This window comes from Alosa pseudoharengus, unplaced genomic scaffold, assembly GCF_046254945.1.
Source record: "Alosa pseudoharengus isolate Yale_2024_CS ecotype anadromous, Long Island Sound unplaced genomic scaffold, YU_APseudo_1.1 YU_APseudo_1.1_scf_4, whole genome shotgun sequence".
In the NCBI taxonomy this organism is placed as follows: Eukaryota; Metazoa; Chordata; class Actinopteri; order Clupeiformes; family Clupeidae; genus Alosa; species Alosa pseudoharengus.
The window spans coordinates 20,218,559-20,362,737 of NW_027468774.1; the positions used below are offsets into that span (position 1 = coordinate 20,218,559).

At 41.1% G+C, this 144,179-nt stretch overlaps 7 protein-coding genes and 1 long non-coding RNA gene across 10 annotated transcripts in view; 3 read left to right on the forward strand and 5 right to left on the reverse strand.

The window, feature by feature from the left end:
• Nucleotides 1-7,341: 7,341 nt before the first annotated feature.
• Nucleotides 7,342-40,460, forward strand: pih1d1 (PIH1 domain containing 1). Its single transcript, XM_076265220.1, has 11 exons — nt 7,342-7,546; nt 7,737-7,816; nt 9,139-9,199; nt 9,844-10,032; nt 24,777-24,838; nt 24,962-25,043; nt 26,297-26,393; nt 26,580-26,612; nt 26,755-26,833; nt 39,723-39,866; nt 40,362-40,460. Exons 2-11 carry the CDS (start codon nt 7,742-7,744, stop codon nt 40,392-40,394), a joined length of 855 nt encoding a protein of 284 aa, XP_076121335.1. The 5' UTR covers nt 7,342-7,546; nt 7,737-7,741; the 3' UTR covers nt 40,395-40,460.
• Nucleotides 40,461-44,268: 3,808 nt separating this feature from the next.
• On the forward strand, nt 44,269-66,179 carry tnnt1 (troponin T type 1 (skeletal, slow)). 3 transcript variants are annotated; one of them, XM_076266825.1, is made up of 15 exons: nt 44,269-44,333; nt 46,508-46,541; nt 46,654-46,667; nt 47,079-47,135; nt 47,272-47,301; nt 48,685-48,705; nt 49,448-49,469; nt 49,776-49,836; nt 50,079-50,195; nt 55,504-55,581; nt 56,584-56,697; nt 56,831-56,940; nt 64,793-64,883; nt 65,833-65,873; nt 65,997-66,179. In XM_076266825.1, the coding sequence occupies exons 2-15, from the start codon at nt 46,516-46,518 to the stop codon at nt 66,043-66,045; spliced, it is 831 nt and encodes a 276-aa protein (XP_076122940.1). In that variant the 5' UTR covers nt 44,269-44,333; nt 46,508-46,515; the 3' UTR covers nt 66,046-66,179. The 3 variants fall into 3 exon arrangements, with proteins under 3 accessions (XP_076122940.1, XP_076122941.1, XP_076122942.1); XM_076266826.1 differs by lacking the exon at nt 48,685-48,705; XM_076266827.1 differs by lacking the exons at nt 44,269-44,333; nt 46,508-46,541; nt 46,654-46,667; nt 47,272-47,301 and having other exon boundaries at nt 47,100-47,135.
• A 23,796-nt stretch (nt 66,180-89,975) lies between these two features.
• On the reverse strand, nt 89,976-93,503 carry syt5a (synaptotagmin Va). Its single transcript, XM_076266828.1, has 9 exons — nt 93,347-93,503; nt 92,919-92,933; nt 92,501-92,673; nt 92,303-92,389; nt 91,984-92,151; nt 91,512-91,679; nt 91,269-91,386; nt 90,890-91,023; nt 89,976-90,757 (listed from the first exon to the last, which is right to left on the reverse strand). The coding sequence occupies exons 1-9, from the start codon at nt 93,501-93,503 to the stop codon at nt 90,548-90,550; spliced, it is 1,230 nt and encodes a 409-aa protein (XP_076122943.1). The 3' UTR covers nt 89,976-90,547.
• Nucleotides 93,504-98,743: 5,240 nt separating this feature from the next.
• Nucleotides 98,744-100,132, reverse strand: LOC143101923 (ferritin, middle subunit). The gene is made up of 4 exons (XM_076265221.1): nt 99,853-100,132; nt 99,460-99,606; nt 99,221-99,346; nt 98,744-99,063 (listed from the first exon to the last, which is right to left on the reverse strand). The coding sequence occupies exons 1-4, from the start codon at nt 99,955-99,957 to the stop codon at nt 98,911-98,913; spliced, it is 531 nt and encodes a 176-aa protein (XP_076121336.1). The 5' UTR covers nt 99,958-100,132; the 3' UTR covers nt 98,744-98,910.
• Nucleotides 100,133-117,552: 17,420 nt separating this feature from the next.
• Nucleotides 117,553-118,938, reverse strand: LOC143101924 (ferritin, middle subunit). The gene is made up of 4 exons (XM_076265222.1): nt 118,657-118,938; nt 118,264-118,410; nt 118,025-118,150; nt 117,553-117,872 (listed from the first exon to the last, which is right to left on the reverse strand). Exons 1-4 carry the CDS (start codon nt 118,759-118,761, stop codon nt 117,720-117,722), a joined length of 531 nt encoding a protein of 176 aa, XP_076121337.1. The 5' UTR covers nt 118,762-118,938; the 3' UTR covers nt 117,553-117,719.
• A 5,633-nt stretch (nt 118,939-124,571) lies between these two features.
• LOC143101927 (ferritin, middle subunit-like) lies at nt 124,572-125,957 on the reverse strand. The gene is made up of 4 exons (XM_076265224.1): nt 125,677-125,957; nt 125,283-125,429; nt 125,044-125,169; nt 124,572-124,891 (listed from the first exon to the last, which is right to left on the reverse strand). Exons 1-4 carry the CDS (start codon nt 125,779-125,781, stop codon nt 124,739-124,741), a joined length of 531 nt encoding a protein of 176 aa, XP_076121339.1. The 5' UTR covers nt 125,782-125,957; the 3' UTR covers nt 124,572-124,738.
• Nucleotides 125,958-129,808: 3,851 nt separating this feature from the next.
• aldh16a1 (aldehyde dehydrogenase 16 family, member A1) overlaps nt 129,809-144,179 on the reverse strand; it is a 15,933-nt gene continuing 1,562 nt past the window's right edge. Inside the window, exons 3-18 of the mRNA XM_076265223.1 lie at nt 143,671-143,770; nt 143,094-143,220; nt 141,353-141,510; nt 141,096-141,173; nt 140,664-140,851; nt 139,972-140,130; nt 139,365-139,523; nt 139,095-139,251; nt 135,662-135,737; nt 135,140-135,245; nt 134,754-134,884; nt 133,180-133,347; nt 132,804-133,008; nt 132,525-132,710; nt 132,283-132,408; nt 129,809-130,870 (exon numbers count right to left, since the gene is read on the reverse strand). Coding sequence (XP_076121338.1) covers nt 130,691-130,870; nt 132,283-132,408; nt 132,525-132,710; nt 132,804-133,008; nt 133,180-133,347; nt 134,754-134,884; nt 135,140-135,245; nt 135,662-135,737; nt 139,095-139,251; nt 139,365-139,523; nt 139,972-140,130; nt 140,664-140,851; nt 141,096-141,173; nt 141,353-141,510; nt 143,094-143,220; nt 143,671-143,770 — 2,304 coding nt within the window. The 3' untranslated portion in view covers nt 129,809-130,690. The remainder of the gene's footprint in view (nt 130,871-132,282; nt 132,409-132,524; nt 132,711-132,803; nt 133,009-133,179; nt 133,348-134,753; nt 134,885-135,139; nt 135,246-135,661; nt 135,738-139,094; nt 139,252-139,364; nt 139,524-139,971; nt 140,131-140,663; nt 140,852-141,095; nt 141,174-141,352; nt 141,511-143,093; nt 143,221-143,670; nt 143,771-144,179) is intronic.
• Nucleotides 139,156-141,356, forward strand: LOC143101928 (uncharacterized). Its single transcript, XR_012982537.1, has 4 exons — nt 139,156-139,288; nt 139,385-139,520; nt 140,757-140,876; nt 141,086-141,356. It is a non-coding gene; the product is annotated as an uncharacterized LOC143101928 (long non-coding RNA).

A 144,179-nucleotide genomic window follows, 5' to 3' on the forward strand; every position in this document is an offset into this window, starting at 1 on the left:
TTGTGATAATGTCAGCATGTGTTCTGTTTGTGGCTAGGAGTCAGTTACTGTGTTATGGGTGATGTTCTCATGGAGTTATATATTATTTTTGTCTACCATTGCCGACTTTTTTGTGTCTGTGTATAAGATCCCAGTCCTGCTACATCAGTATTAAGATGTGTAAATAACTGGCACAGAGCCATAGACAAACCTGACTCCTGTCCATTTGCAACATTGAACTGCAGCTGAGGACATGACTGTAGAGTGGCACGTGACCCTCCCCAGAATCCAATCAGCCACCACACCAAAGATGTTACAGTTGTGCTGGTCAGAATTTTTGGATGTGAAAGGAGGATTGTTTTTTTTTAGTCCAAACAAACATTTTACATTGCTCTGAGGCTGGCCTAATGATTTTGGCTCTGTTTCATTTCATGCATGCATACAATATTCTACTAGCCTAGAAATCTAGACGCACCCTAGCGGCAGCAAATGTGTAATTGAAAAATTAAACTTCGATAGGGCCAATCACATCGTGTATAGAGACGTTAGGCGGGCTTAACATAATGATTGATGGCAGAGTTGCAACGGTTTGGCTTGAATTCCCTGCTACTTGAAAACAAAGAAGATGGATGTTGCTGTTGGCGAACAGCGTGACACGAGTTTTAAAAGCTTTTTTTAAGTTGCCAACTAGCCAACTAGCTTTGCTGGTGGGAATACGCATGCGACTGTCCTATTGCGTGCAGAGGGAATTTGAAAGACAACCGATTATCCCGCCCCTCGAACTGAGCACTGCCAATGGTGAGTGCCCAGACCCTACATTTTAATGTGGGTCTGGCTCGTCAGGCTAATATTCTACTGCATGTTCAAGTGCGATTTATGATGTTCACTGCTAAATTAGTGTTAGACTTTTTCTGACCAACTCAGATTGACAGCTGGGACCCATTCAGAATCATGAATAGTTTTTATAATATATTTTTCCTAATTTATTTTCAATTGCCAAATGAGAAGTGCCTAATAGATATGGCTGACATAACCCATCAACATTACCCCACAGATAGGTGTTCGAGTTCTGAGTCATGAGTTTGGCTGTTACTGTGCCAACAGTATGGTAAAACTATTACAATAAGCTACTGCTTTACCTAATAATACTTCTTTGTATAACTGCATCCTCATGTCTCATCCTCATGCAAATAATTATTGGCTACTTTATATGTCGAGTTGCTCATGTCGAATTCCTCTTTACACAAAATAAACAGTTTATGAATAATGTACTATTTATTGTTGTATTTATATTTACTGTTTTTCTTTTTTCTTGTGCCCACATATATATATATTTTTTTGTAGAACAGCCACATAGGCCTGCAACTAACGATTATTATTGTCACATTTCGTTCATTTATTTTGTCGATTAATTTATTAATGCTATTAAGCAAGTTTTGGGTATGTTTAAAGAAATACCTTTTACATTGTTTACATCACCCAAATTTCACCTTTTCTGTAGAATGACCAGATTACCTAATTAGCTGAAGTTGGCAAGTCTGACAGATTGAGGGGACTGTTGAATGTTTGCAACTCTCATGCCCCTCCCCCACTACCACTGAGCACCCTCTTATCGAGTTTGTGCTCGTCAGTGCGCACCAGACTGTGATTGTCAGTCAGTTCTCACACAGCCCTGCTCTGATTGGACCAGAAGAACCAGGAGCTGTGGATTTTTGGAAAACAAATAACAGGCTTTAGGTGGAGGTAGAAGTGCAGGTTGTTTTCTAAAACAGGCTTATTTATGTTGTTCTGTCGGAGCATAGTGTTGGTTTCAGTGAATATGATCAAAAAAATCTTACCAACTGCAGCTTTAACCTAATGTAGTTGGAATTTAATAGTTGACAACATATTGATACCTATAACTGAAACCAAATAGGATAGCATAGCTGCTCTCTCTGTTTCCTGGCCAAGGGGAACATCTGTTATTTGGCAACACTGAAAGCATGTGGTCCACAGATTTTGTGCACTTTATGCATGTTGCACAAAATGCAATCTCAACAATGATTATAGACCATTCGGAATAACATGGGTAGTAGGCTACTCATTTTTGTACAGCTTTTTAGGTTTTCAGCTTTTTTAAGCTACAGAATTTTTTTCAGTTTTCTTAGTTTGTTAGATTGATAACATCAACATTCCCACTTTTACCATAATGCACTGTTTTCAGTCCTGTGGACTATGAGGAAGATGGGGCTGTGGAAGAAGTCAGTAGGAACCTGTGCATTTGCAGAAGTTGAGCAGACAAAGAGAAGGATGGCAAAGATTATACATAAGTGGAACCAGATATTTCAGGAGGAGCCACTGGAACCGATCGCACAAGGTGGGGGTCAAAATCCTTCTTTATGCAGACCACATATGCTAAGATCTTGGTCCTAGAGAATTATGAATGTGAATTTTGCATGTTTTCATGATCCTCAAACCCTTCTGACCATTTCAGGTACATTTTTAGCATTTTTGAGCATTCCAGTCTAGAGAATATCAACCTTATCAGGTGTGTGCTTGAAACATGAAATCCTTTGAAAGACTGGTGTTAAACCACCTGATAACAGGACCCCTGTTGCACCCCTGCAGTTTGCCTACAGGGCGAACAGGTCGGCGGATGATGCCGTCAATATGGGTCAATACATCCTGCATCACCTTGACTCCTGAGGGACATGCCAGGATCCTGTTTGTGGACTTCAGCTCAGTGTTCAACTTAGTGTTCATCATTCCTGAACTCCTACATCAGAAGCTCACCCAGTTCTGAGTGCCTGCCACCACCTGTTAGTGGATCATTAGCTTCCTGATTGACAGGCAGCAGCATGTCAGACTGGGGTGCATCTCATCCAAAACCCGGTCCATCAGCACTGGCACCCCAAGAGGGGTGTCCTCTCCCCATTGCTCTTCTCCCTATACACTAATGACTGTACCTCAGAGAACTTGTCTGTGAAACTCCTGAAGTTTGCAGATGACACCACCGTCATTGGTTTGATGCAGGATGGTGACTGCTTACAGACGGGAGGTGGAACAGCTGGTTCAATGGTGCAGTAAGAACCACCTGAAGTTAAAGTGTAATTCCGGCGAAAATTGACCCAAGGGTGTTTTTCTGCAATAAAACACATCAAATAAGCCGTGGAGACAGTAATTTTCATTGATCAACCACTACAGAGCTTGGCCTGGTATATGCTATAGCACAGGGGTTCTCAAACTTGTGTGGGCCAGGGACCCCTCATGGAGTGGAAAATTCTCCAAGGACCCCTCATAATCGCAACACATAAAACTTAAGTTAATCATGTAGATGTATAGCCTTTTTTCTGTTAGATGCTTATATGTGTTTTTAAAAACATAGAGTGCTAATACGACAATAGTCATGTTAGCAAACTTTGACAGTATGTAGGATTTTTTTTAAAGGATTGTTGTTTCTTTGTCAAATGTAGGCCTATTGTGTTGAACACATAGTGTTTGCTTCACATAACTTTCATTTTGTTGGCGGTTAATTAATAATAAAGTGTTTTGACGTATTGATGTAACGTATCAGCAGATCAACTGGGCAAATACTGATACTGTAGCATTTTTCGCCATATAGTATAAGACAATTTTATATTTTGTAGCAAACTTTGTCAGGGACCCCCTGACAATGTGCTGCGGACCCCACTTTGAGAACCAATGCTATAGCATATAGGACTGCAAAACGGCCGGCAGATTTTGAAAATACACAACTCAAATGGTCCTACCCTCTTTCCTCCAACGCTGACCCTGACTCCACCCATTCGAAGAACATGGACCCGCAATCATGCACAAGCGAAAACTCAGATGCGCGAGAGCGAGCCAGGCCAGTGTAGGTTGCACTATATGGAAAAGATCAAAAAAGAGAATCCCATACCAGACCTTTAACAGTCTTCTGCCCTTAGCTAATCCACTGTTTGCGATTTGGGGCTATAGCATATACCAGGCTCTGTAATGGTCGTTCAAACGAAAATGACTGTCTCCATAGCTTATTATGACCGCCGCGCAGCGAAGCGGCGGTCATATAGGTTTAGTCAGTTTTTTTTTTTCTTTTTCGCATGTCCAAATTTCCGTCAAGGATTCCCGGGACACTGTAAGACCGGGGTACACGAAACTTGGTGGGCATGTAACCCCACATGGATAGCATTGAACCATCGCTTTTCGTTTTGTTTTGTAGCCCCCCCGCTGGACTGGACCCCCCGAAAGGAGGGTAGGGCAGACACAGTTTTCTGTGAATATCTTGAGAACCGTAGGACTGTATCTTGAGAACCAATTTTTTGCGTATGTTTGCCTCCAGGGGTCATGTAAACCCATTCCATATGCACACATGTGCATAAACAGATATACACGCACACACATACATTCACAGTAATCCTACGTATGACACATACTCACACAGTAGACATGTATATACGCATGCATGCACATGCACACACACAGGCACATAAACAGGCAAACACACAAGCACATGCACGCACACACACCCACCCACACACCCACACACACATAAACATAAACATGTGCACGCACACATGCACACAATTCAAGAATTTCTCAGAATTATGAACAGGCAAGATGGGGGTGGGGTTGTATAAAATGTATATTACATGTGAAATCTATGAACTAATCATGTTTTGGTACTTGTTGTCTAGCAGATACCAGTGAGAATTGAGTGTGCATAATGCAATTCAGTGAGACAGTTAGAATCATATATGCCTTTCAGCGTGACTTATTTTTGTGGAAAACATGTGCTGGACTGGGCAGCGGTCATATTTTGTACCGCTCTGCGGTACATCTAGTTTGATGTGTTTTAATGCAGAAAAACACCGTTGGGTCAATTTTCGCCAGAATTACACTTTAATCCCCAAAAACCCTGTGGACTTTAGGAGAAGCCCCCCCCCCCCCCTCCCCCTTCACCATCCAGAACGACACACTTGTTGTGTGGATTCCTTTAGGTTCCTGGGAACTACCATTTCACAGGACCTAAAGTGGTCTCCCCACATTGACTCTGTCCACAAAAAGGCCCAGCAGAAGTTATACTTCCTGCGACAGCTAAGGAAGTTTAACCTGCCTAAGGAGCTGCTGACTAGTGATGTAGTACTCGAGTCCGATCTCGGACTTGAGTCCGGTCTCGAGACCGATTTCTGCTTTCTCGGACTCGTCTCGGACCACAGTGGGAGGAGAAGGACTCGTAATTTCAGACCGAGTCCTCGAGACCAACACATTTTTTATGTTCATATAAAAAAACACACAACTCACAACAACAACAATAATAAAATGCAATGTTGACGGGCATTATTTGAAAATGACATCCCATGCTGCAATGCAAAGATACTGCCGTCAGAGCCGTTTATTCATCTCTATTGCCGGTGAGTGTCAGTGACTTCACTTCAGTTACTGCCTGGTGTGATCACAGATCCTCTAAACCAGTGGTTTTCAAAGTGGGGGCCGGGGCCTCAGCAAGTTGGAAGGAAAAACAAATAAATACATTTGAAAAATGTAAAATATACCTATTACTATGAGGGTTGTTATACAATGTCATTATAATAATGTGAGGCATATCTGAACATTATATTTCCCATGATAATGACTGGGAATAATAGTAGAGTGATAGCTCTCATATAGCAGAAAGCCCCAAATACAATTTTTACACACTGTATGCTCCATCGCGAAATGCTTGTGGCTAAAATTATTATTAGGATTAGCTTAATGTATTTTTACATTTGCCGTAGTATTGTCGATGGTTTTAATAACACATCAAGGGGGTCCTTGGCCAGAACCTAGTGGTATTTGGGGGGCCTTGTCGTGGAAAAGTTTGGGAACCGTTCCTGCTCTAAACAATTCCCAATCTAGCTTAGTCTGTAGGCCTCACTGTTGATTATTAACTGGGGTGATATTAAATCATGAATATGAAAACTGACATGTTTTTATGGTCTTGGTCTCGACTTGGTCTCAACTCCTAAAGGACTTGGTCTCGACTCGGACTTGCTTCCTCAAAGACTCGTTCTTGACTCAGACTCGACTGTATTTAAAAACCAACGGACTTTGTCTCAACTCGGTCTCGACCCTTCAAAGACTCGGTCTTGACTCAGACTCGGCAAAGGCGGTCTCGTCCCCATCACTACTGCTGACCACTTTCTACTCAGCCATCATTCAGTCTGTCATCTGCACCTCCATCACTGTCTGGTTTGGGTCAGCCACCAAGAGGGAGAGGGACAGACTGCAACAGACAATTAGGGCTATAGAGAGGATCATTGGAGCTGACCCTCCCTCCATCCAGGACCTGTACCGGTCCAGGGTCAGGAAAAAGACCCCTTACATCCTGGTCACAAACTGTTCAACCTTCTTTCCTCAGGTAGGCGATACAGGGCATTCATTCGCCAAAACCAATCGACAGAAAGACAGCGTCTTTCCCCAAGCAGCCACTCTGTTAAACACTCAGAAATAGCCCCCACCCTTGAACAAACACTGAACAAAGACAATCACCACTGTTCTACTCATCTACCTCATGTAGGAGAAAGTGGGGTTGGTTGTCACATGGGTAGGTTGTCACATGTGTCAGATCTCAGCAACTCGAGGGCACTGGTCAAAACCGTTATACAGAAATGATCAGAATTAGTGTCAGAGGTCATCTACGTTGGAATTTGAAATGAAAGATTTATAACCTTGATGTGAGACAACTTTAACTGTTTTTCATGTCTAAACGTACATTTTGAGACATTCAGTTTATTGCGGAAATTCATTTTAAGTAAAAAGTGTGACAACCAACCCCGCTCTCCCCTATATTTTTCAACTTTACAGTTACAATATTTTCATTTTAGTACCACACTAAACTGCCTTGCACTACATTTATATTTAAACCTCAAATCACATACACACACGCGCGCGCACACAAGCAAACACAACCAGAGAAACACACAAAACAAACACATGCATAGGCCTACAATTATTTACACAAAAGTTGCAAACGAAGGGGGTGAAGTAGGAGATGGAGACAAATTGATAAGCGTTATTTATTTTTGCGGAGAGAATGTGCAAGACTGATCGGCGGTCACATTTTGTACCGCTTTGCGCCACTTTGGATTGGCTGTGATCTGACCCGGATGTGAACAATTTGCATGTAGCCTACCCTTGGCTCTCACAAAAGTAACCTACTAAAGGCTGTGACATTATCGAAAACCTCCCCGTTTGTTAGAAGCCATCTATTAGTACTTACAATCTAATATAACTATATAATATAAATACAACAAGTTGTAAGTAGCCTATGAAGTTCCGATGTCAATGTGTTATAGTCTATTTTAATTACGTTTCCATACGGGGACTTTTGTATTGACAAAAACACGGATCTTACCCGGATGTTTACGCTGCTAAATGTAAAGGCTGTATGTATCAGAGCCCGTTTACATTCTCTGGCTGTATCATGATCACGAAAACCTCCTGGTAGAAGCCAACTAGTACATGTATAAACTTTGATATAATCGATATAACAAGTGTGAAACTGCGGTGCTAATTTAACCTAGGCACGTGTTAACTTCGGCAACGTGAGGTAAGGATGAGGTTTTAATAGCATCACTAACAATAACGGTACACTTATCAATAACCAACATTACAAACAGCATCAGCAAAAAAGTAATGTTAATAACATGTGTAGCAGTATCTTAAGCAGTTTGTGTGGTGAATGTGTATGAAGTCATCTAGTTAGCCAACAAGCTAACATTTGTCTTTCCGTCTTACAGTAGTCATGGAAACAGACTCGTCTCTCCTTGGTTCTGAGTTCACTCAGGAAGAAGAGCTGTATCAGCAGCTGTTATTGCAGGTAATGTTATTGTTCAAAGAGAGAGCGGCTAGGGTTAAACAGACATACCAGTAAGACCCATTTCATATGTGCCAGTAGATCACCATAGACTGTAAAAAATAGTAGGTCACCCATTTCACATGTGCCAGTAAGTCATACCTGTCAACGCTCCCGTTTTTCCCGGGTTTCTCCCGTATTTCAAGGTCATCTCCCAGCACCCTCCCGTTTTGTTATTTCTCCCGGAAAACTACCGTAATTTGCATGGCCATCAAACTTCATTTTAAAATCATTGATCCATTCAGGTTGCCAGGTTGTGTATGAAATACACCCTACACATACACGATCACTTAGTTTTAATTTCAACCGTTTTGTCATAGGCTAAAACCTGGCAACCCAAAACCCAAATAAGGAAGCGGGGGCCAATTGCGCAGCCTGAGTCTCGTCGTAAGCAAGCGGGCTAGATGAATGGCCTACTCCAGAACTAGCTGTTGTTCGGAATTTAATTGATTAACACATCACATAAACTGTTATTGAGTGTTGTTGATACACTGATAGCCTGGCTTAATTGCCTTCCTAGCTTTGGAGTTTTGGGAGTAGGCTGCAGGCAGGCAGCTGGTGGATACATAACTGGCATGTGTAAGGTAATTGACCTCTGAAGTTCGCCTACAAAAAAGAACCAAAACGGCCATCTTTGCCCATATAAGGAGATCCGGTTCTTAATTGAAGCTAACTACCTATGGCAAGTTGCATTGAAAGTTAGCTCTGGGGTAGCAAAAATCTAAGTGTGCCGCCTTCACGTACTGGAGATCACAATAACCACTCGAAGGCAGAGGACAAAAGTGTGTTCAGGAAAACGTCTGCATTTCAGACTTTTTCATCCCCGCGAGAGTTTAGCAGGTGCGATAATTCAAAATCCCCATGTTATTTTCCCATAGGAAAAATCGCCAGATACCGGATGTCAAAGATGGCAGCTTTTTTGTAGGCGAACTTCAGAGGTCTATGGTAAGGTAAAAGCAACGACCGAAATGCAGTGTTGAAACACGTGTATGAAACGTATTAAATATGCAAACACAGATCCGGTATAAACACTGTCCCCCCCCCCCGAAAAAAACTCCCGTTTTTGGAAAGCTAAATGTTGACAGGTATGCAGTAAGTCAGCATCAATTTACACATGAATGACAGCTTAATTTTAACCTTCTATTCTCCTGTTCTCGATTAATTACATTTTCAATATGTTACAATAAATGTTTCACATCACCAACATCAAACAGGGGCTAGCTGAGTGGACAATTCATGCCATATAATAGCAATATGATGTTTAATCATACTTTTGTACTTTACAGACAATGGGGAAAATGCAAAACAGTGGAGCCTCAGATTCTAAGACCATCCACCCTCAGCCTGGTTAGTTAGTCTTTTGTCTAGCATTAGCCTTCTTCATTGATTCTAATGTTTGAACTTCAAATATTGCTGTGTATTTTGCTGCACATAGAGTAGGCATACACAGCCCTTTAACACCATAAGGGTCTTGTGCTCAGAATGGGTATAGAACATGACATATGACCATGGGTATAGAACATGAACAGAACATCTGTGTTTACATGGACATGAGTATTCTTATCTATGAAGTATCCTGTTTAGTGTTTGCACACGTAAGCCTGAATAAGCCCTTATCCTGATTTTGAGGAATCGGTGATGCCAGCCAGAATAGCCTACTCTAAAAGAAACTGAGATGCTGAAGTTGGGTTCTCACTTCTCACAGCTGCTAACTCGAACATTATATATTATATAATTGAACACAGTAATCGGAATACTAGTATTTGTCATGTGTGCAGGGATATATAGCCAGAATTGTCTGTGTTCAAACTGAGATATCAAAACTGGGATTTGCGTCATAACTGGGTCAGTAGTGTGTATGAAGACTTTTGCAGATCTAGGCGTTATTGCAACATGTAATTGGCAACAAATCCCAAAACACTTTTGGGCAATTTCTGGCATGTTTGTGATTGACGACAAGCTTACTGTACTTCTCTCTGCCCCTCCCTCAGGACTCTGTGCCAAAACATTTACTCTACCAGAGCAACAGAAAGTCTTTCTGAACATATGCCAGTCTTCGCAAGTGCCGCTTCCTCCTCCACTTTCCCATGAGGATCTTATAGAACTGCTGGAGTCAGATGATCCGTCGGGGTACAGAGTTCCTATGAGCCTGGGGGAGCCTCACACAGAGTTGGATAACAGTGAGTTTTGTTTCTGGAGTGGTTGGTTGCATTCACAGTTATGCTGAAAGTGCTCAAAATAATTTCACCACTCAGAATACTACCTATAACCATCACAATAAGCTATGTATTCTGGCAATCAAAGACCAGAATCTTGGTGAACCTGTCAACCTGGTTTTGTCGGTTAAAGTTTTTTTTCTTTGCTTTTTCTTGTTACCTAGGGGTTACTCCATAAGAATAAGGTGGGTGTCCGATGATATTCCTTGGGCAATTCCCTATATTCAGCTCTAAAGTTGACCTAAGTAGCTATTTGTCCATAAAAATACTAATTTCATTACCCTTTTGGAAGGACAGCATGAAATGTAAAGCCATTTTTCATTTTTCTTGCAGTAGTATGCATGTCCCCTCTGGACATGTCTGAAGTTGGAAAAAATACAAAGGAAAGTCAACTGAGGGAGCCAAAATGGTCAACATTGTTGACAATGTGTCACATTGTTCTCAAATGAACAGTAATGCAGCTGTAAATTTAAAATGTCAGTCTGTAGCAGTGGCGGTTGCTGCTCTGATAAAAATGGTAAATTATCAAATTAATATTATTAAGGTGCTATATTGTTCTTTGAGGGCAAAAATGATCCCAAACCCAGAATAGACCAAACAGTAGGCTATAGAGTTGGCATGACAGACATGGCAGCTTGGGGGGAGTTTAGGCTAGCCTTCTAGAGTTATTTCTCTGTGTATGTTCATCTGCATTGCTGTTTTATTTTGAATCTCCCCTGGTGGGCTTTTAAATTTCAGTAAACATTAGCATAATGTAGCCTACACTGTTATATAGCATAACCTAACATAGCCTAAATACACAACTGAAACAAAAGCAAGTCACAAACTCTGTAACTCCACATTACGATTTTATTTACAGTATGCTATTTACAAAGACAAATAGAAACCGACTGTATTGCTCACAAATTATGAGAATTTGAGCTGCAACTTGCCTTGCCTCTCGACTTCACCTGCCAACACTAACGTTAGCGCATCCCTTGAACTTGAACCACTTCCTGTCAGATCGCGACATATGCTGTCAATCAGAAAGAGTCCAGCCTCTATGACGGTTCCTCCAATCATCATACAGAAGCTCGGCGTCCGGGCCGCAAATTTTTTTTTTTGTAGGGGTAGGGGAAGAGTCCCGCCCTACTCGCCCTGTGATTGGCCAGCTGAGGCTAGAAGCAGAGAATGTCTAATAAGGGGAAATCCTTCACTCTCGGAACTCTTCCGGTGTGGTACTGCATCTAGGGGCGCTCGCGGGCGAGTCCAGAATGAATGGAGGTCTATGGAGCAGTACCGCTCAAAATCCACTTTTCTCGGGATATAATTTTTTTTCAAGTAATTTGAATATTGTATTCGAAAGGGGAGGCAAAGACAATACACTTGGTTGAGTATTATATTTTTTAAAGTCACTTAATTGTTCTAAAAAGCCTTTCAAACGTGTCAATGACGTCATTCATTAGCATGATCATAGCATAGCATAGCATCAATGCTAGCGTGTTATGGGCAACAACGACCCAACCTGTAAGAAAACAAAAGGACATGACTCGGATTATTTCACGTTTGATTGATAATCCATATCCATTTTGCGAAAAATCAAATCAAATCTGAGGGTTTCAGTTGTTAAATAGGTGAAAACAATACATTTAGCCATGTAGCTCCATAGGACCCCATGTATTTTGGACTCACCCGCGATCGCCATCTAGGTGAACTCTGGTGAACTGCCAAATTCGGTTTGTATGGGATTAATAGAGTGGGGAGGCTGTCCGTAGACGGGCTCTGCTAGAAGGCTACTACCTCGTCTGTTTCTATGGAGATGGGTAGTAATCAAATCATCATTCTGGTCGTGGACGTTGAACAATTTTAACGCAACTGATAGTTGAAGTTGTCAACCAAAGATTGTAAAATAGGTTGTTTGTATTAGGGGGGTTTGGGGGGTTTCCCCCCAACTTATTATTTTAAATTCCCTACTGATAGGTGTTCTATATATATGTAGTACTGCTATCTAAACTTCGTGAGCCAGAATCTAACTGACAACTAGCATAGCAACCTGTAGCTAACAAGGATTGCATTGATAAGGTTAGGGTTGAAGTTGTCAACCAAAGACTGTAAAATAGCTTGTTTACAGTCTATGTTGTCAACATGATGAATAAGTGTTACGGTATTTAAGGGGGTTTGGGGGGTTTCCCCCCAACTTGTTTTTATAAATTCCCTACTGATAGGTAGCGCTAGCTATTAGCTAGTGGATCCTTCATGAGCCAGAAGAACCAAACTGACAACTAGCATAGCAACCTGTAGTGCTAGCTAGATAGCAGGGATAACATTAAGCTAACTAGGTTATCAGGGTAATATAAAATTGAACTGACATAATTTATTAACAGGAGTTCAGGACTGTATATTTGCTGCAGGCTTAAAACATGTCATAGTCAGACATTTAGGTGGGATATTTTATAATTTCCTATGGCTGATACTAGTGATAGAAGCCCATCAGTTTTGTCTTTTGATTTTTTTAACGTTCCCCTCCGATTTAGCCAGAGAGGCAGCAACTGTCAATCATGCATAACCCCAGCCAATCACAGACAGAGTAGGGCGTACTCTCATGCATATCCCAGCCAATCAGACAGAGTAGGGCGGTATTGGCCAATCACAGACAGTCTTCCGCTACCACCCTACAAAAAAAAAATTCGCGTCCGGGCCATCCCACTGTCCAATTCACTCCCAGAGACGCCGGGAGAGGGAGTTAAGTCATTAGGCGAGTTCGACTTGTGGCAGATCTGTGCAGATCTGACTTGATGTGATGCATGTTGGGTTGAACACAATGCATACTGGGATGGACGCAATGCTTGCTGGTTAGAAATTCTGTCCGACTTCTGTCAGCCGGGGAGGGACTTACCACCGTGACACCATGTCACATGGCCTTAAAATATCGCGGGAGTCTTAGCCTGCAGACAGATCTTGCAGTTGCCTTCCACGAGCTGCACGAGCTGAAACACGCCCTCATGACGTCAGTTCAAAGACGTGATAGGGCCATTTGGGAGGAATGTCCTCATGACGATTATGACGGGAGGCTCATGCTGCTTCCTTATGTTGGAATATGCGAAAATAAACAGAAATCGAAGGGATACCTTCTTATACGTGATTTCTGCAACAATGGTAGGCTAGCCTACTGAAAACGTTTGGATATTCTGTTATTTTCTGCTGTTGGTTAAATAGATAGACACACATATAGGGAAAACACTTGATATTGAATTTATGTGCTACAAAGCAGGCCTGTTAACTGTATGACAACAGTGGTTTATTTAAACTACATCATAAGAATTTATCTCGTCAGTCATCATGCTCATTTTAATGAGTAAGAATGAAAGTTCTGCTGTATTTATTGCATTCAAAATTCCGCGAGTTCTCCCGCAAGTCACGTCCATAGACAGTAAGGTCACGTCAGGCAGACTGTAGCCTGTCTGTCCGGGATGAGCTGCCCTGTGTTGTAGCTCCTCCCGGCTAGCCTCTGAAGATCACGTTTACGTAGTAAGCCAGACCAAGTCAGACTCAACTGAAGTCGAACTCGCCTATTGAAAGTCCAGTGAAGCGGAGCGTCTATGAGTATTTTGCATGGTTTTTTGATGGATCGTGTCGTCACAGCAATGTATAGACCTCTCCAGAATAAGTCCCGCCTCTGTAACTTCCGTATCCATCCAACTTCCGGCCGTTGATTGTCTATGAGAAATAACATGGCGTTTCGAAATATCATACCGGTAAAACATCTGTAGGTAGCAAAGTAGAAAAAGCTGGTGGGCAGATTGGCCTACACACTTCTGCCATCTAGTTTCCACTGGATTTTTTTATTGTCGGTGCCGTTTAAGTAGTATACTATAGACTATAGGAGGCGGGACTTATACTGGAGAGGTCTATTACGGGTGCGAAATCACGATAAAGGACGGGAGCGTACCTACAGTATGTTCCCCGGGTCCTATGTTCCCCGCTTTGTATGGGACCGGGGAACATAGGACGCTTTTTTAAAACACTAACCCTAACCCCGAGCGGAGAACATAGGACCCGGGGAACATAGGACCCGGGGAACATAGGGATGACCCCAACTCATGCTAGCTTTCTAGCTAACGTTATACACTTCAGAAACGGATTGGCATTGTAAACAAAACCTTAGCGATGCGTCATCACGGTTTTAGCTGGTGCCGTTTTTTTTCTGGCTTAGTTTTCCGAAACGCTTTGTAGAGTTCAGGGTGAAGGCTCTTAAGATGTTTAATTAAATTGGTAACGTTAAAAGAGTGTCGTTTTACCCCTCCTCACTTTACTGGTACTTTACAAGCACTGAAAATAACCATTTTGTAATTAGTTTCTGATTATTTGAAATACTGCCACACAGCAGACATGTTGAAGTATGTTGTTGGCACTTATAGTAACGTAAACATTTGCTTCGCGTGTGCATAATTAATAGGCCACCCTATCGGTCAGGCACAATTTCTGTGATGCATGCATAAATTTAGTAAACATCACCAGAAACTGTGGAAAAAATATGCCATTTACAGAGCATGATGATTATTGCAGCACTTGAACTGGTCACATTATAGATAGGATTATTCATGTTTTTCTGTTGTGTTAATTTTCACCTTTTTCATTTACATTATTGGTAGAAATTGATATGAAACAAAACTAATAAATTGAACACAGAAAATGATTGCTTACAACTACAGGGTTCGTACACCTATTCCAAGATCAAATTCAAGCATTTTTCAAGCACTTTCAAGGTCAATTTTCAAGCTTTTCCAGCACTTTAGGCTACAGTGGTGGCAAATGACATATTAAACTCAAAATGATTTTTACATTTTTATCATTTAGAGATTTAGCAGACAAAATTGTGTTTCTTAATAGCAGGAAAAGAAATTAAAGGAAAACTTAAAAATGTGTCACCTGTCTGGAAGTGCTTGCTATCTAACTGGCTGAGTCAATATACCAAGAAAAAAAAACATTCAATAAATAAATAAAATAAGAAAATAATCACTCAACAAATAACCAGAGGCCGACAGAGTACACAGCTTCATTACTTGAGTAAAAGTACAGATTCCCCTTTGCTAAATTTTTCTCAAGTACAAGTAAAAGTACTACATGAAGTTATGAAAAATTTTAATGTTAATACTAGGGCTGCACAATTAATCGAATTTTAATCACGATCACGATTTTGGCTTCCCACGATCAAATTTGCGTGATCGAGCGATATTTCAAATGCGTGCTCTACAGAACCAACCTGGCAACCCATAGAACGCTCCGCTACAAAACAAATCAAGCGCTCCTTAAACCTGTCTGACCATGTGCCTGCATGCAGCCTACCAATGACAGCTGTTCCCTGCACTGCTCAGCCTGATGCACTGTTGACTAGTGACATTACAGTATGTTAACTATTAGTAGGCTAGTTAGACTATACAATAAACGACGATCAAAAATCAAATGTGTGGCACAGCAGAAGGCCAAGAGCTTGTCCCTCGAAGCGGATCATCCATTGTTCGAAAATATTTCGGATTTCAGGCAAGTTAAGTTAACCAAAAATATAAGCAAAGCAGGGCTCTCAACTCATACCGTGAAACACATCACATGACGTAAACCAGTGTTTCTCAAACTTTTTCAGACCAAGGACCACTTAACCAGTAAAAAAAAACCTACGGACCACCTAGCTAATAGACACAATAGGCCTATTCACTGAACCACCTTGCTTATTGTCTTTGCACCTTGCTTATTATGTCAGAGGATTCATATGATTTAAATTGGCATAGCTTACATAGGCAGTGTTGCAGAACAGTTTGGATTTACATACAAGTTGGTTCAATATGGCAAACAACTCATCTATATTATTTTTTACCACGTCTGCTCGCGGACCACTTGGGATAACTTGCGGACCACCAGTGGTCCCCGGACCACACTTTGAGAAACACTGACGTAAACCACACATGCCTTTTTTATCACGTTAACTTTTAGTCCTTGTTTGCTTCCTCCGATAGCCTACTGTAATAAGAGTTACCGTGGTAAAGTTGGTTTTATATTGGACGTTGGATATTCGACACATTCGAAAAATCTATTTAGCACTGACTACGAGGGTCGAGTTTGTGTCAAACCAACTTTAATGTGTTTAAACAAGGCCTGCCTATATTACACAAAGCTTCTTTTGTCCAAAAACCCATGTTTTGATTTTATGATTTTTTTATGCTGATAAAAGATTTCAATCTATTATGCGGCTTCACCTTTTGACTTACCCATACTAAAACACATCTCCTGAACTCGCCTTACTGCCCTTTCTAGTACACAGAGCTTCTTTTTCCCTAAAACCTACTGTTTGATTTTATACAATTTTTAATGTTAAATGTTTCAAATCTATTATGCGGCTTGCCCTTTTGACCTACCCATGTCAAAACACATCTGGTGAACTCGGATTACCGCTCTATATAGTACACAAAGCTTCTTTTTCCCAAAAACCCGATTTTATAAATATTTTTTAATGTAAGAAAAATGCTATAAATGCTTTAAATCTATTATGCGGCTTGACCTTTTGACCTACCCATGTCAAAACACATCTGTTGCACTCAGCTAACTGCCCTTCATACTACACAACACTTCTTTTTTCCAGAAACTCACTCTTTGATTTTATATAAATGTTTTACTTTATAAAAATGCTATAAATCTATTATGCGAATTGACCTTTTGACCTACCCATGTCAAAACACATCTGATGCACTCAGCTAACTGCCCTACATAATACACAAAGCTTATTTTGTCCAAAAACTTACTCTTTGATTTTATATAAATTTTTTACTATTCAAAAAATGCTATAAATCTATTATGCGACCTGACCTTTTGACCTACCCATGTCAAAACATATCTGCTGCACTCAGCTAACTGCCCTACATAGTACACAAAGCTTCTTTTTTTCAAAAACGCACTCTTTGATTTGATATTATTTTTTACTATTCAAAAATGCTATAAATCTATTATGTGCCTTCACCTTTTGACCTACCCATGTCAAAACACATCTGATGCACTTGGCTAACTGCCCTACATAGTACACAAAGCTTCTTTTTTTCAAAAACTCACTCTTTGATTTTATATTAATTTTTTACTATTCAAAAATGCTATAAATCTATTATGCGGCTTGACCTTTTGACCTACCCATGTCAAAACACATCTGTTGCACTCAAAAAATAAAAATCTAAAATCTTTAAAAAATTATATAAAATCAAAGAGGGAGTTTTTGGAAAAAAGAAGCTTTGTGTACTATGTAGGGCAGTTAGCTGAGTAACTGTTAAAAAATTATATAAAATCAAAGAGGGAGTTTTTGGAAAAAAGAAGCTTTGTGTACTATGTAGGGCAGTTAGCTGAGTGCAACAGATGTGTTTTGACATGGGTAGGTCAAAAGGTGAAGGCACATAATAGATTTATAGCATTTTTGAATAGTAAAAAAATAATATAAAATCAAAGAGTGCGTTTTTGAAAAAAAGAAGCTTTGTGTACTATGTAGGGCAGTTAGCTGAGTGCAACAGATGTGTTTTGACATGGGTAGGTCAAAAGGTCAAGCCGCATAATAGATTTATAGCATTTTTGAATAGTAAAAAAATAATATAAAATCAAAGAGTTCATTTTTGAAAAAAAGAAGCTTTGTGTACTATGTAGGGCAGTTAGCTGAGTGCAGCAGATGTGTTTTGACATGGGTAGGTCAAAAGGTCAGGTCGCATAATAGATTTATAGCATTTTTTGAATAGTAAAAAATTAATATGAAATCAAAGAGTATGTTTTTGGACAAAATAAGCTTTGTGTATTATGTAGGGCAGTTAGCTGAGTGCATCAGATGTGTTTTGACATGGGTAGGTCAAAAGGTCAATTCGCATAATAGATTTATAGCATTTTTATAAAGTAAAAAATTTATATAAAATCAAAGAGTGAGTTTCTGGAAAAAAGAAGTGTTGTGCACTATGAAGGGCAGTTAGCTGAGTGCAACAGATGTGTTTTGACATGGGTAGGTCAAAAGGTCAAGCCGCATAATAGATTTAAAGCATTTATAGCATTTTTTTTACATTAAAAAATATTTATAAAATCAAAGAATGGGTTTTTGGGAAAAAGAAGCTTTGTGTACTATATAGAGCAGTAATCCGAGTTCACCAGATGTGTTTTGACATGGGTAGGTCAAAAGGGCAAGCCGCATAATAGATTTGAAACATTTAACATTAAAAATTGTATAAAATCAAAGAGTAGGTTTTAGGGAAAAAGAAGCTTTGTGTACTAGAAAGGGCAGTAAGGCGAGTTCAGGAGATGTGTTTTAGTATGGGTAAGTCAAAAGGTGAAGCCACATAATAGATTGAAATCTTTCATCAGCATAAAAAATTCATAAAATCAAAACATGGATTTTTGGACAAAAGAAGCTTTGTGTAATATAGGCAGGCCTTGTTTAAACACATTAAAGTTGGTTTGACACAAACTCGACCCTCGTAGTCAGTGCTAAATAGATTTTTCGAATGTGTCGAATATCCAACGTCCAATATAAAACCAACTTTACCACGGTATAAGAGTTGAGCTAACGACGGGATCTGTGAATTTTATTAATGTATTTTATAAGCTACATGTGAGACCTACAATGCATATGCGTTTCAAGACACAGCCTACTCAAAACGAGTAAACAATAATGAAAATGTAGCCTACACGTCAGTGTTTTACATATCAACGAATGACTAAACCAGGGGTGTTCAAACCGCGGCCAGCCATGCACTTTAATCCGGCCCGCCGAGCATTAATTAGTTTATCATAGGCCGCTCGCTATTTTTTTCCAGCGATAGACGACGTTGTGGTTAACTTTAGGCTACTGCAAACTGCTTTACACTCTTCTTAGAGAACGTTTACAATGTCAATGTCAAAACAGCTTGTCACATCGAGATACATAGTATCTCCATTGCAGCAGATCTAACTACGTTATGCTAGTCCATTTAATTGGGGACGCATTTGAGCGTGGGAGAGAGGGCGAGGGCAACAGTAGTTCCCACTACTGACCATTTATAAACTGTGAGAGGGCACAGCCACAGCACTAGCCACAGGCTATATTTGAGTGGAGCTGGCAAAGAGTCTTAAAGTGACAGTGCACCATTTATAAATGAATTAAACAGCATCAAATTAACAGTATTTCATAAAAAATTAATTTTCTACAACAAAATTATTTTGTCATTTAAATAATACAAAACATTATTATTATTATTATTTGTGTGTGGCCCGCTGGCCAATTTTCAAAACCCAATGTGGCCCTTCAGTCAAAAAGTTTGGACACCCCTGGACTAACGATTACAGTAAACTCATGAACACGAAGCAGAGCTTAAGTGGCTAATGGGGAGCGTTGGGAGGATTCCCGCTGGGCGTTTTCCCAAATATTAACAAAGTAGCATGCACAAAACATTTGTTTGGAAGTTGTTTGGAAGTTTGGAAGTCGCAGTCAAATCTATATTTGCAGTAATTTAGGGAAGTAAATGTGAGGGGAAGAATTTGGGTGAGCCAGATAGCAAGTCCAATATGTTTAGGGAAAAAATATTTTTGTCAGTAAAATTAAATAATAATCGTGATAAATAATCGTTATCTCAATATTGATCAAAATAATCGTGATCATCATTTTGGTCATAATCGTGCAGCCCTAGTTAATACCTTGGACAATGTAAAAGGAATTGAAAGTAAAATCAAGTAATTTTCATCTTTTTATCATGTTGCCAGGGATGGGCAGTATTTCTAATACATGTATTTAAAATACGTATTTCAAATACAAAATACTATTTTGTAATTGAAACACATGAAGCGAAAACTATCATTAACTTGTTCAGAAAATTGAAATAGTCTGGCGAATAGAGCTGCTGCGTCTTCATCTATTGTTTCGTCCATGGTTTCATCTCTTATCTAAATCTGACCATGGAGTTGACTTTGGCGGAAAGCTGAAGGTGATTGCTGATAGGCTGTCCCAATCAGTGGTGCCTGCACAATCCAATCACGTTTGAGAGGGAAACAACAAATTGAGGGTTTCCGTAATTTCTCGAAATATCGCGCCTTTTCTTGTGGTCCAAGTCCTGCCCTATATGCCTTTGCATCTTACAGGCATTTTGATGAGCTTTTCTGTTGTTTAGACACGGCTACAATCACGTAAGATATCCAAAGTGCATAATACTCCATTGTACTTCATTCACTGAGTATCGGCCAGAACGTGACGTCCGTGCAAACCCCTAATATCAGAGCCCGTCTACGGACATTCTCTGGCTATACAGGTATACTGAAATAGGTTAATGATGTAAAGTCAAGTGCGCTTCTATGGGACTGGTGTGTGCGCGCACAGTTTTTATTGATGAGTCGGAGTGGCAAGTGATGCGCATAGTTGCAGTGGAATGTGGCTGCCCAGGGCATTATAAAACTTCTCACTCTTAGACCTACTCATACACAGCGCTGAAATGGCGTATTTAGCTGTCCATGCGTCTGGAAGTAGGCTAGGCTATGATTTGAATGTAGACAAATTTGGCAAATACAAAACGGGAGAAACGATATGGTTCATGCTCTCTCATGCTGCTTCATTCGTGCTGAAAAGGAGGGAGAATAAAACATTAAGCACGTTCCACTTTTGCATTTCTGAACGGTTTTGGTCAGGGCTGATAATGCAACTGTATTTGACAAAGGACCGATATAGGCTATTTGCTAGTGACAAAATATGAGCTTTCAGTGTGATACAATCTCTTTGTAAATTACGTTTAATTAAAACGTGTTTCATCTGTTCTGGCTATCTCCGCTATTTGGATCTTACTGTATCTCCCTTAATGAACAACATCTCAACACTAAATGAATGATGATCCGTAATTGTCATCAGATAACCTAGTCATATAGGTAGACATTCAGTGTGTTTGAAATAATTAATTCTATAATATTTTCCATCTTTGCAGAGGAAAAGTTTTGTGTAAAGGGAATTAAAGGCCTGTCTCATATAGACGCCTGTCTCTAATACTAGCCGGTGCAGTTTGGCGATTTGGGAAAATAAAAGCCCAGGCTATTATTTGGAGTTTTACGGTAGCTCATTGTGACTGCACTCATATTTTAATAGCGGCGTAAATACTGCATAGGATTCGGTTTGGTTGATAAAAACAAGTTTAGGCAGAATCCGAATCCCATCAAAAAGCTGAAGATTCGGCCGAATCTGAAACCAAACCTTGGATTCGGTGCACCCCTGTTTTCTACCAACATATTGTTCGGTTATAGGATTAGCTCTAAGGGAGTCATTCCGTGTCAAATCAGACAAAATCCAGGATAATGGTTGCTGCACCATCTCAGATTTTGCTCAAAGTTTGTCTACCTAATATATAGATCCCAAAACTAAGACCTGTGAAATCATTTTGTTAAATTCCAATGTTTTCATAATTTCTCATTTATTTTTTACACTCTCAGAAATGCCTTATTTTGGAGGTCATGTTTGGGCATTAATATCTTAAAATTATTCCTAGCCTGCCCAGACTTTGTAGGGTGGAAGACAGACATGTTCTCGGGATGACTGGACCGTTAAAAGTTTGTACTGCCCTTTAGTTTTTATATACTGTAAGGCCCTATGGAAAAAAGTGCAAAACTGGTGATATTGAGGGTCTTGTAAGCTCATTTTTTTTCTATAATGGCGATGCGATTTAAGGACCAAGCATAATGCATTCATTTTTTTTAATTGTGTGCTGCCAAAGATGTTTTTACTTTACACCGTCACAATGATTCTCTTTGGCTGCTACTATTTTGACTCTGATGCACCCTTTCTTGTCCTCAAACTGCCCATAGACAGTACAAAAAATGGACAGTCATCCGATAGGACTTCAATAGAGACAAGTGAAGTCATTTTGAACCTGTTTCCTGTTGGTCGACGAGGTGCCACACATCCTTAGTGCCAGTCGAGTCGTAAGTCGTCTGGTAGCTGTGCTAAGAAAATTGATAACGTACAGTGTGCTCCGAGTTCAAGTGCAGCTTTTGGTAGGTGATTTGTTTCCGATGTAGTGCTGCCAACCCAAAAAAACATCACTTCATTTTTTACCCCTTTTAAATATTTTACCCATGGACTTTCCCTCAGACTGCCTTCGAGTTTCTTATCCAGAGAATACGGTTACTACTCTCCTGGGCGATGCAAAGTTGCTTGCCCATGACATCATTTTAGCATTGGTTTTGGAAAAAAGTTAATTACACAGCCATAAAGTGTGTTACGAAGTTATGATGCCAGTCACACTTTGTTGTATTTCTCTGAAAATAGGAAAGAGTCAGTGATGCCAAAATGAATGGTGGTCAATTGAATGCTAACTCGCCCTTTCGACGTTTAGCCTCAGAGCCTCCCATAAGGGGTACGCTTTCCAAACATTCGCCTACCCCCTTGAAACTGCCACAGACACTTCCTAGTAGGCTTCTGCCTGGTCCTCCTTTTGTAGTCATGGACTGTTACATGTTTTCAACTGAACTAATTAACTGAACTGAACATAGTTATTGGAGATATGCACTAGGCTATTTCTGTTTGTGATGCACTTCATTGAAATGTGCTGTAGGCCTAGGCTACATTTTGCACATGCACGTGCATATTTCTCAATAAGAAAACTTCCTTATTTTCAACTGAACTCAAAGATAATGAATATATGGAGTATTTTTTATGCCCTTTTTTAATATGTGTACGTTTTGTGCATGCAATTCTGCTGTAGCATTTATTTCATTTTATTCAGCTATAATATAACAGTTAACATGGACTGTTAACACTCAATATGTTCTGAAGAAGTCCAGACAACGACTCTACTTCCTTCGTCAGCTAAGGAAATTCAAAGTTTCTACATCCATCATTAAGGTCTTCTACACTTCAGCGGTTGAGAGTGTTCTAACTGGTAGCATCATCACCTGGTATGGGAACTCCACAGTTAGAGATTGTAGTACTCTGCAGAGAGTAGTGCGCTCAGCTGAACGTACTATAAGAACTCAACTCCCTGCTCTACAAGATATCTATTCCAGAAGAGTACTCCTAAGAGCCCAAAAGATTCTGAAGGACTCTTCTCATCCTAACAATGGATTATTCCTACCGCTGAAATCAAGAAGACGCCTATGTAGTCACAAAGCCAGAACTGAGAGACTCAGGAGAAGTTTTTATCCCCAGGCCATCCGAACTCTGAACTCACACTATACTGACTTTGCACACATTCACTCCTCAGCACTCTCAAACATTTCCCAACTCTGAACTCACACTATACTGACTTTGCACTCATTCACTCCTCAGCACTCATGACCCCCCCCCCCCCCCCACACACACACACCTACAAGACTTTTAGCACTTTTACATCCCTCTCTCTATGCTACAGACCTTTTATTTATTTTCTTATTTCATCACACGTCAAAACACACACACACACACACACACACACACACACATCTGACTTTCTCCAACTTTTGCACATCTCCATAGAACTTTTTATTTATTATTTTGATTTCTCCTCCATCTACCCATGTCCTTGATTGCCTAGCCTTTCTGCCCCCCCACCCCCCACCCCACCCTAACACACACACAAAAAACACACACACTTACATCATCACTGTCATCACCTCACATACATACAGCACACTGTTTGCTACAGTAAGCCTCCTCTACATACTTGCTGCACACTGCCCCCCCCTCCCTACATACACAGCACATTGTCTTCAGGATCTTCTCCAACACACATCCTCTACATACTTACAGCACACTGCCCCCACCTACCCACACACACACTACACACACACACACACACACAGTCACTGCTCCACTCCCCTCCCGCCCACACACACATCTTCAATGTCATCACTCACATACATCATACATACAGTACTCTGCTTGCAATAGTAAGTCCCTTCACCCTACTTACAGTACACTGCCCCCCCCCTCCCCTACATACACAGTACATTATTTCATTAGGAAGCTTCTCCAACACACATCCCCAACATACTTACAGCACACTGCCCCCCCCCCCCCCCCCCCCCCACATACACAGCACACTATCCCATCTCCCCTGTCATCCCCCCCAACACACACACCAAGACCCCTGGCAGTTGGGTTAGCCCCTTGAGCCGTGGATCTGCCCAAGGTTTCTTCCTTGGTAAGGGAGTTTTTCCTTGCCCCTGTTGCTCTTGGGTGCTCCTTGTTGGTGCCCCCCCCAATCCCAATCCTCCCCCACCTTTCTTATGCAGCCCTTGCCACTTTATCTACTAAACCCCTCTTCTACTGCACTTTTTACCCCCCCCCCCCCCATAAATGCACAAATAGGCTGACACCAGACATAATTTCACTGCATTTCTTACTTCCAGTAACTATATGCATGTGACAATAAACTTCCTTGTAACCTTGTAACCTTGTAATAAGCAAGTGGCTGCCTGGCTGGTTTATCTGCTGGAACATGCAACTCGAGCTAGGTAAAACCGATGTTTTCGGGTTTTTTTGCACCGACAGTGCTCCTCGGTGACCTGGAGAAACAGAGATCTATGTGAAAAATCACCGGATTTCTCAGTAAGAAAGAAGTTGGATATTGGAAGTGGAGGGAGCAAATCGGCATATGCTTAAAAACCCAAACTGTACAAACCGAAGATGAGAGAATGTGGAAAGGTTCATCCTGTCCTAAATGACAGTTTCCAGTGTATTTTGAGGTTGCTCTGTGGGTTTCACAACTGTTTGATGTTTTTCTGTGTGTCAGGTAAGCAGGCTTGCACCGTCTATGATGTGGTGGTCAATGATGAATTCTTTCAAAAGTGTCAGGTGGGTTTGTGTTCTTGCATATTTTCTCTATCCTCTTTTCCACCTTTAATGAATTTCCTTAGAAACTTAACTGTCATCTCTTTTTGTTATTTTCAAGTTTTTTATACTTTTCTTCCATTTTAGAATGATGAGCTGTTCCAGCAGTTCCTTCTGGCTGTCTCCCTGGAGGGTCTGGAGAATAAATACAAAATGGGCCTGAGCAGAGGTGTGTGCATAAACTACTTATTTACCCATTGGTTTTCACATGGAGCTGCAAATGGAGACCATAACAACAACAAAAACATAAACATGTAGCACAATTTAACATACACAGTTAAACTGCTCATCGCATTTGATCTGATAGGTCTGTCTGACATTCTTCCATTCAAACTGCTTTCCTCCAGGCTAAAAACCGATTTAGCAGACTTGATGCCAAAACCTATACTCAGAAAAGTGGTAGTGAAAAGATTTGTGCTTAGCACTCAACATCTCAAAATACAGAAAAACAGTACCATCAGCATTATAGATGAACCCTCACTTCCAATTTAAATGGAGAATCAATTTTTGAATCTGAAGATAAGGAAGATTTGGTGCCATTTTGTCTGGTGTGGATATCTCCAAAGGCCTACGGCAAGTCCCATTTAAAAACCCATTTGCTGCTGTGTCGGATGCTTAAGAGCCAAGGCATTATCTTACTTACTAGAGCACATTTTTATCTGAGCATCCTGAGTAGAATGTGCATTATGAGCAGGGGCCTCGTGTACAAAGAAGAAAAATCATACTAAAACATTTAGTACGTGCAAAACTGGAAAGTAACGTATGTACAAAAAAATGCTGATGTATGAAACTGTGCGTATGCAGCATTCCACACAGCTTTTCTTTGTACATCCCAATTAACATGAAATTAAGTGCACATGCATATGCTCTACACTCCACTTTCTCTCCTCCCTCAATCACGCTTATTTTAATATGCTTACTAGAAGACCACTCGAGAGCGCAGACCTCCAATATTAATAAGAATGAAAATACAATACTGTGCAAACAAAGGCCAAGACTCTTGAACAACTAGGCTTGTTGTGCGGCATTGCCTCGAAGTGTCGCCAACTGTTGATACACATTGGAAATGTTTGTACGCCAGACATGAAGTTGGTGTGGAGAAATGCACATGTTCTCAATTTCCAGGTCTGCTAGTAATCTTCATTTCCTGATCAGTTCTGTAAATCATTTAATGACAGTCATTATAAATAGATCAATTCCAACCACAGCTAAAAAAAAAAAACAGGCAAGCAAGAGTACACTGATGTGTCACTCTACAAAGTGGAGGTTGTTGATAAAAACAGCAAGATATCTGTTAAGCAAAGAAAGAAGCTCTTTTTTTTAAAGAGTAAATGAAAGATGCTTTCAGGATGTTGGAAAAAAATGTTAGGATTAATTTATGTTGAAGGTCATGATTTGTGATGATTTGCATTTCCTTTATAGAGTGCAAAGTCCTAAAAAACAGGAAATTCCTGGGATCCATAACAGAGCAAAATATTCGCACAAAAAGCAAACCAGTTATACAGGAATTGGACTCAAAGTATGTTTTCGACCTACTTTTTCATCCTTGTTTTTGATATCTTAACATCTCACTTCCTTCCTTATCAATATACTGTCATTGTTGTGTTGCCATAGTTTTATTATTTTATTTTTTATCATACTTTTTTATAGCACATTTAGCATCTTCTGCATTCATTAATATTTTAATATATTTTCATTTGAATAGGCAGACAAGTTCAGCTCCTGAACCTCCGAAAAGGTTTGTTACCCATTTTGTTTGCCTGTCTTTACTATATCATGAAATCGTTCACCTAATCAGCCTCTCCACTCTTCTCTTTCCAACCCCTGTGTTCCCTCACTCCTCCTTTTAACCTCTGCCCTCCGCCATGTCTGATTTGCAGCCCAGAGTTGTGTTTGCAAGTGGAGCCTGCTGTTGGAAACCCTCAGTACCTAATTGCGGAGGTCCATCTGCCTGGGGTGGTGAGTGTTTCGGACTAGATACACTGATTTCCTGAATCAATTCAATTCCCATAATCCCTTGCAACAGGCAAACCCGAAAGGCATTGCATGGTATGGTATGGTATGTAAAAACAGACCGCACTTGGGTAAAGATACATTCTGCCTGTCGCACAAGCGAAAAAAGGCAAGTTGATGTTTTCCTACTCATGCATATGCATTTAAAGGGGCCATATTATGCAAAACTCACTTTTTCTGTGCTTTTGTTCTTGGGTCATTCCACGTCAATTCAACCAGAGCCCACACATTTAGGTTTCAAAAAATTCTAAAAAATTCCAAAATTACTTTTATGTAAGATCAATACTTTCCAATATACAGGCAGTTTTACAGGGGGGGTAAACAAAGATTTTTTAAAATATTTTTTTCTTTATTCTCCATGATCCCTTCTTTTTAAAAACACCAATTTGACTTGTCTTATGCAAATCTTTATTTTTTACTTTCCACCTACCCTGGAAATCCAGAGTTCTCACGAGAGCACAATTTAAATTGTGCCCGCAAGATACTCTGGCCACGAGCAATGATCCAAATTTCTTCTACCTCTCGAGCGAGAGGGACCAATCAAATCGGTGTAGACGGGACAAAGGGGTCATTCCGTGTCAAATCACCCAGTGGCTGGCAGGTCACCCTCTCCCAAAAAAATCTGAAAAAAATCACAGGTATTTGTAGACCAAACCTATGCATAAATCTTAAATAGTATATCTGTATCACTAATGGTTCCAAAACTACAGCCCTTTGAAGTTTCAAGTCATTTTAAGCATCGTGGTGAACAATCCTTTTTGTTCAACTTCCAACATTATTGGCTCTTTTGGTATTTCGCACACATTAGTGAAACTATGTGAATAGAAGTAAATTTTCCTGTTGAATTAAACAATCCAATCACATCAGGTGTATCTTGTGTAATTTCCCCGCTGCAAAGCTCTGAAAATGGCTATAAATTCATTATGTGAAAAAACATCACCACCTTTGAGGGCTTGTCATTCAAAAAGTATGTGACACAAATTCATCAGATTTTTTTCCCACTCATGTATGGATTATAAGGTCATGTCCATGCATTAACTTTGGTTGTTAACATTATCATATTGTCAGAGCATTTTTATTAAATTGGGCTTGATTTTCAAATAGCCGTTTTCATCTTCTAATTTCACCACGTGGACAGTTAACAGGATTTTTTTTAATTTTACCATATATCATTCTGTATGTGAGGATCATCTGCCCAAAATTTGGGCTTGTTGCTGAGTTTCTTCATTGAGATAAGATTTTTTACAAATATTGTCTATAAATCCACTGAATTTGTACTTTATCTGCAGTACCACTTTGCACCACATGTGGTGCTCTTTTAATACAATGGAAGTCAATGGAAGAGTAAGAGAGTCACTTGTTTGCTGCACATATCCAATCTAAACACACAGTTTATGGTTCATATGGTTCAAGTAAAAAGGGGTTTCTAAAATTCAGTGCATTGTCAGATGCAGAAAAATCAATACTAAAGATTTATCATCTTTTTACAAATGCCTCTTGGATCCACGAGTCCTCAAACCTTGTTATGAATACTTGTGATGGAAACACACATGGTCATCTTCATCAAGTGAAATACCTTGATGAACTGAATTTTAGAAACCCATTGTTTGATTGTTTGTTAAAGCACTGATATCCATCTTGATGCTCTTTGTCTATGTATCACAGAGGACTGCATCCCAAGCATATGACGATGAATATAGACTTTGCCTAACCAGCTAGCTAAAAATTATTAAAGTGCTCACATAGGCACTGATAGGTTGAAGCTGGTGTAGAAAACTCATTACAAAGATGGTAATTATGCTAAATCCTCTTGCTGCATGTATGATGACCAGTCAGTCTTATGTGTGTATAATTTACTTGATCAGTTTATTTTCTCTAAATAAGATTTATGTATGAGTAGTATGTTGTTCATGTTGCAATAATTATTTGGACCAATTCAACTATGAACCATAAACTGTGTGTTTAGATTGGATATGTGCAGCAAACAAGTGACTCTCTTACTCTTCCATCGACTTCCATTGTATTAAAAGAGCACCACATGTGGTGCAAAGTGGTACTGCAGATCCAGTACAAATTCAGTGGATTTATAGACAATATTTAAAAAAAATCTTATCTCAATGAAGAAACTCAGCAACAAGCCCACATTTTGGGCAGATGATCCTCACATACAGAATGATATATGGTAAAATTAAAAAAAATCCTGTTAAGTGTCCACGTGGTGAAATGAGAAGATGAAAACAGGCTTTTTGAAAATCAAGCCCAATTTTAAAAAAATGCTCTGAAAATATGAAAATGATAACAACCAAAGTTAATGCATGGACAGGACCTTATAATACATATATGTGTAGGAAAAAAATCGGATGAATTTGTGTCACATACTTTTTGAATAAGAAGCCCTCAAAGGTGATGATGTCTTTTCACATTATGAATTTATAGCCATTTTCAGAGCTTTGCAGAGGGGAAAGTATACAAGATACGTCTGATCCGATTGGATTTTTTTAATTCAACAGGAAAATGTACTTCTATTCACATAGTTTCACTAATGTGTGTGAAATACCAAAAGAGCCAATAATGCTGGAAGTTGAACAAAAAGGATTGTTCACCACAATGCTTAAAATGACTTGAAGTTTCAAAGGGCTGTAGTTTTGCAACGATTAGTTATACAGATATACTATTTAAGATCTATGCATGGATTTGGTCTACAAACACATTTTTTTCAGATTTTTTCGGAGAGGGTCACCTGCCAAATTGCGCTGAAATTGGGTGATTTTACACGGAATGACCCAAAGGCGAGCTGCACTGATGACGACGGTGCTGCGACGTCAGGAATCATCTAGAAAACATTGCAAGATAGCTACCGATGAACACCAGTTGTTTGAAACGGCTTTGGCCGCTACAATAAAGGATTTAGATTTGGCTTTTCAACTAAAAGAGGAGCAGAAAATCGCCCTCAAATCGTTCCTTTGCAAGAACTGGATACGTCACACCGTGAATTGTTGTGATTGGTCGTAGCGTTATCCAACTGCGTGCAGTAAGAGTTTCAAATGCATGCTTGGTGCCGCCCCTCGAATTGGGCCATTTTCATTACTCGTGGCCAGACCCTTAATCTGAAAGATTCCAGGGTCTGGTTTACCAGGCTACTTTCCACCCTGAACATGGGCAAAATGCACCATTGAGATCAATATGTTTTGTAAAGTTACCACAGGTTACTCTATACAACCACCGGTGGCACTGTGGTAACTCTATATAAAACATATTGATCTCTTCTTCAGAATCTTTTCAGAATTTTTTGAGACCTAAGTGCGTGGGCCCTGATTGATTTGATATGGAATGACCCACTTCCATTTGGGTCTCTGATGCTTCTAAACACACTCCAAGTGCAAAACAAACCCGTGCATTGAGTTTTTGTGGGTTAGTTGCGGTTAGTTGAGAGATATAATCATGCGCTTCTGTGAGCCATTCAGTTGTCTCCCCTATTGTAATGTCACAGTTAGGGTTGGGCACCGAAACCTGGTTCCAATATGTAACTGGCACCAAGGGAGACGCTAGTAACAACATTGAATAACAATGTGGATTTCGGTGCCTCATTTCGATGTCCCTTAAATCTCTGGCGTTTTTTATTATTAATATTATTATTTAAAAAATATTTGAGGTATCATGCATGTCATGCGTCATCTGTAACATCTTGCTTTTATACCACCACATTCTATACAGTTAGCTAACATAAACACTTCAAGATATAAGCCTAAAGCAGAGGGGTACACCACATAGTGGACCGTGTTTGCAAGCTTGTGTGAGCCCATGTCATTGCTAAGTAGCCTACTTTAAAGCAGTATCACAAGCTCTTGTCGAAATCTAGCAAATAACTACACAGAAGCAAAAGCCTTTGACACAACACCAACAGCCTAGTTTGCACAAAAACTTGCTAATGTGCGAACTGGCATCTATTTGAAATGTTTTGAAAAATTTGAAACTTTGTTTCACAGTATGTTCTGATACCATCCAAATTACATAATGACATTAATCTTTCATATGCATGAGGCCCATATAGCATCACAGTGAATTTGAAGCTCATGCCCGGGCTGTCAAAGAGGCTACGGAATCTAATCTAAATACTTCAACACCGGCATAATTAACATGTTAAAAAATGATTGCGTTTTAAGGGGTAAGACATACAATTTATTGAAGCATTTGAGAACACATTGGATAAACTTGAAAACTTTCACTTGACTCCATAGATAAGACTACTTGCAGTTGCGTTGTCCATGACCTTTTGTTTTTAACATTTAAAGATAGGCCCTATGGCAAGCCATCTGCACTGGATAAACTTGAAAGCATAGAAAACATTGATTTGGCTACTTGCTATTGTGTGTGCAGCCATTTTAACATTTGAAGGTATGACAAGCCATCTGCCATAGAATTATGCCTAGAAGCAATGAAACTACTAGCTTGGCTAACGCCAGACCTCATCTCATTGAGATGGGGTCTGGGAACTACACATTATTTTTCTCATATTAGAGATGTGGTTTACGAATGCCCAGAGCCGTTTATTGGGTGCTACGAATGTCTATCAAATGCGTCTGTACGTAGCTCAAAACGAGATTGTATGGTAGAGCCAATCAGGACGCAGGGCGGGAGTTTCATAGATGTGACGTAGCGTAGAAGCAACTGTGAGACTGTTCTCAGCGTCACGGGTTGGCTTCGATGCGAGTGGTTGAAGTAGCACATCAATAGATGACGGACAAGTGGCTTATCTTATGCAAGGATTTTTTAGTAAGGCCCAGCCTTCTGAAGCACCAATCCTATGGATCGATCCCAGATGGATGAGTGGAGCTAGGCGGAACGAAATTCATCTGGCGAGAGTCAGGTTACTGGGATGCAGCCAAGGTCATCAGAACGGAAAGCAAAGATCAAAAAGGCGGTTGAAATCAGGAAGCGGGCCCCAAAGACTGTAAACAGGGATGAAGGAGCCTACCAACTCTGGCTGTCGACCATGCCGCCCGTTGATATAAACATGGAATCAGTTTCAGAGTGGGGTATGGCCACCAACAGCTCATTTGCATTTGCAGGCCCCAGACACAGCTTATTCTGAAAGGGACTGAAACTGGCGAGAATGAAGCTGATGATAATGTGTAATCTGAGAGAAATTTTGCGTAAACAGCTTCAGGGACATGTTTTGTGCAACCCATAGGCCTATTTTGACTTGTTGGAAAAGAAGTATAATATGGGACCTTTAAAGATGACACAAAATGGAAAACTGTTTTTACCTTGGCTTTGTTGAACAGCGAGAGTTCGGTGCATGACCAAGCTACCATGAAATGTAAACACGATAAGTTCTTCCTTCATATGCAAACCTATTAGCCTGGGAAAACCCTGACGAACACCCGGCAAATTTGAGATTTGCTCTGCAAGTCCGTCTGGCCAAGAGCCCATTCAACCCCATTTCCAATTTTCCTAAATCCAGGCACCAGTCACAACCGTTGAGGCAGACTTTACACAACGATAGAGCACCCTATTGTTTTTTTTAAAGCAACACCAAAGAACTTTTTCTCTGCACGCACCAATTTGTTTATCCAGCACCGGCTTTGCAAATAACAATGTCCACAGACAAGGTGGGCTATATGTTGCATGATTTTATGAAAGTACGATGTATTGCGACGTCGTGCAAGTCAAATTTGTAGTTTCTTATGTCTCATTCCATTGAACTACAGATCCGCTACCCGATCTGGCAAACTTACATTGTGCGGTTATAGCCGATAGAGGGCCGCGAAGTGAATGCAGAAGTGCTGTTCACCCTATAACGAGTTGATGAACCACTGAAACAATTTTGGAAACATTATTTTAAGGTACAAAAAACTCTTTGGTGTTGCTTTAAAATATCAACGATGGCTGCTGAAGAGGAACGCTTGTTTGAAGCTGCTATCACGTTGGTTAGTCGGCTAGTATTAGAGACAGGCCTTTAATTCCCTTTATACAAAAGATGGAAGATATTATCGAATTAATTATTTTAAACACACTGAATGTCTACCTATATGACTATGCTATCTGATGACAATTACGGATCACCATTCATTTAGTGTTAAGATGTTGTTCATTGAGTGAGATACAGTAAGATCCAAATAGCGGGGATAGCCAGAACAGATGAAACGTGTTTTAATCACACGTAATTTACAAAGAGATCGTATCACACTAAAAGCTCATATTTTGGCACTAGCAACTGAGCCTATATCGGTCCTTTGTCAAATACAGTTGCATTATCAGCCCTGACCAAACCCGTTCAGGAATTATTTATGCAAAAGTGGAACGTACGTAATGTTTCATTCTCCTTCCTTTTCAGCATGAATGAAACAGCATGAGAGAGCATGAACCATATGTTTCTCCCGTATTTTATTTGCCAAATTTGACAACGGTCAGCTTACATTTCAAATCATAGCCTACTTCTTTCTCTTTATCGCCATGGCGGTACGCATTTCGAATAAAGAATATTGTTCGCGAACCCTTTTGTTTTGTTGCCAGCATAAAAACAAGCTTACGGCCTATCCGCAAATTTTAAACACAAGGGATGAATTGAACGATGAGGAAATCGGACAAATAGGCATAGCCTAGTTCATATTGAAAAAAGTTATACAATTTGGAACTCTAGCTTTTCCCCACTGCAGTCTTTTAATGCCATCTAATCATAATGTTAGCCTGCGCAGTCTGCACCATACTTAAGCCCAAATTACACCAAAGATTTGCGACGAGATGAGCTGCAACATTCTATTAACCAGCAACTTGACGCAACATTCTAAAACCTTGCAACTGTGACTAGACATGGTGAATGCTTTGCGACGGCTTGCAATGACGTGCAACATCTAATTCACACCGCTGCAACTCCTTTCTGCAACGGTTTTGTGTAATTGTGAATCTTTGGTGTGAATTGGGCTTTAAACAGACAATCTTACGGGTTTTAGAAGATTAAATACAACCCAAAACTAAAAAACAGACCAGGCCTCTATTGGAGACCGGCCTTTAACCTAAACCTGTAGCCACGCCAGGCATTTAAAAGAGACAGGCATCTATTTGGGAATCGGCTATTATTTGAAGTTTTACAGTATGCAGTCACTTAGGGTGGACTGATGACAGCTTACAGTTAGTTCATTTCCGCGATATCTGGTCAGCTTTTTTTATCATTAACTAGCCTACACCGTTTCAACCAGAAACTCAGATTGCTCAAAAAAGGAAGTAAACACATTGCAACATCGAGAGTTTTTATGGGAAGAAAATTATTTACAGACCCTTAGCTGCTGTCTGGTGGTTTTTATTATAGCCGGGGGCGGCCATGCAGGACTGTGTCCCAGGTGTGGGATAGTTGGTAGGCTCCTTCATCCCGGTTTACAATCTTTGGGGCCCGGGTCAAAGACGTGACGAGCCTTTTTTGGGGTCCGGATACATTAAATTAACAAAAAAGATGATTAAATACATAAATAGCATATAAAGTGAAACTTCTATATCTACTTTATTATTTCACTATGATGTAATGAAAAAAAAGTGCACAAATATATATGAAATAATGTCACAAAGTGCAAAATTGTCATTCAGTGTAATGGTCCGGATTTCAATTTGACTTTTATATCTTTAAATAATATAAAAAATAACATACAAAATTACATTTTAATTACCTTGGCACATTTTTATGAGTGTTGGGATTGAGATACTAAAAGGATATTGCGTTATTGTTATGTTTTGATATTGAAATCATTAGGGGACTTTTGTCCCAAATAGTCAGTTCATTAGTGGTCATTCAGTGTAATGACATCAAAAAGCCATATTAAAATCATATCAGAAACTGATTGTCATGTGACAATCTGTGACATCATCAAAGGACCCCTGGAGACCCCTGAGGTGACACAGTAAGGTGAGTTTAGCTCTCTTATATATTTGATATTTTCACCTTTTTATGTTGTGGTAACTTAATATACAAATCCACATGTCATTCAGTGTAATGCCAGGAAACACTTTTATTGTTAGATATTCATCTAAACAAGTGTATTTAGTAAATAACTGTTATAAACTTTGTAGATCAAGGTCATTGTTTGATATAGGTGGCTAACTGTTTGCCTGTAAAATATGATTAATTATTAAAATGTCATTCAGTGTAATGGCTATGTCATTCAGTGTAATGGCTATATCATTCAGTGTAATGGATATGTCATTCAGTGTAAAGCAGTGGCATTAATATAATGAGTAATAATAATGTAGTGAGACAGTAATAATAATGTATTAATACAGTAATTATACTGTAGTAATGCATTAATAATCATATTTGTAATAAAATATATGATTATCATTATTATTGCTATTATTATTATAATGCACATTTTATGATTAAGTTAATGTAACATATTACCCTAATAGTATCTGTAATTTACATTTTAATAAAACATGTGTTTAAAATGATTAATAATGAAATGTTTTTAAACTTTAAAATCACTTTTTATTGCTTTTTCTAGATGCCTTCCAAGCATGTGAAGAAGGGAGGCGACATACAGAACCAAGAGGACCTCTACATTTGCTCAGCGAGAGACTCTGGCAACGAGTAATGATGCACGTAACTTTTGCCCCTTGCATCGCGGGGGACCAATCATATCTGTGTATCTGATATAGGCGGGCCAGAGGCGAGCTAAACAGATGACAGACATAGTGTTATCCAATTGCGGTCGAAGTCCGGAATCAGTCAGTTAACATTGATCGTATAGTGTTATCCAATTGCGTGTAGTGAGATTTTCAAATGCGTGCTTGGTGCCGCCCCTCGAGTTGGGCCATTACGTTATTCGTGGCCAGACCCTTAATCTTTCAGATTGGGCCTGGTCCTTCAGGCTAGCAGGTAGTTGCAGGGGAGGTAGAAGTCAACTGCATGCACCAGAGTGCTGCTGGTAAAAACGCATTTGTCTGGTCAGACATAGCAGACAAAGTGTTCTATTTCAAAGAGGACATCAAGGCTGTTGTGTCTGAGCCAGAGCCCCTTACAATGAGGCAGTCCAAGCTTAGCCATGGAGACTGGGAGAAGTTTTTGGAATAATTAAAGAATGTTTATTTGATGTTCATCTCATTTTAAATGTTCCTTTATTTGTTAAGTTTTAAATGTTCAATAAAAAATGATTATTCTTTGACAATATCTTCTGCTGCATCATTTACTTAGGATTGTGTCTAGTTTAGTCTAATGATATTACAACAATACAACAATAGTTGTGCTTATAGTGGCATTGCATTATACCTTTTTGATAAGACGTCATTCAGAGTAATAACTTGGTCATTCAGTGTAATGCATATATTTATCTAAAAAATAAATAAAATGCAAATAATAACTTTTGTTTATTACCACATATATTCAAAATATGCAATTAAACTAAATAATATTGTTTTTTAAACAGAATTCACTTTGGTGCAAAAACTTATTCCTGACAAATGGGTAAAACCTGGTGGTGGAAATAATATTTGCAGAATGTAAAGGTTTCAAATTACAACTAATTAGTATTTTGGAATGGCAATGCAGTCCTTACATATAGTGCTTTAATAAATCAAACACCTTCTCTAAATCTTCTTATGCCTGCCAAGATTTTTTTGTATTTTAAAATGTATTACACTGAATGACGTTTTAGGGGCTGTTTTCTAGAAATCAGAGTAAAAATGTATGTTTTCTACTATTTTTTGTTCCGAAAATATTTGAATTACATAATATACACTATAATGTCCAGAAAGAACAAAAAGTTCTGAGTTCTTGAATACTTTTATTTTTTGGAGGCTTGAAAACCCAGTTTTGTCTTTGACCTGCCCGCTTCCTGATTTCAACCGCCTTTTTGATCCACTGATGGAATTTGTTGCTTTTCGTTCTGATGACCTTTCGATGACCTTACCCGGACCACCCCAGGGGACACGACCATCCCACCACATCAGGTGGGATGGAAAACGCCATATAACACATCTCAGACAACGTCATACCAACATCACGTGGCAAGGTAGCCGAAACTTGTCGGGTACTAGACAAGTGTAGGTTACACAGGTAAAAACTTAACATGTCTGACCTCAACAATAAAGTGAACTCCGCGGATTTTGCAACAACACGCCAACACACACAGGTATGCAGTGGCTCTTCAAAATGACGTAAAAAATGATGTGCAATAAACGGACACTTCGAATAGCCCAGGCTACTTTGGACTGTCTTTAGACTTTGAATAAGCAAACGACAATTCCAACTGGTCTTAAATTGAAAAACGAGCGATGATGGTCCCGAATTAAAGAATGTCTCAGAATGCCACACATGCAAAGCATAACCAGCGACAAGCAACGAGTGGCAGACAGAGTGTGATGTCACTTATATGAATAGCCCAGGCTACTTTGGACTGTCTTTAGACTTTGAATAAGCAAACGACAGTTCCAACTGCAAGGTCCTAAATTGAAAAACGAGCGATGATGGTCCCGAATTAAAGAACGTCTCAGAATGCCACACATGCAAAGCATAACCAGCGACAAGCAACGAGTGGCACACAGAGTGTGATGTCACTTATAGGCCACCAGAGACTGTTTTTGAGTCACACCGTTGCAAATTTCATATGATGCATCATTCCACAAAATGGTTTGTTTTCTCTATCATCAAGTTATTCAATAGGCTAAGCATATAGCCCTGACTCAAAACAGCTGTTAGGATTATGTCATTTTGATTTGTAAAAAATGTCTGCTCACTTCACATTTATTATATTATTATATTATCTGTAGTAGGGCTGGGCGATATGGCTGAAAACTGTATCACGATATAAGTATTTCATATCGGTCGATATCGATAATTATTGATTTTTTTTAAATCTATTTCAGATAAGGACCAGAAGGGGAAAAAAGTTCAATTTAAACACTTTTATTTTAAACTTAACCTTCCACTGATTTGAATCACCTCAGTTATCAATCAAAGCAAACAGGGAAAAGAAATAGCAACACAATCATGAAAAACACTCAAATAAATAAGTCTGAATGAGCAGCACTGGTTGAAGCCTGGAAATATTGTAAACAAAGTAATTTGCTAGTTTATCATAGTAAGTCTACTGGTTAGACTGTTCAGTTTCCCCACGTGTGTTTAAGTTTCAAATGAATACTTTTTCTCCTTGGGACAGGCTCGTTTGAGTCTTGGAAAATACTTTTCCATTTGCATCGGGATTGAGTTGATTAGAATTTAGCAGTCAATTTGAATGCAACAGTTTTGAACAAATTCGTGCAGCGTGCTAATGATGCTAACCGGATTTAATAGCAATTCAGTCGTCTTGCACGATTGTGAATGTTTGGATTACATGCGCATGCTGAGGAGGGATGCACCTATAGAGAGAGAGAAAGAGAGAGAGCGCGCGCGCACAGGGCAAGGACTCATTGAGAGTCTGTGTTGAGGTAGGCCTACTTCTATCGTCTACTCTGGGAGAGTTGCACATACTAGCTACAATGCAAGATATATTTAGCCTATTTATTTATGGACAACGTAAGGCGGGAGGTGTGTGTTGCTTTTAATTATCGAATGTTCTATCGAACGCATTTTTTTATTGATATCGATTACATGTCTATTGCGATACATATCGCTATCGTTTTATCGCCCAGCCCTAATCTGTAGGCCTATTCATTATTGAATGCTTACCTGAAATTATGTTTTTCCCTATCCTATTTTTAAAGCAGGCATACCTGCAGGCATGTAATTGGGCTACAGGAATAGCATGTTTGAACGGGCACTGCACTAGTTATTGTAAAAACAGTAAATACATCACCCTTGTGTTTTTGTGTGTCAGATACTATTGTCTCTTGTTTATTTTGGTACCGGTAGATGTTCAACATCAGATAACAACTCTTGCAGAACATTGTCTGGAGCTTTGCAAAGTCTTTAAAGTCTTGTTGGAGACATTTATTTCCGAACAGGATTTTGGCTATTATGACCCTGCAGGAAGTGTCATGTTTTTCCAATGGGTTTGGTCTTGGCTTTTTAAGCACGCATTCTGAACAGACAGAGGACTGCAATTCTGTCTTCTGAATTCACTTTTTGTTTTAGTCAACTTTTCTCCTTTTAATCAGTTATTTAATACAAACATGTTATTATCAGCATTTGTTACTTATCTAGTGTCATTACACGGCTCTTCACAATGCAAGTAGAACGCTCCATTGACTCGAATGGGATTTCCCAAAGTTCTAGCGGTCATGTACGGAAGTACGGAAGCGTATTGCTGCCACACTAAAATAAATAAAAAGGCTCAGTATCACGTAATTACAAGTTTCTTGTTATAACAATCATATGTCATCCATCAAGAATACCCTGTTTAGTCCTATTAATAATGGTAAGACTTTGTCTACGACAGACTTGCTGCTCTCATGCTCGCCTAGAATGCTTGTGCGCTTGCCTGTGCATTAGCAGCTAGTTAATTTATTTTGTTTTTAGCAGCTAGTTAATTTATTTTGTTTACAGCACCTGGCACAGCACTTCACCTGCTCCCTGCAGCCTTTTTTCTGATGTGTCTTTCTAGCTTTCCTTCACCGGGGCTGGAGACTTTGTAGTTCTAATGCAGCTGTTATGTCTCTTGTTGGTGCTATTGCATGTTACACGTACACCAGCCATGTCGCTGCATCTGTAGAATAATATCTGTCAGGGAACAAACATCGGCCCTTAGAAGAATGCAGCCCTTCAGGAAAATTCCTTAACTCTTGATCTTGATTGCGAGTCCACGCCTGCCTTATGGTCACCCTTTTAGTCCTCAGTCACACCCTTTCTTTGTCTTATCCTCTTCCTCTCCCTCTTCCTGTTCCCTGTTCTCATCCTCTTCCTCTCTGGCAGACTTCAGCACGTTCCCTCGTGCTGGATGTAGGAGAGGACAGGCTAGTGTTGATGGCTCGACCCTCACTCTTTCACCTTGACTGTTTCTTCCCACACCTTGTTAACCAGGAGAGCAGTGTGGCCCAGTACAACACCAGCACACAGGTAATGTATCTCAGCTTCATTGTAGCTTCGGGGCCCTGTAGAGCTGACGCTTTTTCCTAACTCATTCAACCCAATCTATATATATATACTCTGGCACTCTGGGTGGGACACTGTAAAATGTTGATTTGTTCTCTGTTCACCGTTTTCTTGCCTTGTTTGGCTGTATGCTTGGGATCATTGTGATGATAAACAAGCTTATCTAACATAATTTTCATTTATTTTACCATTTATTGATCTCTTCTGGAAAAAATATACCGATCTATTAACTGCTGTTAAAAACCACCTTTGTTTTTGGCTCACCACTCTATTATTTAAAATCTATGGTTGTTAGCCTACTGTTGTGCTGTGTACCCATAGATGTCCCATAGCAGTGAAACAGCTGTGCTTCGGCTTATGCACTGTGTTTTGGCTTAGTCTTCATGTTTCTTGGTTGCTCAGTCTGTGAATGAGCAGACAGCTGCACTCACTTCTCCTTTGTTTTCCCCCCTCATCTAGATCTTAACTGTGACCATGCCAGTGGTGGGATGAAGAGAAACCCACAGAGAGTTCAAGAGCATATTTATTTAATAAAGTTTTCGTTTTTGTACCATGTTATTTTCTGTTTTTTTACTTGTTGAATTGACCTTCATTCTTAACAGATCATTCTCTAAATATAGCTGCAAGCAGCAATGAGGGGGGCAAGCAGAGTGTTCAGCAGTCCAGATTTGCCATGTAACTCAATGCCGTTGCATCAGACATATAGCATTAAGCTTTAGTTTTTGATTAAATCCAATATGGCGGCCAAATCAATTACAAATATAGCTGCAAGCAGCAATGTGGGGCCCAAGCAGTTGAGCAGGAATTGTCATGGCAACACAATGTTGCTACATTATACACACACCCAATTAACCTCCCATCCAACCCACCACACACATATACACTGATAAACCTCCGTGTATATACATGCGCATACCTCAAACATCACCAAATGTATTGTGCGTCCTCAGGTTGTAGTCACAAGTCCACATACCAAGTTTGGTGTCGATACGAGAAAGTGTCGCAAATTATAGCACCCCTAGGGGTCAAAGGTCGCAAAATTTATTGTGCATCCTCAGGATGTGGTCCCAAGTCCATGAACCAAGTTTGGTTTTGATACGTCAAAGCATTGCTGAGATATGACCTAATCTTGTGTTACTCTAGCGCCGCCCTAGTGGTTGAAGGTCACCAGATTTATTTTGTGTCCTCAGGATAAGATCCCAAGTCCATATACTAAGTTTGGTTTCAATACGTGAAAGCATTGTTGAAATATGAGCCCACTTCCTGTGATTATAGCGCCACATAGTGGTCAAAAGTCATCAAAATTATTGAGCTTTTTCCTAATTGGGTTCTGAGACCATGTACTGAGTTTGGTGTTGATACGCGAAAGCCTTGATGAGATATCACTTCACTTCCTGTTTGGCGGCTTTGCCGCCAAACTTGATTGGTCACCACGGGCAACGGGTTTTCAATATGGCTCCAAAAAGCAATGCATTTATGAGTCATGGTCTGAAGATCATCTGCGTCAAGTTTCGTGAAAATCGGACAAACTTTGTGACCTTTGATGCCTTTTTAGTGTTTTTGATGACGTCCAATATGGCGGTTGGATCATTTATGTTGACGTCACATGTTGGCATGTGGCGGCCTAAGGACCTCTCAAGGTATTAACAGATATCACTAATATGCTTTAATTCCAAACACATGACCCGTTACAGGCTAAAACGTAATTTTGGTAATTATAGCGCCACCTATAGGTCAAAAGTCAGCAAATTTATTGAGCCTCCTCCTAATTGGGTCCTGAGACCCTATACTGAGTTTGGTGTTGATACGTGAAAGCCTTGCTGAGATCACTTCACTTCCTGTTTGGCGGCTTCGCTGCCAAACTTGATTGGTCGTGACGGGCGACGGGTTTTGAATATGGCTCCTAAAAGCTTGGTCTGGAGATCATCTGCGTCAAGTTTCGTGAAAATCGGACAAACTTTGCCAACTTTGATGCCTTTTAGGTGTTTTTGATTAAATCCAATATGGCAGCCTGATCAATTACGTTGACATCACCAATTCACATCTGCGTCGAGTTCGGTCTCATCCAAGGATTCCAAATATACCTTAATGTTCAAAATGTGGTGTACCGTTCAAACGTTAAGTGCATAGATGTAATAAAAAATTTGAAACGTTGGTGGCGCTAGAGCACTCGAAGTGCAGACTTGAGACTTTGATCAATTAAACATATGACTGTACTGAATCAATGTGCCAAATTTTTCAACTTTTTACTGTATGGTTCAATGGCAAATTAGTGTTTCGTTATAATAATAACACATAGAATCACTATGGGTTGCCTCGCAGCTTCGCTGCTTGGCCCCCAATGACATCACAAGTTGGCTTGGGTCGGCCTAGTATTACCAGACACCACTAGTGCATTTTAATTCTAAGCACAATAGCAGCTACAGGCCAAAAAGCATATTTCTTAATTACAGCGCCCCCTAGAGGTCAAAGGTCACCAAAATTTTTGAGCGTCCTCCTGATGGGGTCCATAGTCTATATACTACGTTTGGTTATGATGCATGAAAGGCTTGCTGAAATATGAACTCACTTCCTGTTTGGCGGCTTCGCCGCAAATTTCGATTGGCTGTTACAGGCGAATGGTTATATTTCCGAAGACAAAAAGTTATGCATTAATGAAGCATGGTCAGTAGATGATGTGTGTGAAGTTTGGTGTCGATCGGACAAAATTTGTGACCTGTGAAATCCAAAATGGCGGAAAATCCATCATGGCGGAAATTGACTTCATAGAGTGCATTGTACTCGGCTTGGTCCAAAGATTCCAACGATACCTCATTTTTGAAAATCAGGCATACGGGTCAAAAGTTATGTGCGTGAATGCACTTCCAACTTTGGCCTGTTGGTGGCGCTAGAGTGCTCAAGGTGTTGACTTGAAACTTGGTGAAATGAATCATGGGACTGTGCCCAATTAGTGTGCCAAATGTCACAACTTTTTACCAGACGGTTCTATGGGCTACCATTGACTTCAATGGCGGAAGCGTAATAATAATAGGGAAGAAAAGATAGAATCACTATTGGGTTGCCTCGCAGCTTCGCTATAATATATGTACACCTGCTTTAGTGCATTTTAAGCAGAAGAACTTCAAAGTGGTGCCTCTGTCTTTATTTGTAATTTGAATAATATCATACAAATTAGCTCTGTTCATAGTATTCACCTCAAATCAGATGAGTAATTGACAATTATAAAATACCAGACCAGAAATACAGATGGTTTTTACCCTGTTTGGACTGAAATAGGATAGGGATAGGATAGGAATGGTTGAGGCAGAATGAGCGACTGGGTGTATTTTTAGCCCAGGTGCCTCCAGAGCTGCCCCTGCCCTGAGTCAGCTGGGGTCTTCTGTGCCACACGCCAACAAGTACAATATTTGATCGTAGATATTTACATTTATGGGAAACAACCACAGTGGATTATGCGGAGAGATGACAGACATGATCATTTTGTGGTCATGGTGTTATAATAAGATCATACTATAAAGCTGATCATACTATTTGTACCAGTATGGATGATAATATAATAGTAAAATTAAACATTTATGGGAATAAAATTTGTGTGAAAACATAAGCCTTACCATCAAAACATTTTCCTACGCACATGTGTAATAACTGTAATGGTTTTATGAAAGTTATGTTATCATCAGTCTGGCATGCCAAGACAACCATCAACATAAGCCACCCTATGTGTCTGACCGCATAATAGCATGAGGGAGTTGACTTTAGGTAAGGTGTGAGGCATGTTGTTCAATGAAGAAAAAACCAAATGTCCAGAATGTATTACACTGCTGCAGTGAAATCACTCAAACCTTAGCTTCAGTTTTGATTGTTTAGTTTGCTAGATGCTGCCATTGATGCTTTTGATTGTTGGCCAACAAATATACAAAAAAAAAAAAAAATCATTTTCAAAACAGGATGTGTGACTTACACCCACTTACCAATCTCCAGATATATTGGTAGTCTAAATTTCCAACACATTCTTGTTTTAACAAGATTGTGGAAAAATTGTTATTCAGACACACAAATTCACAGAAGTGGAGATAAAAACAAACCCATGAGCTATTTCGGTCCCGCCGTCGCTTGTTTCCAGTGCACCCCTTTGTCCTCACCCCTCAGATTCACTCTCCCGCTTTTTTTAACGCTGTGCTGATTGTGGAGTGAGGTCAGCGGCTGCGTCTCCTAATCCCCACTGTGGGGTCATCTTTCTGTCCTGGAGTTCACTGCTAATCCATCAGCGGCTGCTGTCTCTCTCCCCCACCTCCACACACACACACACATGCTCACCTCCCCATCATGTATAAAACCCCATTGTCTTTTAACAATAGCCATTACTAGCAAGACCTCCGTGGGTGTGTGTGCGTGACTTCCCTCTACATCCTCGAGTTCCCCTCAGCCAAGGTAAGAGACACTCCTGATGCATAGGACCCATTCAACTTTAGGAAGGGTTGACTCTATGGACTGCTGTGATTGTTCATTTTCTTTTAGTGGTCACTGCTAATGTAGACCACATCCTCCCAAAGGACCATTAGTTTCCCATGGGAGGCTCTTACTCTTGCTCTTCACCTTATAACATACATCCCATCGATGTTTTTGAAGATGCTATGATATCAGTGTAGATGTAATGTAAGAAAATGGTCTGTTCTGAGCTATGATTCTTGAAATTGTCTCAAGTGTGTGTGAGTGAGTTTTTGAGTGATTCTTTTTGAAATGTGTTAACTAGAAAATGTTTGCCATATTGCGTTTTGTTCCTGTAGACATAGACTGTTTCATTGTAATTATGCAAGATAAGGACAGCTAACCCTGGTTGTAAATGGACTGAGAGTAGAGAACAGGTGTGAGGGAGTGCTGGTGGGTGTGTGTGTGTGCATGTGTGTGTGTGCGTGTGTGGGATCAACAGACAACGCTATTGTCCTTGCTGTATGATAAAGTTGGATCTTTTAGCCCCCTGTCAACCCAGTCATCCACCACGCCTCCTGTCCATCCCTATTGAACTGATCCTCAGCAACTGAACCCGGAACTATTAATACGATTCACTCTCACGGCGATAATGAGTCTCTGTGACTCTCCCATAATCTCCCCCCTGCGTCCTTGACTAAAATTACCTCCCCAGAATTCCACAGTCTAATGCCCCGCATGATGGCTTGCGGTAATATTACCCTTCCTTAAATCCCTCGTTTTGCTCTATGCCCACGTGGGCACCATTATCTCCAAACCGCCGCCTTCTGCCCACCCCCACTCCTATACCCTGGTCCTCTTACCTGCAGCCACAGGTATGTCCATCAGTGCCCATCAGTACGGTCTCCTGCAACCCCGTTATCCAGTAACGGCTCATGATCATCAAGGATGTGGCAAAGCTAATTATGTATCCACCAAACTGAGGTCCTGAACTCCCGAAACATTGATTTTCACCACATTCTGCACCACTTTCGTGTCACAACAGACATCAGAAAATCTGCTAGTTGCTTGGCCTGTTTGCTGAAACTATCTAACAGGAATAATGCTGCAGATGTGCAGAGAACAGTTAGCTTGTTTTGGTCCTCCACCCATTTGATCTAATCACCTCAATCCCAGGCTCACAGAGCTCTCCTTTCTGTCTCTCTCTCTCTGTGAGGATGCATGATCACAGGATGACATACGCACTCCAGGCATCTCGTTAGAGCTGGCCGTGGTGGCAGCAGGTGATGGATGGGCTGCAGACAGGGTAGTTGAGTGACCAGTGGATGGGCCTTTTGTTGTGGGTACAGGGAGGGAGGGGCGCTAGGAAGTAATGACAGCTATATGCATGATAAATTCTCTGCATCTCCCACGTGTGCTCTATAAATTGTACTAGATGACAGGGATGGAGTGAGAAAATGTGAAGGGTGGGCAAGATGGTGGAAAGAGGCGGGGTGTTTGTAACCAGTTTGTAGGCACCATTTTTATTTCTTGTTCTCTGGCTTTCGCTCTCTCAATGTCTTTGCACTTGACAAATGTTCTGAATGTGTTCCACTCAAAGTGTCAAAGTGAACATGTCGTCACAGACACGATTATATGAAGTTACAGATAAATGAAGGAGGGATCAAGTAACAGTTCTATGCAACAGCGCGAGGGAGTGAGGGAAGAAAGAAGAAGAATGGCGCTTGAGAGGTGTGAAAGGGAGGAGAGGGTAGTGGAAGAGAGAAGAGAAACAGAGCAGAGTGACAGAAACTGTATCTCACTCTGCCTCTCCAGTCTCTGCATACCCACCTGTTCACACTCCCTTCATCATGCTGGACAATAGCCTGGCATGTGGCTGCTGAACAAAGGGGACAATTTATGTCCAACTGTCGTCCCCCACAAAAACATGCCTGTCATCCTCATGGTCTTTCCCTCTTTTCTCCCTCTGCCACAGATAAGTGGCCATTCAGTAGCTCCCCACTTCTGAAAGTCTTAAATAGTCTTGGCAAATTTACCAAATGCCAAATACATTCAAAGGTTTACTGATATTTTTTTATTTCTCTCATTTGTGTGTGTGTGTGTGTCCACGTGTGTCTGTTTAAGTGTGCCAAGATGGTCATCTCTGTTTTCTCTCTCTCTTTCTCTCTCTTGCCCAGATCCAGCCATGTCTGATGTAGAAGAGGAATATGAGTGAGTATCAAATCATCTAAAGGACTGACAAATCCCTTGTTGGAAGTTAATTACCCACTTAACTCAAACTTCTCTCATTTCCCTTCCTTGTTTTTTTATTTGTCCATCTTAGGGAGCAGGCAGAGGGTGTGTCATCTTTTCTCAGTCTCTGATAAGGGCATGGGGTTTGGTATTGGCTCTTCTCCCCCATTTGCACTTCAGATGGTCCAGGAGATTTGTAATTGGTGGCCTCCCCATCATGCCACAAGGAAGCTGATTGGCTAACAGCTTGCACTGTGTTGTCTCCCTTGGGGCACAGTGGATTTGTCACCTGGTTATTATTACTCACTGACATCATGGTGCTTTCAGAGGGGAAACAAATGGTTTATGCAAAGCAAATGCCCCCTCCCCCCCTTGTGTCTATTGAATATTCTGTGTAAAACCATGAAGTGGGATTTGACTGAGGAGTTGTTTTTCTTTTTCTTTCTCTTCTTCACTGTCTCTTTCTCTCTCTCACATACACACAACCACACACACACACAACCACACACACACCAGAGGAGGCAGAGGAACCAGAACCTGAAGAGGAGCCAGAGCAGCAGGAAGAAGATGGAGGTGAGACCTTTCCTAACAGTGAGCTAAGAAATGACTCCATTTCCTTCACAGCTGTTATAAAAGCCATCTATTCCTTTGCAAACTGGCTATTTCATCCTGTTCCTGCCTCAACTGCTGTGATGGTTATGTCGGCCAGGTGAACAACAAGAAGACGCAGAATATCAAGGTACTTGTATTGGGCAGTGTTCTCTGATAGAATAGAACCTGATAGAACCTGATGTTCCTGAAAGAACTCATCCATGTCAGTGCAGGGTTTTTTTGTGTGCAAGGGAAACATTGTTAAGAGACATAGCCCCAGCCCTTTTCAAAATATTACACATAATCTGGGCAGTAAAGCAACTGTTTAGACATGTTATAATAGCAGTGAGGTAACATGATGGCAACACAAAGAATTATGCCTCCGGGTACATTATCATGTGAACACCTGAAATCACATTGTGGTCTAATACAGCTGAACCAAAGTAAACATGTAACACAGACATGTTTGCAGTAGACCAGGTATTCCAAGAACGTGGTTTAGTGACAAACCTGGGTAAGTTAACTCAGAGTAAGTGGTAAACCTCCTAATAGAAGAGCTGTATGGCTCCATTCCCCTAACAAAACAATGCCATAGTAGCCTGACGAGCCAGACCCACATTAAAATGTAGGGTCTGGGCACTCACCGTTCGCAGTGCTCAGTCCGAGGGGCAGGATAATCAGTTGTCTTTCAAATTCCCTCTGCACGCAATAGGACAGCGGCAGCGCTATGAGTCCCATGCCTTTCCCACCAGCGGAGCTAGTTGGCTAGTTCAAACGTTTGCCAACTTAATAAAAGCTTAACTCGTGTCACACTGTTCGCCAACAGCAACATCCATCTTATTTGTTTTCAAGTAGCAGGGAATTCAAGCCAAACCGTTGCAACTCTGCCATCAATCATTATGTTAAGCCCACCTAACGACTCTATACACGATTTCATTGGCCTGATTGAGTTTTCATTTCTGGAGTTCACAAGCCAACGGAGAATTGCTAGACTAGCCCTGGCAACAAATGTAATTTGCTGCCGCTAGGGGCGCGTCTAGATTTCTAGGCTAATACCATAGGGCTCTTGTTTACCACTTACTCGGAGTTAGCTTATCCAGGTTTGTCACGTCACCTTTTCCTGATATGCATGATTGCCATTAAAAGGAATACCAAACCATGACTATTTGATGTCATTGCGAGTTGTTGCAGCATGCATGGTTTAAAGTGAAGTGTCTGTATACATGTGATATTTGCAGATATTCTCATGTGTACAAACATAAGTGTTATGAACTGATGACCATGAATACTTACATTGCAGCCTTTGTCCGGGGAAAACTTTTCCCTGCTTCAACCTGTTGGAATGCACAGTAGTGGTGAAAATGCACAGTAGTGGTGAAAATGGCTGAAGCCTGCATGATGTGAGATGTATAAGCTCTTTGTGCCACACAAAGAGCTTTCTTCCTGTACATAAATATGTTTTCTCTGTTCTCTCCGTCTTTGTTTTGGCCATGGTTCCTGTACTCATGCTCCTATTTCATGGGCTTGCTAGATCAGGGGACTCAGGAGGAAGGTGAGACAAATGGGACTCCAGTCTCTCTCTGGCCCCTGTTTCACCTTTGTACTCTCACCTTTAACCCTTGTGACACCCTGTAATGCGCTGATCATCTCTGTCTCTCACTTTTTTTGAAACACTTCACATACCTCATCTCTGAATCCTCATGCTTGTAATGACTGCATGTCTTTGTGTGACGACCAAAAGATTTTCTACAGGCTACTGACTTCTGCAATTACCATATTTATGGTGAATAACTGTGCATAGTGTATGATGTAGATTTCTGTCCTGCACCATCAACATTTAGAATACAGGTGTGGACCAGACCATTTAAGACTTGAAAATAAAAATGTTCAGTTACACTTTACTTGAAGGTATCTACATAAGAGTGACATGACACTGTCATAAATGTGCCATAAATATTTTAAACAAGTCATAAATGTTTATGACATAACGCTGCCATCACTCGCTTCTGTCAAGTGCCATTCGGTTTTTGTCATAACAAGTTAGAGTTAGGGTTAGGGTTAGTGTCATTCGGTTTTTGTCATGACAAGTTATGACAGTGTCATGCCACTCTTATGTAGATACCTTCAAGTAAAGTGTTACCAAATGTTCCTTGCTTCAATTCCCTGAGAATAGAGTGAGTGAAGGCTCTACAGTGGAGTTTCCATCTTCACTGAAAGCTGAATAATTATAGAGTGCAGTGAATCTTCCTCTCACACCCTCATGTATTGTTCTCTCCCTCTTCATTTCCTTTCAGAGGAAGAGAGGCCAAGACCCAAGTATGTTGCCTTTCATCTATTTGTGTTTTATGGCTGTCTGTAACATATGTGTAGCACATATAACTTCCCCTTGGTGAAAGGAGAGAGGAGCCTCACACTCCTCACAGTTTATATCTGAATTCTTTATTGAGGTGATAACATTTCGGCCAGTCTGGCCTTGCTCAGATTGCATGCCAGACTGGCTGAAACGTTATTGCCTCATTAAGGAAATCAGCTAAACTCGGAGCTGTGGCACCTCTCTCCTTTCACTAAGTTTTATTCCTAGTTTACACTTCCTCTTCAAATATGAACTTCCCCTTGTCACAGGCCCATGGTGCCCCAGCTGGCCCCTCCGAAGATTCCTGAGGGGGAGCGAGTGGACTTTGATGTGAGTGCGGATTTTGAAGTTGGAATTGCATTTGGAAGTTGTTTAATGAGGCGAGAACAAGAAAAACAAAAACAGCTGGCTTCTAAAATAATATATGGAGTGCATGATAGCACTTTCAGTTCAGCTTCAGAAACTCACAAATGATGCAAATAAAACAATCAAATGTCTTTTTTGCTCTGACTTAATTTCTCTTTGTCACTCCTGTTTTTGTTGAACTGGTCTGCTTTTGTGCCCACCTCCAGGATATCCATAGAAAAAGAATGGAGAAAGACCTGTTGGAGCTCCAGACTCTGATTGATGTCCACTTTGAACAACGGAAGAAAGAGGAAGAAGAGCTCATTGGACTTAAGGAGCGGATTGTGAGTTGTCCTTAGTCAGTTAGTTAGACTTGTCAGTCTACTACAGCTATCATAACCATTAGCATTAGCGGCTATGTTAGCTCTAGGCTAAGCAAGACACAGACAGTTGTTTTGAACCTCTGTTTTCCAGAACATAAACACAATTTAATTCTGGGCAACAAAAATGACATGAATCACTGTCTCTATGTGGATGATTGCGAAACCACCAACTTCCCTAACAGTTACATGTACATGTGGGTGTAAGTCAAAACATATGTGACGGGCCTAGCTAAAATAAGAGACTTCTTTAATCCTTAAAAAAAAAAGTAAAATGTAAATGTATAATCAGGTTTCTAGGCCAAGTATACTTAGGTATACAAGAAATTTGGTCTCTGCATTTATCCCATCCGTGAATTAGTGAACACACAGAGCACACAGTGAACACACAGTGAGGTGAAGCACACACTAACCCGGAGCAGTGAACTGCCTTGCTACAGCGGCGCTCGGGGAGCAGTGAGGGGTTAGGTGCCTTGCTCAAGGGCACTTCAGCCGTTCCTACTGGTCGGGGATCAAACCGGAAATCCTTCGGTTACAAGCTCAAAGCCCTAACCAGTAGGCCACGACTGCCCCAAGGATCAACACAGTTTAAGATTTTAAACTAAGCACTATTTTGTGCTTTGTTGCATTTGTTTCAATAGAACAGTGAGAGACTGACAGGAAAAGAGTGGGAGAGAGAGATGGGGTGGGATCGGGATTGGAAATGATTCGGGTCAGACTTGTGCCCGAATATGGTAGGCTACGTGCGCTGTACGAGCTGCACCACAGCGCCCCGACTGCTTTGATCCTTGAGGTGTAGATGCACGCTCCAAGACACATACCTTTCCCCAGGCACGCCGGTGATCATCCCCCTCATTTTTAAGGGAAAAAAGCCTTACACGCTAAATAATAACCTAGGCCTACATGGATTTCTATGCAACGTCACGAAAACATGCGTGCGCAACTAAGAGGCAGAAAGCATAGAACAGCATAGAGCAATGCTCTCCATGAAAATAATAAAATTAGTTTTTGTGCTGAAAACTGCACCAATTCGAAATCACGATGGTTAGATTGTTCAATATGTTCAATATCCCTAACGTAATGCATGTCTTCGCCAAAAATGACAAAATACGATGTTATATTAATAATGCAAATGAACGGCAAACTCTGAAATATAGTCTGAAATGAGATGTTATTATCATTGAGACAACAGGGGTATACAAAAAAATCCGTAGCTTCAGGGATGGATTACTGCACGGGCCTACCGGGCCCAGGCCCAGGGGCCCAAGGGGTCAGGGGGCCCTGAAGCCCAAGCTTTTGAATGGAATCATTGCCTCAATATCAACAAATCAGGATGTAGGCTATGAATCTGATTGAATTTAGTATTGGCGATCCCCAAAATGTACCAGAATACAGGAAATCACATCAAACAAAGTAATTTTTTTCTGGGGGAGGACCCCCAAACCCCCCCTCCCACACATACGACAATAAGTGGGGGGCCATTAATACATCTGGGCCCAGGGGCCCGAAAGTTCATAATCCGCCCATGCGTAGCTTACAGCAGCCGACTATTTAGGTTAAGTTTATAACGTTGTGGACGGCAACCAAGCGTCTTCTGCCCCACGGCTGCGCGCGCATCTAGTTTTGTTGGTAGGCTAAACGGGAAACCTGTGTATATGCTAGGCTAAATAAAACATCTCATTAGGCTTACCACAGCCATCTAGACACAATCTCACTTTCACTCTGCTAGTAACAGTTGGATATCTGAAATGTTGGAAACGGTTGGATATCTGAAATCAGTGTGTCTACTAACAACCATCATTGCCTAATCTAAACCAGGCTACTTCTGTAGAACGTCTCCTGCTCATCCTGTTAGCTATTCTGTTTAATAACCAATAGCCTACTTATCAACTCGTTTTCAATACAAGATGAGTAAATCTTATACCACATTTAAGTTCTAAAACATTTATTTCAGACATCATTTACAAGACAATCCATTTATTTGAGTTACCTTGGTGCATAAATCCCTCATAGACAGTAAACTGTATCGGATACAGTGTTGGGAATTTATCTTAGGCTACTTGTGCCTGTCACAGCTTAGACGTGACAAGTTCTTTGAAGCTTGGGGCACAACAAGGCAAATCAAAATGAACCAGCAACAAAAAAACAATATTTTTTTGAGAGCAAACAATGTAAAGTTGACATATTGTAGCCTATACATCCCCAGCCAATGTGCAATGCAATGGTCATCAAATCTCCCTATATGTCAGATAGCATGTTGCATGTGTGGCAGATTCAAGAGGGGAAAGTTGTCTACGCCACTTAGGGTATTTGTCACCACTAGGAAATAACAGTCACCAATTCACACCAACCTTGCTAATTGGCAACACAGGTTTGACACATGCAGGGCAGAGACGTGTTTTTAGAAAAATATATTTATTATAAAAATGGAGCTACATGATTTGACATGAAATAAGACAGGATAAAGGCTTGATCACTGGTGGAGAGAGAGAGAGAGAGAGAGAGAGAGAGGGATCTATCATGCAATTTACACTGCACTGCAAACAAGTTATGACACACGCACTGCAACATGTGACAAAATTCACGTCAGACACACCAGGTGAAATCAGGGAAATTAGTACAGATGACTCTCCCCTTTTAAGACTGTTATCCACCCCTTAAGCCCCCCGTCTCTTGTCGAACGGAACAGAGACAAACAAATAACAAGACACAAAATACAATTATTATTAGGCCTACACAAAAACAAGAAATATCCAGAGACAAAACAGCAGCCCTTAGGTGACGGCGGGCAATGCACCAATGGCCAATCTTCTTCAATGGTAAAAATGTGCCGTCTCTTCATGCTGCACAGAATATGCCTAATCATAACAGTGTTTCCTCTATGTTGTTTTGGTAGTGGCGGCCCCCCACGGTTTAATTTTCTTCCCCCACGGTATCAGAAATGGGGCAGACGTATAATAGTCGCAGTTGCCTTTCAAAATTCATTGTGCAGACCTGTTGTAGATTCTCCAAATATACAGCTCAATCACAACTGAAAATAATGCCTCATTGTGTGTGAATAGAGGTGAATACATATAATTGTTTGTGTTGCAGCGAAGTGTCAGTTGTCAGTTCCGTGGGGGGGGTTCGGACAGGCCTGCCCCCACTGCTTAAAAAAATCCTAGAGGAAACACTGCATAAGGACCGGTGTTACATGGCAACTGGCTCCCATGTTAACTGGCTGCGTTGATGACGTTTCATGATTGATGACGAGTCTTTGACAGATGTGGCCGCTTGCAGATTTGTCACTTTCTGATATACTAGAGACGCACACAAATATGCATGACATGTTTACAAGTCAAAATTGTATGTAGTACTACATGCATTGGACCATGAATATGCCACCCAAAAAACAAACACCTAAATTAACTCCACGTGGGTATCGAACCACAAATAAATTGACCTGTTTTCTTGGTAATAGCGTCTATCCACTTGCGCCACGAACCAGCTGACGGTACACACAGAAATTGACTTCAGTTGTATGATTAAAAGAAGTCAGCTAATGTTATTATAATTGTAACAAGTTAACATAGCTGTTCATGTTATCTGGCTACCATGTTATCATGCTACCGTTGCCCAAGCCATTTAGTAGGCCTTCAAAGTATGGTTAAGTTTTACAAACGTTTCACTGAGGTTATAACCTATAGGCTGTGGCCGCCCCTACCTGAAGTGTCTGTAGAGCCACATGCACGTCAGCAAATAAATTAAATTAAAATGTGTTGCCTAATTGTGTATCCTTTTGTCCAGCCTATTCTTTTAAGAATTAAGAATCGACATGGGTTCAATCCTCATCACACTTTTTTTTTTATTATTATTTATTTATTTTTAGACCAGCAACGCTTCCTCAATTTAGGCTACAGATACCATAGACATAATATGTCTATGACAGATACTAGGTGGCCACAGAGAGCCTGACCAGCAGTCAGTGAAATGTTTGAAAACTTTGAAAACAACCATGATACTTTGAAGACCTACTGGCTTGGGCAACTGCTGTAGCAAGACAACACCATCAGCCGTGTTAACTTGCTACAATCATCAGCTGACTTCTTCTAATTGTATAGACTAAGTCAATTAAATTTCCCTATGATTTATCAGCTGGTTTGTGGCGCAAGTACGTAGATGAATGGTTGTCATGTAGGAGGTTTCATTTAGGAAGCAGGTTCGATACCCACGTGGAGTTATTATTTGGGTATTTATTTTTTGGTGGCACATTCATGGTCCTGTGTATGTAGCGTACTACAGACAATTTTGACATTTAAATATGTCATACATAGGCCTATTTGTATTTGTTCGTCTCCAGTTTCCATCAGAAAGTGACAAATCTGCAAGCGGCCACATCTGTCAAAGAAACGTCATCACTCGTGAAACGTCATCAACGCAGCCAGTTAACATGGGTGCCAGTTGCCATGTAACACCGGCCCTGTTCCAAACTGAACAAATCACGTCACCCTGCAGCCGCAACTCCTTAATGGAAAACAGCGATGAGCTGACGCCAGTTTGTCGTATAGCAGCTCAAGATAAATGGTTGAAATCGGCAAAAGACAGGGGCGCCTGGAGCGCGCTGTAGTTCTTAATGTACACCGTCTGTAATCTGTAAATGCCAACAGATGTTTTGTTAGTCTGTTGGGCAATTGAGTTCTAGTGCCACATGTTATGCAGTGGTATGTGAAGTGAATGTGAGTAAGTGAATGATAAAAGTGAGAAATTATAAATGTGTGGTAGCTGTGTCAAACATCCTACTCTTGCACTTGAGAAACAGAGATCTATGTGAACTATAGGCTCACATTGTGTCCATTCAGCATGCTCTACTATCACTTCCCTTACCTGCATGAAAGGTGAGCCCAACTCAAGCAAAATATCAAACAGCAGCAGCAAGAGAATCTACTGTATCTACGCCTACAGCCTCCAAACCTTTTATCACTTCCTGATTAGTTACTGTATGTGATCATGAACAACCTCAGGTGATGGCCTGTGTCATGTGACTGCCTGTGTTGCAAGTCACCTAGGTTAAGGTTCCCACATTGGTATCTTTTGGAAGACTACATACATTTGAACTAACATATTTAACACAGAATCCAATCATGAGATATAGTTTTTTGAGGATTGCTCAAAATACATAAAATATGCAATAGATCCAGGTCAAGTAATGTGTCAAAAGTGCAGTCAGTGGTTTTAATTGCTCTGCAGAGATGTCTGCATGTGAACTTGGTGTCCTCTGGTGTTTTTTCCACAGGAGCGGCGGCGCTTTGAGCGGGCTGAACAGCAACGTGTCAGAGCAGAGAAGGAGAGGGACCGGCAGACAAGGATTGCGGTAAGAGAGCGGCGAGCTGAAATGGAGTGACAAATTGCAAACAGAAGTGCCTTTCAGTTATTTTCAGAACTAAGGGATGTGTGTCATGGCTGGGACCCGTGGAGCAGAACTTCTGCTGCCATCCACTCAACTCTTTGCTCCATTTGGAGAAATTTCACTTAGTTTTCACATAGATCTCCGTTTGTCGAAGTCACCGAGTAGCCTACCGTCGGTACGAAAACAATCGTTTTAACCTAGCTAGAGTTGCTACAGCCAGCAGCTACAGTCCTAAACTCTGTGGGCATGTACATGGAAGCTCACGGACATGCCCCCAGTGTAGCGCTGTAGTTGCCTGGCTGTGCTAGCTGCTGGCTGTAGCAACTCGAGCTAGGTAAAACCGATTGTTTTCGTTTTTTCTCGAGAAACAGATATCTATGTGAAAACTCAGAAAACCCAGATTTTTCCTTTAATGCTTTCAAGCGTGTCCTGGAGAGAGTGGGTGATCAGATAAGATGAGCTGCAGATAGAAAGCATCGAGTTTCACAGAATTCCAGAAATCCAGTGGAGCTGGAGCAGTTGAGGCATGGGCGTCGGAGCATTCCAAACCTGGGTGGGACACAATGGCAGGGGGTATGGGGGTCCTCCTCCATGATGGCCCTCCACCAGTAGATGTGATTTTCTTTCTTCTGGTGGCCTACTGGAGAAGGGCGATAGCCTACCTATTTTTGTTCACATTGCATCTTGACTGCACAAGCTGAGCTGAGCACTCTTTCCAGAGTGACAGAAATTGCTCTGTTAGGGTTAAACCACGGTTTGAACTCAATATAGCCTAGGAGTATTAATATTAAACAACGACTACTCAATGTTTTAACTGAAGTAGGCCTATCCCACTCGTTTTACCCCCTAATAGATGAATATCACGTCTTTCATGGGCAGTTAAACTTACACATAAGCCCATGCTAACCCCCCTAACCCTAATTGAATTGTGATTGTTTGTCTGTCCTCTTTCTCAACATCTCTCAGGAGGAACGCCAGAGAAAGGAGGATGAGGAGGCCAGGAAGAGAGCAGATGATGAGGCAAAAAAGAAGAAAGTGCTGTCCAACATGGGGGCTAATTTTGGTGGTTTCCTTGCAAAGGTAAGATAATCATGAAACAAAGAGACAAAATCGTATGTAAAGGTGGATATTATTTTGCTTCTTTTCTGTTGACTGTCTCTCTCTCTCTCTCTCTCTCTCTCTCTCTCTCTGTGTGTGTGTGGTGATAATCCAGGCAGAACAGAAGAGAGGAAAACGACTGACAGGAAGAGAAGTTAAAAGAAAGACTCTATCTGAGAGGCGCAAACCTCTGTCTCTTGACAACTTGAGGGAGGATGCCCTGAAGTAAGTTACATAGACCTCCCCTTTTTATCACCATTTACTCAACTTACGTTTCCTAGAGGTCTTCTGACTGCATCTCGCCACCACCTGCTTAACAAGTGCCTCTCTGGGAGCCACTCATTTGAGTCAGTGGTGTTTTTGATAACTATATTGGGATTTTTGTAAATCCACACATCAGGCACTGGCCTGAAACCAACCAGCCACAGTGTTTTTCAACCTTTTTTGAGCCACGGTACATTTTTTACTTTAAAAAAGTCCCGCGGCACACCACCAACCAAAAATGTAACAAAATTACACAATGTAGCCTAATACAGCAAAAATAATGACAATTTAGTCTCTCCATCTGTTTACTGTTCAGTACAGGGTCTGCATTTTGCCTTATCAAATAGGCCTATCCATCGCTGTTTTACATCTTTTGACCCATAGATATTAGAAAGCTAGATACCGCATTGTCCGTCGAGTTCTATTAAGTGGCATAGGCTACGTGAAAGCGGCCTTCATATTGCTGGGGGCAAACACCTTACTGTCTATGGGCAACACTTGCCGACAATTACAGACACCTGTTTCTCCATTGGCCTCCAGTAATTGTTGCCCCTACCATGATGGCAGCACTATTTACGTAGCCTACCTTCTGGAGCCCAATGCGGTATCTAGCTTTCTAATATCTATTTTTCACTGCCATTTCTCGTCAGCATCGCTTCATTAACCATCATACTGTAGGTCATTATTGCGCTACCTACTGCCACCCACTGACATGGTTATGGTTATGTTTACGCTTTTGTCCAAAGCAACATACAAATACAAAACAATAGACCGGTTTGAGGTCCCTAACAACCGTAGTCAAGAACGAACTCGGAGGACAAGCACTAGTTTATTTACACGGACAGCGCAGATAAGGTCTGATCTTCCTAATGTTGTAAAGGATAAACCGACATGATTTTGCAATTGAAGCTACATGCTCAGACAAGTTAAGTCGGTCACCAATTACAATGCCCAAGTTTATGTGCCGATCTAGTTGGGGTCAGTGAAGTTGAGTCAAGCTGTTGGGGTATAGCTGTATTAGCTGGAAACACCAAAAGCTCAGTTTTTGAGAGATTAAGCTGAAGGTGCCGATCTTTCATCCAGGCTGAAATATCCTTAAGGCATGCAGAAATCCGATGGGAAACGCTAGAGTCATCAGGTGGGAAAGATAAAGTTGAGTGTCGTCTGCATAACAGTGGCATAACAGTGATAGTCAAATCCATGGGAGCGAATGGTCTCACCTAAGGAACTGGTGTAAATAGAGAAAAGCAAGGGCCCTAATACTGATCCCTGAGACACACCTGTGGTGAGGTCATGAGACTTTGATACCTGTCCTTGCCAAGACACGTTGAAAGAACGCCCTTTAAGGTAAGAGTCAAACCAGTCAAGAGCTTTACCAGAAATTCCCAGTTCAGATAGTATAGAAAGGAGAATGTCATAGTTAACATTATCAAAAGCAGCATATACATCTAGTAGAATTAATACTGATGACTAAGCAGAGGACTTAGCTACTCTCAATGCTTCAGTCACAGACAGAAGAGCAGTTTCCGTAGAATGACTCTTGAAACCAGACTGCATAGGGTCTAGTAGATTATTCTGATAAAGAAAGTCACATCCTTGCTTGAAGACCACTTTCTCCAAAACCTTTGACAAGAAAGGAAGAAGGGAGACAGGTCTGTAGTTCTTCACATCAGTTGGATTAAATGTACTTTTCTTTAGCAAAGGTGTAACCCTAGACATGAAAGAGTATTAATTTACTTAACAAGTCACTACATTGCAGGCACACACGTTCAACAATGGCATAGGCTACTATTTGCAACAACTAAATAATGAATGTTTTTGGACCGATTAAGTGAAATTGGACAATTTTTCCACGGCACACCTGATGATCTCTCACAGCACACTGGAGTGCCATGGAACAGCGGTTGAAAATCACTGCAAGAGAAGACCGGAGAAAACAACTAACATTAAGGGAAAAAAGAATATCAGAACTGCATATTTTCCATATGAAAATGGACCTATTGTTATCATGGGTTTTTTTTCAGGCAGGAGTACAAATTTAGTGGCGGAATAGTGAAATTGACTCCCATCGGGTGGGACCCCCACAGCAATCCCTTATAATGATACAGGGGCCCAATCCCAAAGTCCGGACTCGCAGACTTTGCTGTGAGAGTGCTGTGTGCTGCTTTGCTGGGAAAATTCTTAAGGGCTTAGGGCTGTCCCAATGTCGCGTTTCAAAGGGCGTGAGGGTTTGAGTACACACCCATGAGCCCTTTCCGTGAGTCAGCATCAGTGCAGACTTCACCAAAGGGCATTACCCACAGTTCAGTTACAGTTCAGTACAGTGTTGTGACGTTTACCGCAGAGAGATACTGCTGTCCCAATCCCATTTATACCTATCTGAGCCCATGTGGCCTCACACACTTAGCATCTGAGATCTATTTAGTCTGAGTCTTTAGTCCTTAATCCTCAGGGCTCACTGATATCATTTATCTGCAATGTTGCTGTATTACTTACTTTCTCTACAGACCACATACAATCAGACCACATTATTTATGTGTACATGTGTTCAGTGTCCATTTCAGTTCTCTGTGCACAGTATCTGAAATCAGTTGCCTAAAAATAAGTTACAGTTGTCTATGCCAGTGGTTCTCAACCACTGTGCCGAGCACACTGGTGTGAGGTCAGGGGAAATGAGGTGTGCCGTGGAATTTTTAGAAACCTAATGTGCTTATACAGGTTCATTCATTTTTTTAAATTCTAAAATTAATTTATTTTTAAATTCATCAATGACACAGCTTCTTGATTAAAAAGCTCAATCAACATCATGTGAGCATATCTATTACTGCGTTATCAGCTCATGAACATACTGTATAGAGAAACATATGAGCATGAGAATGAACACTGTTGTTGTCTAGATAACTAGATGTACCGCAGAGCGGTACAAAATATGACCGCCGCCCAGTCCAGCACATGTTTTCCACAAAAATAAGTCACACTGAAAGGCATATATGATTCTAACTGTCTCACTGAATTGCATTATGCACACTCAATTCTCACTGGTATCTGCTAGACAACAAGTACCAAAACATGATTAGTTCATAGATTTCACATGTAATATACATTTTATACAACCCCACCCCCATCTTGCCTGATCATAATTCTGAGAAATTCTTGAACTGTGTGCATGTGTGCGTGTACATGTTTATGTTTATGTGTGTGTGGGTGAGTGTGTGTGCGTGCATGTGTGTGTTTGCCTGTTTATTTGCCTGTGTGTGTGCATGTGCATGCATGCGTATATATACTGTGTGAGTATGTGTTATACGTAGGATTACTGTGAATGTATGTGTGTGCGTGTGTATCTGTTTATGCACATGTGTGCATATGGAATGGGTTTACATGACCCCTGGAGGCAAACATACGCAAAACATTGGTCATCCTAGGCCCTACGGTTCTCAAGATATTCACAGAAAACTGTGTCTGCCCTACCCTCCTTTCGGTGGGTCCAGTCCAGCGGGGGGGCTACAGATCAAAACGAAAAGCGATGGTTCCATGCTATCCATGTGGGGTTACATGCCCACCAAGTTTTGTGTACCCCGGTTTTTCAGTGTCCCGGGAATCCTTGTTGGTGTACGGTCACTAAATGTACACATAAATTATTTTATTGTAAGGCCCCCCATGAACGAAAGTCCACGAAACTTGGCATGCATTCGGAGGGTGTCATAATGATACTACACTTTCAATTTCGTGCAGTTTTGACCATGTCAGCCAGAGATATTGTGATGAAAACACCTAATGTTTTGCTTTTTAATTTTTAACTAGGTGGCGCTATAGATGAAATAAGTGGTAATGGGAGAGGTTGACATGCCCCCTTAAGACCAACATACAAAAAAAAGGTGGACCTCCTAGGCCCTACGGTTCTCGAGATATTCACAGAAAACTGTCTCCGGCCACCTACAGGCCAGTTGGTGTATAGTAACATAAATTAATTTATTGTGTGGCCCCCCATGAACGGAATTCCACGAAACTTGACGTGCATTCAGAGGGTGTCATAATGATCCTACACTTCCAATTTCGTGCAGTTTTGACTATGTTAGGTCACAGATACCTGCGATTACAACACCTCATTTTTACTTTTTTGTGTTTAACTAGGTGGCGCTATACATGAAATGAGTGGTTATGGAATGGGTTGACATGGCCCTTTGAGATCAACATACAAAAAAATAATGGTCCTCCTAAACCCTACGGTTCTCGAGATATTCACAGAAAACTGTGTCTGCCCTACCCTCCTTTCGGGGGGTCCAGTCCAGCGGGGGGGCTACAGATCAAAACGAAAACAGGAGGTTCCATGCTATCCATGTGGGGTTACATGCCCACCAAGTTTCGTGTACCCCGGTCTTACAGTGTCCCGGGAATCCTTGACGGAAATTTGGACATGCGAAAAAAAAAAAAAAAAAAAGAACCTATATGGTTTGCTGCACGGCGGTCATAATAATATGCCCCAAACATGTTGAAAACCTCTGGTCTATTTGGCTATAAAAGACATTTAACATCCATGTCACAAACTGGCTAAAACTTGTTTTTGTTGTTGAAGCTGGGTGAGTAATTTTTTATTTCCATTGCAGTCGTTTAAGCCCTTTAATCTGAGACATCAAAGCCTCACATCTGCGAAGGAGTAAACTAATGGACATAGGAATTTTAGATTGCTTAGACTTTCTCTGCATTTTTAGCTTTCTGTCTGGCGAGCAGCTGTGCAGCGGCAGTCTTCTTGCTCAGCAAGCCACTTCTTTTTTCAGCTTCAAGTTTTTGAAGTTCTCTTAAATATTGCTCTTGTTCCATTACCCATGTCCTTGATTGCCTAGCCTTCTGCCCCCCCACCCCCCCCCCCCCATCCCCAACACACACACTTACATCATCACTGTCATCACTTCACATACATACAGCACACTGCTTGCTACAGTAAGCCTCCTCTACATACTTGCTGTACACTGCCCCCCCCCCCCCCCCCCCACACACACACACCTACAAGACTTTTAGCACTTTTACATCCCTCTCCCTATGCTACAGACCTTTTATTTATTTTCTTATTTCATCACACGTCAAAACACACAAACACACACACACACACACACACACACACACACACACACACATCTGACTTTCTCCAACTTTTGCACATCTCCATAGAACTTCTTATTTATTATTTTTGATTTCTCCTCCATCTACCCATGTCCTTGATTGCCTAGCCTTCTGCCCCCCCCCCCCCCCACCCCACCCCCATCCCCAACACACACACTTACATCATCACTGTCATCACTTCACATACATACAGCACACTGCTTGATACAGTAAGCCTCCTCTACATACTTGCTGCACACTGCCCCCCCCCCCTTACATACACAGCACATTGTCTTCAGGATCTTCTCCAACACACATCCTCTACATACTTACAGCACACTGCCCCCACCTACCCACACACACACTACACACACACACACACACACAGTCACTGCTCCACTCCCCTCCCGCCCACACACACATCTTCACTGTCACCACTCACATACATCATACATACAGTACTCTGCTTGCAATAGTAAGTCCCTGCCCCCCCCCCCCACATACACAGCACATTATTTCATCAGGAAGCTTCTCCAACACACATCCCCAACATACTTACAGCACACTGCCCACACACACACTACACACACACACACACACAGTCACTGCTCCACTCCCCTCCCGCCCACACACACATCTTCACTGTCATCACTCACATACATCATACATACAGGACTCTGCTTGCAATAGTAAGTCCCTGACCCCCCCCCCCCCCCCCCACATACACAGCACATTATTTCATCAGGAAGCTTCTCCAACACACATCCCCAACATACTTACAGCACACTGCCCCCCCCCCCCCATACACAGCACATTGTCTCATGAGGAAGCTTCTCCAACACACATATTGCACACTGCCCTCTCCCCACATACACAGCACACTATTCCATCTCCCCTGTCATCCCCCCAACACACACACCAAGACCCCTGAGTTGGGTTAGCCCCTTGAGCCGTGGATCTGCCCAAGGTTTCTTCCTTGGTAAGGGAGTTTTTCCTTGCCCCTGTTGCTCTTGGGTGCTCCTTGTTGGTGCCCCCCACCCAATCCCAATCCTCCCCCACCTTTTTTTATGCAGCCCTTGCCACTTAATCTACTAAACCCCTCTTCTACTGCACTTTTTACCCCCCCCCCCCCCCATTAATGCACAAATAGGCTGACACCAGACATAATTTCACTGCATTTCTTACTTCCAGTAACTATATGCATGTGACAATAAACTTCCTTGTATCCTTGTATCCTTGTATTAGGATCTCTAGAGCAAATCTGACAACAGTCAGCTTACATTTCAAATCATAGCCTACTTCTTCGCCATGGCAGTACACATTTAGAATAAAGAATAACGTTCGCGAACCCTTTTGTTTTGTGGCCAGCATAAAAACAAGCTTACCATCGGCCTATCTGCACATTTTAAACACAAGGGATGAATTGAACGATGACGAAGTCGGACATATAGGCATAGTTCATATTGAAAAAGGTTGTACAATTTGGAACTCTAGCTTTTCCCCACCGCAGTCTTTTGGCATCTAATCATGACGTTAGCGTGCGCAGTCTGCACCATACTTAAGCCCAAATCACACCAAAGATTTGCGACGAGGTGAGCTGCAACATTCTAAAACCTTGAACTGTGACTAGACATGGTGAATGCTTTGCGATGGCTTGCAACAACGTGCAACATCTAATTCACACCCAACTCCTTTCTGCAACGGTTTCATGTCATTGCAAATCTTTGGTGTGAATTGGGCTTTAAACAGATGATCTGACAGGTTTTAGAAGATTAAATACAACCCGAAACTAAAAAACAGACCAGGCCTCTATTGGAGACCGGCCTTTGACCCGAACCTGTAGGCGTTTAAAAGAGACAGGCGTCTATTTGGGACTCGGCTATTATTTGAAGTTTTACGGTGTGTGTGTGTGTGTGTGTGTGTGCATAAGTATGTATGTATGTGTGTGTTAAGTATGTATGTGTGTGTGTGCGCATAAGTATATGTATGTGTGAGTGCAAAAGTATGTATGGGCCGTTCTGCAACTACGGGAATTTTTAAGTCCCCAGGATGAAAATGAACATAAATTTCAAAATTTGTACTGAAATGTTTTTGAAATGTATGTGGATTGGTATGGTACACTTTGCAAAAAATAATAATCCCCAAAAAATGTGATTTAATAACATTTCCAAGTCATTTAATATGTCAAAACACCCCTTTTGGGTGTGTCCCTGGACTATAAAATCCATGATTAAACAATTTAAAAGGGCTTATTCAATGAATAAAAAATATTTAAAAATGTATTCTATTTAAGAAAAATAATCCAGAATGTTGCCAGGATGGTATCAGAATCTTAAATTGGGGACATTTCACCAGAGAGGGTTGAAACAGAACAAAAATCAAGGATTTTAGAGTGTATCATGTGAAGGGTTTTCCTAGATCACATATCTTCAACACATTTCTAACAAATCCAGTGCAGTAACTTAACTTAAAAGGTAATATTATTACATTTCTTTGTGAAATGCGCTTACCACTCTGCATCGCAGATCTTTCTCTCTTAGTGTGTTTCCCCAAAAAGGGTCCCACAGGCATCGGATGCAAATTAGTTCCGCCCCAAGCTATTCAGAACAAAGAATAACTGTACTGAAGTTACACACTTACATAAATGAAACCTTATGTGTAGACCACAAAACATGTTAATGAACTGCAGTTACACTCTTATTCTCTTTCTTTGCAGGCAGCGTGCACAAGAGATGTGGAACTGGATCCACGAGCTGGAGTCAGAGAAGTTTGACTACATGGATCAAATGAAGATGCAGAAATATGAGGTGGGGCTTCTGTTATGTTATTTTGTTATGTGTGGCTGAGTGTATGATGTAATTACGCTGTGTCATACTTCCTGTCATAAAATGTATGTGTGTGTGTGTGTGTGTGTGTGTGTGTCTGTGTAAGTAAAAGTAAGTAAGTAAAGTAAAATTAATTTCTAAAGCACAATTTTACAGTTTACACTGACTTAAGTTATAAACAGAGTGCAATCAAAACCAATAAAATAAATATAAAACAAAAATAAAATAGGAATAAAATGAAAAAATAAAGAAAAAAAACTACATAAACAGTACACATACATCTACCCATTAAACATGGAACAGCAGAACACAGAAAGCAAGCATAGCAAGATGGATGTTAGAAGGCAGAGAAGGCCAGAGTGTACAGGTCAGTTTTGAGCCCAGATTTGAAAGCAGTGACGGAGGGGGCAATTCTTATATCAGGTGGCAGCTGATTCCACATGTGTGGAGCAGCAACTGCGAAGGCTCTGTCGCTTTTTTGCCTTAGCAGAGAACGGATATGTAGAAGGCCTTTGTTGCAAGATCTAAGAGACCTAGGGGCTGAGTGGGGTTGTATGAGGTCAGAGATGTAGGATGGGGCCAGACCATTTAGTGCTTGAAAAACCATTAACAAAGTCTTGAATTGGATCCTGAAATTGACTAGGAGCCAGTGAAGAGAGGCTAGGACTGGGGTAATAGGCTCCTGTTTTTTGGTACCAGTCAGCAGCCTTGCCACTGCATTCTGGACCATCTATAGGTGTGATAACAGTGATTGAGGGAGACCTAGGTAAAGGAAATTACAGTAATCAACCCATGATGTTATGAAGGAATGACTGACTCCAATGTGTGATATGACAGAAAGGTGATGGTTCTCAACTAAGTGGGTGGGTGGGTTAATAATGTGCAACAGCACACGCCTGTAATTTCTCGTCTTATTACTTCCTTTTTCTAGATTATCGTCCTCCTCAACAGAATTTCTCATGCTCAGAAGTTGTAAGTTTAAGCCTCCTCATTTTGCAAATATATATATTTAATATATTTTTAAACCACCTGCCACATACTTTTCATCATTGATATCTTAAACCTTCTCTCCTTCCCTCTTCCCTTCTCTCATAGTAAAAAGGGTCATGGCAATAAAGGCAAAGTGGGCGGGCGCTGGAAATGAGGCCTGTCTGCCAGTGGAAAAAGTGGAAAAACATGGAAAGGGCTGTATATTTCTGCCTTTTCCCTTTCCCCTCTCTCTCTCTGTGTTATCAAAACTGTGTTGAAATGGTTAAATAAATCATAAGCTGTCTAATATCTGTGTGTAAGTAGATTGACCTCACTTGGCTTTTTTTTGTGATTAACTTTTTTTCAGAACATAAACAAAACTACACTAACACACAAACACTGACCGTCACCACAGTAAAAGCAAAAGTCAAAACCAAGGAAACCAGTTGTACACCACTACAAGTAAAATATAAGACAAAAGAGAAAATGGGCCCAAAATGAAAACAAATAAACAACATTTTACAGACACATGCATTATTGGTCTCTAAGGAGCTCATTCAATTCTACCACTACGTATCCCCAGGCCGACACAGTTTGGGGCTTTGCCCGGTTAAATCTGGCTGTTGAGTATTCTAAATTAGCCATATATTGCGCATTCAACAACCAGTGTTTCAGTACATTTATCTCTGTATTAAACCAATATTCTATAATTGCTGCTGTAAAGGCACAAAAAAGGTTCTCCTGTATATTACTTTGAAGTTCAAAGTGCTGAAAGGAGTGATGGCAGGCCATTGTCAGTATATATATTCCCTAATGCTACGATTACACATGACCGGCTATTTTCATAAACGGACATCTCACCCTCTCCGTTTTCAAAAATAATATCGTGCACACCTGTCAGTTTTCAGAAAAGTTTTCTGAAAAGTTTATAAAGGTGTTTATAGTACTGCATGCTATTTACACCCTGGTGCATGAACTAGCTTATTGTTGCAATCAAAACTTCCGTTTGAGAACCGATTTCTTATTCAAATTGCGCGCCTTCTCTCCAGAGACGTTGGTACACATGCAAACTCACTCCGCCAAAACGCATCATACGGGAATCGAACCCCGGTCTCCCGGGCGCCAGCCCTTGGCTGTGACCACTGCACTACCTGCTTCGACAAGAAGCTGAGGTTTGCAGGTAAACTTATAGTTTATAGGCCTGAACGTCATATTCACGAAATTTCTGTTAGCTAACAAACTGACGGTTGTATGTGTTCGCTGAACAAAGATTATGAAAATAAAACACAACTTTTCCATCTCAACTTTAATATGAACAGATATTAGTGCTGAAACCGTTCAGAATTCTTCACTTTCTGCTGACGAAAAAACGAATGTCGGCCATGTTTTTTGGGCACGCGAGCAACATGTTTTTGTTGTTATGTAACAGGGTGTGAATAGCCCAGTTGCGTGGCCAAGGCTATTCGTACCAGGGGTACGAATAGACACTCCGTAAATTTTTATGACTAATGATTTTATGATTTCCACTGTTAATAGTTTACAAACATTTCAGCAACATAACATTGCAAAGCGGGCATGCAAAATGTGAAAGGAATGGTGTTTGCATGACTGTAGGCTAGCCCTTGGTGAAACAGGAACATTTTGAACAAATTAAGAGATATTGAAAGTGAACTAAAATTAAAGTATCGATCCCATCACGCTGGTATCGATCCGATACCAATACCAATGTTGGTATTGATACTATCGATATTTGGATCGATATGCCCACCCCTAACATAAATCTCAGTTTGTACCTGTTTAGATGCAAACAAGCAAACTGAGTTTTCCAAAAAAACGATCAGCCCGGAGTTTTTAAAAACTCTGTGGGGGATAAAACCTCCGTTTGCATCTAAATGACAGGGTCAGACGCAGAAAAACATCACCGGTTGCATCGTTCTCGTTGTCGTCTAAACCCCAGTATTAAGTGTTAATTCCCCTTGACACCCAGGGAATAAATATAAAGGGTTTTCCTGCAGTTACAATAAGTGGGTTATGATATTGTGGCACATCACCAAGAAGTTTCTCTACTTTACACCAAACTAAAAGGGAATATGATATTGCTTTCAATTCTTGCATTTATGTTCCGATGTTTCTGTTTAATAAATAAAAGATCCTGCAATCTGTGGGGTGCTGCTAGTGCTTCCTCTATTACTCTCCAGGGCACCATTGAGTCTAATCTGCCAAGGTACGCAATGCTCAAGCTTGAAAAGCCCAGTGATAAAAGTTTGGGAGTGCTAGCCCTCCTTCTAACTTAGGGCGTTGCAATGTAACCTGACTCTCGCCAGATGAATTCACTAGGATGTGAGTGGAGCTAGGCGGAACGAAATTCACAGGGTTCTCAAGTCTCACGCAATGGGCGTGAGACACGCAATTCAACAAGTTCACACGCCACACCTTGCATTACTCACGCAGAAATATTACTAGGGATGTCAAGGTATCTGCGTTTATCCTAACTTTCCGGTTAGGATAAACGGAGCCACGAATCCGACTGGATCGTACAAAGAAGCAATGACGGATAGAATGCCGCGACGTGTTGAGGGTTTGGTCTGTGGGTTTACATTGAAGCTGAAGGTGTCATGTTCAAGGGACCACTGGATACCGAGAGCACGTTCTGCTGGAGCTGCATTTAGATCCAGATTGAGGCGTTCAGATGTAACTGCTCTCTCAGTTGGATCCACAGCATCCAGAACTGACCTTTCGTTTGAGTTGAACTTGTGTAGACGCAGGCCTCCTCTCTTGCACAACGCTCGTGCTTCAGCAATCAATTCCTTTGCTTCTTCTACGGAGGGGACGCTGATGAGCCCATCGTCCACGTAGAAGTTCCTTTCAACGAAGGCTGACGCTGATGGGTACTCCTCTTTGTATTGGCGTGCCAAGTACTTCAAACCAAAGTTGGCACATCCAGGTGACGAAGCGGCGCCGAATAGGTGGACAGCCATTTGATACTCTTGAGGCTCTGTTTCGAGGTCTCCATCCTCCCACCAGAGAAACCGTAACTAGTTCTGTATCTCAGGAGAAACATAAAACTGGTAGAACATTTTCTTGATGTCGCATATGATTGCTACAGCCTCTTTCCTGAAACGACAGAGCACTCCAAGGAGAGTTGATTAGGTCAGGACCTGTTAGCAGTGTATCATTTAGTGAGACACCACGGAACTTCGCTGAACAGTCAAAAACGACCCTTAGCTTCTCTGGCTTCTTGGGGTGGAACACCCCATGGTGTGGTATGTACCACGTCGTCTGCTGTCCCGTCGCAGGAGAGGCTGGCTCCGCGTCGCCTTTCTTTAACATATCTTTCATGAAGGCTTTGTACTTTTCTTTATACCGCTCATTAATTTTCAATCTTTTCTTTAGGTGCTGCAGTCGAACTGTAGCCAGCTTCTTGTTGTCTGGTAGCAGAGGAGGCTCGGTGCTCTTGAAAGGGAGGGGCATTTCATAGTGTCCATCTTTCCTTTGAGTTATGTTGTCACTCAGGAGTTGAATGAAGCGAACGTCGTCTTGTGACACATACTTGTCTTTGTCTGTATACTTCCTTTCGTTGAAGTCTGATTCCAAGACCTTCAGCACGTCAGTGGTTGATGGCGCTGGTATTTCCTTCACTGTTACTCGATGGAGGAACCTCTGGTTTCCCTGGCGATCCAGATGTGGATTGGATGAGCCTACGATGCTCCAGCCGAGTTCCGTTCTCTGGGCGAATGGATAATTTTCGCCTCCTATGACGACTTCCAGGGGGGCTAACGCCAACGGGCAATCACTTCCAATTAACAGTCCCACCTCACAGTCCTTAAGCAGAGTAAGTTTGTTTGCTAGATGCTTTAGATGAGGCCAGAGTAGAGCTGTTTTGGAAGTCGGGATGTAGGACTTGTCGACCGGGATGAAGCCACGAGTGTAGGCTTGGCGTAGCTGAATCTGTTTTTCAGACTGTAGTCCTCGAACTTGTAGACCGTAGACACTTTTACTTGCTATGGGTGTGTCAACAGCCGTCATGGTGCTCAGTTTGAGCTGTACTGGATTAGTCTCCACGTTCAGCTCTTCGAGTAGGTCTTCCAAGACGAACGTCGAATCACTCTGCGTATCCAGAAGAGTATACGTTATGACTTCTTTCTGTGGTTCATTTGCAGATGACATGAAAACAGGGACGATGCTTGATGTGGCAAAGACGCGCTGCGTCACTACATTGCATTGTTATTTTCCAATGCAATGTAGCCTTCATACTGCACGAGCCATATCAATCATTAACCTAGAAATACTTCTTCGTACATTTAATGAACATTTTGTGTAATAATTCAAGTTAATAAACTGAATATGGTGGTCCAAGAGCAGACCATGCACCGGTCCATGCATCAGGATGGCAGTCAGATACGAAGCACTGCACAATTTTGCTAACGTTAACGTTAACCGCTTTCACACACACGATATAAAATACACGATGGTAAATATAACATTCAATACCAAAACACTATTATTTACACGATTACTCCTGAAATAACTGCTATTAACTATATAAAAATCATTGTTTGGAGGAGAGGGTTCGCTGCTGTCGCCGGTTGGAAATGAATGATTTTGCGCTGGTTCGTGCTGCTTATATATTTTTCAGTGAGGCCCGGTGGTTTATGCGATGAGTAGTTCCTTCGCTCGGAAATGAAAATATGTACACAGTCTTGTACCTTTGACTTTTTTTGGACTTTCTATTCGTTTTTTTACTCGAAATGATATGTTGTATGCTTATGAGTTACGCCGTAGCTGATTAGCCTAAGACATGCTCTAAAACTCTTTAGATACGGATTTTTCCAAAACGTCAATGGGAGAAATGAATGGGAAATTTACTTCCGGAAACTAAGCTCTCTCGGAGGAGGGGCGGGACTGTGATGCTCTATTAGGGGTTTGCACCGACGTCACGTTCTGGCCGGTAACTATGGTAACCCAGCACGCGCGGCCATATTGGCGGTACTCAGTGAATAAAGTACAATGGAGTATTATGCACTTTGGATATCTTACGTGATTGTAGCCGTGTCTAAACAACAGAAAAGCTCATCAAAATGCGTCTAAGATGCAAAGGCATATAGGGCAGGACTTGGACCACAAGAAAAGGTGCGATATTTCGAAAAATTACGGATTATTGGCAGCGCAGATCCATATGAGTTGGGTGAGCGAGACGAAGTACCAAGTTCAACCACAAGCGCCCCCCTTCCTCTGATAACTTCTGGCATTATTGTCCCTTCTCCCTGTTTTTTAATAACTTTTGGAAGTCGATACCTACACCAGATGTTTTTCTCAGTCTAACCTATTGGTACAACCTAAAACACGGCAATAATTAACCATTTTCCTTGACGATGTTAGGGATTTACATCAGTGCCTAATGCTTTCTAATGAGGCGAGTATCTCCAATATGGCGATGTCCAGATCTGATGACACGCCGTGCAAACCCTTAATAAGTGGTTCCTGAGTAGGCCTAATCCGGTTTTGAAATTGCAACACATTTCTACATAGCCTCATTGGGGCGAAATTATAATGTATTCTAACTATTTGTCAGTAGGCCTACATACATTTTTGTAAATTGCTCAGCCATAGATTATCCCACTGCATGGTTCTTATATTGTCAGGTTCCAGCCAATCCCATTACAGATAAATGAATATATTTATATTGGCATGCTTCCTAGTGACATTAATGCAAAAATATGAAGAAAATCAAATAACGAGACACAAATATTGGTATAAAGCCTGACATAAGCCATATGCAAACATTCACATTATGCAGATATGGGTACATCCTGAAAAAGGAATAGCATGTAGGCTTTAGGCTATGGCCATTACAATGACCAATATATTATCTTAAATAAACTAGCTGAATAACATAGGTGACCACTTCTGCATAATTTCATGGAGTGCTGAAATGTACACACATTTTTGAACATTTCTGAACTGTGAAATGTAGCTTCATTGCAATATCACCTATTCCACCTTTGTGTGCATGGTTATAATTCTAAAGTGCAAAATAGCTTAGGCTACAGCACAAATATTTCCATAAAAATAAGCAAGTCTGACCTCTGAATTTATTTTGAAAGTGCACCTGATTGATACATTTAAAAGTTAAAATATACAAACATTTCTTAAATTCTTACAAAACACCCACCCACTTTTTAAAATTGTTAGTTTGGACCCCCCCCCCCCCCACACACACACACACACACACTTTTGCCATGCGAAATACCAGTGCTGTTTTCACAGGGATTAAAGTGAAAAAAAATAATTTGACTGAACTTTTTTCAGGCCATAAGTCATACGTTGTTCATATCTACCTATAGAGATAGCACCCCTTTTGCGGTCGCGACCTATTGGTTTTTAATGTACAAAAAGATGCAAACAGCAAAGTAAAGGGAGTATTCGCCTTATTCACACGGCGGCCATTGTTTAAACTAAAACGAGGCTACAGGGTACACTTACTATATAATTAATGCCACCTACAGGCAGTGTTGGGTAAGTTACTTCAAAATCGTCAAAGTAATTTGTTACATTATAATATTACTGTCTCTGAATTGTAAGGCATTACACTACTATTGTATTACTTTTAAGTTACTTTTACCAAAATATCTAGAAATTGAATTCTGGAATTCTAAATGCAGTTTATTATGCTCAATGCAGCTCATTCCTTCTAATGGAGGGCGATGTGGTATAACATAATGACTGAGCTAGGCTTAAGGCTAACAACAGTAGAATGCAATAGGCGCAGTGATGGCTCATGATGCAATACAAGGAACAATCATAGCCAGAATTGTGTTTAAAGCAGACAAAAGGTCGAAGTCTGGTCAATTGTGATAGAAATGCTGTAACTTTAGGCTAGGCCTACTCATTAAAATCAACAGAGAGCCCACTACCTGTATATTGTAACCCAAAACTTGTCAAGATAGGCTACGCAGTGCCGCTGCTGGCCATTTTGGTGCCCTAACTGGTGAAATACAGTATTAACCTAAGTATGTCATCATATGGTCAACTATAAAGATGTAGGCTAATCTGCCTGTTCCCAGGGATGGGTAGTATTTCTGAAACACAGTGTTTCCCCTACAATGTATTCATCGGCGGCGCAGCGCCGCTCCTGGAATTCCAGCGTCACTGCAAAAAAAGTTGCCTAATTAAAAAAAAAAAAATAGACGCAAGTGAACTTCAGGAAGAGCTGCCGTTCGTTCAGGTTTCATGTCAACAAATAATAGTAGGCTAACGTTGAAGGCGCAGTCGGGGATTCCACAGGAGATCACGCTTGTATGTGTTTATGTTTAAGTTTATTAGCAGACGCAATTTTGTGCCAAAAAAACGTAGGCTACAGTATGTTAACCAAGGAACCAAATTAAACACGCCAGCGAGATAGCTCGCCCCTACCTTCAGTAGCCTATTCCCAGATAAATTCCATGCATTGTTTCGTTTTTGTTTGTGATACAGGCAATGCTTTCAAGCCCTGTGTTGCTAACATACCTAGGCTGTGAAACTAAGGTCTAGCTAGCCTATTGGTGGGTTTAATTGAATTTGAGTAATAGGATACGCAACCATTTACATCTGAGATAGTTTAAGTAATTCCTGTAGAGCTCACCAAATGTATAGATTAGATACAAGACACTTATCTGCTATAATCCAAGATAGATTTTCTTCGAGTTTTTGACCATTTATTTTACCAAATGACATGGGAAACATAATTTATTTCATCCACATATTCTTATGCACCATGCACAACAACGCTACTAAGTTAGCTTAAAACCGTGAGAATCAAGCAAGCGTCACGGGCCGTCACGGCATTAAAGTTACAGGCACTCAATTCGACCTGCACAGCACCAATACAGTGTAATGACATGAAAGAGAAGTTTATATAGTTTATACAGTGCTGTGCAAAAGTTAAGACACCCATGCTGAAATTGACTAAAGGGAGGAACAAAAAAAATGTTTTGCCTTAATGCCTTAATTAAAAAAATGTATTATATATAAATGTCTTAACTTATGCACAGCACTGTATATTCTAAATAGTAATAGTTTGTAGCCTAAAGTGGCCTACAGTGTACAGTTGTAAAGTGGCTAATACTAATAATGTAAATGAAAAAGGTGAAAGAAAAACATGAATAATCCTGTTCAAGTACTGCAATAATCATGCTTTGTAAATGCTTGTGTTGATGGTTATGTCATAATTTGTAGCTCAATCTGTCCATTTCTTTCACAAAATCCACCAGAAGTCACCATTTAAGGAGTCATTTTTTCAAAATGTTCTCTTTTCTTGGGGGGGGGGGGGGGGCTTCCTACGATCAACAGCACCGCTGCTGGAAAAAAATCTAGGGGAAACACTGTGAAACATGTAATATGTATTTGTATTTCAAATACAAAATAGTATTTTGTCATTTGTATTTTATTGGGTTGAAGGAAATGGCTCTGTATTTTGTATCAAAATACTTTATTGGTGTATATTTTTGTATTTTAGAAATACTGCAAAATACTATATGTGAAACACACTAAAAAAGTAGATACTACACACAGGTGTAATGAATAATTGGTAATTAGGCAACAATGGTTTATTTTTATCGCAATCAGCTAATGTGAGAACAGCTGTGTTCAAAGACACTAACAGCTTTTCAGTGACGGCTATTGTTGAAGCATCAGCTCTGGTCTGAAGCACTGGTGTGAAGTCGTACGCAAGTAAAGATGAGCAAGTTTACCTGTGCAAGTTCACATAAGGACACCGACAAAAGCAACCATGTCCTATTGTCTCCATGCCAATCTTTAACAGAAAAATGTCAGATATCTCAATGAACCACAATGACATCAATAGACGGTAAGGTGTTGAGTGTGTTTGAATTCCCTTCCTTGTAGCATCCATTTCTGCATTCTACAGTGGGGACAAGTTCACCTTGTTTAATTAAATAACAATTATATTTCCTTATTAGCTGCATACTTGAGGTTGGAGATATTAAGGCATATCAAGTTTCTCACATACTGGAACTTCAAGATACATAGCCTTATGATTTTCTTATTCAGTTCTGCACTGGACTTGAATTACGAAATTCGGCACAGATACACAATTATGATTTTGGCCTATTGATTATAATGTGGTTAATTGAAAGCTCTGTCAGTCGTTTTGGATAAGCTGACTAAATGTAAATGTAAATTCTTGAATTATTCTTCTGATCACACTACATGAACTTGCATACGGTATACTATTTGGTATGACGGGCCAAATTGTATTGTTTTTTACTATATAGTTTTAATAGGCTAAATGTTTGGGATATTAATACAAAAATACAGTATTTTATTTTGATACATAATATGGTTACTGTATTTTGTAGTTTATTTTGATACATTAAAAATGAGGGTATTAGGTATTTTATTTTGAAATACATTCTGATGTATTTTTGCCCATACCTGCCTGTTCCCAGCATCAGAACACTTTGCGATGGTTAACTTGTCGTAATTCAAGTCCAGTGCAGAACTGAATAAGAAAAAGAAAATCATAAGGCTATGTACAGTATCTTGAAGTTCCAGTATGTGAGAAACTTGATATGCCTTAATATCTCCAACCTCAAGTATGCAGCTTAATATCTCCAACCTCAAGTATGCAGCAAATATAATTGTTATTTAATTAAACAAGGTGAACTTGTCCCCACTGTAGAACGCAGAAATGGATGCTATAAGGAAGGGAATTCAAACACACTCAACACCTTACCATCTATTGATGTCATTGTGGTTCATTGAGATATCTGACATTTTTTCTGTTAAAGATTGGCATGGAGACAATAGGACATGGTTGCCTTTGTCGGGGTCCTTATGTGAACTTGCACAGGTAAACTTGCTCATCTTTACTTGCGTACGACTTCACACTAGGGTTGCCACCTGTCCAGGATTTTCCTGATTGTCCAGGATTTTCATGGTCTGTCCAGGAAAATTAAAATAAAAATCCTGGACACTGAATGTCCTGGATTTTTGTACATGATGCGCAAAATGTGTATTTCAGTTTAATTGAAGCGTGCCTACGTCCATAAACGTATGCACAGCCTTATTGGCTCTACAAAAATGACGTAGCATAACATGGGTGGTGGTGGTGGGGGCACGCACCATGGAGGTTCATTAGAAATGGTAAGGTGGAGAGGGAGAGTGTGTGGGACAACGAGAGACAGAGAAAGGAAAGTTTATTCCACATAAGCAAAAAAGCAGAACCTAACTAGACTGCATTTCCGGCGGGAACTGCGAAAGTGTGCTTGCCCTGGTCCGGTCACCAACGTGAGCAGACAGTGGCATACGCTATGCTGAACCTGGCTTGATCCAGGCATTGTAACAGTGCCTTTCAGTGTTGGAGCAGTGGCAATATCTCAAAAGCTCTAGGAGAGGGCTATTCAATGAACCGCAATTGAATGCGGTTCGTTGGATTTTACCTTTGGCCTGCCTTCGAATTTAGCTTCTATGACTGAGATCAAATCAATAAAATAAAATTACAGCAGTGATTGGCTGCAAAAATAAATAATGTCACGCGTCTTGCGCCTCTCAAACTGGGCTATCAGGTAACCTACAGAGGAATTGAAATTATGAAATATGACCAAGGCATTAAAAAGCTGCTTGTTTGTCAGGATACTTTTTCACTGATTTATTTAAAAAAATATGAGCTATGAGTGTGAATGTTTTATATTCCATCCGACAAATTATGTTTTACTGGTTTATTTGACAAATAATCTATATGGATTTGCTCTATAAAGACCTTATGTCTGTTTGGGATTGTTTTGTGAGCCTGGGGTTGTTTTGAGAGCCTATTGATGTAGCCTATCTCAGATGTATCTCAGAATAAAGGAATACTTCATATTACTCTAAACCACCGTCTGTAAATCAGGCAGCCCACTTCCATACAGTGGGTCCCATTAAGAAGTGGCCACTTCATTCGTGCTTACCGTGATTCACACAGCAGCATTATTAAATTAATCTATCACCATATGCCTACGTTTGCAAAGAAAACATTTTAATTTGATTCACATGAAACGTTACATTTAATGCACATGTTGACAATGAGTAGGCTAGTTTTGGTTGTTGGTAGTGTTATTGCATCCCTTAATTATGCCTACAATGCAAGTTCCCTCGCGATTGTTAGCTCCTGTAGACAATATAGACACATTTCAAAACATCGCGTTAGGAGTCCTCGCCACTTCTTTCAAGCTGTCACAGACTTAGGTGCTACTTTTAGGGCTAAAGTGCTTCGTGAATTACTGTTAGTAAAAAAAATAGCAGTCCTAAAGTTACAAGTGACGAAGTTACGAGTGCAAGCATCTCATATTAAATGACCATGACATTACGCTAAACAACATAAATCCCAATTAGCAACATACATCTCCTCTCTATAACTAGCCACACAAGAAATTAATCTTACTTAATCTCTGTTTAGCATGCTTCTCCGCTTAGCATTCTAATAACAGAAGGGGCACATTTATGTTGACCACTACAACAACATGACTCATGTCTGTAACTCTATAAAACACTTACTTTCATAAAGGACGCACACCATCCAGCACAGTTCTACACATGGAAACTGATATTTTGGGCACTTGTTTGGCCACGAACTCGTCACTCTGAAACTGGACTACTGTAGGCTGCACCCACCAGGGTTGCTAGGGCCAACATCAAATAAACGAAATTAGAGTCTTTCAGTATTAAATGTGTAGGCTACGTGTGATTACGAATGGATGTGTGTGGTTTGCAATTAGAATAAATAAGAAATAACATTTCCAATAATTTCCCATTATAAATTACATAATATTTGCAACTTCCTTAATTGTGAAGTTCACATAATTCTAATGATGTCACCGTATGTATGTGAAATGTAATACAACGTTGCCACCTAGCGTTCGGTTGTATTTAACATTAACGTGACATGTCCGGCTTGTACTGTCGTCAAATCCATGCTTTGAGGAAAACAATGTTTTTATCATAGTTTCCTCTTCAGTGAGCGATTACCTGGTCGTTTTTGTAACAGAGATGGCTGTTTATTGTCCCTAGGTTTACAGAAACACCTATTCATATTAATACATGTATGGAAATCAAGTTAACGCTGCCGACCACTGTTTGTCTATTACATGGCCCAGAATGCCTTGCATGTCTTTACAACAAAACAACCCAGTAAAACCTAATTTCCCGTAAACATATGAATTTGCATACTTGTAACATTTTTAATAATACTCTCCCATCATGATATTTAACAATAAGGAAAAATTTTATTTGAATACCGTCAATGTGAAAACAACTCTATTATGTAAGCTATATATAGCTACTGTTGTCCTTGCTATTTCTGTTCGTAAGTCCATACTATCCCATGGCAGAGCAAGGATTTCATGATTGGGCAAGGTTGCCCGGAGACATTGTGGCTGCCCAGAGACATTGAGCATACTTGGAAGGCATTGTGATAGAAGGTGACTGGTGAGAGTTACCAAATACCTGTGGGTGGTTTGCCAAATGATGGAAACTTTTGGAATATGTCTTTTTTTTTTTTAGCTTATGCACCCTCACACTGGAGTCCCCAGTTCATATACAAAATTTGGTATCGATATGTGACAGTGTTCCTGAGATATGGACGACTTCCTGTTTCGGAGCTTCGCCGCAGATTTCGTTTGGCTGTGACGGGCAAACGCTTTCGAAAATCAAAAATCTTTCCGGTAACTTTTGTGAGGCTTGGTCCAAGGATAATGTACGTCAAGTTTCGTGGCGTTCGGACCAAATTTGTGACCTGTGAAAATTTAGTTTCGCTTTCTGTTCAATCCAATATGGCGGACGAACAACATGCCCACCTGACGTCATCTTCGCGACCAACTTACACCGGTACTGACCGGACGTTTTAAAGTTGGAACGGTGTCTCTGTCTCAAAGGGCCTAGGCGCTAGGGCTGACAAAAAATTAGGGAGACGGGAAAAATAATAATAAAACTTAAGAAGAACAATAAGTGTGCTGCTTTGCAAGCACACTTAATAAGTGTGCTGCTTTCAGCAAGCACACTTAATTATGTATTCCCCCTTTTTTCTCAATACTGCCTCCAGGTGTCCACAACTAAAAACTGTTGAAAATATAACAAAATAATAAAGGTCTGCTATTAAATAAAGCAATTAACTAAACAAATAACTAGAAATTGTCATTCTTACTAATTTTAGCTATATAATTGTCGCTTAGAATGACGGTTTTTATCTTGGGTTAGATCTGCGAAAAGCACCGTTGCTTACAAACAAAAAGGTCGATTGGATGGTCAAAATGTCCATGATTTTTGTCAGACACAGGTGGCAACCCTACTTCACACCAGTGCTTCAGACCAGAGCTGATGCTTCAACAATAGCCGTCACTGAAAAGCTGTTAGTGTCTTTGAACACAGCTGTTCTCACATTAGCTGATTGCGATAAAAATAAACCATTGTTGCCTAATTACCAATTATTCATTACACCTGTGTGTAGTATCTACTTTTTTTAGTGTGTTTCACATATAGTATTTTGCAGTATTTCTAAAATACTAAAATACACACCAATAAAGTATTTTGATACAAAATACAGAGCCATTTCCTTCAACCCAATAAAATACAAATGACAAAATACTATTTTGTATTTGAAATACAAATACATATTACATGTTTCAGAAATACTACCCATCCCTGGGAACAGGCAGATTAGCCTACATCTTTATAGTTGACCATATGATGACATACTTAGGTTAATACTGTATTTCACCAGTTAGGGCACCAAAATGGCCAGCAGCAGCACTACGTAGCCTATCTTGACAAGTTTTGGGTTACAATATACAGGTAGTGGGCTCTCTGTTGATTTTAATGAGTAGGCCTAAGCCTAAAGTTACAGCATTTCTATCACAATTGACCAGACTTCGACCTTTTGTCTGCTTTCGACCTTTTGTCTGCTGATTGTTTCTTGTATTGCATCATGAGCCATCACTGCGCCTATTGCATTCTACTGTTGTTAGCCTTAAGCCTAGCTCAGTCATTATGTTATACCACATCGCCCTCCATTAGAAGGAATGAGCTGCATTGAGCATTATAAACTGCATTTAGAATTCCAAATCCATATTTCTAGATATTTTGGTAAAAGTAACTTAAAAGTAATACAAAAGTAGTGTAATGCCTTACAATTCAGAGACAGTAATATTATAATGTCAAATTACTTTGAAATGACAGTAATAAGTAATACATAATACATTACGATTTTGAAGTAACTTGCCCAACACTGCCCCTGGCACTTTAATTTCTTTACACCATGGCTTGTTAGTTCTCCCCCATTTCCAACAGCCGCCCATCTCCATTTATTTTTTAACTTTTGACACCTGCCTTCCTTTAGCAACAACACATCCATGACAGCTAGTGGCCTTGCCAAATAGACGCACACAAATGGCGCTAATATGCGAGGTTCTGGTAGGCCTACTGGTTATGGTTTTGTGCTATAAATTAATAATATTTTATAGCAAAGTTTTAAGTTGACAATTTTAATTGCATGGTTATTTTTTGTCAACATACACTCACAACCTACTGTCGTTAAAAGTGAGGCCTAAGCAAAATAGGCTACAAGGCTGTCTGTGCATCACAAACACGACTGACCCCCTTACTAAACAGTTCGGATGATGACAATATTATTATTATTTTATGTTAACATGCTCAGTCAAAACCTTCCGTCGCAAATTGTGAAAAACATTGTTGTACATGTCATAACAGACGGGATAATACATTGCATACGGTTTATATTGCGTCGCTTTACACATAATGTTAGTTGCATTGATTAAAAACTGTAACAATAATAGTAGCCTACATGGGGTGGCATAGCAGGCTATCTGTTCAAGTCATAGGTGACACCCAAAATGAATGACCTCCCCTGACAAGAGTTCGCGATAGTAAGAAATTGTCTACATTGATGCACGGAAAGAACACAGCCTACGCTTCTTCTCCGAATTCGCACATAGAGCTCACAATATCATATCCCAAAAAGTTAAACGGATTGGCCAACCTCATCAGCTGTCTCGATTGTGTCACTATAATCCAACTTTTAGACCGTTATTAGTCCTCCATACGTGTTCTTTTTTTTTAAGCAAACGCCCCAGGCCAATGAGACAAGCGTGTAACTACAACATAAACAAAGAGGAACTCATGGCTGAGGTAGGCTATCTTCTTGAGCGGTCACTGATTGAGACACAGAAAGTTCTCAAGAACACTATTAGGTCTTTAAACATTTACCATCACACACATTAATTCATCGGACCTAATATTTGTAGTTGCCTTAAAAAAAGGAAAAGAAAAGGTGATAGTCCCCCCCCCCCTCCTATTTTTTTTCTCATCGGATCTGCATCGATCTCAAATATGACATTTCTAAAATCAAATTGACGGAAATCCGTCGTACGACAGAGAACTTTAATCCTTGTTTTCAGCATCTGTTTAGTGCTTCATTGTCATTTTCATTGGATTCTCCCATTTGCACGCAAATCGCTCATAAACTTTTTTTTTTTTTGTTACACGCATTCTCCCATTCCTCTTCTGTCACACACACAGTGACAAGCGCCAAATCCCCCGCAGTGTTGAAGAAATCAGTCATCCCCCTCACTTTTGATAAGGTAAAAAGCCTTATAGGTACGCCAAATAAATAATAACCTATAGGTTTACGCTAGGCTATGTAAAACTCCCCATTAACAGCATCACGTCACTAACCACAGCTAAGACTGCACAATCTCTATTCACTCTGTTGGATATCTGAAGCCAGTTTGTCTACTTAGATACTGTAAATACTCAAATTATGGCCGGGGTCTTAAGACAAAGTACAGGCCTTTAGGGGCAGGATTGTATTCGAGACAGCCCTTTATTTCTTATGCGAGTTTTATTTTGAGACATGCGTTTCTTGGAGCGGCATACTGGTAGGCCTTCAAAAGCATGACATTTTCGGTTTAGTTTGATATTTAATTTACTTTTGGACTGTTTGATTATATTGTTAAATGTTGAGACTGATGGGCACTGAACTCTGCGGAGGTATTTGATGATCACTATTACGTTCCATGTAGTTGAAAGAGTGTCGGGATTTCAAACAAACCATCTGCTTTCATGCGTTCATTGAACGTCTGCGGTGCTGTAATGGAAACCTTATTGCGTAGCCAAGTAGCCTATTGAGTTATTTTTAAATTATGCATGATTTACTTTTTATTAATTTCGTAGGCTGGCTTTATTTTGTTATATAGAAGTATCTAAATAACATGTTAAAATGTACCAGAATTCAGGAAATTGCATCTAGTCCAAAAAATGTTTTCTGGGGGAGGACCCCCATACCCCCCCTCTGAAATGTCCCACCCACTTTCACAATGGCTCCGACGCCTATGGTCCTAGTAGTAGGCTAGATCCCTTTGATACCAATGTTCATTTAACTCTGGGACCCTGGTCCCAGGGATGGATTACTGCACGGCCCTTTCGGGCCCAGACCCAGGGGCCTAAGGTGTCAGGGGGCCCTGAAGCCCAAGCCTTTGCATGGAATCATTGCCTCAATATCAACACATGAGGATGTAGGCTATGAATCTGATTGAATTTAGTATTGGTCATCCCCAAAATGCTAGCCTGACGAGCAAGACCCACATTAAAATGTAGGGTATGGGCACTCACCGTTCGCAGTGCTCAGTCCGAGGGGCGGGATAATCGGTTGTCTTTCAAATTCCCTCTGCACGCAATAGGACAGCACTGAGTCCCATGCGTTTTCCCACCAGCGGAGCCAGTTGGCTCGTTCAAACTTTTGCCATCTCAAAACAAGCTTAACTCGTGTCACAATGGAGTTGCTAGACTAGCCCTGGAAGCAAATGTAATTTGCTGCCACTAGGGTGTGTCTAGATTTCTAAGCTAGCAAAATGCACCACAATACAGGAAATCACATCAAACAAATGAAAAACCCCCAAACCCTCCTTCCACATATGCGACAATTAGTGGGGAGCCCTTAATACATGTGGGCCCAGGGGCCCGAAAGTTCTTAAAGCGATGGTTCGGAGTAATTTTACCCTAGGGTTCTTTGCACCATGACCCCGAGCCAAACACCCTCCCAGAACCTTTTTTCCCTTGGTCGAGCCCTGGTCGAGTAGCGCCGTCAGAAACGAATGACGTTCTGCAGTCATGATGGAACCAACTTTTATCTCGTAAATTACCCCACTATTAATGCCCTGAATGGTACGAAACTTCTGCAGTAGTACAACTACGACATTTAGTCCAATAACGAGGCATTACAAAGTTTGTAAGTGCACCAGGAGTTTATTTAAATAAGACTTGCCTGATTATCTGCTACTATACCGCTGCGTCAACGTTTCTTCCGTGATTTGGGAAAAGCCTGTAAAAGTCCTTTTACCATGTGCAGTTAAGTTTTTATGGCTTATACCCGAATTGTCAATGGAGAAATTGCATTGAATTCTTACTTCCGGAAACTCCTGTGGGCGGGACTGTGATGCTCTATAGAGTCCCGAAGTGTGACGTAGCGTTTCCATGACGGCAGAATCACTAGATCTAAACAAACTTTCGAAGAAGGCACTTATGATAAAATATTTTGTCGTCTTCCTTCGCAATCGTCCTCGTATAAACGGCCCCTGAATCAAATATTCTAGAACAGATAATAAAGTGTTTTACCTGCTAGGCAGCAGCTTACCCACATAACACGGATTCCCTGGCAGGTGTAATATAAAGAAAAAAAATTCCAGTGGATATTTCACGTCTTCTCAAAGACTGACGGCTGTTAAGAGTGATGTTTTTTGCTTAAAAAATAAAGCCAAAATACGTCCGTGAATTTAAGGATTTTAACCGCATGCTGTGAAGTTACATGTATATCTCTTTTACAGAGGAAACCCATGCTAAAATAAAACTCTGTAGTCACGAATTTGATCGTGTTGGTATGAATATGTTTTAGTATGTGATTCCTACAGTGTAAAAAAATATAGCCTACTAGCACATCTTAGAAACGTTGTAAAATTATTGAAATAGATTAAGAAAGCCACCGCTAATGGTGATTTCAATGGTTAGATTGAATTGTTTAGATCCAGTGAAATTGCTGCCTTAAGGCAACGCTACGTCATGGCTTCGGTAGCCTACTCTATAGCAACCCAAAATAATGAACTTGCTGTCCTTATAAAAAATAAAAAGTTGCTCTCGGCATGCCCATTCTTGATCCATGGTTCAGTGGCAATAGGCTACTCAAGTAAATAAAGCAAGTAGCCTAATAAATGAAATATTTGTCTCACTCAGTAGGCCTATATCTCATAAATTGGTGAGCCATAGAATATCACACCGTCAAGAATATTATATTTGAAAATTCCAATCTATCCCACCTAAATATCAAAAGTTATTTCTACTGACATGTTTCCTGGTGACATAAAAACACAAATGGTTTCCCCTTGATATAAAGGCTGACATAGGCTAAGAGACATAAGCTATGCAAGATGGGTACAAATCCCTGTCCTGGAAAATAAACAAAAACAAGATATAGGTAGGATGTATACAATGACAAATTCAAGGTCTCAAAGTGTTAATGCTTCTTTCCAAAAATCTCACCAGAAGTTGTTATTTTTTTTTTTTAATCTTCTCGGGGAGCATGCCCCCAGACCTAACTAAGCTGAGTTACCAACCTTTTGAAGTGGGGAGCCCATTTCACATCTATGCACATCTGTGCCTGGGGGGCCCATTTCACATCTGATAAACCACCCATGTGTGCACACCACAACTCAAGTTTTGAGCTCAGCTTGGAGTGAGATGAGGGGGGGGGGACACTCACTCACTAAAATGTTTTGCTTGTGTGTAGAAATTGAACAAGGAAGTAACAATAGGAGGATGGAGGAACGAAGGGGAGACAGATATGAGAACGTCCTGTTCACTCTCACGCATCATTTTTAAGAGATGTCGACTACTGATGATGCGACACATCACCTCTTATAGGCTAGAATAAACAGACACACAAATTGCAGAGAATATGAACTTATACCAAAGCCTTCAAATATCATCTGAATCTTCCCACTTATTGACCCTGATAATGAGGTAATGTTTGATAGTTCTCGAGACATGAATGAATACGTATAAGTTATTATACAATGGGAATGTGAACAAAACAGGCATTCCCTTTTTTCCGGGGAATGAGCTGGAGGACCGACAACCAAGGAGAGAGGCTGTATGCAAATAAAGCTTTGGTATGCAGCCATTCTCTCTCTCTCTCTCTCTCTCTCTCTCTCTCTCTCTCTCTCTCTGTCTGTCTGTCTTTTAGTTAATCTCTGTCACTCACTTGACCCTTTTACCTGAAATCTAGGCATTCCTTTTTGGTGCGATAACAAAGGGCTTTGAGGGTAATATGAGGGCAAAGACATAGGGAAAAAGGAAGACACAGCACTCAAAAAATCCTCCATAGAAATGAATGGGGTTAGTTTGTAACGTTGTCTACGCATATCACACCCAAGGGGGCAGGCGAACATTCGGAGAGCGTAGACACTATGGCGGATCTGAGGCTAAATAGTAGACCAGTTCCACCTAGCCATCCCATTGAACCCCATTCAATTTGGCGCCACTTTGACATCAAATAAAGTAATACAACATTGTGTGATGGGCGTCATAACCTTGTTACTGACTTACCGGCTGAGTAATAAACTTTTTTCCAAAATCAATGCTAACGTGACGTAATTTACGTAATGAGCATGCGACCAGAGCGGGTGAAAGCGTCGCACAGGAGCAAAATAACCGTATTCTCTGGATAAGAACGAAAGCATCAGACCACAACATTTCAGGGAAGTTTTGATGGATTGACAGTAGGCTATGAATGTGGCGAGTGCTATTTATATGAAATCATATTTATCTACGAACAACTAGGACATTTAAAAAAAGTAAATGTAGACGTGGTGGTAACGAAGTAAGGGGCTACATACCCAATCTCTCGGTGCAGCTATCACAAGAGTTACACGAGTCAGACTACATGCCTACGTTACATCTACGTCCCCTGAGCCTGCGCAGAAAGCCTCGTCGACCAACAGAAAACGGTTGAAATTTGCTTCACCCGTCTCAACTGACATCTATGTGATGACTCTGTCCATATCTTTTACTGTCTATGATCACACCCCTTCCGCGGCAAAACGTCGACATGTGAATACATTGAGCCAATCATGTGCTGTGTTGTGAAGACATCGTGCCAATCATGTGTTGTGATCTCGCCGCTGAAGCAAGATTGGTGTCGTGAAGCCTTGCGCACGCGCATTTCTGCCGACATAGATGCCCGATAAGTGCCCAAAAAGCATTGCAATATGGCCGCCGAGTGGAGGGACTTGCCTAAAAGGACTTTGGTAGAACTACCTGAGGAGGTGGTGTCAAATGGGCAGAACTACCTGAGGTGGTGGTATCCATTGGGCAGAACTACCTAAGGAGGTGGGGTCCATTTCATTAAAAGCAGCTGTGTGATCTTTAACTACAAACATACAGATCTATTCCAACTACAGCTGGAGCTTTCTAAGCCAGCCCTTGTGTGGTTGAACCAAAGATTATACATAGGTGGAGCAAGATATTTCATTCAAGTCATGGCCATAGCTCAGAATTTCACCGCATATGCTAAGATCTTAGTTTTATAGAGTTAGGAATGTGAATTTTGGGCATGTTTTCATGATCCTCAAACCCTTCTGACCATTTCAGGTAGGGCTAAATTTTTAGCATTTTTGAGCATTCCAGTCTGGAGAAAATTGACCTTATATCAGGTGTGCGCCTGTTATTTTTTCTACTGCTGTTGGCCAGTTGCTACGTATGCTCATCAATACGTCAACGACATGCCTCTTTATGCAGACAGGACTTGATCACCATTTCGCACCCAAACGGTGCGTTCATGGACACAGGAAAAATCTTTTTCCCAGTGAAAACATCATCATTCACGTCACTTCATGTGGGAATAAGAGGTGGGAAACTGGGGCTAGATTTTGCTAACAGAGTTGCCCAGTTGAGGGACCAGTTGCCCAGCTGAGGGACGGAGTTGCCCTATAGTTGAGATGTCATTTTTGTCGTCACGTTGTAGGCTAGTTTGTTTGTAGTCCATGTAGCCTTTCATGTCCAACAGTGTTAATGTGAACTTGGGAATTTGGTGTTTTGTCACTTGAAAGCTGCATATCCTTTTTTCACAAGCGTCTTACACCATATTAAGCAAAATGTTCTTTATGATTAGTGAGCATATGTTTTAACCTTTGTTGTGGCATCCATGTTGTTCACACATTCCGACGGCAAAGCCAAAGCCTGAACGCACCAATAGACATGAACAACGACAAACTATCTTGAACCACTATGTATAATCTTTGGTTGAACTTCAAAAGCACAGCTGTTGTAAATTACACCAGAACTGGAACCTCATGTTTACAACCAGTCTCCTCACAACTTCAGTCCACCAGACCGCCGGGGGGTAGCCTATTCCAGAAAGGAGGTTTAACAAACAATGAGATCAAACTTAACCTCTGGGTTGTCTGAACCTGTGACGACTAATGGCACGCAGGCTATAAATAGCACAATTCACGTCACTTCATGTGCATGTTATTATTCTTACTAGTGTAAACTCTCTCCCTCACAGCAGGCCCATGGACCCACAATTGTGTTTTTCCCCACTTTATTTTCTCTCACTCTGTCTTTCTCCCTCTCTCTGTCTCTCTCTCTCTTCATCTCATCTCTGGTTCTTTTACTCCATTAAAAATGGACGAGTCAGTAGTTGGCATATTGTTAGCGCCCTCGTGTGGTTGAACTTCAAAAGCACAGCTGTTGTAAATTACACCAGAACTGGAACCTCATGTTATTAATGACCAGTCTTCTCACAACTTCAGTCCACCAGACCGCCTGGTCGGACTCAGCACACCTGATAGCCAGCAGTGTGGTGCAGATGTTGACACTGGGGAGATACATGCTTGTGAAACAGATACATCTACTGAGGCTTCTAGATCAGTGTTTCCCAAACTTTTTTTCTGGGGACCCACTTTTTAAAAATGACAGACCATCGCGACCCATCTCACTTCAGATCTAACATGCAACCTGCATGCAATCATATTGTTTTAGGCCACAGGTTCTCAAACTTTTCTTGGGGGTATTCTTGCATGCTACGCAGTCGTCACTCTTCAGCATATAAGCTGTTCCTATATTTCTAAAGAGAGATGTTGTAGGCTACGTTGCTAGCCTATTTGTGGAGGTTTCTTTATTTGGAAAGTTGAATGCGCATTTTCCTCTGGAGAACGTTTGTTTGTAAGCCGTATACCAAGACTGTGACAAGCTTTGTTGTAAAAATGTGAAATGAATATAAGAACAAGAGGCTTTTGCAATAGTCAAAAGATAATGCGCCTTTATTGTAGCCTAGTAGAGTTTGCGAGGTGGAAAACGAGAGGAAAGTGTTTAAAATGTCCATTTAAATAGTAGGCTAATATAATGCACTGTTGAGCGTTTTAAATCCGAAATAATAAGGAATGTGAGGAGGTTGCTATTAACTTTAACGAGTGCATCTACAATTGAAACTACAGTGTATCTACATTCTATGACGCAAATTGAATAGCCATGTCCGGTATACGGATGTCTGCTTTAGTTGACTAGATTTTAATCGGTCAAATTGAAGAGCTGGAGTCCGTTAATGTTCGTGCAAATAGGCTGATTCATGTCCCTTGCATTTTGCAACTGCGAGGTCCATGGCAGGCACCACACAGAAATGTTTCATTTTGCGAGTGAAATGTCCACGCTGTCCCCTCTGCGACGCGTTCGCCCCCCAGTTTCAGAAATGCAAAATTGCACAGAGGGACGTGATTGTGGTAAACAAACTATATCCTAATAGAAAACTGATAGCTTTCCTGCAAAATGGAATAAGTTAGGCCTATTAGACAACATAAATTGTGCTGTCGACTCAAATAAAATCTCCTGCGACCCACCCGTGGGGCGCGACCCAGTCTTTGGGAAACACTGTTCTATATTATACGTCTCAGATGAAACGTAAAGCAAAAATGGCCACATATAGACAGACAGAGAGAAAGAGAGGGAGAGAGAGAGATATTGCTGCATCGTTAGATAAATAATACAGGGTTAGTTGCGTAAGAATACTACCCCCCTTCTCCCTGCAAATTGTTATGACGTCTCTCACTTTCTCTCCTACATCTATCCCATCTCTCATACTATAGTGTAAACTCTCTCCCTCACAGGACCATGGACCCACTTTTTTTTTTTTTTATCTGATTTTCTCTCAGTCTCTCTGTCTCTCTGTCCATCTTTTTTTCTTATCCTCTCTGACTAAACACACATCTACCCCTCCATCGCTGTGTCCATCTGCTGTCTTCCTCTCTCTCCCTCTCTCCCCTCTCTCTCTCCCCCCTCTCTCCCCTCCCTCTCTCTCTCCCTCTCTCCTATACTAATTCCCTACTCACATGTTTGGCAGAGGGCAGAGCTGTGTCTGGAACTGTGAGAGACAGATTAACTCTTAGCATCAGCGCTGCTACCACTGTAACCTCACCAATCGCCTGGCAGCAGCCATGACAATGTAGAGTACTCTTCTATTGAGAGCAATTACTGTATGCTCCTCTACTGTGTATGATTTTTGTGTTGCAGATATTTATGTTGGAATTATAATGTGAGAAAAGTTTAGTGTTTGTATGGTAGCACTGACGATAAGAATGAAAAGGATAATCACAACCAACAGCAACATTTCTCATTTTTGTTTTAAGGCTGGTCATCTCATTTCTCATTTCGTCTCATGTTCTCTCTGATCTCTTGACTTTTAAAAGGTTTTGATATCAGATCACTTTAACATAATGGAATCGTTTATTCCACTGCAATATTTACAGTTGCAACAGTACATTCAGGGATGGTAGGCAAACCAGACAGTTCTTTCAGACAATGATGAACATACAAATACAAATATGCTTACTACACATAACCACGCATGCATACATACATACACACATACTGCCAAACATACACACACACACACTCACAACCTCAACAACCGCACAAACACATAAATATAATTGACCAACACAAATAATCCAAAAGAGATATTAAAAGAAATATTCATTCTTAATGAAAACATGTCTAATGCTACGTCTCTCTGTGTTTTAGAATGGATAGTTCAGTTGGAGGGCTGAGGGCACACGCATTATACAAACAGCAGGGAGGGACACAAGTAAGGGCAGAGAGACTTTTCCAGATGCAGGTTGCTCCAAGGCAAACCATAAGCTACTGTAATGACACATTCTCCTCTCTATATGCAGAAGCAGTGCTTAAGGGATAAAGATCTGGGTGTGAGGTGTCTGCAGGTGTCTTTGCAACTAGGTTAGACAACTGACTAGAGTGGGTACAGTACACACATTATGTGCATGTATATGATGTGTGCAAAAGAAGGAGTTGATTTTGGAATTCTGGACTACATCCTGGTGTGCTTTGTCATGTTGGCTGCTATTGTTTGAGCAGTGTGCGTTTAACAATGGTGTTGAGCTTTGCGTTGAGGGTTAGAACTTCGGTTCAAAGTCAGGATAGGAAGATATGTTTTGGGGGTTGCGTCTGCATCCTCATCAGATGTGCTTTGACCTGGCATTTGGCAGATGGGGCCAAGATTAGAATTAGAACTACCATTGATGCTCAGGGTAAATTGTAGTGTCGGCGGCTGTGTTTGGGGCCAGCGTTTAGCGGACGGGAAGCTTGAGGGCGGCGTCCACTTCCTCCTCAGGCTGCAGTGTGTGCCACTGAGCCACAGGACGCCTGGGGTTGGCCAGCATGTCTGACCAGTGGCGGAGACCAACGCCAGTGGCGCCGTAACCAATCCAGCACTTCCCGATGGCGTCATTGCTGCCCAGCTTGTCGTAGTCATAAACGGTGATGATCACCTGGAGTTTCTGTGTGATTGAGGAGAGGAGAGTGAGAGAGTCACTTGGGAGTGTGTCACCATTAGAGGCACAGAAGAGATCTACAGCTACCTATCATCAGAACATCACTGCTGTATCAACGATAATATGTTTGGACAGTACCTGTATTTGGGCAAATGGGATTTCAAAGCTGAAACTTTCATTGAAGTATGGGTTTAAGGTCTTCTCTTTCACAGTGGTCTTCTTCTTCTTAACACGTTTGCCATTGTGCTGCAGCACGAGTTTCACAAACGGATCTGTGAAAAAAGATAGGGAAATGGATGAGGCCTGATTTGTTTGCCACAAGCAGCCATTCTAACATACCTATAACCCACGATGTAACCTTGAGCGTTATTATCTTAATCTTAAGGATTGGATCTTAAGGATTGTAATTGGCAGAATGTGTATTTCAGTGAGTGAGTCTACCATTACGTAACTGCCAGAATGGCTGTCACATGACACATCACACTGCTGAGAGTGTTGTGTGAGAGGACGTGGGTACCTGACAAGCCACCAACGTCCATCTTCTTCAGGTTCTTGGCTTCCATCACACAGACAGTCAGTTTACCGGATGTAGGCACATAACGCAGTGAGATACAGATGTCCCCCAGCTTCTCTTCCTATCACAAAAAAAAACAGAAAGTAATTTATTAATACTATCACATGAACCATAAACAAACATGAATGGAAATATTAAATAAATACTAAATATGAAGGTTTGGATGCTTCTGAGCAGATTTTCTACCTCTTCTTTCTCTCCTCCATCCAAATCCCTCCATTCGTGGATTGGCTGACCCAGGTCAATGCTGTTCATGGCGATCTTAATCTCTCCAATCACATCATGCTTGCCAAAGCGGTCAAAGTCAAAGACCGCCAGCACCAGGGTCTGACCGGCCAGGTCATTAAAGGGGATCTGTGAGAACCACAATATGACTTTAGACATCTCATGAGAAATACATTCTCTGGAAACAACTACAACAATAACAAAACAACAACAACAACAAGAGTAGCAATAGAGGGCTGACTTAGTGGAGTGAGGTAGAGATTGGAAATCATGATAACCTGGGAGGTAGTGAAATGTAAAGAGGTAGGCAGAGGAGAAAACACAAGGGTGAAGAGAGTGAGTGGATAGGAGAGACTGGGCAGAGAAGTGAAGAAGAGAAGGTCTAACAACGAGTGAAATAAAGAGAGAAGGAGAAAGAGGTAACAACACAGACCTTGAATTTGAAGGTCTCGTTGAACACAGGGCTCAGGTTCTTGCGTTGTACTTTGGTTTCAAACTTCTTCTTCTTGTCAGGGAGCATGTAGACTTTGACATAGGGGTCTGAGGTGCCACCCATGTCCATGGCAGGCAAGTTCTCTGCCTGCAGGATGCCCACAACGAGCTGCCCACAGAAAACAGACAGAAGTCAATCAGTCCACTGGACACATGGAGCCACCATATCCAGAATCCAAATCCACTTTTTTCCCCCAATGGAGACTTCCACGAAAACCCACCACAGGCACACATCTTAACACACATGTTCCCGTACGTACCTCGTTGTCATTGAAGTTGTAGTCCAGTGAATACTCAAGTTTGCCATAGAACTCCTTCTCCCCCTCCTCTCCCTCTTTCTTCTCCTCCTGAAGAACAGATTTTAAAACCACATCATACAGTTATTATCTCCCCCCCCTTTCTCTCTAGTTCTTAGATTCATCATGGCTTTCTGTCTGCATTTTCTAGCCCCCCCTTACCTCCCCTTCGCCTTCATTCTCTTTCTTCACCCGTCTGCGTCCACCACCCTTTCTCTCTCGGACTTTCTTCCCTTTCTTTTTCCCTCCCAAACACTTCTTATAGACGCAAAAGGCGCAGCAGCCCACCAGGGCCAGCACCACCACCACTATGGCCCCGATGGCCCACATGGGCACTGAGAGAGAGAGAGAGAAAGAAAGGGGTCAACAAACACGTAAAGTAGTCAGTAGTTTATGGACAGAGGGTTCCTTCAGCTCAAGTCTACAATTTGAAATGGCAGTCTACAGCTGAACATGACTAGAGAGTTGAGCACTAGTGGAGAGGGAAGGTGGTTAGAGGTATGAACAATCAAGTTGAATTTAATCTCATCTAATCTAATAAATGGGTGGACTTGGTGACAAAAATGAATGATCCACTTACAGTTGAGCTTATGGTCTGGTATGAGACAACAGGTTGAGATGGAATGGGAGAGAGAAAATGTTCCATAGTGTTAAAGTTAGCATGTATGCGGTAAGGACTTTCTGTCACAACCTAAAATCAACTGGGAAGACTGACTGAAAGGTACTGATGGAATAGTTGTCAGTGATTTAACATCCTGCAGAAATGCAATGAGGCATCTCAAGGTGTTTGTGACTATCAGGTCATAGAGCTGTGTGTTTATGGAAAAATAGTTTTTGTTGGGTTGTGTTGGGTTGGTTAGGGTATGTCTCAGGGTATCCTATCTTGTAGTTGCCAATTGCTAGGCCTGCCTTGCTACTGTATGCAATGTGTGTGTATACATTTGTATGCATATGAGAGAAAACAACCCCAAACAACCCCAAACAAAGTGTGTGATGGGGTTTACTCACTAGGAAGGTGGTCCAGCTCATTGAAGAACTTGTTCTTCATGTTCAGGAAGTTGTGGCTGGATTTGTGGACAGGCGGCGGTGGGGGCGGAGGGGGCGGGGCTTCCTCCTCCGGTTCCGCCGCACGCCGCGTCCGCTGCTGCAGGCTGACCAGTCGCATCGTGGCAGCTGGAGGGGACAGTTCACATAAGGAGCTTGTCTACTTTATATATCATCTCTAATTTAGATTAAAGTAACACAATGTAGGAATTCCCTTTTTCATCAATGTTCCCATTTAGCGCTAAGGGGGTACCTAATTAATCTAAAACGGCAAAAAGGGTCATGGACCTGCATCAACAATATTGCATAGTGCCATTACCTTCAGGTAAAATAACTACATTGTGTTGCTTTAAGGTTACATTTCCCTTCTGAAAATGCAATTAAATGACTTTTGTAAACTATTGTAAGCACACAGAGGCAAACTAATCTGATGTTGTGAGGTTTCATTAATCGTCTCAGTAAATCCTTAGTTTCTCCACATTTCATCTCTGCTCTTTGCTCTAATACTCTCTTGGCCAACTGTTCGACTCCTCTAGTTTCCTTTGTGTGTCAGTGATGAAGTGATGTGTCAGTGTGTGTCAGTGGTGAAGTGATGTGTCAGTGTGTGTCAGTGATGAAGTGATGTGTCAGTGATGAAGTGCTAAGAGATTCCAAGTTTGTCACTCACTAATCCGTATTTTAATAAAATAACCTGTAAATACACGCACATACACACACACACATACATACATACACACACACACACACTCTCCACACTCAGTCCGCACTCTCATGCTCATATTGACATATAACATCCAGTGTGACCTGCATCTCTCAACTGACATTGCATGTGGGTTCATACATGGCAAACTACACACAGGCATATATTTTTGGAATCTGTCCTGCAGCTTACAGACATGTAAAGACACACACGCACACACACACACACACACAGACAGCACAGCGCTGCACTCCCCAGTGGCATGTAATGAGATTAATTGGCAAAGGTAATCCACAGGCTTAAGTAAATCAGGGACGGTGAGTGTTCTGCTTCCCAGAGCTGTGCCCCTCCCTGGGCAAATGGATCTGTCAGCTGACCCTACTCCCGTTATTTTCCCCACTAAGTCCTCAGCCATGCGGAGGCGGTGGTGGTGTGTTGTGCCAGGTAAAAGGGTGTGTGATGCGTAGGTGGTGGAGGAGGGGGTGGGGGTGTCCCAGACGTGTAAGATTACGAGCGGGTTAACAGGCTTGGATTGTCAGCAGTCAAGGTTATATAGGGGAAGGCTGGACTGTAAGTGGTGGTGCCCCCTGGTCACCCACGTTCAAGTTGAGGCCATCTGCGTGATCCGGACCTTTGACCAAGATGGTGCACTTGAACCTACTTTTCACAAACTGAAATGGGCTGAGTGGTTTGTGCTTCAGAGAGCAAATGGACAGAACAGAATGGTCTTGTGGAAAACACTCTTTGCCTTCTCATCTAATGACAGGTCTTACCATGGATCATTAAAATATCACTGGGACACTGGAGAAAGCAGGGAGGGATGGAATATACCATAGTGTTAAAGCATTTCAAAAACGTAATGTTAAAATAATAATAATACAAAATAAATAAAACTTTACTTGTTTTTCACTTTTAGACTGGAACATGTTGGCTAATGGTTAAGAGTTCAGTGTGAGGCACTATGCAGTAACCAGAGGGCTAATAATCTCCTTCCCTTACGCATTTGGATGATATAGTATCAAGCCATAGGGGTGGGTGTTACTGGCGTGACCGTTGACAGCCGATGTCTGTGAATGGCTGAGGGGCTTATCTTCCTCGAGCACGGCCTAGAAGGTCAACTGCTTGCCCTCAGCAGACAAATAGCCAACCATTCAAATGGCACAATCGTACACAAATGCTGTTTAGCAAGGGTTCTGTAAGTTCTGAAACTAAAAACAGAACGTGTTCATTAACACGTTTTAATTAGGGTGACAGTAAGAGCGGGGCAGTTGTCTGTTTGGCTTGGACACGCATGAGCACCGGACTCGCGTGTGCAGCTTTAAGCCGAGCCGTGCGCAATGACAGCAGGACGGATAGATTTAGTTCTCATCACGCTTTTTCCTACTCAACAGATGAAAACCGCAGAATCCAAGGATTAGTCAACTGTCATGACTCTAAAGCGCCGAACATGTCGCCTCAAAAGTATAAATAACAGGTTAAAAGAGGGCTACTGTAGCTCCATACATGGAATTCGCCATGAAATTCCCATGCGAAATATGATGAGTACAACTTCTTTTCAAACATTTGCCCCGTTTCAAAGTTTACATCGTTGCCCACTACATTCCTGGCAAATAAATATATTTCCATGAACAGGCGACCAAATCCAAACATCAAGTAAACATACCACTGAAATTTAAAATGCGTCTTGTGATCGTTTAGTATATTCTCGAGGAACTCATGCTTTTATCTTTTAAATATCACTTCATTGCGCACTGATTTCACCACAACACAGGCAAGTCTGTATATATACATAATTGACTAAATCAAGCTATTGTTTTTCTTCTTTCAATTCCATATCTGTAAAACAAGCACACTCAAACTTACCCGACAAAAACAGCCTCCCTCTCTTCACTTTTATGGATGCTCTGCAGACACCTTTAGGGGATGACTGTTGCGCACCATCCCTCTCTCTCCCTCCTCTCTCTTGCCCCCACCCTCTCTCTCTCTCTCTCTCTCTCTCTTTATCTTTTCCCCTTAATCTCCGCTATCCCGATGTGCCATCTTTATCTCCCCTCCTCCCTTTCTCTCTGGACGCAAATCGTATTTGAATGTACAAACTATCTCTGGGATTAACTCTTCCTCCTCTTGCAGCCATGGTTTGTATAGTCAGTCTTATTCTGTAATTATCCTGAATTCTATTTCCTTCTCTTTTTAGCTGGTTTGGGAAGATGTGAATGGAAGGCCTATAGGCTATGAGATAACCTCTGACGTTCAAACCATATGGCCCTTAATCTTTGCACTGGACCTAATCTTTTCATTTTGAAGTGGTGTCTGTCTATCACTAATCTCATTCCACATCCCAATCTAATTCAGGCACCATAATTTCCCATATAGAATTTCACAGGGCTTGCGGACCTAGTGTAATCTCTATCGACTTATCGGATTGCCTTGTGCACTGTATGGTATGTGGGCAGCACCGGTATTTTCAGATTTTCCCAGTCGTGATTAGAAGACTCACCAGTGGCAATCCTGTCAGTAATGGAATACTGTATGGTTCTATCCAGTATGTTTGTGTCTTTTGAAGTGGGCACCCTGCATGGCCTTTCTTGCTCGACAGAACATCCTACCAGTGCACGCCTTCTCCCCATCCCAGCCCTTTATCTCATTGAATGTGCTGTCCAAAGATGTATTTGCTTTAATGTGACGATTTGAGGATAGTTATTGCAGATAGTTATCTATCTGTGATTCAAACAGATGGTTGAGTTCTGGCTATGTTGTGCTCTCTTTGACTCTCTTCACTCCCTGCTCCTCCCTCTTCATGTTAGTGGGTCACTGGGTGCAGGAGCAGGTGCACTCGTAGGCGGTCTTACTGCCTCTGGTGGGGAGATACAGAGTTGAAAACCTGAGAGGCCTCCTCACTTCACACAGGGTCCCATCACCTTCTCTAGAGATTTTTGTGCGTATGGCTGTGGAGGAGTAGCCATGTTTCTTTGTGTGTGTGTGTGTGTGTGTGTGTGTGTGTGTGCGTGCGTGCGTGTGTGTGTGTGTGCGTGCGTGCATGTGTGTGTGTGTGTGTGTGTGTAAAGCCTTAAGTTTATGGTGGTTGTACCTTTTCATATCTTTTTCCTTATTTTTTTTACTGAATTTATTAAATAATTGTGGAAGTCATCTGAAGGAGGCTGAGTGTGAGGTGTTCTTCTCCTTTTCTTTTGATTTCATGTTTGTGATTTTATGAGCTTATGAGTTTATATAAAAAAAAATTTTTTTTTTTAGATTAGATTCAACTTTATTGTCATTGCGCAGAATACAAGTACAAAGACAACAAAATGCAGTAAGACAACGAAATGCAGAAATGTCAACTTCTTATTGACTTCCATTATTGATCAGGCAGATGCATAGTGCCATGAAGGCCAACAATATCAGCAGTTGAAACATTTCCACTGGCGAGCTTCACATTAATACTAAAATGGGTGAATAAGAACATGTGCTTCATTTATGCAGAGGTGGTCAGTGTGACTGGAAATATTTGCATATGAAGATATTGCCTGGTATATAAAACAAATGTTAGATAGATGGCTTTTTTGAGACAATTGCAGGTTCATAATAAGTTACTGTCTTTTGGGGACAGGACAGCAGAAATTAACAAACTTATGAGCCTTTTGAAATTGTATGAGAAACCAAAGACTTTCACGTGTCCTGAAAATTCTAGTACCCTACTCTTTCAAGACTGCATGCTAATGAATAACTGAAGGCATTGAACTATTCCGCATTTCAAAATAACTTCAGTAACTTCTCAATCTTCCCCTTATCCATAGTCAATTTACAACCAATTAAAATGTGAAAGGTTAATGGGTTCAGTAGCTGATAAAACACCCTGTCCTTATGTGCCCCTGAAGAAACTTGATTAGCTGGTGTGTCAGTTTGAGCCACCGTCTTCCACTTATGGAGCCTGAGGTTATTGAGGATACTGAACTAACTCTAGGAGAATTTTGCGGAGTTGCATGCAAAGTGTAATGGATTATTACTTTTAATTTAAAGCAAAACATGCTATTCTGTTTTTGAGGCCAAAGTTCTGTGCTTTATGTGCACCCTAGTGGATTTGTCTACTGGATAGGATAGGATCTCTCTGGCAAGATTGAAATGTGCTAGATGTGTTTTAGATATGGTGCCCATGGTTACAAACAGTCTCCCTTCACACACTCATTCTTTCATCATGCATATCTGATAGTTATTCATGTTATTTTAATTGATGTTGCTTTTATTACCCCTTCTCTCAACTTAAAGGTTAATAGGAAGTAGGAATAGGATGAACAAACATGGCCCGCACACATCTGCATACTAAAATTCTCCATGTCACTCCCTACCATTATAATAGATGATTCTCTTAGCATCACCGTAAAACATGGTACAGAGAATAATTTTAAAGTCTGCAGGTTTTATTTGACTCAGTCAGGTCAGGTCTAGGTAACTTATGTTACTCATTCTACTCAAAACAAGTAGGCCTATGCCATGCAAAGACTGGAGAGTCTGAACATAATTTTTAAAATTGTGCCCAAAGCCAAACAAATGCAGACAGAAACATGCAAGACTAGGGAAGAGAAAATAAGTGAACCATTGGTCAAACCATGGGTTAAGGAGGAAAACACAACCCAAAATACAAATGAAAAATGCATACACAGGAATCTGCTCAAAATGTTTATTTTTTCATCAGATTGAAACCTGCGGTTTAAGATTATTTTGTAAAACAGTCATCATCCTGCATCAGCATTGGGAGTGGTTGCCATATTGGTAATGGCAGATTAATAATCATCCCAGCAGAGACTGCCACATTACAGATCAAGCATCTCATTTAACTGCTACCCAGAGTATGCTTGTCAAACAGATACTCTGCCATTTTATTGTTGGCAGCATCCATTTTGGTGAGGTTGGTGACATGGTCGCCCAGCTTCTTGATGGCCTCCACCTGCTCACCCAGGTAATGGGACTCCAGGAAGTCGCAAAGCTAATGGGTGGATAGAAAATGAATCCAGTAAGTATGGGCAAGTCCTGGCATGCTGTACTAAGAATACTGTATACAACATTCAACAATGATGACATGAAGATATCATGCAGATTATGTGCACAATAGTCAAGGAGATTGGACAGTAACTATAACTTACATGTGGATCCACTTTCTCAGAGGCGATCTTGTGCAGGTCCAGGAGGGCCTGGTTGACATTCTTCTCCAATTGCAGAGCGCAAGCCATAGCCTCTAGTCCACTGCCCCACTCATCTCGCTCTGGCTTCTGTAGTGGTCAAAGAGTAAACATGAAGGAAATTAACCCCTTGGATAAACAAACATAGTTAACAGAGAACACATTAATCAAACATCACTGCACATTTTGAGGTAAACACTGACCTTCACATCCTGGAGAAAGATGCGCCCGCCCCTTTTGTTCTGGAAGGCCATCAACTTATCCGCATGCTCGCGCTCCTCATCGCTGTTCTCTTTGAAGAAGTGAGAAAATCCAGGAAGTGCGACGTCGTCACGGGCAAAATAAAATGCCTGAACATTCAAAGGGAAAATGGCAGTTAATAATACAGGTAAAATGTTATGAGATCTAAACAATTCAACAAATAGTCAGTTATGCATTCGTTCCCAATTCTAAATTAAGCACGCACATGGTTGGTTTGTTTACGGCGCAACCATTAGACAACGCCATACCAGGACCAGTCTACTTCCAACATTGCGACATGAACAATTCAATACAAATATTTACAACAAACGGGACGTTGGATATTTTAGACTTACCATCGAGGTGTAGGTGTATGAAGCAAACAGCTCCATATTGATCATGCGGTTGATGGCTGCCTCGCAGTCACGGTGGTAGTTCTGGCGAATCTGAGAAATCTCCATTTCGGCAATTTTGACCTCGTTTTACTATCAAAATGATCAGTAGAAAAATATAATGTATTATTCAAATGTAGGCTAAAGACAGCAAGGAATGCGGCGAAATCTCGGACGAAGGAAAGAAGTTCCGTTCAAGCACTGTTGAAGCAAGAATCTTCTTTGGCGTCTTCTCCAAAACGATAAACTGGCAGTTGCGCTCCTGCTTATTTATTGTTCCAAATAAGCTGCGTCACTAGAAACGACGGCATCAGAATGAGCCAATCAAGAACAGCCTCACTCGTGAACTAAGAAATGGCAACTGTGCAAGACTGCTGACGTGACATGATGAATCTGCAGTTTAAGACCTTTAACAGATATATTTTTTTGAATTAAGAAGACAACGTTTTATTATGAGAATCCTATGAATAGGTTTAGTGGGGTAGCCTACTACATTTACCATAACTGCACGTTGTTTACTATTTCTATGTAGGCTACCCAGATAGCAAGGTGACATTGATATGATGTTGATTTTCCATCCAAATCATCATTTTGGTTGAGATTGAAATCTCAATGGTAAATAGACATTGAATCAGCATTAGGGGAGCGCGGGGCACAAAGTAAAATTTTTTGGTTATGGCTAAATAATTCTAAAATAATTTGAGTTTCACTAGTTATACTTTTTAACAAGCAACATACATATCTCTGTTACACATGCACTGGAAGTTTGTTTGTAGGAGCTACTGTTCTTTTACAATTCCACCGAGAGTGCGATAGGTTAAATGTTACAACCTGCCCCATATGCGGGGTTCAAAAGGCTGTTTTTAATTAAATTAATTCAATAAATGTATCTGAATGTGTATGATAGAATAGGATCTGACTATTTATGATACATAAGTCATGAACTAACAACAGACGTGTGTCGAAAATTGACTTTGTTTTCTATACGGAGAAATAACATAAGAAATATGCGCCAATGGAAGCAAAGAGTCTAACCAAGGTCAATCCTGCCAAGAAAAGCCCTCAAACCTGAAAACACATGAGGCAAAATGCAAAACATCACAAAAACTAACTAAACTAACACTAATACGCGCATATTTTTGTAGCTCCTGCTATGAGTTGGCTACATGTTTCAAAACGGTGTTCATTTTTAGCCTACAAGATGGTTATTAAGATGATACAAGATTGGAGTCTGTGAGCTGCACTCACAACTCAGTAATGGAAAGACAAGTACCACCTAGACATTTACGTTTAGCTAACATTTATGTAACTCCTGGTGATCATATTTTTGTGAGTTTAATAGGCTAACTTTAGCAATACTGATATAAGTTAACTTTAAGTCATATCTGACTAGACTGCTATCATTAACCGTTCATTGGGCAGCAAAATTGTTCGCACGAACAGAGCTGCCCGAATGGCTGGTGCTGCTAGCAAACACGGCATGTTCAATGAGCTCACCCTGCGAAACTGAATTATTCTAACACTATCTTCAGCCTGGCATTTTGACAGCAAACTCAACAAACATATAGAATATATATTCTATGATTATTCTAAAGTTTCAAGTATAAGTAGCCTTCAGTTTCAGTTGAACATATTTATCTAACACTGTCTATCTCTTTTTCTTCTGTTTCTGTTAGGTGCCACTTCACTCTGCTACTGGATGGTCGAGGAGGGCTGACTGCGAACTGGGTGGTCTATGAATGCTATACTGAATGGATGGCAGGGAAGCACAACACACGTGAATTTCTAAATGAAGAAGAGTTAATAAATGCACTTGATTTTCAAACTGATAGGTTGTCAATGGTTATTTATGCACGATTGTGTAGCCTAAACCAGCCATACAAGGCCTAGTCAAATTCATCCTGGCTGTATATAAAGCAGGATGTGAATTTCCCAATATTTTTCCAGATTAAAAGTGGTTTATGAGGTTTAATATCAATTGAAATACCATTGAAATCACATTGATCTTTAGTTTGGTTGTAATTTCAATGTTGTTTCAATATTAATTTAATTTGAAATACCATTGAAATTCAAAATGTTATAGGATGTTTAGAATGTTGAAGTTCGACGTTGACTCAATGATTTTAACGTTGACAAAATAATGTTGATTTAACATTGATTCAATGAGTAATTGCTATCTGGGTATGAAGATTTTTATGTAGATGTAGCCTGCCCTAGGCCCATTTGATATGATGTAGGCCTCAAACACATAATTTCAAACACATTTTTTTATTTTTTATGACAAAATATTCTGAAAAGGTAGCTGGACTGATTTACTGAATTAATTCAAATCTGATTCTCTAGTTTTCAATTCAATTTGATTGATTTGATTGAATTCCAGATTAATATAGATTCTGTTAGGGGTATTTCATTGGCAATACCAATTTTGCTTGGATATGAAATAGATTCTCAAATAACTAATGCTGGCAGGGGTGTCAAACTCATTTTCATCCCAGGCCACATCAGCATTATGGATGCCCTCAAAGGGCCAGTTATAACTGAAAGACTATGTACAGTATGTTTTATAATATGTATAATATTATTGCTCAGTTGCCTGTGCATTCCATTGTTATTGATTACCAACAAATTAACTAGCTTTGAAAGTAGAATTACCATAACCATTACGGTAAGATGATATTCAAGTACAGCTATTGTACAGTTTATTTTTTACAGTTTATGTGTGCGTGTGTGTGTGTTTGGTGACAAAACATATGGTAGGTACATCAATGTATATCCATTTACATACATGTAATATAGGGAACTGGGTTATTGGCTACCCACTCACATTTCTCTGTGTTTTTATAATATAATTTCTCAGATTAAGAAGCCCTCATCATTATTCATCCATCAAAGACAGCAATTTTCAAGTCTTTGTTGTCACTGTTGTCTTTCTGTGTGCTGCCTTCTTGGCCAGGGCCCATTTGAAAAAGAGATAACAATCTCAATGTTTCTTTTCCCTGGTTAAATAAAGGTCGAATAAAAAATAAACTACTCTGAAAAGTAAATTCTCACGGGCCACCTAAAGTGACGTTGAGTTGACACGTGCGGTACATCGTTCAAAGACGCCTCTAATGTGTAAAGTAAGAACTGACTGCGTACATTAATGTACTTTTTATCCGGGGGCAGGGCGTGAGGTGATGGTGGCTTAGGTCGTTGGGTGTCACCGGGATGCAGAGCTGGAGAGACTGGGAGGTGGGGGTAGGGCAGGCACGCAAACAAGAGCCATGTCTGAGTCAGCTGGGGGTGGTGGACAGACCACCGCCATTGGAGCTGGAGCAGGGCAGTCAAACCTGTTGTAGAAGTGGTTCAACTGGTTCGCCCTGTCCAGGTCCCCCTCCACAGAGCTGCTGCTCTTCTTCAGGCCAGTGATAATCTTCATGCCGTCCCATGCCTCCTTCATGTTGTTTTCCGCCAACTTCTGTTCCACCTTCCTTCTGTAGTCCTCCTTAGCCTCCTTCAGCTTGACTTTGAGTTCCCCTTGCACGCGCCTCAGCTCTGCCATGTCCCCCTCTCTGAACGCCATCTTTTTCCTGTTAAGAAGGGTCTTGACACAATGTGTAATGTGTAGTAAGAACTGACTGCAAAACACGTACATTAATGTACTTTTTATCCATGCTTCCACAAGGAAAAGCATGGGACTACATTCAATAAAACATCTCAGGATTTCATAAATCAATATCAATTAAAGATATTGTAAAATACCCTATTACTACATATGATTGCATTTATCCGTAAGGTGATCACTCTCAAACTTACTGACATGCCACAGTGAGGTTAACCTCTGTGTTCCGTTGCAAAACCCTAACCGACATGTGACATGGGGGAGATATCTGAGGTCAAAATGAATTCCTGACTTGTTTTAAAAATTTTTAAAAGAAAAAACATTGTTTTAGGTATTTAAGTTAAAGTTTCTCTCTTTTTTCACTCACTAAGATACAGATTACATGAATATACAGATACAAAAGTAAAATTCACCAAAAAATATTGCTTAGGCTTTTAATCACAGTTTAGAATTTGTTGTCAGTGGGTGACAATCTGTTTGTTCTAAGCAATGTCTTTTGATTTTGTTTTGGATGCAAACACACTGTAACCACATACATACAGATGTTTCTTTGTTCAAATCACAAATATTGGGAAAACTGTCTTAGCACATGAGTGGTAGATTAATATTAGGCTAATTAGTAAGAGCACATTAACTTGTGCCATCCACACACAAAGCCAAACACATGCAGACAGAAACATGCAAGACTAGGGAAGAGAAAATAAGTGAACCACTGGTCAAACCATGGGTTAAGGAGGAAAACACAGCCCAAAGGACAAATGTGCATACACAGGAATCTGCTCAACATTTTTATTTTTTCATCAGATTGAAACCTGCGGTTTAAAATTATTTTGTAAAACAGTCATCATCCTGCATCAGCATTGGGAGTGCTTGCCATATTGGTAATGGCAGATTAATAATCATCCCAGCAGAGACTGCCACATTACAGATCAAGCATTTCATTTAACTGCTACCCAGAGTATGCTTGTCAAACAGATACTCTGCCATTTTATTGTTGGCAGCATCCATTTTGGTGAGGTTGGTGACGTGGTCGCCCACCTTATATCTCCAGAACGGCTTGACGTACATGCTTCAAATTTGGTACGAGTGTTTTTATGGACTCAAAGATGAAGTGAGTTGATGTTGGAGGTTGAAGGTCAAATGTCAAGGTCAAAAACACCTTGAGTGTGATATCTCAAGAATGCCATGTCACACAAGATTCAAATTTGGTTACTCCAAAAGCACCTTTGCAGGTATCACAATTACCCTACCAGCCAGCTAGCAGCAAGCTCAAGAGCCCCACCAACACCCTAACCAGCAGATTGCATCCCCTCGTGTAATTCCTCGGAATTGCATTTCTAGTTATTGTTGTTAGGCAATACTATAGTGTCAAGTCCAGGGCAGCTCAGGTGTGGCGATGACATCAGGTAGGGTGTGCGGTTACGCTGTCGTTTGTGGCAGAGATGAACTGAAGCGTGTATTTCTCTTAAAAGGGCAGGGCAAGGTTCCACTGAACGTTTAAACTCCAAAATCCAAACACCATGCATTGAAAGGCTCTGTTTCGCAGAAATCATCATTCATTTATTTATGTTATTGGAATAAATAGCATATATTTTTGGTTAAACACCAAGGGACTGGCTGACATTTCAACTATTTATCTTTTAATGAAATGAAACAGGTTGAACTTGAGCAATGCTGTTCAACAGATAACAGTTCTGTGTACAATCTGGCACATTTTGCACATACACAGATACAGGCCTAGTCCACACGTACCAAACCGCCTTTTTTTCCCTGTCTTCCCTGGAACCGTAAAAAGAATATTTGCGTCCAAACGGATCCATCTCAACACGACTCAACACGTTACTTCATATCCCAGGCCTATAGGTGGCACTGTTTGTTACAGAAATTGACCAAAGCTTGCGCGCTGTGTAGGCCATACAACAGACAGAGTAGGCTACGACAAAACTGACTAGTGCAAGAAAACCAGAATTGTTTTTGTGGACTTATAGTGAACTGTCAACTGTAGTCCACTGTAAAACTAACAAACTTAATTTTTACGGTTTGTGAAGGGTGCAGTCACGTCCTTTATTTGGCTAACGCAGGTAAAAATAATCTCCTTTACTTTCTTTGATTGTAGGATAGTCCGCGATTCACATTAGTTTTGGTTATCACCGCAAGTGCAAAGGCTAGGCGTACCCAAGTTCTAGGCTATTCCGTCGCCACATTTATAATATTGCTATAATACCTTTGTTAGTAACAGTCGATACTGTTATTAGAGGGGATGCATTCCCTCTATTGAAATCTGGTGACTTCTTATTACAGTGCATGAAAATGCACTGTACTGTTCTTCCTAGGGAGCAACCACTTCTTACAGTGTATGAAAATGCACTGTACTGTTCTTCCTAGGCAACTTATTACAGTGCATGAAAATGTACTGTTCTTCCTAGGCAACTTCTTATTACAGTGCATGAAAATGCACTGTACTGTTCTTCCTAGGCAACTTCTTCTTATTATTATTCCGCTTACCACTTTTTCTAGACGCTATTTCTCTTGAACAGTTTAACTTAGAAACTTCATTCAAACTTTGTAACGTAGGTATTCAAACGGACAAAGCTGCTATGTATTTTTCATCTTTGTAACTTTTATACTTTTTAAACTATTAAAGAAAAACTTTTTAAAATTCCCCATAGACTTAACATTGCCGATTATGACATCATAATACGGCCATTAAGCAATTAGAATCCTATGGCAGGTGTTCAGGCCACCTGGATCTCAACTGCCAGTCTCAGGCTTTAAGCATACAAACTGGCCCTATTAAGACTACACATCCTGTTCAACTGCTTCCTCTGCCAAAAACTGTTTCAAAATAAAAGTCCTCACTACAATATTTCACTGTTAAACAATTTAACCCTTTAAACTACTGAACTTTTTAACTGTTCAGCCATTGTAACTGTTACTTGTCATCAACTATGACTCCTACCCACTGTAGCTAGTTAGCATGGTTAACATAGTTAGCATGTTAGCATGCTAGCATGTTAGCATGCTAATTAGCATTTTTAGCAAAACTGCTAAAAATGATTAGCTAAGTTAGCTAAGTAACATGGTTAGCATAGTTAGCATGCTAGCATGTTAGCATGCTAACATGCTAGTTAGCATTTTTAACAAAACTGCTAAAAATGATTAGCTAAGTTAGCTAAGTCACATGGTTAGCATAGTTAGCATGCTAACATGTTAGCATGCTAGTTAGCATTTTTAGCAAAACTGCTAAAAATGATTAGCTAAGTTAGCTAAGTCACATGGTTAGCATAGTTAGCATGCTAACATGTTAGCATGCTAGTTAGCATTTTTAGCAAAACTGCTAAAAATGATTAGCTAAGTTAGCTAAGTCACATGGTTAGCATAGTTAGCATACTAGTTTGCATAGTTAGCAAAACTGCTAAAAATGATTAGCTAAGTTAGCTAAGTCACATGGTTAGCATAGTTAGCATGCTAGCATGTTAACATGCTAGTTAGCATAGTTAGCAAAACTGCTAAAAATGATTAGCTAGGTTAACTAAGTAACATGGTTAGCATAGTTAACATGCTAGTTAGCATAGTTAGCATAACTGCTAAAATTATTAGCTAAGTTAGCTAAGTAACATGGTTAACATAGTTAGCATGCTAACATTGTTAGCATAGTTAGCATGTTTAGTAAAACTGCTAGAAAATGTTAGTTAAGTTAGCTAAGTAACATGGTTAGCATGCTAGCACTGCTATAAAACATTAGCTAAGTAGCATGGTTAACAGAATTAAAAATCTTAGCATAACTGCTAGCAAACATTAGAGCCATTCCAACTTTCAGTTATCGTCAAATATCTACCTATACACAGCCATTAAACTATTTGAATATCAACATTCATTCAACTTCCAGTCTGTCAACAACTTTTAAACTATTTACCTTCAACTTTTAAACGGTTTACTTTTAAACTACCATTAAACTATCTATTAAACTAGCTATCAACAACTTTTAAACTATCTACTGTCTATCTACATTCAACTTTTAAACAGTCTACTTTTAAACTATCAACTTTTATTAAGCTATGCAACCACCATGTCTATCCTAGCATCACCGTAGTAACCATCTCTATATTATCCGTTTTAACTATACATGATATTTTACATCACAACTTTAGCATTTTCATGCACTGGTAATTCCTTGGAATTGCATTTCTAGTTATTATTATTCCACTTACCACTTTTTCCGTACGCAATTTCACTTGAACAGTTTAACTTAGAAACTTCATTCAAACGTAGGTCTTCAAACAGATCGGGTTGGTATGACTTTTCAACTTTGAAACTTTTATACTTTTTAAACTATTAAAGAAAAACTTTTTAAAAATCCCCATAGACTTAACATTGCCAATTATGACATCATAATACGGCCATTAAGCAATTAGAATCCTATGGCAGGTGTTCAGGCCACCTGCAGCCTCAGGCTTTAAGCATACAATCTGGGTCAATTAAGACTACACATCCTATTCAACTGTTTCCTCTGCCCAAAACTGTTTCAAAGTAAAATTCCTCACTACAATAATCCACTGTTAAACAATTTAACCCATTAAACTACTGAACTTTTTACATTCCACATTTAAACAGTCTACTTTTAAACTATCATTAAACTATCTATCTATTAAACTAGCTGTCTATCAACAACTTTTAACTTGTCATCAACTATGTCAACACTTGTCATCAACTATGAATCCTACCCATTGCAGCTAGTTAGCATTGTTAGCATAGTTAGCATTTTAACATTTTTAGCAAAACTGCTAGAAAACATTAGCTAAGTTACTTAAGTAGCATGGTTAGCATGTTAGCATTGCTAACATAGTTAGCATGTTTAGCAAAACTGCTAGAAAACATTAGCTAAGTAGCATGGTTAGCTTGTTAGCATTGCTAACATAGTTAGCATGTTTAGCAAAACTGCTAGAAAACATTAGCTAAGTTAGCTAAGTAACATGGTTAGCTTGTTAGCATTGCTAACATAATTAGCATTTTTTTAAAAAACTGCTAGAAAACATTAGCTAAGTAGCATGGTTAGCATAGTTAAACATGTTAGCATAACTGCTAGCAAACATTAGAGCCATTCCAACTTCCAGTTATCGTCAAATATCTACCTATACACAGCCATTAAACTATTTGAATATCAACATTCATTAAACTTCCAGTCTGTCAACAACTTTTAAACTATTTACCTTCAACTTTTAAACGGTCTACTTTTAAACTATCATTAAACTATCTATCTATTAAACTAGCTGTCTATCAACAACTTTTAAACTATCTACATTCAGCTTTTAAACAGTCTACTTTTAAACTATCAACTTTTATTAAGCTATGCAACCACCATGTCTGTTCTAGGATCACCGCAGTAACCAGCTCTGTATTATCTATTTTAACTATACATGATATTCTTTTGCATTTTCATGCACTGGTAATTCCTTGGGAATTGCGTTTCTAGTTTATTATTCAAATGTAGGCTAAATACAGCAAGGAATGCGGCGAAATCTCGGAAAAGTTCCGTTCAAGCACTCTTGCAGGGGCGTAGATTTGCGTGGGGACCGAAGGACGTGTCCACACCAATGTCAAATTACGACTGAAATGTCCTCACCAATATTTAGGTTGAAATGTGGAAAAAAGTGCTCACATGCGCTACACAAAGAGTTAAATCATTTCTCACTTCAGTGCTGCAGATCATCTCGTACAGATCTTGTAATGTGCAGCCTATAAGGATAAATCGCTTTGATTTGAAGTTACCTATAATAACTACCAGTGAGCCGCAGTCTCCTGCGCAGCATGGCGCACTACAATGCATATGAAGTGCGTCCAAATTCACCCATTCTTCTCTGTTGAACTCCTCGAGAAGTAGGCTACTCATCATGTGTCACATGAAAGAGCCTTTTCCCAGCTTTTAAACGGTGCTAGCTAGCCACTATTTGCTGTGATAAACAGTTCGCGAGAAAAAAAGAGATTTAATAATTATTCTCTGCGCCATCCCCACATCCAATCGTCTCGGTGGAATATCGTAGGCCTACACACTCTTCACGCAACACATGACAAACCATACCGAACACAAAGGTGTAATGCATTCCCATGTATAGTTAGCTGTTCCAGAGTAATCCGGTTTTGAAATAAATTGTAGCAAAATTCAACATGGTCTTTCGGCTATAAGCATTTCTTAAAACTGAGCTGTGCTTACATCGCCTAGATATCTGTAATTATTAGAATCAGAGAATATACTGGCAGCTTACGGTTAAGAGTTTGTCAATGTTTTCTTTTCACAAAATGCTAAGCATGCATGTATTTAAGTTTCTTAAAACTGAGCTGTGCTTAAATGGGTCAATGCATGATTTCATAACAGACCAAATAGAAAATAAATGTTAAATATAGCCTACATATCTGTACATGTGTACTAAGAACTGACTGCAAAACACGTACATTAATGTACTTTTTATCCGGTGGCAGGGCGTGAGGTGATGGTGGCTTAGGTCGTTGGATGTCACCGGGATGCAGAGCTGGAGAGACTGGGAGGTGGGGGTAGGGCAGGCACGCAAACAAGAGCCATGTCTGAGTCAGCTGGGGGTGGTGGACAGACCACCGCCATTGGAGCTGGAGCAGGGCAGTCAAACCTGTTGTAGAAGTGGTTCAACTGGTTCGCCCTGTCCAGGTCCCCCTCCACAGAGCTGCTGCTCTTCTTCAGGCCAGTGATAATCTTCATGCCGTCCCATGCCTCCTTCATGTTGTTTTCCGCCAACTTCTGTTCCACCTTCCTTCTGTAGTCCTCCTTAGCCTCCTTCAGCTTGACTTTGAGTTCCCCTTGCACGCGCCTCAGCTCTGCCATGTCCCCCTCTCTGAACGCCATCTTTTTCCTGTTAAGAAGGGTCTTGACACAATGTGTACATGTAATGTGTAGTAAGAACTGACTGCAAAACACGTACATTAATGTACTTTTTATCCATGCTTCCACAAGGAAAAGCATGGGACTACATTCAATAAAACATCTCAGGATTTCATAAATCAATATCAATTAAAGATATTATAAAATACCCCATTACTACATATAATTGCATTTATCCGTATGGTGATCACTCTCAAACTTACTTACATGCCACAGTGAGGTTAACCTCTGTGTTCTGTTGCAAGACCCTAACCAACATAAAGCCTATGGCAGGGTATTCAGGCCCTCACGGACTACAAGCCATCCCTCTGCTCAACAAACTGAACCGCTTCTTCGCTCGCTTTGAAGCACAAAACAGCACCTGCCCACAGAAGACCCATCCCCCTCTACACGAGCAGCCCCTGTGCCTCTCTGCCGACAGCGTGAAGAGGACACTTGCTGCTATCAACACCCGTAAGGCAACAGGTCCAGACAACATCCCAGGTCGTGCGCTGAAAGACTGCGCAGGGGAGCTTAAGGATGTCTTCACAGACATCTTTAACACTTCCCTGAAGCAAGCCATCGTCCCATCATGTTTCAAAGCTGCCACCATCATACCTGTGCCGAAGAAAACTGCTCCATCCTGCTTCAATGACTACCGCCCTGTGGCACTGACACCCATCATCATGAAGTGCTTTGAGCGGCTTGTCATGTCACATATCAAATCCATTATCCCCCCCACCCTGGACCCCTTCCAGTTTGCATACCAAGCCAAACGGTCTACAGAGGATGCAATCTGCTCAGCCCTCCACCCAGCCCTCACCCACCTGGAAAAAAGAGACTCATATGTGAGATTGCTGTTTATAGACTTCAGTTCTGCATTCAACACCATAATACCACAACAACTCATCTGCAAACTTGACAAACTGGGACTCAGTACCTACCTCTGCAACTGGCTACTGGACTTCCTCTGTCAGAGGCCTCAAGTAGTACGTGTTGGCAACAATACCTCAAGCAGCATCACACTGAGCACAGGGGCCCCCCAAGGCTGCGTGCTCAGTCCTCTGCTCTTCACCCTGCTGACGCATGACTGCACTGCAACCTACAGCAACAATCACATAGTGAAATTTGCTGACGACACAACTCTGGTGGGTCTCATCACCAAGGGCGACGAGACTCAATACAGATTGGAGGTCGACCATCTGACCACGTGGTGCAGGGACAACAACCTCCTGCTGAACGTCAGCAAGACCAAAGAGATTGTTGTTGACTTCCGGAGAGGTCACACCCAACACCTGCCACTGACCATCGACGGTGCTGTGGTGGAGAGAGCGAGCAGCACCAAATTCCTGGGGGTGCACATCAGTGAAGACCTCTCCTGGACCACCAACACTGCATCACTGGCGAAGAGAGCCCAGCGCCGCCTGTACTTCCTGCGGAAACTCAGGCGAGCAAGTGCTCCACCAGCCATCATGACCATGTTCTACCGAGGCACCATTGAGAGCATCTTCTCCAGCTGTATCGCTGTGTGGGGCGGAAGCTGCACTGAATACAACAGGAAAGCCCTGCAGCGCATAGTGAACACAGCTGGAAGGATTATTGGTGCTTCACTCCCCTCCCTGAAGGACATTTACACCACCCACCTCACCCGCAAGGCGACCAAAATTGTGAGTGATGCAAGTCACCCCGCTCACAATCTGTTTGATCTACTGCCCTCTGGGAAGAGGTACAGAAGCCTGCGCTCCCGCACCACCAGACTCACCAACAGCTTCATACAACAAGCTGTTAGGATGCTGAACTCTCTCCCCCCTCTCCCCCCTCCACCCTCAGCTACATAACATCCTGGACATTGGACCTACAATGGCCGCCTTGCACTACTCCACTTGCACACTTGTACACTTTTGCAACTTGTTGCTCTTACATAACTTGCACCACTATGCCACTTTCTTACTTAGGTCAAACAGAACTACCTCAGCCTTTTATTGGCCTGACTTTGCACTACTTTTTTTTTGACTGTCTATGCACAATTTCAACCATTTTTTGCTGCTCTTATTTCTTCATTGTATGTGCCCTCTTATTTACTTATTTTTTGTTATTTACTTATTTTTTGTTTACTTGAATGTTATGTTTGTCTGTGTACTTAAATTGGTAAAATATGTCTTGTCTTCACCGTGGGATAGTGAGAAACGTAATTTCGATCTCTTTGTATGTCTGGAGCATGTGAAGAAATTGACAATAAAGCTGACTTTGACTTTGACTTTGACTTTGACATGTGACATGGGGAAGTTATCTGAGGTCAAAATGAATTCCTGACTGGATTTTTTTTTTTTTTAAAGAAAGAACATTGTTTTAGGTATTTAAGTTAACGTTTCTCTCTTTTTTCACTCACTAAGATACAGATTACATTAATATACAGATACAAAAATAAAATTCAACAAAAAATATTGCTTAGGCTTTTAATCACAGTTTAGAATTTGTTGCCAGTGGGTGACAATCTGTTTGTTCTAAGCAATGTCTTTTGATTTTGTTTTGGATGCAAACACACTGTAACCACATACATACAGATGTTTCTTTGTTTAAATCACAAATATTGGGAAAACTGTCTTAGCACATGAGTGGTAGATTAATAGTAGGCCAATTAGTAAGAGCACATTAACTTGTGCCATCCAGTTAGCACTTTAACCCCATTATAGTGAAATGATGATAATGCAGTGCCTCTAAGCTAACCTTTGTGCACAGCAGTATTAAGGCAGGAAGGTTTTTTCCCCCTCACCAGTTCCTGTTTGTCACAGGGAGCCTTGTATAATTCTTTAAGTGTTTAAGGTTTGAAATATTTTTGGTTTGAATATTACATGTTTTCTGATGACTGAAGGGTTAACACTGCACTTCATTTTGAAGTGGTGTCTGTCTATCACTAATCTCATTCCACATCCCAATCTAATTCAGGCACCATAATTTCCCATATAGAATTTCACAGGGCTTGCGGACCTAGTGTAATCTCTATCGACTTATCGGATTGCCTTGTGCACTGTATGGTATGTGGGCAGCACCGGTATTTTCAGATTTTCCCAGTCGTGATTAGAAGACTCACCAGTGGCAATCCTGTCAGTAATGGAATACTGTATGGTTCTATCCAGTATGTTTGTGTCTTTTGAAGTGGGCACCCTGCATGGCCTTTCTTGCTCGACAGAACATCCTACCAGTGCACGCCTTCTCCCCATCCCAGCCCTTTATCTCATTGAATGTGCTGTCCAAAGATGTATTTGCTTTAATGTGACGATTTGAGGATAGTTATTGCAGATAGTTATCTATCTGTGATTCAAACAGATGGTTGAGTTATGGCTATGTTGTGTTCTCTTTGACTCTCTTCACTCCCTGCTCCTCCCTCTTCATGTTAGTTGGTCACTGGGTGCAGGAGCAGGTGCACTCGTAGGCGGTCTTACTGCCTCTGGTGGGGAGATACAGAGTTGAAAACCTGAGAGGCCTCCTCACTTCACACAGGTTCCCATCACTTTCTCCAGAGATTTTTGTGCGTATGGCTGTAGAGGAGTAGCCATGTTTCTTTGTGTGTGTGTGTGTGTGTGTGTGTGTGTGTGTGTGTGTGTGTGTGTGCGTGCGTGCATGTGTGTGTGTGTGTGTGTGTGCATGTGTGTGTGTGTGTGTGTAAAGCCTTAAGTTTATGGTGGTTGTACCTTTTCATATCTTTTTCCTTATTTTTTTTACTGAATTTATTAAATAATTGTGGAAGCTATCTGAAGGAGGCTGAGTGTGAGGTGTTCTTCTCCTTTTCTTTTGATTTCATGTTTGTGATTTTATGAGCTTATGAGTTTATGATTATTCAGTGCTCCGTGTGAGATAGATTCCACCTCTTTAACATTTTGGTTTGAAATATTTTTGGTTTGAACATTTCATGTTTTCTGATGACTGAAGGGTTAACACTGCATGACAAGGAGATTTTTGTTTCTTTTTTTAGATTAGATTCAACTTTATTGTCATTGCGCAGAATATAAGTACAAAGACAACAAAATGCAGTAAGACAACGAAATGCAGAAATGTCAACTTCTTATTGACTTCCATTATTGATCAGGCAGATGCATAGTGCCATGAAGGCCCACCACAATATCAGCAGTTGAAACATTTCCACTGGCGAGCTTCACATTAAAGGAATTATCCGGAGTAAAATGCACTTTAGATCGATTTACGGATGATTGGGGGTGCATACGTTGAGTTGACATCAAAATTATGTCATTCGGATGTGTTTTGAGAAAGTTCGATTGTACCGTTTTCAGTCACAACTCGTAGCCTGGAAGTGAGCGGGGCATTTCAATTGCGCTGCTACAAAACGCTATTTTTATACCTCTTCTACAGTTCCAAACAACATAACACTTACTCACATTTTACTCCGTTTTTTACTTACTAAAATGGGTGAATAAGAACATGTGCTTCATTTATGCAGAGGTGGTCAGTGTGACTGGAAATATTTGCATATGAAGATATTGCCTGGTATATAAAACAAATGTTAGATAGATGCCTTTTTTGAGACAATTGCAGGTTGATAATAAGTTACTGTACAGGACAGCACTGACAGGACAGCAGAAATTAAAGCAACACCAAAGAACTTTTCCTATGTCGCATGCACTATTTGTTTATCCAGCACCAGCTTTGCAAATAACAATGTCCACAGACAAGGTAGAATGTCTCATTCCATCGAACTACAGAACCGCTACCCGATCCGGCAAACTTACATAGTGCTGTTATAGCCGATAGAGGGCCGCAAAGCGAATGCAGAAAGTGCCGTTCAACCTGTTACGAGTTGATGAACCACTGAAACGATTTTGGAAACATTATTTTAAGGTACAAAAAACTCTTTGGTGTTGCTTTAACAAACTTATGAGCCTTTTGAAATTGTATGAGAAACCAAAGACTTTCACGTGTCCTGAAAATTCTAGTACCCTACTCTTTCAAAGACTGCAATTAATGAATAACTGAAGGCATTGAACTATTCCGCATTTCAAAATAACTTCAGTAACTTCTCAATCTTCCCCTTATCCATAGTCAATGTACAACCAATTAAAAAAAATGTGAAAGGTTAATGGGTTCAGTAGCTGATAAAACACCCTGTCCTTATGTGCCCCTGAAGAAACTTGATTAGCTGGTGTGTCAGTTTGAGCCACCGTCTTCCACTTATGGAGCCTGAGGTTGTTGAGGATACTGAACTAACTCTAGGAGAATTTTGCGGAGTTGCGTGCAAAGTGTAATGGATTATTACTTTTTATTTAAAGCAAAACATCCTATTCTGTTTTTGAGGCCAAAGTTCTGTGCTTTATGTGCACCCTAGTGGATTTGTCTACTGGATAGGATCTCTCTGGCAAGATTAAAATGTGCTAGATGTGTTTTAGATATGGTGCCCATGGTTACAAACAAACAGTCTCCCTTCACACACTCATTCTTTCATCATGCATATCTGATAGTTATTCATGTTATTGGGGGCCAAGCAGCGAAGCTGCGAGGCAACCCATAGTGATTCTACGTAGTCTTCTTATTATTATTATAACGAAACACTAATTTGCCATTGAACCATACAGTAAAAAGTTGGGATATTCGGCACATTGATTCGGTTCAGTCATATCTTTAATTTATCAAAGTTTCAAGTCTGCACTTTGAGTGCTCTAGCGCCACCAACGTTTAAAATTTTGTATTACATCTATGCACTTACCGTACACCACATTTTGAACATTAAGGTATATTTGGAATCCTTGGATGAGACCGAACTCGACGCAGATGTGAATTGGTGATGAAAACGTAATTGATCAGGCTGCCATATTGGATTTAATCAAAAACACCTAAAAGGCATCAAAGTTGGCAAAGTTTGTCCGATTTTCACGAAACTTGACGCAGATGATCGATCGTCAGACCATGACTCATAAACGCATTGCTTTTTGGAGACATATTCAAAACCGGTTGCCTGTGACGACCAATCACGTTTGGCGGCGAAGCCGCCAAACAGGAAGTGAAGTGATCTCAGCAAGGCTTTCGCGTATCAACACCAAACTCAGTACAGGGTCTCAGGACCCAATTAGGAGGAGGCTCAATAAATGACTTTTGACCTATAGGTGGCGCTATAATCACAAGAAGTGGGCTCATATTTCAGCAATGCTTTCACATATTGAAACCAAATTTAGTATATGGACTTAGGACCACATCCTGAGGACATACAATAATTTTAGCGACGTTTGACCACTAGGGGTGCTATAATTTGCAACACTTTCTCGTATCAACACCAAACTTGGTACCTGGACTCGGGACCACATCCTGAAGACGCACAATATATTTAATGAGCTTTGACCACTAGGGGTGCTACAATTATCAACACTTTCTTGTATCGACACCAAACTTGGTATGTGGACCCGTGACTACAACCTGAGGACGCACAATAAATTTGGTGACTTTTGACCACTAGGGGTGCTATAATTATCAACACTATCTCGTATCGACACCAAACTTGGTATGTGGACTTGTGACTACAACCTGACTACGCACAATAAATTTGGTGATGTTTGAGGTATGCATATGTGTGGGGGGTTATTGGGGTGTGTGGGGGAATAAGTTTATCTGTGTATATGTGTGTGTGTGGGACAGGGGGGGTTAATTGGGTGTGTGTATAATGTAGCAACATTGGGTTGCCAATGCAACTCCTGCTCAACTGCTTGGCCCCCACATTGCTGCTTGCAGCTATATTTTTAATTGATGTTGCTTTTATTACCCCTTCTCTCAACTTAAAGGTTAATAGCAATTAGGAATAGGATGAACAAACATGGCCCGCACACATCTGCATACTAAAATTCTCCATGTCACTCCCTACCATTATAATAGATGATTCTCTTAGAGTCACCGTAAAACATGGTACAGAGAATAATTTTAAAGTCTGCAGGTTTTATTTGACTCAGTCTTAGTCAGTTCAGGTCTAGGTAACTTATGTTACTCATTCTACTCAAAGCAAGTAGGCCTATGCCATGCAAGGACTTTTAATTTTTAAAATTGTGCCCAAAGCCAAACACATGCAGACAGAAACATGCAAGACTAGGGAAGAGAAAATAAGTGAACCATTGGTCAAACCATGGGTTAAGGAGGAAAACACAACCCAAAATACAAATGAAAAATGCATACACAGGAATCTGCTCAAAATGTTTATTTTTTCATCAGATTGAAACCTGCGGTTTAAAATTCTTTTGTAAAACAGTCATCATCCTGCATCAGCATTGGGAGTGGTTGCCATATTGGTAATGGCAGATTAATAATCATCCCAGCAGAGACTGACACATTACAGTTCAAGCATCTCATTTAGCTGCTACCCAGAGTATGCTTGTCAAACAGATACTCTGCCATTTTATTGTTGGCAGCATCCATTTTGGTGAGGTTGGTGACATGGTCGCCCAGCTTCTTGATGGCCTCCACCTGCTCACCCAGGTAATGGGACTCCAGGAAGTCGCAAAGCTAATGGGTGGATAGAAAATGAATCCAGTAAGTATGGGCAAGTCCTGGCATACTAAGAATACTGTATACAACATTCAACAATGACGACATGAAGATAGCATGCAGATTATGTGCACAATAGTCAAGGAGATTGGACAGTAACTATAACTTACATGTGGATCCACTTTCTCAGAGGCGATCTTGTGCAGGTCCAGGAGGGCCTGGTTGACATTCTTCTCCAATTGCAGAGCGCAAGCCATAGCCTCTAGTCCACTGCCCCACTCATCTCGCTCTGGCTTCTGTAGTGGTCAAAGAGTAAACATGAAGGAAATTAACCCCTTGGATAAACAAACATAGTTAACAGAGAACACATTAATCAAACAACACTGCACATTTTGAGGTAAACACTGACCTTCACATCCTGGAGAAAGATGCGCCCGCCCCTTTTGTTCTGGAAGGCCATCAACTTATCCGCATGCTCGCGCTCCTCATCGCTGTTCTCTTTGAAGAAGTGAGAAAATCCAGGAAGTGCGACGTCGTCACGGGCAAAATAAAATGCCTGAACATTCAAAGGGAAAATGGCAGTTAATAATACAGGTAAAATGTTATGAGATCTAAACAATTCAACAAATAGTCAGCTATGCATTCGTTCCCAATTCTAAATTAAGCACGCACATGGTTGGTTTGTTTACGGCGCAACCATTAGACAACGCCATACCAGGACCAGTCTACTTCCAACATTGCGACATGAATAATTCAATAAAAATATTTACAACAAACGGGACGTTGGATATTTTAGACTTACCATCGAGGTGTAGGTGTATGAAGCAAACAGCTCCATATTGATCATGCGGTTGATGGCTGCCTCGCAGTCACGGTGGTAGTTCTGGCGAATCTGAGAAATCTCCATTTCGGCAATTTTGTCCTCGTTTTACTATCAAAATGATCAGTAGAAAAATATAATGTATTATTCAAATGTAGGCTAAATACAGCAAGGAATGCGGCGAAATCTCGGTCGAAGGAAAGAAGTTCCGTTCAAGCACTGTTGAAGCAAGAATCTTCTTTGGCGTCTTCTCCAAAACGATAAACTGGCAGTTGCGCTCCTGCTTATTTATTGTTCCAAATAAGCTGCGTCACTAGAAACGACGGCATCAGAATGAGCCAATCAAGAACAGCCTCACTCGTGAACTAAGAAATGGCAACTGTGCAAGACTGCTGACGTGACATGATGAATCTGCAGTTTAAGACCTTTAACAGATATATTTTTTTGAATTAAGAAGACAACGTTTTATTATGAGAATCCTATGAATAGGTTTAGTGGGGTAGCCTACTACATTTACCATAACTGCACGTTGTTTACTATTTCTATGTAGGCTACCCAGATAGCAAGGTGACATTGATATGATGTTGATTTTCCATCCAAATCATCATTTTGGTTGAAATTGAAATCTCAATGGTAAATAGACATTGAATCAGCATTAGGGGAGCGCGGGGCACAAAGTAAAATTTTTTGGTTATGGCTAAATAATTCTAAAATAATTTGAGTTTCACTAGTTATACTTTTTAACAAGCAACATACATATCTCTGTTACACATGCACTGGAAGTTTGTTTGTAGGAGCTACTGTTCTTTTACAATTCCACCGAGAGTGCGATAGGTTAAATGTTACAACCTGCCCCATATGCGGGGTTCAAAAGGCTGTTTTTAATTAAATTAATTCAATAAATGTATCTGAATGTGTATGATAGAATAGGATCTGACTATTTATGATACATAAGTCATGAACTAACAACAGACGTGTGTCGAAAATTGACTTTGTTTTCTATACGGAGAAATAACATAAGAAATATGCGCCAATGGAAGCAAAGAGTCTAACCAAGGTCAATCCTGCCAAGAAAAGCCCTCAAACCTGAAAACACATGAGGCAAAATGCAAAACATCACAAAAACTAACTAAACTAACACTAATACGCGCATATTTTTGTAGCTCCTGTTATGAGTTGGCTACATGTTTCAAAACGGTGTTCATTTTTAGCCTACAAGATGGTTATTAAGATGATACAAGATTGGAGTCTGTGAGCTGCACTCACAACTCAGTAATGGAAAGACAAGTACCACCTAGACATTTACGTTTAGCTAACATTTATGTAACTCCTGGTGATCATATTTTTGTGAGTTTAATAGGCTAACTTTAGCAATACTGATATAAGTTAACTTTAAGTCATATCTGACTAGACTGCTATCATTAACCGTTCATTGGGCAGCAAAATTGTTCGCACGAACAGAGCTGCCCGAATGGCTGGTGCTGCTAGCAAACACGGCATGTTCAATGAGCTCACCCTGCGAAACTGAATTATTCTAACACTATCTTCAGCCTGGCATTTTGACAGCAAACTCAACAAACATTTAGAATATTCTATGATTATTCTAAAGTTTCAAGTATAAGTAGCCTTCAGTTTCAGTTGAACATATTTATCTAACACTGTCTATCTCTTTTTCTTCTGTTTCTGTTAGGTGCCACTTCACTCTGCTACTGGATGGTCGAGGAGGGCTGACTGCGAACTGGGTGGTCTATGAATGCTATACTGAATGGATGGCAGGGAAGCACAACACACGTGAATTTCTAAATGAAGAAGAGTTAATAAATGCACTTGATTTTCAAACTGATAGGTTGTCAATGGTTATTTATGCACGATTGTGTAGCCTAAACCAGCCATACTAGGCCTAGTCAAATTTATCCTGGCTGTATATAAAGCAGGATGTGAATTTCCCAATATTTTTCCAGATTAAAAGTGGTTTACTGAGGTTTAATATCAATTGAAATACCATTGAAATCACTTTGATCTTTAGTTTTGTTGTAATTTCAATGTTGTTTCAATATTAATTTTATTTGAAATACCATTGAAATTCAAAATGTTATAGGATGTTTAGAATGTTGAAGTTCGACGTTGACTCAATGATTTTAACGTTGACAAAATAATGTTGATTTAACATTGATTCAATGAGTAATTGCTATCTGGGTATGAAGATTTTTATGTAGATGTAGCCTGCCCTAGGCCCATTTGATATGATGTAGGCCTCAAACACATAATTTCAAACACATTTTTTTATTTTTTATGACAAAATATTCTGAAAAGGTAGCTGGACTGATTTACTGAATTAATTCAAATCTGATTCTCTAGTTTTCAATTCAATTTGATTGATTTGATTGAATTCCAGATTAATATAGATTCTGTTAGGGGTATTTCATTGGCAATACCAATTTTGCTTGGATATGAAATAGATTCTCAAATAACTAATGCTGGCAGGGGTGTCAAACTCATTTTCATCCCAGGCCACATCAGCATTATGGATGCCCTCAAAGGGCCAGTTATAACTGAAATACTATGTACAGTATGTTTTATAATATGTATAATATTATTGCTCAGTTGCCTGTGCATTCCATTATTATTGATTACCAACAAATTAACTAGCTTTGAAAGTAGACCATTACGGTAAGATGATATTCAAGTACAGCTATTGTACAGTTTATTTTTTACAGTTTATGTGTGTGTGTGTGTGTGTGTTTGGTGACAAAACATATGGTAGGTACATCAATGTATATCCATTTACATACATGTAATATAGGGAACTGGGTTATTGGCTACCCACTCACATTTCTCTGTGTTTTTATAATATAATTTCTCAGATTAAGAAGCCCTCATCATTATTCATCCATCAAAGACAGCAATTTTCAAGTCTTTGTTGTCACTGTTGTCTTTCTGTGTGCTGCCTTCTTGGCCAGGGCCCATTTGAAAAAGAGATAACAATCTCAATGTTTCTTTTCCCTGGTTAAATAAAGGTCAAATAAAAAATAAACTACTCTGAAAAGTAAATTGTCACGGGCCACCTAAAATGACGTTGAGTTGACACGTGCGGTACATCGTTCAAAGACGCCTCTAATGTGCACATGTAATGTGTACTAAGAACTGACTGCAAAACACGTACATTAATGTACTTTTTATCCGGGGGCAGGGCGTGAGGTGATGGTGGCTTAGGTCGTTGGGTGTCACCGGGATGCAGAGCTGGAGAGACTGGGAGGTGGGGGTAGGGCAGGCACGCAAACAAGAGTCATGTCTGAGTCAGCTGGGGGTGGTGGACAGACCACCGCCATTGGAGCTGGAGCAGGGCAGTCAAACCTGTTGTAGAAGTGGTTCAACTGGTTCGCCCTGTCCAGGTCCCCCTCCACAGAGCTGCTGCTCTTCTTCAGGCCAGTGATAATCTTCATGCCGTCCCATGCCTCCTTCATGTTGTTTTCCGCCAACTTCTGTTCCACCTTCCTTCTGTAGTCCTCCTTAGCCTCCTTAAGCTTGACTTTGAGTTCCCCTTGCACGCGCCTCAGCTCTGCCATGTCCCCCTCTCTGAACGCCATCTTTTTCCTGTTAAGAAGGGTCTTGACACAATGTGTACATGTAATGTGTAGTAAGAACTGACTGCAAAACACGTACATTAATGTACTTTTTATCCATGCTTCCACAAGGAAAAGCATGGGACTATTCAATAAAACATCTCAGGATTTCATAAATCAATATCAATTAAAGATATTATAAAATACCCCATTACTACATATAATTGCATTTATCCGTATGGTGATCACTCTCAAACTTACTGACATGCCACAGTGAGGTTAACCTCTGTGTTCTGTTGCAAGACCCTAACCGACATGTGACATGGGGAAGTTATCTGAGGTCAAAATGAATTCCTGATTATCTATCTGTGATTCAAACAGATGGTTGAGTTATGGCTATGTTGTGTTCTCTTTGACTCTCTTCACTCCCTGCTCCTCCCTCTTCATGTTAGTGGGTCACTGGGTGCAGGAGCAGGTGCACTCGTAGGCGGTCTTACTGCCTCTGGTGGGGAGATACAGAGTTGAAAACCTGAGAGGCCTCCTCACTTCACACAGGGTCCCATCACTTTCTCCAGAGATTTTTGTGCGTATGGCTGTGGAGGAGTAGCCATGTTTCTTTGTGTGTGTGTGTGTGTGTGTGTGCGTGCATGTGTGTGTGTGTGTGTGTGTGTGTGTGTGTGTAAAGCCTTAAGTTTATGGTGGTTGTACCTTTTCATATCTTTTTCCTTATTTTTTTTACTGAATTTATTAAATAATTGTGGAAGTCATCTGAAGGAGGCTGAGTGTGAGGTGTTCTTCTCCTTTTCTTTTGATTTCATGTTTGTGATTTTATGAGCTTATGAGTTTATGATTATTCAGTGCTCCGTGTGAGATGGATTCCACCTCTTTAGCATTTTGGTTTGAAATATTTTTGGTTTGAACATTTCATGTTTTCTGATGACTGAAGGGTTAACACTGCATGACAAGGAGATTTTTTTTTTCTTTTTTTAGATTAGATTCAACTTTATTGTCATTGCGCAGAATATAAGTACAAAGACAACAAAATGCAGTAAGACAACGAAATGCAGAAATGTCAACTTCTTATTGACTTCCATTATTGATCAGGCAGATGCATAGTGCCATGAAGGCCCACCACAATATCAGCAGTTGAAACATTTCCACTGGCGAGCTTCACATTAATACTAAAATGGGTGAATAAGAACATGTGCTTCATTTATGCAGAGGTGGTCAGTGTGACTGGAAATATTTGCATATGAAGATATTGCCTGGTATATAAAACAAATGTTAGATAGATGGCTTTTTTGAGACAATTGCAGGTTGATAATAAGTTACTGTCTTTTGGGGACAGGACAGCAGAAATTAACAAACTTATGAGCCTTTTGAAATTGTATGAGAAACCAAAGACTTTCACGTGTCCTGAAAATTCTAGTACCCTACTCTTTCAAAGACTGCAATTAATGAATAACTGAAGGCATTGAACTATTCCGCATTTCAAAATAACTTCAGTAACTTCTCAATCTTCCCCTTATCCATAGTCAATTTACAACCAATTAAAAAAAATGTGAAAGGTTAATGGGTTCAGTAGCTGATAAAACACAAAATAAAAACGTTGTTGAGGATACTGAACTAACTCTAGGAGAATTTTGCGGAGTTGCGTGCAAAGTGTAATGGATTATTACTTTTAATTTAAAGCAAAACATCCTATTTTGTTTTTGAGGCCAAAGTTCTGTGCTTAATGTGCACCCTAGTGGATTTGTCTACTGGATAGGATCTCTCTGGCAAGATTGAAATGTGCTAGATGTGTTTTAGATATGGTGCCCATGGTTACAAACAAACAGTCTCCCTTCACACACTCATTCTTTCATTATGCATATCTGATAGTTATTCATGTTATTTTAATTGATGTTTCTTTTATTACCCCTTCTCTCAACTTAAAGGTTAATAGCAATTAGGAATAGGATGAACAAACATGGCCCGCACACATCTGCATACTAAAATTCTCCAGGTCACTCCCTACCATTATAATAGATGATTCTCTTAGCGTCACCGTAAAACATGGTACAGAGAATAATTTTAAAGTCTGCAGGTTTTATTGGACTCAGTCTTAGTCAGTTCAGGTCTAGGTAACTTATGTTACTCATTCTACTCAAAGCAAGTAGGCCTATGCCATGCAAGGACTGGAGAGTCTGAACATAATTTTTAAAATTGTGCCCAACACATGCAGACAGAAAGATGCAAGACTAGGGAAGAGAAAATAAGTCAACCATTGGTCAAACCATGGGTTAAGGAGGAAAACACAACCCAAAATACAAATGAAAAATGCACACACAGGAATCTGCTCAAAATGTTTATTTTTTCATCAGATTGAAACCTGCGGTTTAAAATTCTTTTGTAAAACAGTCATCATCCTGCATCAGCATTGGGAGTGGTTGCCATATTGGTAATGGCAGATTAATAATCATCCCAGCAGAGACTGCCACATTACAGATCAAGCATCTCATTTAACTGCTACCCAGAGTATGCTTGTCAAACAGATACTCTGCCATTTTATTGTTGGCAGCATCCATTTTGGTGAGGTTGGTGACGTGGTCGCCCAGCTTCTTGATGGCCTCCACCTGCTCACCCAGGTAATGGGACTCCAGGAAGTCGCAAAGCTAATGGGTGGATAGAAAATGAATCCAGTAAGTATGGGCAAGTCCTGGCATACTAAGAATACTGTATACAACATTCAACAATGATGACATGAAGATATCATGCAGATTATGTGCACAATAGTCAAGGAGATTGGACAGTAACTATAACTTACATGTGGATCCACTTTCTCAGAGGCGATCTTGTGCAGGTCCAGGAGGGCCTGGTTGACATTCTTCTCCAATTGCAGAGCGCAAGCCATAGCCTCTAGTCCACTGCCCCACTCATCTCGCTCTGGCTTCTGTAGTGGTCAAAGAGTAAACATGAAGGAAATTAACCCCTTGGATAAACAAACATAGTTAACAGAGAACACATTAATCAAACATCACTGCACATTTTGAGGTAAACACTGACCTTCACATCCTGGAGAAAGATGCGCCCGCCCCTTTTGTTCTGGAAGGCCATCAACTTATTCGCATGCTCGCGCTCCTCATCGCTGTTCTCTTTGAAGAAGTGAGAAAATCCAGGAAGTGCGACGTCGTCACGGGCAAAATAAAATGCCTGAACATTCAAAGGGAAAATGGCAGTTAATAATACAGGTAAAATGTTATGAGATCTAAACAATTCAACAAATAGTCAGCTATGCATTCGTTCCCAATTAGTAAATTAAGCACGCACATGGTTGGTTTGTTTACGGCGCAACCATTAGACAACGCCATACCAGGACCAGTCTACTTCCAACATTGCGACATGAATAATTCAATAAAAATATGTACAACAAACGGGACGTTGGATATTTTAGACTTACCATCGAGGTGTAGGTGTATGAAGCAAACAGCTCCATATTGATCATGCGGTTGATGGCTGCCTCGCAGTCACGGTGGTAGTTCTGGCGAATCTGAGAAGTCTCCATTTCGGCAATTTTGTCCTCGTTTTACTATCAAAATGATCAGTAGAAAAATATAATTTATTATTCAAATGTAGGCTAAATACAGCAAGGAATGCGGCGAAATCTCGGACGAAGGAAAGAAGTTCCGTTCAAGCACTGTTGAAGCAAGAATCTTCTTTGGCGTCTTCTCCAAAACGATAAAATGGCAGTTGCGCTCCTGCTTATTTATTGTTCCATTAAGCTGCGTCACTAGAAACGACGGCATCAGAATGAGCCAATCAAGAACAGCCTCACTCGTGCAAGACTGCTGACGTGACATGATGAATCTGCAATTTAAGACCTTTAACAGATATATTTTATTGAATTAAGAAGACAACGTTTTATTATGAGAATCCTATGAATAGTGGGGTAGCCTACTACATTTACCATAACTGCACGTTGTTTACTTTTTCTAGAAGTATTTACCCAGATAGCAAGGTGACATTGATATGATGTTGATTTTCCATCCAAATCATCATTTTGGTTGAGATTGAAATCTCAATGGTAAATAGACATTGAATCAGCATTAGGGGAGCGCGGGGCACAAAGTAACACTTTTTGTTTATGGCTAAATAATTCTAAAATCATTTGAGTTTCACTAGTTATACTACTTAACAAGCAACACACATATCTCTGTTACACATATGCACTGGAAGTTTGTTTGTAGGAGCTAGGCTACTGTTCTTTTACAATTCCACCGAGAGTGCGATAGGTGAAATGTTACAACCTGCCCCATATGCGGGGTTCAAAAGGCTGTTTTTAATTAAATTAATTCAATAAATGTATCTGAATGTGTATGATAGAATAGGATCTGACTATTTATGATACATACGTCATGAACTAACAACAGACGTGTGTCGAAAATTGACTTTGTTTTCTATAAGGAGAAATAAGAAATATGCGCCAATGGAAGCAAAGAGTCTAACTAAGGTCAATCCTGCCAAGAAAAGCCCTCAAACCTGAAAACACATGAGGCAAAATGCAAAACATCACAAAAACTAACTAAACTAACACTAATACGCGCATATTTTTGTATTGCATCATCATTGTGCAGTATGAGTGGCTTAGTTGTAACAGCGCGTTACAACTAACCCCGCCGGGTCACGTTTATAAGATAAGCCAGCTCCTGCTATGAGTTGGCTACATGTTTCAAAACGGTGTTCATTTTTAGCCTACAAGACGGTTATTAAGATGATACAAGATTGGAGTCAGTGAGCTGCACCCACAACTCAGTAATGGACCACCTAGACATTTACGTTTAGCTAACATTTATGTAACTCATGGTGATCATATTTTTGTGAGTTTAATAGGCTAACTTTAGCAATACTGATATAAGTTAACTTTAAGTTATATCTGACTAGACTGCTATCATTAATCGTTCATTGGGCAGCAAAATTGTTCGGACGATTGTTTTCCGACGGTGATTTCAATGGTATTTCAATTGATATTAAACCTTAGTAAACCACTTTTAATCTGGAAAAATATTGGGAAATTCACATTCTGCTTTATATACAGCCAGGATAAATTTGACTAGGCTTAGTATGGCTGGTTTAGGCTACACAATCGTGCATAAATAACCATTGACAACCTATCAGTTTGAAAATCAAGTGCCTCCTTCATGTTGTTTTCCTGCAACTTCTGTTCCACCTTCCTTCTGTAGTCCTCCTTAGCCTCCTTCAGCTTGACTTTGAGTTCCCCTTGCACGCGCCTTAGCTCTGCCATGTCCCCCTCTCTGAACGCCATCTTTTTCCTGTTAAGAAGGGTCTTGACACAATGTGTACATGTAATGTGTAGTAAGAACTGACTGCAAAACACGTACATTAATGCACTTTTTATCCATGCTTCCACAAGGAAAAGCATGGGACTACATTCAATAAAACATCTCAGGATTTCATAAATCAATATCAATTAAATATATTGTAAAATACCCTATTACTACATATGATTGCATTTATCCGTATGGTGATCACTCTCAAACTTACTGACATGCCACAGTGAGGTTAACCTCTGTGTTCTGTTGCAATACCCTAACCGACATGTGTCATGGGGGAGTTATCTGAGGTCAAAATGAATTCCTGACTTGATTTAATTTTTTTTTAAAGAAAGAACATTGTTTTAGGTATTTAAGTTAAAGTTTCTCTCATTTTTCACTCACTAAGATACAGATTACATTAATATACAGATACAAAAATAAAATTGAACAAAAAATATTGCTTAGGCTTTTAATCACAGTTTAGAATTTGTTGCCAGTGGGTGACAATCTGTTTGTTCTAAGCAATGTCCTTTGATTTTGTTTTGGATGCAAACACACTGTAACCACATACATACAGATGTTTCTTTGTTCAAATCACAAATATTGGGAAAACTGTCTTAGCACATTAGTGGTAGATTAATAGTAGGCTAATTAGTAAGAACACATTAACTTGTGCCATCCCGTTAGCACTTTAACCCCATTATAGTAAAATGATGATAATGCAGTGCCTCTAAGCTAACCTTTGTGCACAGCAGTATTAAGGCAGGAAGTTTTTTTTTCCCCTCACCAGTTCCTGTTTGTCACAGGGAGCCTTGTATAATTCTTTAAGTGACTGCATTTTGTTTGCCAAATACTGAGTGATCTTTCAGACTTTTTGAATGAAGGTCATAATAGTGTTGACTCATACTAGGTTTGAAGTTGCTGTGTTACTGTGACTAAGCACTCTTGCGCTCCCGAGTCATTTCCTTACCTAGATCGGATGTGTGTGTGTGTGTGTGTGTGTGTGTGTTTGTGTGTGACTACAGAGGCCTGAGTCAGGGTGTGGCCAAAGTCTACAGAACAGGCCATGTAGCAGTCATATAAATAATGTAGTTGGCTTTCCACAGAGTTCTTATGCCAGCACACTATACATACATTTACAAGGAAACCAAGGAACAACTGTGAGCTACATTTGGCAGATCCAAGAAATGTTCTTTATTTTCACATCAGAGACAGGTCTATACGTGTTTCATTTGAAAATATGAAGGATTCTTCCAGATACATTTTAAAAAATATGCCAGTTAGTTCTATCCTTCAACCCATCAGGTTTTATATGTAGCATATTATTAGAATATAATCCAAACATTTCAGCTGAGTCCATTTAATTTTTGGCAGCGTCCCAATATCCCAGTTTCTATGTTAGCTCTAAATTGTAAAGGCAGTGTGTTGAACTGTATGAGGTACACTGTTTTGGGAACATTGTTTTAGGTATTTAAGTTAAGGTCTCTCTCATTTTTCACTCACTAAGATACAGATTACATTAATATACAGATACAAAAATAAAATTCAACAAAAAATATTGCTTAGGCTTTTAATCAGTTTAGAATTTGTTGCCAGTGGGTGACAATCTGTTTGTTCTAAGCAATGTCTTTTGATTTTGTTTTGGATGCAAACACACTGTAACCACATACATACAGATGTTTCTTTGTTCAAATCACAAATATTGGGAAAACTGTCTTAGCACATTAGTGGTAGATTAATAGTAGGCTAATTAGTAAGAGCACATTAACTTGTGCCATCCAGTTAGCACTTTAACCCCATTATAGTGAAATGATGATAATGCAGTGCCTCTAAGCTAACCTTTGTGCACAGCAGTATTAAGGCAGGAAGGTTTTTTTTCCCCTCACCAGTTCCTGTTTGTCACAGGGAGCCTTGTATAATTCTTTAAGTGACTGCATTTTGTTTGCCAAATACTGAGTGATCTTTCAGACTTTTTGAATGAAGGTCATAATAGTGTTGACTCATACTAGGTCTGAAGTTGCTGTGTCAATGTGACTAAGCACTCTTGCGCTCCCGAGTCATTTCCTTACCTAGATCAGATGTGTGTGTGTGTGTGTGTGTGTTTGTGTGTGACTACAGAGGCCTGAGTCAGGGTGTGGCCAAAGTCTACAGAACAGGCCATGTAGCAGTCATATAAATAATGTAGTTGGCTTTCCACAGAGTTCTTATGCCAGCACACTATACATACATTTACAAGGAAACCAAGGAACAACTGTGAGCTACATTTGGCAGATCCAAGAAATGTTCTTTATTTTCACATCAGAGACAGGTCTATACGTGTTTCATTTGAAAATATGAAGGATTCTTCCAGATACATTTTAAAAAATATGCCAGTTAGTTCTATCCTTCAACCCATCAGGTTTTATATGTAGCATATTATTATATAATCCAAACATTTCAGCTGAGTCCATTTAATTTTTGGCAGCGTCCCAATATCCCAGTTTCCATGTTAGCTCTAAATTGTTAAGGCAGTGTGTTGAACTGTATGAACACTGTTGTACACTGTTTTGGGAACATTATTGGAAACATTATGAGGAACTGTATTGGGAACATTGTTGGAAACATTATGATGAACTGTATTGGGAACATTAAGTTATGTACGGGTAATGGCACTGCAGGGTTAGAGGTAGCATTTCTTAAAAAGCTTCCTGTGAGCCCTTAGCCTAACTGAATGATATAGCAAATTATGACCCAGTTCACATCTACTGACACAGAGACTCTGATTGTGAGAACACATGTAAACCACCAAGGGGAAATATGTTTTCCTTTACAAGGATGTTCCAAGATGCGTTTTAAGACCAAAAGTCACATGCTTTAACGTGCGGACACCCTTTGTTCCTCATTTCTTACAGCCACATTTGTCCATGTGACTACACAAAAACAGAAGTGTATGAAGTGCTTGATCCTGATTCCCATCTGAAAAAATAAAATGTCCAAATGTCTGTTTCACATGTAGCTCAGTGTGTTACGCAATCTCTGCCCCTGCCATAACCTAAAATAATCCCCCCGTGCCCTCCTTCCTGAAAAAAGGAACATTAATTTGACTCTTCTTTAATCTCAGCACTCCCTACTGAGTGAATCACTGCATACTTCAACTCTTCTTTAGGCAGTCGGGATCCACACGCTCTTCCAGACGACGGCCTGTCTCCACATGTCCTCCATGAGCGAGGGCTGAGGGAGAGTCCAGGGGGCTCCATCGCCGGGCTTCCCCTCGTCTCCCTCACAGTGAAGCCACAGGCGCTTCAAAGGGCTAGAGCAGGTATGTTGCAGGAACTGACATCCCTAGAGAGAGAGAGAGAGAAAGAAAGAAAGAGAGAGAGAGAGAGAGAGAGAGAGAGAGAGAGAGAAAGAGGATCAGTTTAAGTCTATAAAAGATACATACCCTATGCTAGAACACAAAAGCAGGATTATGGTTGTTTTTCTGACAGATTTGAAAGCCTGGCAGTCAAATCAATAAATAGCGCAAGGGAGGGGCAAGAGTAAAGCAAGGAGTTAATGTTGCTTGGACACTTGTGTAAGGTCTAGCTGCTGTGGTCTCATCAAATCCTCAATGAATTTTGGCTTTACTTTTCATGTTTGTGCAAGTCAAGATGTGTCAGGGAAAATGTATCTAAAACATATTATTACAGCATAGCTGCAAAAGTATTTTCTGAGGTTTATTCCAGTTGCAGGCAGAGTGTCAGATATGGTTTCACATGACTTATGGTCTCGTTGTCAACCTATTAATCGGGACATGCCTTCTGTCGCTCATGTATGCATTTTGGAAGATAATGGCTAACATGGGTGTACTTTGCTCCCACCAGATAGGACACAAGACATTGCAAAAGCAGAGAGGGCAATAACAGGAAACTAAACAACACATCGAGTTAAAGGGGTGGTTCAGGATTTTGGACATAGGACCTCATTTCCAAGTTAGCAAGTGTAATATTTATCAGTGGAGACCGTTTTCAACATGTTTCATCCAGTCCTTCTAGTTTTAGAGTTCGCAGGTGCTAGGCTAGCGCAAGTCATCAGTATGTGTTAGCCTGCTACTAAAAACAGTCTTACCCACTCCAAAGTACCACCCGAGGCAAATAAATTATAACGCCAAGACAATCGATACAAAAGTCTGTGTTGATAGAATAGTGTTAGAAATAAAACTACCCTTGCATCGCATTGCAATAGTTATACTTTGTTCTGAAGTTGGTAGTAGGCATATAAGCAACGGCAGCGGCACACTGATGACCTAGGCTACTACTAGGTATCCCGATTGGAGTGCGCTTCACTGTTTCCTTTTTGGCGCAGTACTATTAACCGGAGCAAGTATAATTCCGCCGCTGCTAAGAAACTAGTCCCTCAAAATGTAATGCGATCATTGCAATCAATGCGAAATGCAAGGATAGAATAATGTCAAAAATTAAAGAAATAAAACTATCAACACAGACATTTACATCGATAGTGTACCGTTATAATTTATTTGCCTCGGGTGTACTGTGGAGTGGGTAAGACTGTTTTTAGTGGCAGGTTAACACGTATGATGACAAACACGGATGAAACGTGTTGAAAACTGTCTCCACTGATAAATATCACACTTGCTAACTTGGAAATGAGGTCCTACTGTATGTCCAAAATCCTGAACCACCCCTTTAATGTGTTGTGCAATGCAATGATTCAACTGAAAACTGAAATCACACAAGTATATTACAGAGACTTACTTCCTTACTGCCCCAGTACCATATGGCCTGGATCACACTGTGATTGGCTATTGCCTGTGTCAACTGATCTCTGCTTCCTGTGATTACACTAACCACACCTCCCGGGAGATCAGAACTCTGAAGTGTCTAAAAGAAAGTCACAGGGAAAAACACCCTCAAACATTCATATGCACACATACTAACACATGTCCGTAAACATATAATGCATATTTTGCATACAGCGTGCATCACACAAAACACACCTGAATAAACTCCAGTGCGGGTAGTGGGTATTTCTCACTGGGCACCATCACAACAGCGTTGCCCATGGCAAGTGCTGCCCCCAGCAGTGAAACCAAAGGCAAGAGGGGCCTAGAGTCAGGAAGCACCACACCAATCACTCCAACTGGCTCAGACATGGACAAAGCAGAGCCTGACTGAGGGAGAAACTAAAACAAAAAAGGACATTTGATTGAGAATGGATATAAACTTGACAAAACGTCTGTTGAATTTGTAAGAACAACAAGAAAATGGTGGCTTACAGGCACTCCGCACAAATCTTTGTCACAGCGGGCTGCCCACTCGTAGAGCCTTGTAATGCTGAGGTCCACTTCCTGAGTGGCCTCATCTGAAGAGAGGCCGGTTTGGGTTTGAATCGATGTGGCCAGTGGCTGCCTCTTCTGGGCAAGGAGGCCAGCTAGAGAGTACAGGGACTGAGCACGTGCAGAAGGACTCTTCTTCATCCAGCTGCAGAGAGTAGAGCAGCATGATGAGTTTCAAATAGAGTACATACACCTGCCCCTTAAAACATCACACACACACACACACACACACACACACACACACACACACACACACACACACACAGTAGATCGGCGCTGCCCTTTGTTTTTGACAGGGCACATGATCTGGGCTCACCCTGGCTGTGCTTTAATGGCTGCCTCCACAGCGTTCCTGACGTCCTTGCGTCCTGCATCAGGGCAGTGGGCCAGCACAGCTCCCTCTGGTGACAGGACAGACCTACTGCAGCCGGAGTCAGCTTTGCATGCACGACCCGCGACAAAGTGGGAGTAGGAGCGAGGGATGCTGCAAATGCAGAAATAGAGAGAGGGACCATGAGACAGACAAAAAGAAAGAAAGAGTGAAAGAAAAAGGTTACTGTTTTACTCAAGTTCTTTACTGTTTTACTCGAGGGGACAAGGGGATACCATCCCCTTAATCATGGCCGGATTATCATGACCACGGATCCTGGGCACAAAATCAGAATGGGCTCCCCCCCTTCCACCCCGCACGCACGCACGCAGGCAAAAAGCCAACAACCTCACTCTTGCGAAGGACACACAGTGTTTACAGCGCATAAACCCTCAATCTAACAGGCTACAGATACGCATGTTTTGGTGTTGTTTTTTTCTCATGGATTAACCTACCATTTTGAAAAAGTTTGAAAACTGTTGATCAACTAGCTAAGGCTACAAGCTGAAATTTGGTAGCCTAATGGATGGAATTGAAGACTACACAAAATCGGGGATTTCTCCTCGAGGACATTTTTTGCATTCTGGCAGCTAACTAGTTTTTCACGCAATTTTGGACAAACGTTAAGCTGAAGACAGGCAAGCTGCCCGTCTGGCTCATCCAAACCACACACTGCATGACTTGGACATCACAATAAATGAGGATACCCATAAATACATCTGCACTGATAAGATGTTTAATTGACAGAGATCAATTCCGTTTGTGTAGGCCATCATCTAGAAACTAAAGTCTTTCTAAGCAGCCCATCAGTGGTTCTCAAAGCTGCTGTAATCTAATGGTTGTGCTTTAGGATTAGTGAGTCTGGCCGCAAGCACTCACGTCCCATCTTACCTGCTGATCCAGTAATATATTCACCTTTAGCTTCGTCTCTGGTCAAAAGGTGTGTCATATTCATAGCATGTAAGCCTTGTCTGCACTATTGCAATCTATACCTGGCATTAACAAACACGAATGCGCTCGCTTTATGCGTAAAGCCACTAAATTGTGTGTGTGCTTACTGCGCTACACTCAAAAGTTTAGACAGAAGTAGATTTCATGTTTGTAGGTTGTTGAATTGTGGACTAACTGCTCAATTGTGTTCAAGAAACCGCTACGTTAGCTAAAATGACATCTCCACACGACGAGTAGCCTAGTCTGGATATTATGAACTGTTTCGACGTGATAGCTCACCTTCACTCACTGACCGTGTCAGTGTCAAAGCTGATGGCAGGCGGCATTTGTGCAGGCAGTTACGGACACTGTTTCTGACGTGATTTAGCATAATATTTTGATCGAACGGGTTGCACTAATCTGCATATGATTAGGGAAGTGTGGACTGCCTTTGTAACGTGATCGAACATGATATTTTGACTGTGTTGAATGGTTAATCCGGCCCTGCCCTTAATACACAAGTTGATGTTTAAACACACACACACACACACAGACACACACACACACACACACTTTGCTTGAACACACACCTGGAAGGGTCGAATCCCTCGGGGACGGAAACCTTGGCTGCAGCTGCCCCAAAGCCAGCGTAGTCCAGAGCACAGGGAGAGGAGCGGGGCAGAGGAGAGGAGTGAGAGAGCCGCAGGAACTGGTACAGGCCCTGCAGCAGACACAGCAGCTCCACAGGTTAAAGGTGTGGATTTTTTTAACATTCTAACAGAAGATTCCGTTCCGCAACAATTCAAGATTCTAAAATTCTATGTTGAATTCAGTGAACCCAGTTTTTAAGAACGTTCATTTACCAACATTACGTATACCTCAACAATTTTCAACGGTAGGAAATGCTGCAGACCTGAAATCACATGGGAGTGTGGAAAGGGCACACAGAGGCCAGTATCAGAGGAGTGGTGCCTACCTCCCTTCCTCCGTCTGTGCAGTTGCCACTGTGCTTCCTTCCTGAGAGCGAGAGCGAGGGGTCAGAGACGGCCAGGGAGTTCACCCACACGGTGCCCACAGCCAGGCTGAGGACGGAGACGGACAGACAACACTCAGAGCTCTTCTCATAACGCCGTACATTACAGTTAGTTTCACACTTGGGAATACATACCAGTAAACAAATACTGTAAGTTTGTCTACATAGTACATTTGAAACACAGAGCAAATTCAGTGTGCTTTGTAAGACGATATGAAACGAAATAAGATATAAACATTTGAACAGACAGGTCGATACAAACAAAAAGCTGGGCGGCTGGAGTCATACACCTGTAGCCTATACAATGAAGGGAGTTTTACCAACTCTTTTTAAACACAGGGTTATGTAGGAAAGTAGGGGTTGACAAAAACTGATAGCATAAATTAGCAACAATCACCAATCACCCTCGGGAATCGTAAGATCAAAGAGGTGTGTTTGGAAACAGAAAAACAAATCTGAGTGTACCTCTTGGTGGTCTCCAGGGCCAAAGTCAGATCTTCTGTCCAGATGGAGGCTGCCTGACCGTGAGGGCTGTGGTTCCCTGGGAGAAGACATTTATAATCAGACAACACTGCCACTGAGCTATTCGGCCATTAATTACATTTACTGTATATCTCATACAACTTGCCTCTTTTTAAACACTCAACGGGCTCTAACCACAATGGGGTTCATAAGTATTGAAGGCTTCTCTAACCATGATGAACATCTTAGAAGACAGAAAGGGTGTGCCACTGATTGAAGAACTACAGTATTCTGAGAGTACATGTAAGTTGGTGCAAAGCCATTTTCATTTAGAAGTGTGTATGTGTTCTAATCCGTAACAGGTATTTGGCATTGTTTTACTGTGTATGCACCATTACACTTAAGCTGTCTCCATTATGTGTCCCCCCCCCAAAAAAATATTTTATATCATTTTGTTTTAAAATATTAATTGCTTAAAAATACTGCTAATTTGACGCTGTTTAACAAATGTATACATGGTGCACTGTCACTTTAAGAACAATTCACGTTTAGTTCTCAATGATCTTTTGCCAGCTCCACTCAAATATAGCCTATGGCTGTGCCCTCTCACAGTTCATAAATGGTCAGTAGTGGGAACTACGGTTGCCTTCATGATTTCCTTTTAAAAGTTTCTTATAAGAAGGAGATATCAATTTTCAACAATAACAAGCCAGCTGGAACCTGCTGCTCTCTCTCCCTCTCGTGCGCGCTCAGACGCGTTCCCAATTCAATGGAGTAGCATAACGTTCAAGTTAGATCTAGATAAGGAGTATCATCTCTATGTAACATGATGTTTTGACATTGACATTGTAAATGTTCTCAAGTCAAGTCAAGTCTTTCCAGAGGGCAGGAGGCTGAACAGTTCGTGTGTCCTTGACAATCATTAGTGCTTTGCGGGTGAGGCGGGTGGTGTAAATGTCCTGCAGGGAGGGGAGTGGTGCTCCAATTATCCTCTTAGCTGTGTTAACAATGCGCTGGAGGGTCTTCCTGTTCTGATCTGTGCAGCTTCCGCCCCACACTGTGATGCAGCTGGACACGATGCTCTCGATGGTCCCTCTGTAGAATGTGGTCATGACGGGAGGCATGGCACTTGCCTTCTTCAATTTGCGCAAGAAGTAGAGGCGCTGCTGGGCTTTCTTCACCAGTGATGCTGTGTTGGTGGTCCAGGAGAGGTCGTCGCTGATGTGCACCCCCAGGAATTTTGTGCTGCTCACTCTCTCCACAGCATCTCCGTCAATGGACAGTGGTGGCAGTTGTTTGTGGCCTCTGAAAGTTGACAACAATCTCCTTGGTCTTGCTGACATTCAGCAGGAGGTTGTTGTCTTTGCACCATTTAGCCATCAGGTCTACTTCTTCTCTGTAGTGAGCCTCATCGCCCTTAGTGATGAGGCCCACCAGTGTTGTGTCGTCCGCAAACTTCACCAGATGGTTGGAGCTGTGAGTGGTTGTACAGTCATGTGTTAGCAGTGTGAAGAGCTGGGGGCTGAGCACACACCCTTGCGGGGCCCCCGTGCTCAGGGTCAGAGTGCTTGAAGTGTTGTTCCCGACACGTACTGCTTGTGGTCTCTGCAAAAGGAAGTCCAGCAGCCAGTTGCAGAGGGAGGTGCTGAATCCTAGCTTGTCCAGTTTGCTGATGAGTTGTTGTGGTATTATGGTATTGAATGCTGAACTGAAGTCTATGAACAGCATTCTCACATATGAGTCTTTATTGTCCAAGTGGGTGAAGGCTGGATGGAGGGCAGAGCAGATTGCATCCTTCGTGGATCGTTTGGCTCGGTATGCAAACTGGAAGGGGTCCAGGGTGGGGGGTAGGGTGGCTTTTATGTGTGACATGACTAGCCGTTCGAAGCACTTCATGATTATGGGCGTGAGTGCTACAGGACGGTAGTCATTGAAGCATGATGGTGATGATTTCTTTGGCACGGGTATGAAGGTGGCAGCTTTGAAAAGTGATGGGATGACTGCTTGCTCCAGAGAGGTGTTGAAAATGTCTGTAAAAACATCCTTCAGCTCTTCTGCACAGTCCTTCAACACTCGGCCTGGTATGTTGTCTGGGCCTGCTGCTTTGCGTGTGTTAATGGTGGCTAGTGTCCTCTTCACGCTGGCAGAGGACAGGTACAGGGGTTGGTCGTGGGGGGGAGGTGGGGTTTTCTGTGGGTGAGTGTCATTTTGTGCTTCAAAACGGGCGAAAAAACTGTTCAGGTCATTGAGCAGAGAGGTGTTGTTCTCACAGCTCCGTGGCGCAGGCTTGTAGTCAGTGATGGCCTGTATGCCCTGCCACAGGCTCTGTGCATCTCTGCTGTTTTTGAAGTGTGTTTTTATTTTGTCTGTGTAATCCTTTTTTGCCTTCCTGTTGCCCTGGGACAGGTTAGCCCTCGCTGTTCTTAGGCCAGCTACATCTCCAGCTCTGAAGGCTTTGTCTCTGGCCCTCAGCAGTCTGTGGATGTCTCCTGTCAGCCATGGCTTCTGGTTGGCCCGAGTGGTGATGTGTTTTATTTCTGTAACATCATCGATGCATTTGGTGATGTAGGAGGTCACAGTGTCTGTGTATTCCTCAATGTCAATGTGGTTGTTGTGGGTGGCAGCTGTTTTGAAAATATCCCAGTCTGTTGTTTCAAAGCAGTCCTGAAGTTGTGAGACGGCCGCCTCCGGCCACACTCTCACCTCCTTCAGAACTGGTTTGGTGACTTTTGCTCTTTGTCTGTATCGGGGCAGCAGCAGGATGCTAATGTGGTCTGACTGTCCGATGTGGGGGAGGGGTTTGGCTTTGTAGGCTTCTTTCTGTGGGGTGTAAACAAGGTCCAGGGTGTTTTGTCCTCTTGTTGGGAAGTTTACATGTTGGTGAAATTTTGGTAGTACAGTTTTGAGATTGGCGTGATTGAAATCTCCAGCGATGATTGTGAAGTTCTCTAAGGAGAGTGAAAAGCAGTTTGCAGTAAAGCTAACCACAACGTTGTCTATTGCAGGAAAATAATAGAGAGCAGCCTGATAACCTAATTGAGTGCTCAGCGGGCCGAATTAAAGTGCTTAACGGGCCAGATCCGGCAATAGTTTGCCCACCCCTGCTTTAGACCAACCAATCCTGCAGACAGCAAAGACTAGACTTTATGTCACCCTGGAAGATGGAGTTGGTGTGGAGGTGTTTCTGTAGGTTAGAATATGACCGTATTGAACTGAGAATGTGACTGTGAACCCTCAAAATCTCGACTTGTGGAAATGTGTGTGAAGAAGGTGTATGGAGTGGGTCTTATGGGGACTGCAGAAACTACAGATCAGACCTGCCTTGATGAAAGCACTCTTTAGAGAGAGAGAGTGTGTGTGTGTGTGTGTGTGTGTGTGTGTGTGTGTGTGTGTGTATGTAAAGCCATTTTAATGTGTGAGGGTTATGATAGATTACCCAGAGTAACTCCCTCTCCAGGACTCCGGAACGTTAGAAGGGGCAGTACAGGACCGGGCGCAGGGCAGACCACCGCCTGGCAAGACGGGGCGACCCCAGACAGCAGGGTCGGGGGGTAGAGGGCACCAGACGGAGGTGGAGAACATGGCTGGATGATCTGAAATGCAGGCATGCAAAATAGAACAGATTTGCATGTACGATTACCACATTTACCAAAGATTTGCATCAACAGTATGGTTACATATAAAGTGAGGCTTGATGTGGACTCACTGTCGCCCCCTGTCCCACAGCCTCCTGCACTGCAGCGTCCACCAGAGCTCTGTGTGCCTCAGACTGCAGAGGGATACTCTTCATCCCGGCCAGGCGCAGCTTCAGGCGAGCCACCACACTCTCCTGCACTGACTCCTGCACGTACAGCACCCACTGGTACTAGGACACACAAAACACAACAGCTTACACAACAGTGACACCATGTGGCTGGATGTAGAGCTGCAATTTTTTCCCAGTAAACCCTGGATTTAGGAGGGCACACAAAACACCCTGAAAAAAACCTCCCTAAGAAAATACTTAACTAATGGAGTCACTGAACAGCATGAGAATATTAGATCTATGCATCATACATACTCCTGAGGGACTGTTGGTTCCCATGTTCAAGAACAATGTTCAATAGAACTGTGTAAATGTAACCCCACATAAGACTTTCCTCATTCCCTGATTCCTTAATTAGTTTATTAGTTGAGTTGGGGTGGATGTATGGGAAGGGAAATCAGAGGCCCTCTACTTAGTGTGGCCCACAGTAAGTAGACCGAACAAACTCCTGTTCTGACTGAGGTGCTCTGATATGGACACGGGTGTTTAAAGTATTTCAAATGATTACCTCTCTCCTCTTTTTAAAGACTGTTTCCATGACGCCATCCACAGCACTGTCAATGTCTGCAGACTCAAAGATAATGTATGGACACACAGAGTCAAGAGGAAGAGACAGAGAAACGGGTACACCCCAACCTGCCGTCTGTCTACACAGTGTCTCTCCATCCTGAGAGAGAGAGAGAGAGAGAGAGAGAGAGAGAGAGAGAGAGAGAGAGAGAGAGAGAGAGAGAGAGAGAGAGAGAGAGAGAGAGAGAGAGAGAGAGAGAGAGAAGGGGTTAACCCAGAGACTTTCTAATGAGGAGACACAGCGCTCAAAAAAGTCAACATGTGACATCGTGCCAATCATGTGTTGTGATCTCGCCGCTGAAGCAAGGTTGGTGTTGTGAATGCCCGATATACGTAGCCTGGGTTTCCCCATGCTGCCTTACGCACGCGATTTTATTCACGCTGCTAGGCAGCCTGGATTCCATGGACCCGATTTTCACCTCAACGAAGGAACCAATCACAGAACGGAGGGGGGACAGCAAGACGATGACGACACACCGAAGTGGTTATGAGCTACGTACAGACGCATTTGATAGACATTTGTAGCGCCCAATAAACGGCAATAAACGGCGTTAGCCAGGCTATGCCTGATAAGTGCCCATCAGATATGTGCTAATGTGTACTACACTCCCCCACCACTCCACAGATACTCACCTGTTTGTTGCCAGTGTATGTCACATATGCTACGTTGGGATTCTGAGCTACTTTGGCACCTAGAGACACATCACTTCCTGTAATCACATTCAGGACTCCAACAGGAAGTCCAGCCTCTCCAAACAGCTGAGCCAATAGGAGAGAGGAAGGGGCCGTTGACATCCCAGGGACCACCACAACAGTGTTACCTGGCACACAAAAGTACAGCTATATGTAAGTCTCCCCACTCCTACATCACATTTTTCTTACTTTAGTAATCACTGCAATGGAAACGATTGATATAGGATTACTTATTACAGTTGTGTATGCACATATAAAATCTCAGAGCCATCAAAATGTCTCCACAGTTGCCTAATCTGAGTGAATATGTGTGTGCGTATGTGTGTGTGTGTGTGTGTGTGTGTATGTGTGTAAAACTGCAGGCAGACTCACCCACAGCTAAAGCTGGTAAGACTTTGAGCCAGAGGGAATACAGTGAGGAGTCATCAGATCCAACCACTGCCACCACACCTAACAAAACAGAGATAAACATGTGAACACCAGTAACATATATACACACACACACACACGCTAAATAACACATACCACACAATACAAAGTCAAAACATACAGACACAGAGTACATCCGAGGACCGCACACACAAGCAACCCTCACACATGCATCCCTCACACAGCTGAGGGGCTCCCACCTCTGGGCGTCCAGTCGGGGATGAGGGTGTCCCGAAGCTGAGCCCAGCTGGCGTAGTACTGGGCCAGTCGCACCAGCGCTGCAGGGGAGCAGGAAGACTGGGAGAGCTCACAAAGCTCAGACATACACTGGCTGTGCCTCTGAACCGCACTCGCCAACCTGAGAGAGAGAGAGAGAAAGAGAGAGAAAAAGAAAAAGAGAGAGAGAGAGAGAGAGAGAGAGAGAGAGGTGTGACACAACTGTGAGAAGCAGGGAACCAATAGTGTGTAGGTAGGTAACAGTTCTAGTTTAATGCCAGCATCTATGCATTTATCAAATGATTTAAATACGATTCTTTAAATCTACATTTGATAGAAATTCCAGAAATGTATGTGGTGGCACCTTATTAAAAACATTTTCCAGAGTAAAATCGCTGTGTTATGGCTCTTAAAGCAGAAAAACTAATGGCACCCTTACATCAGAACAGTATCCCCCATCTGTATATATGATTTCCTTGCAGACCCATAAACTATGCTTCTATAGTCCAATCGAGATCTAATAAGCACTCTGCTCCCCATATCCTAGACTTTTACAATATCCAAAGCTTAGAAACATTTCATAAACATTTAATATGTGAAATAATGCTTGTTATGAAATCCAAGGTAAATCCAAGAATTGTATCCTCCTTTGTATCCTTTGAGGGCTTCTCCATCCAGGTAGAGCACAGCGTCAGGATGTAAAGACCACAGCAGGCAAAAATGTGCAGTTTTTTTTTTTTTTTTTTTTTTTTGGGGGGGGGGGGGGGGGGGGGGGGGGGGCAGATTATGTTCCGAGGACACAAGTTTTCTATTGTGTATCAACAACACTTTAACAGTTTATGTGATGTGTTAATCACAAAATTGCTTGCGAGACTCCTTGGCTGTGCAGTGTGCACCGCTTCCTTATTTCGGTTTTGGGTTGCCAGGTTTTATGACAAAAAGGTTTAAATTGAAAGTAAGTGATTGTGTGTGTGTGTAGGGTGTATTTCATACACAATCTGGCAACCTGAGAAATGTCAGACTAACAGAAAAAATGAATGGATCAGTGATTTTAAAATTAAGTTTGATGGTCATGCTGCAAATTACTGGAGTTTTCCGGGAGAAATAACAAAACGGGAGGGCGCCGGGAGATGACCTTGAAATACGGGAGAAACCCGGGAAAAACAGGAGTGTTGGCACTGGTATGAACTACACATTTCTGTCAATTATCACTTTTAAGGGGGAAATCCATGCCATTTCTGAAACATCATCCAAATCTTGCACAGCATCCATTTTTATGGGTTTGTTTATTAGCCATAATTGTGGATTTAATTTAATCATCTCTGCTCACACAGAGCTGTGGTTTTCCTCCAGAGCTGTGGTTTTTTCTCCACATTTTCATATCACTCGACTGACCCACAGCCAAAGCCCTCTGGCAAAAGTAAAAGTATGATCTTGCAAAAAACATACCATAGTAAACCTTGACAAGCCGACTGAATGGATCGGACCCTTTCAACCTCCCATCTATGTAAAGTAGGAGCCAAAATACTGTGTTGGACTTGTGGCAGCTGCAGCCAGATACATTCCTCAAGTAGGATCTCATGCATCACTGACACAAGTCGGAACTCATGGCAAACAAATCGCCCCATTTGTCGCCAATTACGATCAGCAAGGGGCATGCTATTGTGTGTGTGTGTATGTGTGTGTAAATAAGTGCTTACTCAGAAGTGGTGTTTTTTGGGTTACCTCAGGAAAGGTTGAGCCCTCTGGTGGCAGCTGAGCTCACTCCACCCATTGGCACCCTTAGCTGCACTGGAGAGACAGGCACTCACATCCTCCTCCACTGCACACATCATGCTGCACACGGTCTTGCCTGAAGACACAAGGAGAGCAGGGGGGGGGGGAGAGAGAGAGAGAGAGAGAGAGAGAGAGTGTGTGTGTGTGTGTTTGGGGGGGTACACTGCACTTAATGCCAGTACTATGAAACAAGAGCCTCTTTGTTAAAGTCCTTCAAATCTGTGCTGATTCAATAGGAAATGTCAGTGGAGTTCCTGAGCTCCTATCTTGTCATTTACAAATATCCCAAATCGCTGATCAATTTACTTTAGCCTTCTAATCTTAAGGTGTTGTGCAATTTATGTAAAACAAAAGTAAAAGGCTAAAAGTAGAAGTCTGCCATCTGACATCACACCAGACCAGACTAGACTACCTCACAAACAAGGATGAGAAATCCATCTGGAGTCAGTCAGACAAAACAAGCAAACTGGAAACCAGAGATATGCTGGAGGGTTCTCCCTCAAGGTCATGTGATGGCATTTCTCACCTGCGGAGTCTGTTAGGCTGCGTGTCTGCCTGTCAACTGGCCGGGCGAACTTCCCCTCCACAAACAGGCTGAGGGAACCCCCCTGCTGATCCAGCCAGGACTAAGAGACAGACAGAGGGAAGACTTTAAAGGGAAACTTGGCAGGATTTCCCCCTCTGCTGGAGAAATTGTGCATTATGCTATTTCAAACTGTGGAAAAAGGTAATGATAAAGCACATGGATTTGTTTACAAGCTAGCAAAACGGTTAGCATAAGTTCGGCAGACAATGTGGATGTTACAAGGTAAGAAACACGATTTAAAACGAGTTTCTTGTTTCTCACTTCTCTTTCCGGGACGGTAGTGTCAATGTTGAAAGGTTGGTTTTCCGCCTGGGGACGCTAGGGGCAGCGGGAAAAGTCACCATTTTCACCGGAACAGGTCATTTAAAGGAGAATTCCGGTGTGATATTGACCTAAAGTGTGTTAAAACATGATACCGAGTGTGAACGTATGTCTCATAGCTCACCTCG

Coding starts and splice junctions, on each gene's coding strand:
- pih1d1 (XM_076265220.1), top strand. CDS start 7,742: ATGGAAACAGACTCGTCTCTCCTTGGTTCTGAGTTCACTCAGGAAGAA. Junction 26,613..26,754: donor GCTCCTGAACCTCCGAAAAG/GTTTGTTACCCA, acceptor TCTGATTTGCAG/CCCAGAGTTGTGTTTGCAAG. Junction 26,834..39,722: donor AGGTCCATCTGCCTGGGGTG/GTGAGTGTTTCG, acceptor CCTCTCTGGCAG/ACTTCAGCACGTTCCCTCGT.
- tnnt1 (XM_076266825.1), top strand. CDS start 46,516: ATGTCTGATGTAGAAGAGGAATATGA. Junction 47,136..47,271: donor GCAGCAGGAAGAAGATGGAG/GTGAGACCTTTC, acceptor TATGTCGGCCAG/GTGAACAACAAGAAGACGCA. Junction 65,874..65,996: donor ATTTCTCATGCTCAGAAGTT/GTAAGTTTAAGC, acceptor CTTCTCTCATAG/TAAAAAGGGTCATGGCAATA.
- syt5a (XM_076266828.1), bottom strand. CDS start 93,503: ATGCGACTGGTCAGCCTGCAGCAGCGGACGCGGCGTGCGGCGGAACCG. Junction 92,152..92,302: donor ACAACTTCAATGACAACGAG/GTACGTACGGGA, acceptor TTCTGTGGGCAG/CTCGTTGTGGGCATCCTGCA. Junction 91,680..91,983: donor ACGAGACCTTCAAATTCAAG/GTCTGTGTTGTT, acceptor TGGTTCTCACAG/ATCCCCTTTAATGACCTGGC.
- LOC143101923 (XM_076265221.1), bottom strand. CDS start 99,957: ATGGAGATTTCTCAGATTCGCCAGAACTACCACCGTGACTGCGAGGCA. Junction 99,607..99,852: donor CATACACCTACACCTCGATG/GTAAGTCTAAAA, acceptor TTGAATGTTCAG/GCATTTTATTTTGCCCGTGA. Junction 99,064..99,220: donor CTGAGAAAGTGGATCCACAT/GTAAGTTATAGT, acceptor TCCACCCATTAG/CTTTGCGACTTCCTGGAGTC.
- LOC143101924 (XM_076265222.1), bottom strand. CDS start 118,761: ATGGAGATTTCTCAGATTCGCCAGAACTACCACCGTGACTGCGAGGCA. Junction 118,411..118,656: donor CATACACCTACACCTCGATG/GTAAGTCTAAAA, acceptor TTGAATGTTCAG/GCATTTTATTTTGCCCGTGA. Junction 117,873..118,024: donor CTGAGAAAGTGGATCCACAT/GTAAGTTATAGT, acceptor TCCACCCATTAG/CTTTGCGACTTCCTGGAGTC.
- LOC143101927 (XM_076265224.1), bottom strand. CDS start 125,781: ATGGAGACTTCTCAGATTCGCCAGAACTACCACCGTGACTGCGAGGCA. Junction 125,430..125,676: donor CATACACCTACACCTCGATG/GTAAGTCTAAAA, acceptor TTGAATGTTCAG/GCATTTTATTTTGCCCGTGA. Junction 125,170..125,282: donor TCTTTCTCCAGGATGTGAAG/GTCAGTGTTTAC, acceptor TGACCACTACAG/AAGCCAGAGCGAGATGAGTG.